This window comes from Salvia splendens, chromosome 12 (genome assembly GCF_004379255.2).
Source record: "Salvia splendens isolate huo1 chromosome 12, SspV2, whole genome shotgun sequence".
In the NCBI taxonomy this organism is placed as follows: domain Eukaryota; kingdom Viridiplantae; phylum Streptophyta; class Magnoliopsida; order Lamiales; family Lamiaceae; genus Salvia; species Salvia splendens.
The window spans coordinates 2,053,109-2,192,440 of NC_056043.1; the positions used below are offsets into that span (position 1 = coordinate 2,053,109).

Below are 139,332 nucleotides of genomic sequence, written 5' to 3' on the forward strand. Positions count from 1 at the left end.
ATCTATAAAGAATGATACAATTAAATAAGGATCTAATCAAATAACATTAGAATAAATTACTATAATTTATTAAAACGAAAAATAGTACAAGAATCTGTAATTATTGAAGATCACATTACGACATGAACACTACGATAACCTTAATGATTGAATATCATCAATATATACACCTCTCTTCCTCTTATGAAAGTTGTAACGTTGTTCTTGTAAGAAAGATGAATAAAATGGACTCAATATGTTTAATGACTGAACATTATGAATCCCCATGGCTTTGAGCGAAAGAAAGCTTGGTGTATAAATAGCAATGTTGCAATTTTGATGGGTAGATAACCCAAGACGACCACCCCAAGTCGCAAGAGTTTCGGACTCTTTGGAGTATGTAAATAGTCGATTATTACGGAACAACAAGTCACCGTTTGCTAAAACTTTGATCGGCCAAACAAGTTGTAAGAAATCAATGTTGTGCGGCCCAGTAGGTTTATTTATACGTTGGCCGAAGACAAATTTCTTTACCCAGGAATTCTCATCTCCGTAGTTGCTCATCCACCAGATAACAAAATTATAGCGATCAAAAGTGTCGCATAAACATAGGCGACCCTCCAAGATGCACAACCGATACTCGCAAAGTATGTTGCTACCATGAACACGAGGAGGGAGAGAAAAACTGGTAAATAGCTCGGTTTCAAGATCAAAACAACAAATAAAGTTTTTCTTTCGGGAATCCGATGCCAGCCAGTGAAGATTTCCGTTCAAAAATGTAGCAATATTACGATCTAGTAAAGGCCTACCAATATTACGATCTAGAAAAGGCATACCCGGTGCGGCTTTCGAGATGCTTCTCCAAGAAGCTTCTCCTAGAGTGCACACATGGTATGACCCAAATTCATCACCATATAATATCTTATACTTCCCGCTTAATTTGCTCACTCCAAATCCAAATATGCAGCAATACGTAGGCAGAGGAGGAAGCGTGACACATTCACTAGTGATTGGATTGCACACAAAAAGAATATTTTTGTATGTTATTTCCTTCACCAAAAGCAAACCATTAACTGAATCAGCTACAATACGATAACGAACATTGTGTCCATATCTGATGGTTGGAGCAAGCAACCGGAATTCGAAAAGTGGCGTGAATGCCTCGTCATCGCAGACAGTGTAATTGTCTCTACAATAGAATGCCAGACATGGTTTCGGAGTATACGACTCCACAAAGTCAACCCCCTCTATCAGATCGCGCCATGACTTACAAACACACTTGAACCTTATGACGCTTTTGATCGGGAGTTTTACGAGGATCTCTCTTGTCAACTCTTCCGGAAGATAAAAATCTTCCTTCGTTTCAGTAGTACTATCACATTCCCTCTTCATCGTAGTAGTTGTGGATGAAGAAAAAAAAATTTAATTGGAGATGATCTATTCTCTTCTAATTCTATTTAAATAACCGGATAATCCTAATTTGAATTGGAAACAATGTAAATCATGTCAGTTAAATCTCTACGCGGATTCGTATCCTCACAATCATTCACTTGATTCCTTAATTGTAGCAATCTATATTAGTAATTTATTGTTCACTTTTAATAGGTTTATAAAGTATAACTTGAGTAGTATTAATTTATTTTCGATGACTACACAAGATTTTTTTTCAAATATCAAATCTTATTAAATCTTTAAATTAAATAAATAAATATTTTATATAAATTGGAAAAGGTAAATTATGTACTTAAAAGATTAGATTGATAATTATGGATTACATCAAAATTTAAATTATAAAAATCAAATCTTAAACTATATGTTTAATATTAAACTATAAATAAACAAATAAGTATAGGTTAGAAAAAAAAGGAAACAATTGAACGATGAGAGATTGTTGGAATATTAATTAATAAACTTGATTTTGTAAATATCTAGATATTATATAAATATTTAGATATTATAGAATCATCTAGAATTAGGGATGAAAAATATCTAGATATTTTGGAAGAATTAACTAGACATAGAATTCTCTAGAATATAGTAGATGTTATCTAAAAATATCTAGATTTTTATGAAGAAAAATCTAGATATTTAGAATATAAAAAGAATTAAGTAGAAAATTCCAGATTCTAGAATGTGTTAGGATGCCTATAAATAGGGGTGAGTTATAACATTTTGAATAAGTTGAGAAGTTGAGAGAATTTGAGAAATAAAGAGTGCCTTAGTTTTCCCCGCACCAACATCTCCTAAATCACTTCGCAAATATTCCACCCATTGTCCCCTCAAATATTTCTTCCAAACTAAAATACTCCTCCAACATATATCTTGTATTTCCAACAGAGATATCAATAGAGTTTTACTTAACATGATGTATTGTTATAGTTCAAAACTTTATATCAATGTATACCAAAACTTTTTTCACTCACAACTAGAAATATCAATGTAGCGCAAAATCCGAGAGCTAATCTGATTATCCTACTAAATTTATAAAGTTAGGGTTGTAAAATGTTAACACGAATGAATTGGTTCTAGTTGCAACTAATATCAATTCTTCCTATTTGTTTGATAACAGATTTAACACTTTAATGAACCACCCAAAAATAATTAGTAGCTCAGTATATTTGATATATGTATGATTTTGAATTTTTTTTGGTCAAGTTTTTTTATTTTTATTTTTATTCATAGAACATAATGGAAAAATCTATTGAAAACTTCAATTTCCCTACAAGAAATATTTAAATTCTAAAAGATGATTTAGAATTTATCAAAATGTGTTTAAGTTTCATTTCGATTTTACAAATATATGAGCATTTTTCTCGTTATGAATTGAAGAGATCATGCTCCCTTATTTGAATTTGTTTTGGAATATTTTTGATATTATATTTTATGATGATGTTATGATTTATATAAGTTTATGCTGACATTTAAATGTCATCGTGTTAACATTACACTGTATGATGAGTTAACAGAGTTAACAACTTAAAAAAGTCAGCAACATATCACACGTCCTCTAAAAGTATTTAATTTTCATATATATTTATAAGGAAATAAAAACAGAAAACCCAAAAATAGTACTCCTACAAAAATAGTACACAATATGTTTTGCCTACAAATTACCAAATACCAAAACATGATAATTTCGGAACACGATTGGCGATTTTGGATAACCATTGTTGTCTTTTGGAGAAACTCATGTGATATAATGATGTCAATGATCTAACATTGTGAATCCGCATGGCTTTGAGCGATCGAAAACATGGAGTATAAATTGCGATGTTGGAAAAATGATACGTAGATCGAAGAACAAAACTATGTGGCCCAACACGTTTGTTTTCTCTAGAGTATATAAACATTATGTTATTATTATAGTAGAGCAGATCACCATTTTCCAAAACTTTGAGCGGCCGAAAACGTTGCATTATATTATCAGCGGATCGCCAAATAGGTATAGGTTGTTGGAAGGTATATTCCTTTACCCAGGAATTCTCATCTTCGTAGTTGTGCATCAACCAAATAGCGAACTCATTGCTATCATAAGTATCATAGAAACATAGCTGACCCTCCAAACTACACAGGCGATATTCGCGAAGTGTGTCGCTACCATAAACACGAGGAGGAAGAGGAAAGCTTGTAAACAGCTCGGTTTCAAGATCAAAGCAACAAATGAATTTATTCTTTTCCTCGACATCAGATGCCAACCAATGAAGATTTCCGTTTAAAAACACAGCAATATCATAATTCAGTAAAGGCACACCTGGTGCTAAGATGCTTCTCCAACACTCTTCTCCTAGAGTACATACATAACATGGCATGGATTTACTAACACATACAACCTTATATTGTCGACTAAATTTGCTTACTCCGAATCCAAATATGCCATCACGTGTAGGCTGATAGGGAAGCTCGACGTATTCAAGAGTAATTGGATTGCACATGTAAAGCAGATTAGGACATTTATCCTTCACAAGAATCAAACCATTAACTGAATTAATTACGACACCACATCTTACATTAAATGGGATCTTATAGAAAGAGGGAATCATGCAAAATTCGAAATAAAACTTGGACTCTCCACCGCGGACCTCGTAGGTTTCGTTTGAAGAGAAAACTAAACCTGGTTTCGAAAAATACAAAGTCGCAAACTCAACCCCCTCTATCAGATCGCGCCATGATGTACAAACATACCTACACCTTATAACGCTTCTAAGGTGTAGTCGTCCGAGGATCTCTCTCTTTATATCTTCCGGAAGATTTGCAAACAAATTTTCCTTCTTCTCAATCTTGATTAAAACAGTAACCCATCCCAAAAAGTCAATGATCTTCGCCAATACATGAAGCATAAAAATACTACATTTGTCCCAAAATAGTTTAGACATTTCTTTCGTTTGGAGATTTAGAAATTAATATTTTAAAATTAAAATAGAGAAAATAAAATGAAATAGAGAATAAAAGTAAAGTAAAAGAGATAATAAAGTTTTGACGACTCAAATACCATAGGACAGAGCCAAAAAAAATACTACTCATGAGTCATGACCTACATTGATGTGATTTGAGAGTAGTAGTGGATAAATAGAAAAACTATTCTTCTAATTATATTTATATTAACCAATTAAGCAGAACGGTGTAAATATAAGTAAATTTCTATTCGATTTTCTTGTTTCCTTTTACCAATCTATACTGATTTTCTATATAGGTCAAAATTACAATAAAATTTGATTTAATTTGTTTTATTTTCATAACAAACTGTTATGTCAAAATTCACCTATTCATAGTTCTTATAATATTTTCATAATCTATTAATGCTGGTTGATGATTTTACCTTCAAAATATATCTATTCGTATATTGAGTTTTTGTAATATTTTCGTAATTCATTAAATTTGATGTTGATTTTCCCCCTAACATTCATATATTCAAATTTAAAGTTCTTATAATATTCTTATAATCCATTAATTTAAAATGATGATAGTGATCAGGATCATAAATAAATTAATTGAAAACTTCAAGCCCTTATTTCTTTTTGCGCACTTATTTTGAAAAAATAATTATAAATAGTTAAAGTGGGGAAAAAGTAAAGTAAGAGAGAATATTGTAGATAAGACTCTTCTCTACCTTATTATCTCTTACTTTACTCTCTCCACTTTAACTATTTAATATCATTCTTTCAAAACGAGTGCAGAAAATGAAATGCCTCACTGTGGAACGGAGGGAGTATGATTTAAATTTTATTAAAATGTGTTTAAGTTTCATTTTGATTTTACAAAAATATGAGTATTTTTTATATTTACAAATAACGGTGGAGAGAGAAGAAAGACGAGTGCGGATCTGATCGAGGTTTTTTCTTATTTTATCAGTTTATCAACCATAAGATAAAATTGTAAAATTCAATCATTTTCAAGTTCTTTTTTTTATTGAGTGTATTGTTCCATATTTGGAAAAGTTTGATTACTTGTAAGTGACAAATTTCAAATTTTAAATGTAACTTATTAAATATAATAATTACATTTTACAAAAAAATTATAGTTATAATATAATATTAGTACTATACTCGTACGAAGTTTCGAAATTTCATCCAAAACTTAGTTTACTGTATTTGCTGAAATATATTTAAATAACAAATGATGATATACTATAGAGACAACAGAAAAAAAAATCATTCTATGGAGGATATAATGAGATTAGATCAATGAAAGAAGAACATACAAAAAAAAAATAGTACTCCAAGAATCTATAAAAGTACATAATAATATTGCCTAAAAATTACCAAATGCCGAAACATGATAATTTCGGAACACGATTGGCGATTTTGGATAACCATTGTCGTCGTCGTTCTAATAAGAAACTAGTAGTACTATAATGATATAATGATGTCAATGATCCAACATTATGAATCCCCATGGCTCTGAGTGATCGAAAACTTGGGGTATAAATGGCGATGTTGGAAAAATTATATGTAGATCAAAAAACAAGACCGAGTGGCTCAAGACGCTCGGTCTTTCTGGAGTACGTAAAGACTAGATTATTATTATAGAACATAGACAACAAATCACCATTTTCCAAAACTCTGAGTGGTCAAACACGTTGCCCTAAATTATCAGTGGATTGCCAAATAATACCTCCATCTATAGGTTTCATAAATGTATATTCCTTTACCCAGGAATTCTCATCTCCATAGTTGTTCATCAACCAAATAACGAAATTATCGCTATCATAAGTATCACATAAATATAATCCAAGCCCCTTGGCCTAGCGGTAAAGGGTGCTGGATACCGCGTTCATCCTGGAGGTCTCGAGTTCGAACCCTGGTTGGCGTAATTTGTCTTTCCTTCTTGTTATAGGAGTTGATTTGTAATTTCCTCCTTCATATATATGATATAAATATATGAAGTTACTTTTAAAAAAAAAGTATCACATAAATATAGCCGACCCTCCAAAGCACATAGCCGATATTCGCAAAGTATGTCGCTACCATAAGCACGGGGAGGAAGAGAAAAGCTTGTAAACAGCTCGGTTTCAAGGTCAAAGCAACAAACGAATGTATTCTCTTCCCCGACATCAGATGCCAACCTGATGGATCCGCGAATTTCTGATGTTAGTAAATGCTGGTGGAGAATAAAGACTACGACACAAAGAATTTACGTGGTTCGATTTACTGAAGTAAATCTACGTCCACGGGAAGAAGGGGGGGGCAAGATTGTATTGCTTGATCTGGGATTACAGCTTACAACACAGACTTGCTATATGATTTTTTATCTCTAGAGAGCTTAACCTTTTTCTATCTGATCTAAGTTCTATTTATACCTTGAACTAGGATCGTGGTTTGCAGCCCCACTAACAAGATCGTGGGTGAGCAATAACTGCTCAATAACTGCTTCGTACCACTAAATAGATCGTGGGTATAGTGGAGGTCGTGGAGGCCTTTCATGAGTCCACTAACTCCTAGTTCGGTCGAATGCTGAGACCGAACTGCTGGACTTTACCGATCAGCTCTTGCCGATCTGAGAGGAGAGCTTGACTGGTCGGCTTTTACCGAGCTGTAGGCTGAGTCCGAACTCTTTGGTCGTGCCGAACTCTTTGGTGCCGAACAGATACTCTTTCTTGGGCTCTGGGCTGATGGGCCGTCACTGTTATTGGGCTTGCCATTAGGGTTTAGTTCGTACCCCATCACTACCCCCCCCGAAAAGCGAAGTGAATCACTTCGGCGAGGTGAGTCACTTCGGCATTCTGGATAACGGTAAGGGGGAGGCTGACGTCAGGGGATGTGCCTTGCGTGTGCCTGCATTAAATGCGACAGTAAAATCCGGCCGTTGAATCCTGAAAAGGTGGGATTCGAAACAGCGCAACGATTTCGAAATCTTTCCCGAATCTGATAAATATGCTCTTTCTTCCTCATTTGAACACTTTTGCTGTTGCGTCTTCTATACTCTCTCTTTCTCGAGAAATTTTCTTCCGCTTTCAAGAGCTTCTTCAGACTTTCTTCACGTTCAAAAAGTAAGAAAAATGTCTTCTTCTTCTTCTTCGGAGTCGGGTAGCGGTAGGAAAGGCGGTAAGGGGTCTTCTGGCCGGAAAGAGTCCGGGGAGAAGACCGTAGAGTATTTCCATAGTATTTTGAGTAAGGATACTGTGATATCCCTACCCGAAAAATACTTTTTTCCTGGGGGGAAGGCGGTGGTACCTGACGGTGATTATAGGGCTGACTCCCCGCCGGAGGGTTACGCCACCGTGTACGAGGCCAGCTTAGAATGCGGGCTTCGTTTCCCCCTCCCTTCTGCCTTTATAGATTTACTAGATTTTTTTCAGCTTCCTTTAGGCCAGGTGACTCCGAACTCTTGGAGGCACTTGTCGGCCTTCGCTGCCGAACTCCGTAAGTTAGGAAGGGATTTGTCTTTGAAGGCGATCCTTAAATTCTTTCAATTTAAGAGGAAGGGGTCTTGGTTTTACTTGATCCCTGTACAGCCCTTTAGGGCCTTTTGTAAAACGAAGTGGCCGAAGTGGCAAAACCGCTTCTTCTACTATGATAGGACCGCGGCTCCTAGTTTTCCCTGGAGAGGGCCGAAGTCCGTTATCCGTCATCCTCGGCCTGAACCGTTGGACGAGCTCGATGGCGAGCTCAACAAGATTCCCATAGTTAGGAAACAATACACGGAGTCTGAGCTCGTCAAGGGCGACGTCGTGTTCGACATCTCGTCTTCGGACGAAGAGGCCGAGGGTGAGGATTTCTCTTTATCTTTATGCTCTACTGCTTTAACGAAGAAAATCTGACTTTGCTTTCTTGCTTTTTGGCAGTGTACATGCTGAATAAGGCTATCCGAAAGTCCTCCGAGCTTGTGGAGCCGGAGAGGCAGAGAGCCCCTCGCTCGGCGTCTGAAGCCGAGAAGAATCCGAAGAGGCAAAAAACCTCTTCTTCGGATCCGAAAGTGCCGGAGTCGTGTTCGGCTAAAGGGAAGGGGAAATTTCATGATTCCCCAAGAGTGCCGGGGAAAGACCTGGTCATCTCCGAGGTGGTTGCAGACATCCCGGAACACGTCCCTGAGCCTTTTCAATGGCCGACGAATTTTGTGGAGGTAAGCTTTCGGACTTGGCTTCTTTTCCACATTTTTTGATGGCCATTCTGTTGAGTTTTTTCCTTGTTCATCTTCAGAGAGCCAAGCTCGTCTCCGTGGAGCTCTCCAAAGCATCCCACGACTACGAGGAGATGCAGAAGAAGTTGCATCTTGCTCGTAGTCTGGCCGAACAGGCTGAGGCCAAATTTGAGAGGGCCCGAGCTGCTAGGATCTCGGCTCAGGATGAAGCCCGGTCAGCCAAAAACCAGCTCATCATCCTGCAAGAGCAGACGAAGCACCGGGAGGCTCAGAAGGAGGCTGCCGCCGTGGCTGCCCAGGGGGAGGCTCTCCGTGTTTACACGGAGAAACTCTTTTTGAGCAGCCAGTTCTCGGCCTTTGTCGGTAGTCTGGTAAGGCTAATTACCGATAAGGGCGAGCAGGGGGCCGACGTCGTGCTGCCTCTGTACAGCCGAGAGATAGCAGCTCGGCTTCAGAATCTGCCGCTCCTTGAGGAGCTCGCTTCATCCTCGGTCCTGCTTTCTGCAGACCGAGTCCGGAGTTGTCGAGCTGATCGGGACGAGAACCTGGAGGCTATCTTTGCCTTCGTGGGACCCGTTTCACCCGCTTCGACTTACAACGGAGAGGGTGAGGCCGAGTCGCTGGAGCTGGAGGCCGAAGTCGAGCGGGCCGGGCATCCGGAGAAGGAAGCCGATCCGGAGGCGGAGGCGAGGCCGGCAGGATGCGAGGCCGAGGCTGAGGTAGCTCAGGAGAAAGAAGCTGAACCAGACCAAGGAGCCGGAGACGAAGCTGGCGGAGTATGATTTCGTCTCCCTTCTCTTAGTCTAGTTTCTTCCTAGTAAAATGGCCTTGAAGCCCTCCTAGTGTAAAAATTTTCCTTGTGAATGAAAAATTCTCTACACTTGTCTTCGTATAGCTTTTCGTACTCGCCTTTATTCCTGTTGTATTTTACTATCTGCTCGGTACAGCTGCCGAACTAATATAGCTGCTTTGTACTCAAGGAGATGGAGATACTTCACTGGAAACGGCTGTACTCTTCGGCTTTAGACGAAGCTGAGAAAAGAGCTATAGCCGATCAGACGAAGAATGACGAGCTTCTGGCTCGTTTAGTGAAGGTGGAGGCCGATAATAAGGACTTAGAGTCCGATAAGAAGGATCTGGAGGCCGAGCTGAATACGACCATTGCTGAGAGGACTGCGTACGAGGATTACATCCGTGTGCGCGGGGGAGTGACCATATCAGATGTTCAGAGTCGAGTTGACGAACTGTGGGAGGAATATCATGTACTCCGGAGGAACAATGCGCTGGAGAGCTCGGCTTGCCAACAAGTTGTGAAATCATTGCGGCGCTGGGCTTCTCGGTACGACATCATTCTTTCCCGGCGTCCCTCAATCGAGAGATTCCTTAGGCATTTCCCGCCAACAGATGCTCGCACTCCAGATCAAGCCTCTGGTTCCCTTGTTCAAAATCCTACTCCAAGTCAACAACGAACTCCGGAACAGCCGGAAACGTCAAGACGAGAACGGGCTCAGGAGCAACCGGAATCGTCAAGACAGGGACGGACTGAAATTCGCCGAGGAGTTGTGACTATGAGCGAGCAAGATCAGCAGATGCTTATTGCAGAGACTCTTCATCGCCGAGGGGTTAGAGCTTCTGGGGCTCGCGGAAGAGGTGTTGGGTCGAGGATAGCATCTCGTCGACCTGCTTATTCTTCATCTGCTCGGAACAACCGAACTCGGCTTCCAGAGGATTTTGCAGATAGGTGGCTTAACTTCAGCAACCCTGGACAGTAGAATAGTCCTTTGTAATAGCGTAACGCCATTTTGTAGGGTAGCGGAGTTGTATGCCGAACAAGATTTGAAAAATGAAATTTTGTTTTCGCTTCTAACACTGTATTTACAGCTTAGCGAAAAAATTTCATCGTACTTGTCCTCGGTCTTATGAAGTAAACTTCTTTGACCGGACTTGGTCCTTGGTCTTATGAAGTAAACTTCTTTGACCGGACTTGGTCCTTGGTCTGATGAAATAAACATCTTTGACCGGACTCGTCTTTGGTCTGATGAAATAAACATCTTTGACCGGACTCGTCTTTGGTCTGATGAAATAAACATCTTTGACCGGACTCGTCTTTGGTCTGATGAAATAAACATCTTTAACCGGACTCGTCTTTGGTCTGATGAAATAAACATCTTTGACCGGACTCGTCTTTGGTCTGATGAAATAAACATCTTTGACCGGACTCGTCTTTGGTCTGATGAAATAAACATCTTTGACCGGACTCGTCTTTGGTCTGATGAAATAAACATCTTTGACCGGACTTGGTTTGTGTTCTAATTTGGCGATTTTTGTCGCCGGGATCGAACTTTCCCTTGTCCTAATTCGGCGAGTTTTATCGCGTGGATCGGACTTTCCCTGTTAACCGAAGTGGTCTTATGCAGTAAACCTCTTTGACTAGACATGGTCGTCCCCGGTCTTGTGAGGTAAACTTCTTTGACCGAACTTGGTCGTCCTAATTCGGCGAGGTTTATCGCGTGGATCGGACTTTCCCTTATTGCAGTTCGTTTCAGACGAAGTGCTTATTTCTTAAGCCGAACTGTGGTCTTGTATCTTCCTGAAGCTTGGACTCACAATCGTTGGCTTATTGCAGTTCGTTTCAGACGAAGTGCTTGTTAAGCTGAATTGCGGTCTTGTATCCTCCTTGGAAGCTTGGACTCACAATCGTTGGCTTATTGCAGTTCGTTTCAGACGGACTGCTTGTTAAGCTGAATTGTGGTCTTATATCCTCCTTAGAAGCTTGGACTCACAATAGTCTTTAATAATCGATCTAAAAAGGGGATCAGTCTTTAAAGAACGATATACCTTGGTACCATTTGTAAGAGACGACAAGCACATAGAGACAAAACACATAGAGAAAAAATGAAAAAGATGAAGGAAAAAAACTTCAAACTTTTTTTTAAAAAACGACAAGTAAAAGGTACAAGTAAGAAACAAACAAATAAAAACATATACCCCTATGACCGAACTAGACACGAGACGGACTGACCGGACTTTTGTCTCTTACAAGTGGAACTTCTTGAGGTTGGAGACGTGCCATGTTCGGGGTACTTGTTCTCCTGACATGTGAGTCAATTTATAAGACCCTTTGCCGAGGACTTCTGACACCCGATATGGACCCTCCCATGTGGGTTCGAGTTTGCCCAGCTTTTCTGCTCGGCTTACTTCGTTGTTTCTCAAGACGAGATTTCCCACTTGAAATTGAAGCTTTTTCACCCTTTGGTTATAATACCGGGCTACTTGCTCCTTATACTTGGCCGCTTTTATGCACGCCAATTCTCTTCTTTCTTCGGCGAGATCTAGTTCTGCTCTCAGTCCGTCGTCATTCATTTCTGAGGAGAAATTTAGAGTTCGGGGACTGGGTACGCCGATCTCCACCGGAATTACGGCTTCAGTGCCGTACACCAGACTATACGGAGTTTCACCGTTGGAGGTTTTGGGTGTAGTTCGGTAGGACCATAGGACTTGAGGGAGATTTTCTACCCATTGTCCTTTGGCTTGTTCTAACCGAGCTTTTAACCCTTTCACCAGAATCCGGTTCGTTACTTCCGTTTGTCCGTTTGCTTGGGGATGGGAGACCGAAGTGAACCGCTGTTGAATGTTCAGCTCTTGGCACCAATTCTTGAACGTCTTGTCGGTGAACTGAGTCCCATTATCCGAGATGAGGATGTGGGGTATGCCAAATCGGCACACTATGTTCTTCCAGACGAAGTCCAGTGCCTTTGAGCTCGTTATCGTAGCTAATGGCTCAGCCTCCACCCACTTCGTGAAGTAGTCCACGGCAACGATAAGGAATTTCATTTGCCGAGGAGCTTGAGGAAGTGGTCCCACTATGTCTATGCCCCATTGCATGAAAGGCCAAGGGCTTTGCATAGTGTATAGATCGGTCTGCGGCATCCTTGGGACATTTGCATGAATTTGGCACTTCGTACACTTCTTGACGAGCTGCACTGCCTCTTGTACCATGGTTGGCCAATAATATCCCCATCTCAGTACTTTTTTAGCTAAAGCTCTGGCTCCGATGTGGCTACCGCACGATCCTTCATGAACTTCTCTGAGGATGTAGTCCGTCTCTTCTGGTCCTACGCACCGCAATAACGGCTGAAGGTAAGACTTTCTAAAGAGGACTCCTTCATGAAGTTCGTACCGAAGTGCTCGGCACGTGATCTTCCGAGCTTCTCTCTTATCCTCGGGCAATTGTCCTTGATCCAGATACTGCAAGATCGGCGTCATCCAGTTCGGCGAGCTGGATACTGAGTGTACCTCGGCTTCATCAATGCTTCGGTGCATTAATTCTTCCGCCTTTGAGCTCGGATCTGAGGCCAACTTACTTAAGGTATCTGCTCGGCTATTTTCCGCTCTGGGAATGCGGATTATCCGAAAATAGGAGAAACTTCGGCTGATGCTTTGCGCTTTGTCCAAATACTTCTTCATTCTCTCGTCACGGGCTTCACTTGTACCCAACATGTGATTTACTATGACTTGTGAATCACAATGGACTTTGAGAGATTTGACGAGCAGACTTTGCGCTAACTGGAGTCCGGCCAGGAGGGCTTCGTACTCGGCTTCATTATTAGTAGTGGGGAATAGGAACCGAAGTGAGTAGGCTACCTCGTGTCCGTCGGGAGCGACAAGTAAAATACCAGCTCCACTTCCCATCTTGTTCGAAGCTCCATCTACGAACCCGCTCCAGCAGTCCGGCGGCTCTACTTCGGATTCCAAGGGCTGTGCTAGTTCGGCACTGGCAGAATTCTTCTGTTCGGCAATAACAGGAATTGCTTGATCGAACTTCACTTCTGCAAGAAAATCTGCCAAGGCTTGTCCCTTGATGGCTTTCCGAGGTAGATATTCAATTGTGTGCTCTCCCAACTCTATAGCCCACTTGGCGATTCTGCCTGATGCTTCTGGTTTGGTCAACACTTGCCGAAGTGGCAGATCAGTTAAGACGCATACCTTGTGAGCATAGAAGTATGGCCGCAGTCTCCTTGCTGCATTTACTAATGCCAGAGCAATCTTTTCCAGAGGTTGATACCTGGTTTCTGGACCTCTTAATGCTCGGCTTGTAAAGTAGATGGGAAGCTGCTTTAGGCCTTCTTCTCGTACAAGCACCGCGCTGATGGTTTGATCCGATGCCGCTAAGTATAAGAATATTACTTCGGCTTCGGTTGGAGCAGAGAGAATAGGAAGCTCGGCTAGATAACTTTTGAGCTCGTCAAAGGCCTTTTTCTGCTCGGCTCCCCACTCGAACTTTGGTGCCTTTTTCAACACCGTGAAGAACGGCAGTTGCTTTTCGGCTGCTTGAGAAAGGAATCGATTCAGTGCGGCTAGACATCCGGTTAGCCTTTGCACGTCATGTATGGACTTCGGCATCGCCATGTTTTGAACAACTTGAACTTTTGAGGGGTTTGCCTTGAGTCCGTCCTTTGAAACCCAACAACCCAGAAACTTTCCCGAATCTACCAAAAAGGTACACTTTTGGGGATTAAGTTTGAGGTTGGCTTTCTTGAGCACGTTGAGAGTGGACTTGAGGTTGTGCTCGTACTCCGAAGTGCTTTTGCTTTTGACGACTATATCGTCAACATACACTTCGACCTCCTTTCCAATCAGGTGCCGAAAAAGCTTGTCTACCATCCTTTGATAAGTGGCTCCGGCATTCTTTAAACCGAATGGCATCTTTTTATAAGCGAAAATGCCGAAATCAGTAATGAAGGCCGTTTTTGAAGCGTCAATCTCATCCATTAAAACTTGATGGTATCCTTTGTACAGATCAAGAAAACAAAAAATTTCAAAGCCTATCAAAGCTTCTACTTTTTTATCTATGTTCGGAAGGGGATAGCAATCTTTGGGACAGTGCTTATTTAGATCGGTGAAATCTATGCACATCCGCCATCCTCCTTCCTTTTTCTTGATCATGACAGGATTGGCCACCCACGAAGGATACTTCACTTCGAATAACACATCCGCCTTCAATAATTGACGGACTTCGTCATGGATGACTTGACTTCGTTCTGCCGCAAAGAGTCTTTGCTTCTGTTTTATCGGCCGGACTGAAGGATCAATATTTAACCGATGAGTGATTACCTCGGGGGGCACTCCGGTCATGTCCAACGGAGACCATGCAAAGACGTCTTTATACTCCTTGAGGAGCTGGATGGTTTTTTCCCGAAGTAGGGGCGTTCCCGCGAAGCCGATCTTAACCGTTCTGGATGGATCGTCTTCGTACAGCTGAACTGTCATCGAGTTCGGCTCCGGTATGACTTCGGTCATCGCCTCTGACTCCGGCTGCTGTGATTGCTATGCTTGGTGGTGCCGATCTGACTGCTCGGCACTTCCAAGCGCAATTTGCAGACATTCCTTTGCTCTCTTTTGGTCACCTCGGATGACCGCTATCCCTCCTTTAGTAGGGATCTTGATGGTGAGGTGATAAGTGGAGCAAACGGCCCGAACTGTGTTGAGCCAGTCTCTTCCCAGGATGATGTTGTACGGGGACCGAGCTTTCACCACGAAAAACTCAATCATCGTACTGGAGCTAGTAGGCGCTTTCCCCACCGTGATCGGAAGGCTGATAATACCTTCAGGGCGGGTGTCCTCCTGGGCGAAGCTCTTCAGGGGAAGCGGAGCCGGACTGAGCCGAGCTGGGTCCACTTCTAGTTTGTCAAAGCACTCTTTAAAAAGAATGCTAACCGACGCTCCTGTATCCACAAACACCCTGTGGATCAGTTTGTTTGCCACTCCGGCTTGGATGACAATGGCGTCTTGGTGAGGAGAGATGGCTGGGACGGGATCAGCATCCGAGAACGTAATCACTTCGTCCTGCTTCAGCCTTTTATGCGTTGGCTCCTCTCGATTGGAGCCTCTGCGCTCTGACTTTAGGGACGACTTGGTCTTCCCGGCAGGGAGAGCGTCAATAGTCTGGATTACTCCATCATATTGCGGCTCGTCGTCGTCTTCGGGATCCGGCTGCCTTTTCGGATCCTGAGGAGCGCAGTTCGCACCACTCTGCTTCTTATTCTTCTTTGGCTGCTTGCTTTGGTATTTTTTCAATGTCCCTGCCTTCACAAGAACATCGATACCTGCAGCCAAGTTTCTGCACTCCTCAGTATCGTGACCGTGGTCTTGATGGTAGGAGCAGTAGCTATCCTGTGGTCGGCGCGCGGCTGATTTCGTCATCCGCTTTGGCTTTTCGAATAGGTCAGAGTGCAGTTCGAAAATTTCCGCTCTCGGCTTGTTCAGCGGTACGAACTGAGCGGGCGGCTTCTCGGGATTGAGACGAGGTCCCAATCTGTCTTGCACCGGAGCCCTTTGAATTCTTTCAAATGGAGTCCGGCGAGGATGCCCCTGATCGCTATGATCGGGCTTCCTTCTGTCTCCTCGGGTCGATGAGCTGTCTAACGACCGTTTGCGACGGTCTGCCTCATCGGCCCGGGAGTACTGGTCCGCAATATCCCACATTTCCTGAGCTGTCTGCGGACCGCACTCAACGAGCTTCCTGTAGAGAGCTCCGGGCAGGATTCCATTTTGGAATGCCGAGATGACAAGCAGATCGTTGAGATCGTCTACTTGCAGGCATTCCTTGTGGAATCTTGTCATAAAGTCGCTGATTTTTTCGTCGCGACCTTGACGAATGGAAAGCAGCTGAGCCGAAGTGATTCGGGCTTCCGCTTTCTGAAAGAACCTCCTGTGGAAGGCATCCATTAGATCTCGGTAAGATCTGATGCTGCCCTGGGGGAGGCTATCGAACCACCTTCTCGCGTTCCCGATGAGCAGCTCGGGAAACAGCTTGCACATGTGGACCTCGTTGAGACCCTGGTTCGCCATGTTATATTGATAGCGCCCCAAGAAATCGTGAGGGTCCACGAGCCCGTCGTAAGTCATCGACGGAGTTCGGTAGTTCTGTGGTAGGGGAGTTCGGGTGATGTCGTCCGAGAACGGAGTCTTCAGTGCTCCGTACACGGCGAATCCGATATCTCGTCGGTATGGAGGAGATTGAGTTCTCCTGTGATTCCGGTACCGAGGAGGAACTGGAACATGTTGGGGACGGGGATTCTTTCTCCTGGGAGATGCGACACTACTGCGGTAGTGACTTTCTTGTGCGGAGGGAGAAGGAGAATCCGTCGTTTTCGTCTCCGGCTGCTTTTGGCTTTTTTGCAGGAAGGTTAAGAATTCCTCCTGCTTCGCCGCCAAAAACTGCTTGACAGCCTCATTCAAATCGGGCTGCTGGGAAGACTCAGTGGGACGATTTTTGGAGCGGCTTGTTCCTTCGCCATGAGAACTGGTGGTGGATTTATCCCTAGGCTGTTTTCCAGACCTATGGGATGGATTGGCTTCCTCCTGGTTCTCACGGGCAGGAATACGGGTACTCTGCGATCTGGTATGCATTTTTTGGGTGGAAAAAATGGATCAAAAATTCGCTTTATCACAAATTTTGTTCTCTGTTTCCCACAGACGGCGCCAGTGATGGATCCGCGAATTTCTGATGTTAGTAAATGCTGGTGGAGAATAAAGACTACGACACAAAGAATTTACGTGGTTCGATTTACTGAAGTAAATCTACGTCCACGGGAAGAAGGGGGGGGCAAGATTGTATTGCTTGATCTGGGATTACAGCTTACAACACAGACTTGCTATATGATTTTTTATCTCTAGAGAGCTTAACCTTTTTCTATCTGATCTAAGTTCTATTTATACCTTGAACTAGGATCGTGGTTTGCAGCCCCACTAACAAGATCGTGGGTGAGCAATAACTGCTCAATAACTGCTTCGTACCACTAAATAGATCGTGGGTATAGTGGAGGTCGTGGAGGCCTTTCATGAGTCCACTAACTCCTAGTTCGGTCGAATGCTGAGACCGAACTGCTGGACTTTACCGATCAGCTCTTGCCGATCTGAGAGGAGAGCTTGACTGGTCGGCTTTTACCGAGCTGTAGGCTGAGTCCGAACTCTTTGGTCGTGCCGAACTCTTTGGTGCCGAACAGATACTCTTTCTTGGGCTCTGGGCTGATGGGCCGTCACTGTTATTGGGCTTGCCATTAGGGTTTAGTTCGTACCCCATCACAACCAATGAAGATTACCGTTAAAAAATGCAGCAATATCGTAATTTAGTAAAGGCACACCTGGTGCTGCTTTTGAGATGCTTCTCCAAGACTCTTCTCCAAGAGTGCATACATGACATGACATAGCTCTAGTACCGTATAAAATCTTATATTGCTCACTTAATTTGCTTAATCCAAATCCAAATATTCCATCATATGTAGGCTGGTAAGGAAGCTCGACATATTCAAGAGTAATTGGATTGCTCACATAAAGCAAATTAGGACATTTATCATTCACAAGAATCAAACCATTAACTGAATCAATTACGACACTAGAATTTATGGAATAATATGGTTTTCTATAGAAAGAGGGTGTAGAAACTAGTAATGGGGATCATTTCTGATGATTTTATTCACACTGCATTGTACACATTATATAGGCTACAAAGAAGCTATACAAGGGAATACACAAAGAAGGTAAAAACGTGTCAATAATATCTTCCTAATTTCTCGGTATTGATCTCCTCTAATTTCTTCCTTGATTGTGTAATATTCTCCTTGATTGTGCAGGATATTCCAGGATGTCTTTCTTTATATCTTCTGGAAGACTTGCAAACAAATCTTCCTTCTTCTCAATCTCGATTAAAACAGCATTCCATTCCAAAAAGTTAATGATCTTCGCCAATATATGAAGAAAAATAATAATAAATCCGACCAAAGATAGTTCAAACATTTCTTTAGGTTAGAGGATTAATGTTAAAGGAAAAGTGAATAGAATAAAATAGGATATATAGTACAAATAATTCATCTATTGTATTTAGAATTCTTATAATATTCTTTTTGGAAAAGAAAAGATGAATCAAGATCAAATCACAGTCCAAGTCCAAAAATAGATTGATCATGCTCTAGAATCTAAATTATTTTATTCCATATTGTAGGTCTTAATTATATCATGTACAAATAATTGATCAACTCGTATTTAGAGTTCTTATAATAATCTTGTTAGAAAAGGAAATAAGAATTAATATCAAATCATGGTCCAAGTCCAACAATAGAATTATTCTCTAGGAATAGTTCAAACATGCCCACTTTTATAGGAATTGTACAAACAAATTAAATTGAAGCCCTAATAAATTGATTAGCCCAAACGAAGACATTTTTAAATAATTGGGGCTGTTATTAGACAATTTGGTAGGCATAATTGTCATTTAATTTATGAAATTTGATAAAAACAAGCATGCTGATGATTCTTCACGGATAGCAATTATTATACAAAGCATGAAATTAATTAATACTGATCATTGAACTCATAATTACCACCGCTGCTCTTTACTGAATAACTAAGAGAACTGATCTTAATTACTAAATCAAAAAAGGGATTTTTAAAATGAAAATAGAAAGTTGACTATAAGAGCGTTTTAGTTTATAGCGCTTACAATTTATTCGAAATGAACTAAAACACACTTTGAATGAACCAAAACGATTTAAAATGGCATCCGTGTTTTCAAAATCCATCCATTCTCGTGATCTCATCCTTCCATTCTTTGATATAATTATTGAGTTTTGGTCTCTGGTTATACATTGATCACTACCGTATATATATCATACTTATATTTAAAACAACATAAGATGATTATTACAAATTTTCCAAATAAGAGAAACTTGAGACATTATTTTTTGATAGTGATGGATCGATCATGACATGACTACAAATTTCAAAAGTCGTAGTATGTCTTAATTGTTTAACCATATTATCAACTGGGAGCTAGACAAATTTATTGAACTCCTTAAATATCAGTTTCAACATCATCATTTAAACATTATTAAATATAATTCCATTAGTGAAATAAACCATTAAATTTGTTGGGTTAATTATCATTTATCAACGCACATGCATTAAATAAATAAATTGTTGGAAGTTTCACCACATGAGAGAGAGAGAGAGCTATATCTAAATCAATTAATCAACATTATCAACTTATTACCCACTTAAAATGCAAATATTTTTTTTTATAATTACTTCACTTAAATGCAAATATTTTTTTTATAATTACTTCACTTAAAATGCAAATATATTTGTATTTATAGATGTTATACAAGGAAGACAACAATGAAAGCTCACACCAACAACAATTTACTGCAAATTTTATTGAATAGAAACAGCATGGCTATGAATACAAACACTATACTTCTTCAATTTACAAAACAAATTAGTAAAAAAGAAGGCCACAAATTAATCTTTTATTAAAAGTATTACTTTAGGTGTTGGCCCTCATTTATCCACCCAATTTAATGTGCCAGATCAATTTCATCATATTTTCACCTACTTCTCTGAAATTGCATTTACTTTGAATCAATTCTAATTTTCATGTGCAACTTTTTTTTATCTGTTTTGATTTGATTTGATTTTTTTTCTAATTTAATTTTCTGAGTTCGTCGGTGCACCCTGCAGTTCACTGCACCTAGTCAACAAATTTGTGGTTGGCACTAGGGATGTCAATCGGGCCGGCCCATCGGGTTGTGGGTCAATCGGGTGCGGACTAATCGGGTTGTGAATTCTTTCGGGTTGTGAACGTTCAACCCTAACCCTAAAAGCTCGGGTTTCGGGATAGCCCAGCGGGTTAATCAGGTTGGTACCGATAAGATTAACAAGTGATCAATCCAATAAATAATTATGAAAATTAGTTTATTCATAAAATGTAAAATATTTAATTATGATAAATTTGAGATATATGGTCAAACTCAATCATAAACATGATCAAATACTAATATTTGAGATATTTCGTGAAATTTTAATGTATGATTTAGAAATTTAAATATTTTTTAAAAGTGAATTTGAAGTTTTTAATTTATTTATCAATTATTATATTAATAAAAATTCAATATATAATTTGTATATTTAATACTCCCTCCGTCCCGCACTACTTGCACTTATTTCCTTTCTGGGCGTCCCAAGTTATTTGCACTCTTTCCATTTTTAGTAACAATTTATACCTACAGCCGTATTATGTTGACTTTGTCTATCACTCATTCCTTAATCTCCGTGCCCAAAAGGAAATGTGCGAGTAGTGTGGGACGGAGGGAGTATAAAATTGAAAGTTATTTTTTTAGTTATCTATATTATAAAATTAATCAATGAAGTGTCGAATTAGGAGTAAAAAATAGAATGATAGAAATTTTATCGGGTTTTCGGGTCTAGCTCTAACGGGTCGCGGGATAATCGGGTGCGGGCTAATCGGGTTTTAATTTTATCGGGCTAGAAATTTCCAGCCCTAACCCTATAAATTTGGCGGGTTATTCGGGCCAGCCTATGGGTTGCGGGCTACATTGACATCCCTAGTTTGCACCGTGCTCAAATTTTTATTTTATTGGAAAATCTAAGTTAATTCTGATACTAATTCTGATGAACTTTAAATTTTCCAAATGAGACGGAGGAAGTATTATATTTGATTCGAACATTTTAGATTTTTAGATTGATTCGATTTTTTTTTCAAAATTCAATTTTTTATTTAATTTAGATTAATTATTTTTTAATCTACAAAATCCAATTATTTTTTTTATTCAATTTAAAAATATATGCACATGAATTCTAATTTTTCAATCGCATCTACCAAATTTACAATGATTAATTTCCAATAAATTTCATTATCGACAGCCATGCCTCCTCTCTCATTCTAACCATGTCGCCAAATGTCAGAATAAATGTTTTAAAATTACATGAACGATTTAAATATCATGGATGGCAATGTTCTAGATTTAATTCCATTTGGGTTTTATATAGCAAAATTCTTTTAATTAATACCCAATCATATTGGATACGTTAAATAATTTCCTAAATTGAATTATTTATTTCGATTTGATTCTTAATTTTATTTATCAACCTTCATTAAATTGTGTTGTAAAGTTTTAACTATTATAGCGTATTAATCCAATATCATTACCCTTTTATTCAATCAATATATAGAATTTCTTCTCAGTTGGCGTAGTTAATGACTACCAATGAAGATTTAATCACTTTCTGGTTGATATGTGATGCATACATCTCAATTAGGGCTCATTAATCATAATTAGACTTTAATTAGAGTGTCCTAGTAATAATCATGGTTTTGCACTTTTGTATATGAAAACACAAGCTATATATCACTAACGGCAATTGTACTACAAACAAAATTCTAGTATTACTATTATAGAATTATTATGTATATCTAACAATTCACCCCCAAAAATAATCTAAAACCACAATTTTTATATAATATTTTATTTTGTCATTTAGGTAATTGTACTGAAATTCGGTATGAGTAAAATTATACTTTTACTTTATCAAAATTTCCAATATACCAATTTTTTAGTATGACAAATTTCAATACTGGTATCACACTACCTTTTCAGTATGTCGTACAGAAGTTCGGTATTACGAAATTTTACAAAATACCGAATTTTGCTAAGGTGTACATTGATGGCGGTATAGTCGTATAGAGATCCTGTATTGTAATTTCCGATATATACAGTTGTTTATGACATGTACCAAAATTTCGTTACATAATAGTATATGAAAATTTATACCATTGTTTTACTGAAATCTTTCGATAAAATATCATAACGTATCAAAATTACGGTAATACCAAAAAATCGGTATTTTTTGTATTTTTTTTACTACGAATAGTCTGGTATATCGTTATTTTTTGGTATTTTTATCAACCCATAATCCAATTCAGAAAACACAACAAAGAGAAGAAAAAGAAGAAAGAAAGCCAATAGCTCAAAGACTTCGGTCGTTGTCTCCTCATTTCTTGCCTGAATTATAGTGGGGGCTTGAAAAACAGCACGTGGCGTTAGAGGAAAGCATGTAATAAGTCAGGTAGCAGAAAATGGTGGTTTCAATCTAAAAGAATTGGATGTGTAATGTCATGCAAAAACGATGATAGATATACACTGCGAGATTTAAATACAGAAGAAACACAACTAACCACACCTGCTGCTATTTACTTCACTCTCTCTGTGCTCTCCCTCTCTCTTTTTTTTTTATAACCACAGCTGTACCGAATCCGCCTTTTGGCGGAATCCGACTAATCATGCTCGACCGGGCTTGCGGATTAAGGCCGAAAGTCTCCTAATGGGTGGCGGGGTTTGAACCCGTGACCTCAAGGTCACCACAGCTCCGCGCTGCCAACTGCGCTGCGACCCGTTGGTTCTGCGCTCTCTCTATAAATACAACACTCATTCCCCTCCCTTTCTCATCACCAACACTCTCTTCTTTCTTCTTCTTTTTCCTCTTCTTTTTCTCGGCTACACGAAAATGGAGGCGAGGACGACTAGGCGCGCCTTCCTATGGGCTGCTTTCGCTGCGCTGCTCTCGCAAAACTTGGTCGTCCACGTCGTTTCAAAATCCGAACACTTCGATGATCAGAAGACCTACTACACCCCCGACCCCAATGCACCTACTCCTACAGGTACAAACTTGTAACACCTCTTACTCGATCGATAAACCGACTGAATAAGTGATGTCACAATTTTAATACTATAATGAGCTAACATTTGCATTTTGTTGTCACAGTTAGTCCGCCACCCAGCTCGCCACCGTCTCACGGAACACCTCCCAACAACTGCGGAAACAACCCCCCAAGCGGACATGGACACGGACACGGACACGGCCACAGCCACGGCCACCATCCTTCAACGCCTTCTGGAGGAGGACACAACCATTACCCTCCGCCAACGGACCCCACCCCGACTCCCACAACGCCTACCACCCCCGAGCCCAGTGCACAACCTCCACCTACCAACTACTGTGGCAACCCCCCAAGCGGAACCGGACACAACCCTCCACCATTTGATCCCACCCCAACTCCCACAACGCCTTACCCGACTCCAACCCCGACCACGCCTTATAACCCGCCTCACACCCCGGACCCCAATGCACAACCTCCTTCTACAGGTACATTCTCTCTCTCTCTCTCTCTCAGTCGCTTTCGCTCTCATGAGCTAACATTTGCATTTTCTTTGTAACAGTTACTCCCCCGCAAAGCTCGCCACCGTCCCATGGAGGCTCACCGCCTGCTTACTGTGGCAACCCCCCAAGCGGAGGCGGCCACCACACTCCACCCCCTTCCGGAGGTGGAGGATACTACCATTCCCCTCCACCAACCGACCCCACCCCCACTCCTACAACGCCTTACACCCCGACCCCCTCCACTCCAACCCCCACCACGCCTTACACCCCGACTCCCACAACTCCAACCCCTACCACACCTTACACTCCGACCCCCTCCACTCCACCCCCTTCCGGAGGAGGAGGATACTACCATTCCCCTCCACCAACCGACCCCACCCCCACTCCTACAACGCCTTACACCCCGACTCCCACAACGCCCTCCACTCCAACCCCTACCACACCTTACACTCCGACACCAACCTATGGGACGCCACCGAGCACTCCGACAGACCCGGGGACCCCTACCACACCCTACACTCCGACGCCAACATATGGGACACCACCGAGTACTCCGATCGACCCAGGGACCCCTACCACACCCTACACTCCGACGCCAACATATGGGACGCCACCAAGCACTCCGATCGACCCAGGGACCCCGACCACACCGGGCATCAATGTGCCATCACCTCCATTCTCGTTTGATCCAAACTCCCCTCCTTTCACCTGCAAGTAAGTACCATGGTTCAAATGAAAGCACTACATTACCAAAATGTTACTCCTTCCGTCCACCATTAATCGTGCCATTTGGGATTGCCACGGACTTTAAGAAACGTGGATGAAATCATGAAAACCGCTAGAGGAATGCATGTCCCGCTAATACATAATAATTTAACAATGAAATGGGAGTGAATTGAGTTAGTAAAATGTGAGATGTAGTTATTAAAAATAGTAAAAGTGAAATGTAACGAAAGAAATCCCGAAACGGAGGGAGTATATTATATCACTCACTGTTTTGCACTTTGCCTAAATTGCAGCTACTGGAGGAATCACCCCCAGCTAATATGGGGCTTATTCGGCTGGCTCGGAACCGTGGGAAGTGCGTTCGGAGGCGGTACTGGTACTGGTACTGGTATAGGTATCGGCACCGGTATCCCACCAATCACGGGGGCAAACATGAACTTACTCGAGGCTCTCTCCAACACTCGCACAGACGGCTTCGGAGCACTCTACAGGGAAGGCACGGCTGCTCTGCTCAACTCCATGGCCAGCACGAGGTTCCCGTACACTACCAACCAGGTTAGAGATAGTTTCGTTCAAGGACTGAGCTCGAACAAGGCCGCGGGAGCTCAGGCGAAGCTCTTCAAGATGGCTAATGAGGGTAGAGTGAGTCCCTGAGCTTGTAAAAGGAAACAAAAAACACCATAGTGTTGTTTATGGTAATACTTGATGTGTGTGTCTGTGTGTGTGCTACTTTCACTTGTTTGAGGTGTAATATTATGTTTATTAGTAGTACTTTATTTTTACTATAATATTAGAAAATTAATGTGGTGGAGCTGTTTCCTAAACTTCCTATTTTCAATTATTTTTACTCAATTTGTAGAATCAGAATGACAAAGATACATAGGAACAGAATAGCATTATCCATTATTATTAGATATTGATTTATAAATACTAAATGGGATTAATACTAGCAAGAGATAAACACGTATGTGATTTTATGCAGCGTTGTTTTGTGAGTTAAGTAAAGAGAGAGCAAAGTAGACAAAGTGATGCTTCCATTTTAGGAATCGTATCACTTTAAGTGAGACATCCCAAAAAGGAAATACGAGTCACTTTAAATGGGACAGGGGGGGTATAATTAACCATGATTCTTCTCCTTCATTAGCTAGGAAAAAAATGAAGGATTGCTAAAGAATATCCTATTTCTTCAGTATAAGTAAAACACTGGATTCCTGCCAGAGAACTATGGTCATGTACAGACAGATTCAATAAATAGGGAACACGTACACTTTGATGCATTAAACTAGGCAATGACAGCGCCACGTGATGTTACAAGATCTATCGTAAAGTCGAAAAACAGATAAATCATAAGTCCATCCTGTAGTTATATCTAGTAGCATTCACTATTCACCTGTGATAATGAACTATTATGCAAGTGGTGAATCCAGCTCTAAATGTTATGCCTAAGAGCTTAAAAATAAATTCAGGCAGTATAGTTTAGCTCATGATTCAGTCGACAGCACCATTAATGCAACATCACCTAATTCGGAACTGGATGATGCTGTTTGACATGTTGGTCTTCATGAGGCATCCAATTTAGTTCTGAACTTATCATCGAATCCTGCAAAACAAAACCTCGTGGAAACTAACAGTTTAAAGAGAATTTTGAGGTTTGTAAGCAATATGAAGCAGTTTCTTCTAAAGTATGCCTCTTTCCATGAACTCGAGGATGAATAAGTGATGGAGTTAAGAGCCAAAAGTGTGAATGAAGATTATGCAATGTATCGAACAAGGAACTCAATCCGGGAATGAGATTTTCCCATCCATTTATGTGTTACACGGAGCATATTAGAGAGTCTATTTTGCCAACTCTTATAGCAGTAAAACAAATCATAAAGCTTCAATCTTTAAGAGTTTACCATCAACACAACAAAACAATGCTACTCAGTGACTCTGGAAATTTCTGGTGAGCCTTCTGCTGAAGAAGGAAATAGCTGTGGCCCCTCAGAGATATTTAGAAATCCCATTGTAAAGAAACCACGATGTATGCATAAGCACAAACGAGTAAAGTATGTATCATAGACAACTGCAGCGAACAACTCATTTGGTAATAGCTATAAATAATTTCAAATAGACGGTGGTCAGCAAATTATGTGGTAATTGGCCAACAATACAATGTGGTTTTTGACAAGTTAGATGTAAAGATCTCTATGCATAATTCAAGAAACAAGACAACTCCGCCGTATCCGGTAAAACGTGAAAAACTGTCCTTGACAGTTGCAGTCTGCACAGCTTCATACTAAACTGTGTAGAACTCTGGCTTTCACAACTCACCAAAATTGGTAGAATGATCAAATCTGCTAGATTTATGCATTGCACTCCCAAGCTGTAATCACATTTGTGGAAGGAGGAATCGGAGTCTGGTAATAAGGTTAACTGCTCGTCACCTCTTATGAGAATCAAACCAGTCGAAGATCTCCTGAGACTGCAAGCTAGTCATTTCATGATAAGCAAATGCAAGATTCATTTCCTCCTGAATATGATTGACCAATGACTTCTTAGGGAGAAAAATATTCCTCTCCTCGATTGCTGTTTTCCACGGTATCACACGCCCATCATCCCTCAAGTAACCATTCCCGTCAATAAAGCCCTTATCCTGAAAAACATCGAACAACTTCTCTGACAAGTTCGGACTAAGACCCTGAATTCTATTGGCAAAAAACTGAGGCGTCAAAGGGAATTCCATGCATCTAACTTCTGCAACATCAATACCCTTGTCCCTCATCACCACTAGATACTTCTCTATCTTCCCGTTTCGTTTTTCATCTTTAGGCATGTGGACAAAGAGCGTAGCCGGGTAGTTCTTCCTTATATCCGAATGACTAAACACCCCTTCAGCGATCATCAACGCGATAGCCCTAAACTGGAACTCTGCAGCAAGAGCAGAGACAAAGTATCCACCAGACGAGGCTCCCATTGCATAGATAGGAAGCTTGTCCATCTTCTTCTCAGAAATCCACCACCGGATCATACTTTTAACGACACTGCGTTCCTCCCCTAGCGACCAGCACACACCTTTACTCGATATGGCAAATACAGCAAAGTTTCTAGCCAAAGCATGAAGCACAATGAGCCTCTCTTCGGGTAAACCAACGCAATCCGGACACTTAGGAGACCTATCCCAAAAGTTAGCTGCTCGACCGCTACAGCCATGAGCCAAGAAGAGAACAGCCTTTGGTGAATCAGGAATCTGCCAGATCAAATCAGTCCCATTCCGCAATTCAACGGTTGGATCCAATCGGACCAACGAGTCGAAGCTACTCCATTTTTGGCTACTAAGGTCAGGCATCAAAGTGGACTTATTACTAAAATCACCATTCTTTCCAAAGAAAAGCACCAATGCAACTATTACTAAAATCAGCAATGCAAAGAAAACTGGAGACCCAATCTTGATTGTTCCCCTTCTGTTTCCACGCCCAAACATAGCGGAAAAAACATAAAATGCACCATTTTTTTCACATCAAACATCCTAATAAACATGAATTGAATGTAAAACAAACGAAACCCACAAAGAGCAATTTCAACATCAGAACACCAAAACTAAAATCGAAATTGGCAATTGCAAAAAGGTCAAATCTTTGGGCGATCTAAATAGAACTGAAACGAAATCAAATTAGATGAGTAGAACTAAGTTTGTAATTGCAATTACCTAGAAGCATCAAGAGATTTGAAAAGGGGGAGAACCTTGGATATCGGAATCAAGATATTTTCTTCTCTGATTTCGGCTACTACGGTGGAATTCTTGTCAACATCTACCTTGATTCCGGCTCAAATGTGAATCTTTATTACTTCCTAGTAATTTAAGATGTATGAATAAATAATCGCACGTGTTCTATTCGTGTTGGCCATAATCATCTCGACTCTGGTTCATATTTTAGATTTATTAGCAAATAAGTCTAAACTAAATGATTAGTCTAGTAGTAATCGTTACAAATCAAAATTATCTCCATTTTCCCATTTATTGTTCCAGATTCTCCCCTGATCACAAATTTACAAATCAAAATTATTTCCCGTTTGATAAAAATATGATCTTTGAAGATTTTTTATTTGTGATTTGAAGCTTATGATTTGAACCTAAATTTGTATGGTTATATATTTCCTTCTTATTCCATCCAAAATTTGTTAGGAAGCTAGCGATTGGTCTGATTTTGGTTTCAATTGCCAAAAAAAAAATTGAATCTTGAGTTAGACCATCCACTATAGGAGGAAAGGGGGCTGACGAAAAAATGGGGCGAGGGTGGGGCGGTCTATAGTGGAGAGAACGTCCGCCCCGTGGCGGACAAGAAAAATGGGGCGAGGGTGGGGCGGTAGAGGCTTCGCCTCCTACTGGGCGATCGCTGGGCGATGGTGGGGTCCGCGGGGCGAAATGGGGCGATGGGTGGGGCGGTCTATAGTGGGGCGCCGGGCTATGGACGTCCGCCCCACTTTGATTTTTTTATTTTTTTTTTTAAATTTTTTCAAAAATTACATCTATAAATACTCTTCCTCCACTTCTCATTATTTGCACACCAAACATTCCACCTCTTCACACACATATTTTCTATCACTAGAATTTGTAGTCTGAAATGGACGATTTATGGAAGGACGCGTGGAATTATCTGATCGAAGAGGTGGAGTACGAGGCCGAGGAGGAGGAAGCGGCGCGAGCGGCGGAACGCAATGCGGAAGTGGCGGAGGGCGCGATCCCTCGTGCGATTAGTCGTCGGCGGACCATCCCACGAGACCATACCGGAGCGCACCAACGTCTAATGGTTATTATAATTACGTATAGTCCGATAAATTTAATTAATTACGTATAGTCCGATAAATTTAATTAATTATTATAATTGAATTAAAATTAAAATAAAAATTGATTATAAAATTTTGGGGCTATTGGAAGTGTCCGCCTATAGTGAGGCAGTGGAGGAAAAAATTGGGGTTATGGACAAAAAAGTGAGGCTCTGGACAAAAAAAGGGGGCGGGGCGATTGAAAGCATCCGCCTATAGTGGATGCTCTTAGGGTTCTTGTTCTACTTGCTCAATTTGAATCTTCTCTGTTTCTTTATATTTCTGTAAAAACTGATTATTTGAGTCTTTTAATGGTGAATTGAGGGAATTATTTGAGTCTTTTAATGGTGAATTGAGGGAATATTATATTAGAATTTGGCACTATCATATCATCAAAAGACTTTTAAAGAAGTGGTTATGCAACTTGTACATTGAAAACCAAGTTATGATGCACAAATAGATCTTCAACAATCATGTGCTATTAAAACACAAACAAAAAATTGAAGGATTGATATTATAAGTGTGTGTGTGTGTGTAATTCTTTGCAACTCTAATAATAATGAATATTTGCATTTGCTACACGTAGCACCAATTATTGCAATTCAATAAAGATTATCATTATAGATGGCCCAAGTAGCATGTGTTTCCTGTTTATATTAAAGTAGGCAAAAACTAAGAAAAAGGTGCATTTGCTCCCCACAATTTATTTATCATTTATTTTCATCGATGTACTAGTATATTATAGATAGCTTGTTTGTATACAATATATTTGAAAATGAAATACGTCGAAGGCTTGCAATCTAAATGAAATACTCCCTCCGTCCCGCACTACTCGCACTTATTTCCTTTTTAGGCGTCCCAAGTTACGTGCACTCTTTCCATTTTTAGTAAAAATTTTCACCTACAACCGTAATTTTTGACTTTCCTATGCACTCATTCCTTAATCTCCGTGCCGAAAAGGAAATGGGCGAATAGCCCGGGACGGAGGGAGTATGACATTTGAATAGTACTTATGATAAGATGTGTTTCCATATGATAAGAATTTGTGACTTTGTTGTCAAACATGGTTGATTTTTTCCTCCATCTTTTTCAATAATACACCCACCGTCAACAAAATAAAAAAAAATCAACAAATAGCGTTCACAAAAATTAAGAGTAAATTGTTGGATAAATCATGAATTTTAGTCAAATTCTGATATGTTCCATGAAAATCAGTCTTACAAACAAACTATGAATTTTATGTTTCACTTTGTTTTAATTTCTATGACAAAATATTTTGATTTTCTATTCGTAATATGTTGTTAATAGGACATACATATATTTCAAATTGATGATGCAGAGTTATTTGTAAGTGTGTTTCAAACTCTAAAATACTATGTATACATATATAGGATTGAGATCTAGTAGAACTCATGTATAAAACGTAGAACATGCTTATTTATATACATGAAATATTAGATTTTATGCTTGTTTTATTATAGTAACAATTTTCTTAGTATAATAGTACTATATTATTATAAATAGTTTTTCACAGAAGTGGCCTATGTCGAGTTACATAGCCGATCTATTTGCTCTCCAACTCTCCATAATTAGGAACAACAATATTGCAAATTTTTATTAGTATGTGTAGTAGGGCATTGGTGTATACATACCTTATTTTTAAGTACGGCCATTATTTGATAATATACAAAGTAAATGTTCAAAAAAAATTTATAAAATTTGATCAAATTTTGATTTACCTCGTAGCTTCAAAAATTGATGAAAAAACATAACGTTTTACATTGTTTGTAATTTGGTCTACATGCACTACTTGTTTTACTTCAAGATATAATTAATTGATAGGGAAAACGAAATTATTTTTTTATATGCCATTTATTTCAATTTTGTCGGGTAAATGAAAGATATGACTGTAGATTTCCATGAACGCAAAAAATATAAAAAAATTGTAGTAGTATTGATATATCCATGAGGGAATAAAAAACAAGAATAGGAGAAAATGAAAGGGATGTTCTCGAGTATTAAATATTGGTAGTTGAGGCGATTAATTACGACTTGCCTCCATATATTTGACTAAATTAAATGCACTGGATATTCACCTTTAATCACTAGATTAATGATTTCAGTCATTTAAGGTTTGAGTTATTAATATGGCAAATTGATGTAAAAATCATAATTTTGATTTATCATATAACTTTAAAATTCAATCAAAAAAATATGAAATTTGGATTTTTTTTCTCATAAGCATCCTATATTTCACTTCTTGTGGAGTATATTAAATCACTTTGTCTTCGGACTATAACTTAATTCAATTTTAATTTTTTAGTAATAATTTATTTTTATTGGTTTATAATCTCAAATTTTTAGGATATTAAGTTAGGTAAATAAAATTAATTTAGTTGAAAAAGATGTTTCTCAATTCACACTACAATCACTCTATATATTAGTAATATAATGCACACTTATTTATTAGCATATGCTTATTGTGAAGCATATTCATGAACTTCAATGCAGAGCTCCATTGAAGCAGCAGCTCACCAATTGCTTCCGCAAATGCAATTTTCGTTTCGATTTGCCAATGAATCCTAACCTCAACAGAAATTATTGAAGCTCAGCTGATCTCTGCGATGCAATTGTTTATCGAGAAGAAGCGGCGGCAATCAGAGATCGCGCTATGAAGCTCTACATATCGGCGACCGGGATTACGAGATTAGCTGCGTCCAGAGGTGGAGCGGGAGGCGTTTTCCGGCGGATGAAGTCGAGTAAACGCCGATTGTCTCACCGGACGATTAGGTTGCTCGCCGGCCTACTTTTGCCCTTCCTTTTTGTTAGGTCTGCTCTTCTCCTCCTCGAATCCGCCGCCCTATGCTCTTCCCCTATCGGTAATCTCTCTCTTTCACACACACACACACACACACACACACTGATTTGATCTATGCAGATTTGCAATTTTGTGTTTTGTGGGGGTAAAATTGTAAATTCGGTAGTGTGAAGCTTCAGGTTGCCTCACATGGCGGTTTTTTGGCGGGAGTGACGCTGCCTTGGTAAGTTTCTGTTGATAATTAAATAAGTAATTAATTAATTTGTCTTCTGTTTGTATTGTTACTTGATTCCAAATCCATTTTCTAATATTGTTACTGAATAAAATGAATTGAGTTACTATTTTATCAAAAATAGTAAAATACTAAATGTTTACTATTGGTTGATTTACAGCTGACATGAGTGACCAGACCAATATTTTGTCTCTGTTTTTATTATTGTATCTGAATAAATTAATTGAGTTACTTGATTCAAAATCCATTTTCTAATATTTTAACTGAATAAATGAATTATTTTCTTGTATCAAAAGTGAAATAAAAGTTATACTTCCCTTTTTCTTGGGTGATTTACAGCTGACATGAGTGACCAGACCAATATTTGTCTCTGCCTTATATGTAAACAGCCCAACTTATTGTGAACATTTATGGACGAAATTTTATAATCTGTCCCCATTGAGAAAACCGAAGACACAAGAGTAGGAAAAACGTTTATTTTGAATAGTCAACAAATTATTGAATTATAATTATTGTTCTGTGTTTTGAGTGATTGAATCAGCAGTAACTAGACTGTCGGCAACTATTTTCATTCATCAACACATGACATGCTGTACTATCACAGACCACTTGACTTTGATTTTGATGTAGTCCCTTGAAAAATTTTACTAGTAATAACTAAAATTATAGGAAATTTACATGATTTTTTCCCTATGCTTACAATTATCTGCTCTAATAATGCCAAAAAAGCTCAGAGAAGAGCTGATGAGGGCCTTGCTGGAGGCCACTGATGGTGGTGGTGTTGGCACAGTTGATGGTTCAAATTCTGAACCGGTTTCATTCAAGGATCTTGTAAAGGACATGTCTTTAAACAGACAGGACTTAAAAGCCTTCGCTTTCAAGACCAAGTCCATGGTAATTTACCTTTATAATCTTGGCATTTCTTTAATTTACTCTCTAGTTCTTGAGAGTTTGCTGAGATTTATTGCTTGCTAGACATGGAAATGGATACTAGACCATTAATTCTTTTTCCTATCATACATTGCAAAGATGGACAGACTTGAATATTAGTAATTCTTTATATTATGAGTATTATGAAGTTGAATAAGTCAGTGGCATTATTTCATCTATATTCTAAATGATGGTATTTGAACATTAGTTCTTTATCCTAGCGCAGATTGCGAAGATGGAACACATTGTAAAAACAGCTCAATGGCATGAATCTATGTATTGGCATTTAGCTGCTCATAGTGTGCCCAAGGGCCTTCATTGTCTTTCACTAGAAATGGCTGAGGAGTATGCTGTCAATGCTGCAGCGCGTTCTCGATTTCCTCTGCCTCAATACATTCTCCGCCTCACAGACCCTTCGTTTCATCATGTTGTTCTTTTAACTGACAACATCCTCGCTGCCTCTGTTGTTATTTCCTCCACTCTCAAAACATCAAGCAATCCCGATAAACTGGTCTTCCATGTGGTGACTGATAAGAAGACATACACTTCAATGCATGCATGGTTTTCAGTAAACACGGTCGATTCTGTTGTTGTTGAAGTCAAGGGCTTGCATCAGTACGACTGGCCTCATGAGGTGAATGTAGCTGTTAAGGAGATGCTAGAAATTCATCACCAGATCGGGAATCACAATTTCCGAAGCCTGAAGGAGAATCTCGAATATGGGAATGGAAACCATCACAAGCTGGATGTCTTTAGTCCCAGTTCCATCTCCCTCTTAAATCACCTCCGTATTTATCTACCCGAGGTAGTTTTTCGAATGAATTACTGTTTGTGAGTATAGTCTTCAGCTAAATGATGAATGGAGGTCCATTTTCTCATATTTATTGATCTTTACAGCTGTTTCCTGATCTGAATAAAGTTGTGTTCCTGGACCATGATGTCGTAGTACAACGTGACATATCGTCCCTATGGGACTTGAATCTCAACCAGAAAGCTGTGGCTGCAGTTGTTGATTCATGGTGTGGAACGGACTGTTGTCCGGGAAGAAAGTACAATGATTATTTCAATTTCACGAATCCAATCATATCGTCTCTTTTGGACAAAAATCGTTGCGGATGGCTTTATGGGGTAAATGTTTTTGATCTACAAAGATGGAGGAATAGCAATATAACTGCAGTGTATCATCAATGGCTTAAACTTGTAAGTATGCTTCAGTTTATGCTTAGATCCTATTTTCTTGGTGTTAATGTTACTAGAAAATACCAACGATTAATTACTAGAAAATTTCTAGTAATATTATTTTCTTTGTTATGCAGAGCCTCAATTCTGGTTTTGAACTATGGCATCCGGGAGTACTTCCACCCGCCTTACTTGCCTTCGAAAATCACGTGCACGCTATTGATCCTTCATGGCACATAGCTGGTTTGGGGCACCGGTACCCACGACTAGACGAGCACATGCTGGAAACTGCAGCTGTTGTGCATTTTAGTGGACCGGCAAAGCCATGGCTCGAAATCGGGTCATCAGAGGTAAGAGATCTGTGGACTAGGCACATAAATTCATCGAATCATCATATTAGAAAATGTGGAATAGCGAGCTGAGAGGGTCGCTACTTATAGGAGTTGTTTGAGGCGGAGGGAAGAAGGTCGAGCCTTCAGTCTCTTTTCAGGCATTGCTCCTCTGTTGGTAATAACACACATATATGTATATATAGAAGACGCTAGCCGAGACATACCTCTATATATATGTGTGTGTGTATAGCCTTGATATCTAACCTACACAGCATGAGTAGGGGTGTAGAATATACTAATACAACCATATACTACTATTTTGTAGCTTCATCTATACATATACAATATCAATATTGTTACTCTTCTATTTGAAGTCCTGCTTTTATATTTTTGCATAATTTGTTGCTAATCATATTGTTAGTCCATATATATATTAGCCAAAATGCTGTTGTTGAACTAAACCAGAAACATAAGATATGATAACACAGTGTAATTGGACATTATATATACATATTGTTAGGACTAATACCACAAGAAGAATATCATAATAAGTTCAAATGTAGTGAGTGTTTTACATAGAAATCTGCTGGTCAGCCCCTAACTTTAGATCATCATCACTTCCATAAAACCATAGATATATATAGGAAATTACAGCATCATCCATCTCCAAGTTTTTTAGCTGCAGACATGAACATGAACTAGTTAATCAAAAACCATACTAAAATATTAGTCTTTCATGACTTGATAATCAGACAATGAAATAAAGATGTAAGAATGGGGAGGGAAGAGAGGATCATACACGAGTTGGAGCGGGGTTTGGTCAGATCGGGTGTAGGAGGGTGGTTCCATGAGATTCATGGGGAGGAAGCTTCGGGGATCGTAAGGTTGAGAAGTCATTGGCTCATTGTATTCAGCTTCTGCAGGCATCAAACTCATCTGCTGCTGTGCTCTCTCACTCTCAGCTATCTGCACCAACCACCAAAAAACATAGTCACCTTTTCCCAATCTACTTATCATTATTATTCGAAACACACACACACACATATATGTAGTGACCTTCGATCGAAGAAACATGTTAGCGTTGTGCAGCTCTATTTCCTGATACATTATTAGTTAATCAATCATGTAAGTTTAACTCGAGTTATCAATCAAGAAAAAGGAGAGAAAATTTGTTAATTAGTTTACCCTCCTCTGCATAAGCTCTATCTCAGCAAACAGCAACTCATTCTGCAGAAAAACATCAACAGTTAATTATACATATAGCTCCCAAGATTGTAGAGTTGATTCGATTTACTTTCTTGGCACGAATTCGGCTAATGGCTCTCTCCACTTTGCCTTCCATGCTCTTGAGATCCTTCAGTGGCAAACTGGTCACTCCCTCTCCCATCATTTGTCTACACCAGCAGATAAATGTTTATTTCTTACACAATTCATGACATTTAATATGAATCTATGTCCATATACATAAAAATTAATGTTTGAGGCAGCTAATTATAAACCTGTTTGAAGCCTGCAGATCTCTTATTTGTCTACGCAGCTTGTTGGCTTCTTGCTGATAAAACTGTACCACTCAAGAAAATGTCATTTTCAAGTAGGAAATGAATCAAAGATTGGATGATGAAATGGGGTTTTTGTGATTAAAAAATTCTATCATTCTCTCCATTTTCCTAAAGTGATTGGCAAAGACTGATGAGGTTTATTATCTAATATAAACGATAGATAAGCTCATTAAAAAAGCCTATAAACTTGGCCAAACAATCTCAAACACTACATTTATAAAGTCTAGAATTAATAAAGATACTAATTTTATTGCAATAACATTAATTAGTTATACTTGCCTGGGTGTTAGCCTCGGATGTAGACACAGCACTTGTAGAATCAGCAGTTGCTTTCTTGTACCTATCAATAGTTGATCTAACACTGCAACCACACAATTTTTACTTCAAAACATAAATTTATTCACATAATATAAACTTCCTATAAAGTAAATTACTTGTGTTAAAACCCAGTAATTTGCATAATATAGAAATTTCAGTGGTTTTGTGTTTGCTTCCTCTTTTGAGAGATATTTAAGATTTTGGGATACAATTCAGTAAAGAAGCCATATTCAAATTATTATTTCCTCATATAATGTCTAAATCGATATAATCTCATCACAAAATTCCATTACACATTATTATTCAAAAATCTCCAAATTACTTATCTATTTCTACACATTCTCTAAAATTTGACTTTCAACACAAAGTACATGCAATCACTGAAATTTACTACTTATCCAAGTTAATATACATGAATATACTCATATAAATAATATTTGTAAATTATTCTCTGTGACCCTTTCAATCAATCAAATCTCATTCAGTTTCAGCCATACATATTCTTAAATTTGAAGGTTGCTTCCTCACTTCGTCAAGGGCTCTGCTGTTGTTTTGCGTCACAAATTTCCAAATAAGTATACCTAAAACTTCTAAATAAAGCAATCAATAAACTTTTAAGTAAGAATCTCTTTCTATAGCTCTAGTCAATGACTATATGTGTCAGTGGTGTTAGCTTGCTACTACAAGCATACATGAACTAATAACCTTTAAAAAGCTCATCTGTATGCTAACGGAAGGAGCGGATGCAGAAATTTATTTCGATTGAGTCTATACATAAAAAAAAAATTTAGTTCAAACCTTCAAAATGTATCACTATTTTTCGTTGTGACGATATGGAATTTTACACAACGAATCACACAGAGTAATGAAAATTTGATGAATTATACAAATACTCCCTCCGTCCCATAGAAATATGTCATATTTCCTTTTTCGTCCGTCCCATAGAAATAATCCATATTCATTTATGACAACATTTTTCTCTTTCTCTTTTACTTTATCATTTATGGGCTCCAATCCACTACTCAATATCAACTACTACTTTTTCTCATTCTATTTTATTTTACCAAATTACGCATTAAAACTCGTGTGAACCCTAAATGACCTATTTCTATGGGACAGAGGGAGTAAAAACAATTCTATGTGAGTGTTGATGGCATACACATTGTACAACTTTGATAAAGAGACACAATAAGAATAAAAAATTTGAGTACTCTTAACTAAGAAAATAGGATTATAGGAGGGTTAGTGAGGTGTAACACCAAAATCAAATCAAATCATAAAATTTGATTTCATGAATTTTTTGAAACCAAATCAAATTGTATTAGAAGCATAAATGGACAATTGTACTCCTACAAACAAATAATTTTCCAAATGTTTAACTCAACGTTTTAAATACCCCAAATAAAACACAGTGAAAACACAGAAAAGCAAAAAAAAAACACAGTGAAACACACACATGCAACCTTAATTTCGTCGAGGTAGTGATTGGCTGTCCCCTGCCACGCTGGCACGAGATCCCACAATACGATTGGCTCAACCCTCTACCCTATAGAATCCCGCCACGTGTCTACTACCGGCGGTTAATACCCGGCGGCAACACCCCTTTAACCGCTTCGATTCATTCAAAATCCCGATATTGCTCCTCTCCTCACCAAGTTTTCTAAAATTAAAGACTTGCTTTTTATTCTCAGGAATCTGTTTTAATATAACAATAAGTCTTGTTTGTCTGCGTTGTTTCGAGGCCTGTCTGTTCAGACTTCAGAGCAGCCATTTTCCACCATTGATGAAGAAAACCCATTTCCTCTTCCAAGTTTTATTCTTTAATTAATTAATTAATTACTAGTTTTGGATGACCATTAAATGGCCTTTCTCCATTTCGATTTGGGTTCTAATTCAAGAAAATTTATGCATACAAGAAAAGAAAGCACTTTTTTTCAGCTTCAACAATTTTAAGGTTTGTAATGAAAGGACAAGTTTATGATAAAAATGAAACAAGAAAACCCATTTCAAACCCTAATGCTTCTTTTTTTGAAGTTCCCGTAGAAATTTGTTTTGGTAGAGGCTATACTGAGTACTAAATTTCGAGTTTAAAATTTCAAGACAAAATTAACCTATAATTCGTTGCGAACAACAGATGCTTATTCACAACGATTTGCACAAAATACCTAAAATTTGACAATGCTATACTAATAAAAAAGGAATCTTTACGTTGGTAGGGGCTGAAGCACTTAGTGCGTAGTGTGTTTGCAAGTGCACAAGGGAAAAATTGTAAATCCATCTTATCTTGTGAAATCTAAGTGAGCTTCAAGCAAGCCCCTTTGATGGGAATTTTCAACCCTAGAAATCTAGGTTTTAATTAGGTTTAAAAAATGATCTTTCTGATGATTCGATGAAATGACATTGGATTAAGGAACAGTCACTAGGAAATGAGCTAATGGGAACTTGACAACATTGGGCTGACATCATGACATGTGCACAGAGAGAGAGAGAGAAGATTTATATGACTTGTTCCATAGATCTTCTTACCTGACTTCTTGCATTTTGTTTGATTCAAATTTCACTTTTAAAGTAACCAACTATACACTCTTCCATTTCTATCCATCCCAAACAGATCTTGAAGATCATCAAACAGGAGAAAGAACCACATAAACAAGAAACAAAATATAAAAAAACCCAATCTTTAAAAAAGACAAATCAACCTAAATCAGACAACAACATTAAAAAAAGCCAAAATAAAAAGAAACCCTAGTAATAAAAACCTCAAATTAACAAGAAATCATAAAAAAAGGCAAAATTAGTTCAAAAAAAAAGAGACCTGTTGTTGGAGTACTCATAGAGCCTTCCGCGGCTGGAGAAGACGACGAGGGCGACCTCGGCATCGCAGAGCACGGAGAGCTCGTAGGCCTTCTTGAGGAGGCCATTCCTGCGTTTGCAGAAGGTGACTTGGCGATTGGTGGTGCTCTCAATTCTCTTGATCTCAATTTTGCCTCTCCCATTTTTCCTTTCTTGGTTGCAAAGAGCCATGGTGGGGTGGGGTTTGTAAGCTGAAATAAGCAAAAACAGATGTGAAAAAGTGGATCAAGATTATAGGGTGGTTTAGGGAATGGAGCCACCAAAAATTTGTAAGAATCCAAAATAAGCTAAGCAAGAGGAATTACTTGTATTTTATTTTTACTGAGAGTTGCGTGAGTTTGCAGATGTGTGGGTGAAGGGGGAGGAATTTGGAATTTGAGGGAGTGGGGAGAGAGAGGATATGAGGAAGAGGGTGAAACAAGGCCTCTCCTTTTCCTTGGTATATTCACTGTTTTTCTATGCTATACTTGTGAAAAGATAGAGTAGTGTAAATTGGGGTTTAGTTGTTTCGGATCGTGTTCGGTTTGATGGATTAAACATGATCGGGTCTTGTAAATGTTGTTCGATTGGCTAGATACAATTTGTATAATGTCGCGTCGGATTAGTCTTGGCTTGAGTCTTAGAGCATGCGCAGCAGCGGTGGACGGACGGTGTCCGTCCGTCCGTGCCGCTGGCACGGACAAGCTCCACCGCCGCTGCGCTCCAGCCGCTGGCACAACGCTGCTCGCTGCGAAGAGCACGTCTGTGCCAGCGAGCAGGCGACGTGGCGGCACGCGATTGGAAAAATTCTTTTTAATTAAAAATTCAGTATTTAATTTTTAAAAATGATAAAAATAAAAAAAATATTTTCCAAATCCAAAAAATATGGCTGCTTTTTTGCCCGTTTTTCTGATTTTTTTTTATGTTTTCTGTTTTTTCCCCCAAAATCATCTATAAATACACACATTCATCATCCATTTATCACTTCAAATCATCTCTCATTCATCTATCATTCATAATTCTCATACAAACTATCTACACCTTCATCTCTCACTCAAAACCTCAAATGGATTTCACCCATCTTATGGCGGAAGCGGAGCGCGAAGAACAAGAATACTACGAACAACATCGTGCCGCTTACGACGCATATGTCGCGGCGAATATCCCCGCTCCTCCTCCTCCTCAACAAACTATGTCTTAGGCTTTTAATTATGTCTTTTTAAATTTATTCGTAATTTGTAATGTTATTTCGGTTTTTTAATGAATTTTCATATTATGGAAATGTTTTTGTTTAATTGAATTTTAAATTGAATTGTGTTCGTCCTTGCAGAAGAGCACAACTATGGGTGTTGTGCTCTTGCCAGAGAGCATGCAGAAAAAGTGGGGCCGGGCCCACAACCGTGCCGCTGGCAAGAGCACGGTTGTTGATGCTCTTAGTCTTCCCAGTGTGACAATATTAATCGAGAGAATTAGGATTGAATTGTTTCAGGTGTTCGATTTGATGGATAAAACAAGATTGAATTTTTAAGAATGTTGTTCGGTTGGATAGAATTACTTAATTTTGGGATAGTGTCACATAGGATTAGCGTTAGCACCTTCCCCCATGTCAAAATTAATCTCGAGCAAATAAAATTGCAGAAATTGGGATTGTGAATTATTATTGATGTGATGGGATAAAACAAGATTGAGTCTTATAAATATTATTCGAATAGCAAAATACGGTCTATACTTAATCTCAAGATAATGCATGCCATGTAAGATAAGTGCTAGCCTTTCCTGTGTAATAATATTAGTCTCAGGCTCAATCAATCTCAAGTAATCTCGAGACAATTTAATTTTGAGCAACCAAACACACTTTAGAAAGTGGATATTAATACCTATCAGAATTGACCCTCAATTATTTCAGGTTTAGAGCTTTGCCTACCTAGCTATATGCTACCCCACCCCACCCCTCCCCTCCTTGAATAGATATATTACTATGCTTTCCTTTGTACTCTAGAATTGATGTATACATTGGGGTTTTTGATTCAGTTTCATCTTATAGATCAATTGGTGCTATTCTTGGGAACTGAGATGAGAAAACCATTTATGTAAACTTATATATTTGTCACAAAGTGTAAATGTAGGTGGCCACAAACATAACTCATCCATGTATATACTAGTTTAAGAGAAGTGATATTTCTATTCCAACTTCATGTTTTACCTGAACTAGTTGCATTTGTCCATGATTGTGTGGTGAAATAGGTGCAGATTATAAATGGCTATAAAAATTTTCAAAAATAGAAAAAAAATTGAGTAGCACATCACCCCTCTATAGATGACTCATAAAGTTCAATATTAAAGAGAAATTGGGCTCAAATTTTCGAACACTAAAAAAATCTCGGTTGCCGAAAAGAACATAGCCTGAGTTTGAATGGGTTGACCCGAAAAAAACATAGCCTGAGTTTGAATGGGTTGACCCGACTAACCAGATTTTCATGGTTAACTTCACTTAAAACCTAGAAACAAAATAATAAATCTTGATAATCAAGCAGCATTAGAAAATTTGGTTAGTTGAGTCAATCCATTTCAAACTAGGGCTTTTTTGTTGTTTTTATCCTGAACTTTTTTTGTAATGCTACTTTGTTATTTGCTAGTTTTGTACTATCAAAAAAATGTTGGAATATTTTTGCAAGAAAAGAAAAGGATTGTAACAAGGAATTTTACCATATTATTATACGAAAATGACAATTGACTACACATTGAGAATGCAAAAAATGAGATAGTGTGTTACCTTCCATTAATTGTCTATGAGTATTAACTACCCTATCATAATTGCGTTAAGTATGGGCAACAATCTTGTTTTAGAAAGTCACTATTATCATTATGGAACTTTGTTTCCAAGCTTTAATACAAACGAAATTAGTAAGTAGAAGCAAAAAATGATTCACAATTATTCATAATTTGAAGGATTATGAATTTATATACAAATTTGAGTATTCTTGTTAAATTCTCTAAATTCTGTCCCACATCGACTTGGTGAAGATCCCATCTAATCTATATAAGTGTGGATAACCCTCCCCCTTATGAGGTCTTTTAAGGGGTGAGTGGCCCATTTCTAATATGGTATCAGAGCGGGCCCAAGTCGATGATGGTTATCTCTTTATCTCTTATCTACCTCACGAGTGGAAGACCGATGTCCTTTCCGGCCCACATCGATGATGGTTTCTCTTGCATTGCCTACCCACGTGATGGAAGACCGATGTCCTTTCCGGCCCACACGTGAGGGGGCGTGTTAAATTCTCTAAATTCTGTCCCACATCGACTTGGTGAAGATCTCATCTAATCTATATAAGTGTGGATAACCCTCCCCCTTATGAGGCCTTTTAAGGGGTGAGTGGCTCATTTCTAATAATTCTAATTCTTTTTCATTTTTTAGTTGAACATTTTTAGATACTGACATTAGGGTGTTCAATTGATAATGAAGGTTGGGAGAAAAAAATTGATTGATTGATTTAAATGTTTAAAATCATGACTTTGACTATGTATAGCATATTTGAAAAGGTTGTTGACACCGAAGGAATAAGAATCAATCTTTATTTTTTTTTCAAAACATGGGATATGGGAAGTTTTGGTAGGAAAATGAGATGTGGAATTTAAAGAATTGCTTTAAAAAGAAAATTCAATTTAACTAAAGTTGATCACTGCGTTTGTAAGTTTTTAGACAAGCATGTTAGCCCTAATACACTATACTATACGTAATTAACACGCAATTAAAATCGTGAAAATTGTGTAAAAGCTTAGTGATTCATGACATTGTAACAAAATTACCATTGAAAAAGCTTTATCGTGAAAATTTTGAGTTTAATTAAGCCTTGTTGACACCATATACAACAATAAACTAGAAAATTCACACTGCTCTTTAGAACTAAGTTAATCGTATATTTTTTTAATTACAATTCACACACTTCCACGCTCATGCATATGACATGACCATAGCCCATTTGTTGAACAGAAACGTCTCACGAACTAAATTGCACGAGTATCATGCATTCTCAAAAAATAAAACGTGTTTAATAATTAAGACCCATTGATTTTTGGTAGTAACTAGTAATTTATAAATATTGATTGAGACTCATGCTAGGTAAATCACTTTCATTAAATGAGAATGAGTGGAGTCTTATGCACCTTCACTTTTTTTTAATGTGCAACTTTAAAGTTAGTAAAAAAGTGTCTTGGCCACAATTAAATGCATTTACTATTATTTGGTATTGCATTTTTTTAAAACCTTTGCACTAATTCCAAAGGTAACTTATTAGTTATTATTATACGTACAAGCTTTACTAGTGTATGTTTATTTGTTTTGTTTTATACATTTTTTTATTCTAAGATCTAAAAAATTATTATAATTGCCATTGATTCTACAAATTATGTAAATATCAAAACTCAATTTATTCATTTTTCTCTATAATTTCAAATTAATGAATAAAATAACAAATCAAGCTTTGACTTCAATTAATGCATAGAATTAAAGACGTCAATAACAATTTTTGAGGTATTGGAATAAAATAAATGCATAAAACAAAATAAATTTAAGATGGGCACAGTGAGGAGTCTGTTGAGCAAGCAAAAAAGGAGAGGCAATAACATGGTGCATTTATTTTAAAGGTAGAGAAAAGGAGAGCTTAAAGAAGTAATAACCCCTTTATTAACTTTGATTTTTCTCTTTGAAGGGACCTACCTACTTAATAACTTTCAATCACATGTCTTGAATCATAACCAAGAATCACAACCCTTTTTCAAGGTTTCAAAATTGGCAAAATTAGAATCTTAAAAATGGTCAACTCAAATACTATACAATCATAAGACTACAAAGAAAGCACTAACAAAATATGTCAGAAAAGAGATAGACAGTTATGCTTAACATAAAAGGGATTTTCCCCATAGAAAAAGATGGAAAAAACACCAAATTTCTATTAATGCAAAAGAAAAAGACTCCCACTTTTCCACCTTCGTTGAGCAAATATCTCCACACAATGGCAAATGACATTCTTTCAGCATAACCAAAGTGTGTGTGTTTAGAGGTTAAGAGTGGTAGGCTCTCCAAACTGTGCACAACCATAGTGCTTGTATTGACATAAACGGAAGAACGAAAGCAGACAAGAAAACAACGGGTTGGAAAGGTCCCACTAACATTGTACCTACTTTGGGTGCTCAGCCTACCTCCAATAATTCTCAAGCAACCATGGGGTGGGGTTGTGGGGAGATATATGGCACTGACCTTTTTCCGTCTCTGATAGCGTTGTACGTGGTCAACTGTTGTATGTGTATCTCCATGAAGAAGCTGTGAATATGTTTAGTCTGTACAGTCATGATACTTTTGGACAGGCAGCAAAACATTTATCTTCTATGTAACAACTACTTCGTAGTTTTGACTCAAAGGAACAAGAAGCTCGATCGATTGACTGGTCAAAACTACAATTTGTGAGAATGAGTGAACTAGTGTTTAGCAATTGCTTTAAACAAAAAAAAGGTTATAAATTGGCAAAGGAAGGTAAAAATAAATCTCTACGTCAAGCAAAATGGGAAATCGTCAGCGCAAACTTCAGAACTCCATATATACATGAAGGCTAATTTCCATAGGTGTTATATTTTCTTCTTCCCATAGAAACAGGCCGTCAAAGTAAATAGAGACAAGAAGACTAGGTTTGGGTATAACACCAGGATGACCAGTCTCCATCTTCTGTTACCCACAAACTAGTGAAGATCTGCACTGCGCAATTTTCTAAATTACAACATCCTCTCCCGTACAGCTTTTTATTATATTAGTATATTTGCAAGAAGCCATGAGAGTCCTCAGTTCCAAATGCAGACCCCTATGAAAAAATAATTATCTTTCACTTAATATAAGGAAGAATCCAAGAGAAATGCTAGTAATACATGAAACTTGGTGCTAAATGAATTTATGGCAGCCCGGGAACTATAGCACAGCTTTAAAAATTCCTCCACTTCATAAGCACTTATCATAATTCATTAGGTGAAAACAAATCAAGTTTAATATAGATGGAGCATGTAAGAAATACCATACCATAGATTTGCTATTTTGCATCAACGGGCAAAGCAAACACCGGAGTTTTGGGATCTGTTGCAACAAAATGCAGAGTATATGAGCAGCAAGTACATAATATTAAAAATCAGAAATATGGTAGATACCTTCCACTTCATTTTGTATCCAGTCTTGAGAACACATCAAAGCTTGCAGAGTATCAGACTTCTCGGCACCCCAAGAATGATGAAGGACTCTATCTCCAATATCAAATAGGGACTCCGGTGCAACTTTTGATATTGGAATCCCCAATATGTTGCGTGCCATCATTGAAAGCACAGGATATCTTGGTTCATGAACTTTCCACCAGTTTAATATACTAAAATCAGCACTACGAGGGAAGAGTGGTTCCTCTAAATACTTGTCTAAGTCTGATTTTGTGTTTTGGCTAGCTGAAGTTTCATGGAGAAATCTGTCGAACCCACTAAGCCTGTCCTTAGCAACATTACCATTACTTTCAGAAGACAAGTTTTGACCGTGAGCAGCTAAAGATGAATAGCTAGCATGACCACCGTAAAGAGCTTTCATACAATTTGAAACAATGTCTATGCAATCAGGAGCACTATCACCATACATTTGGGGATAATAATACTCCACCAGTTTCATCTTGAATCGTGGATCTAAGATGGCTGCAATAGCCATAATCAAGCTGCATTTCTTCCAATACTCATCAAATTTTGATTTCAGTTTCAATGCCAACGAGCTGATAAAATCATCTGACTTATGGCACCATTCTATCAACTGTAAATGAATGTCACAAATTTCAGCAAAATAGGAATTTGCAGTGACAAGTTTGTGCCCAACAAAGACATTAGACACTTCATGAAAGAACTTCAAGATGCTCGTAATGCCCCTCAATCTATCCCAATCTATGCCAGAAGGACACATTGAAAAGCCAGGATCATGTTCTTGCAGCTGAGGGAAGGCTTCTTTATACTCTAAAGCAGTTTCGAGCATCACATACATAGAATTCCACTGAAATGGATTGTCGGTGGACAGCCATTTCTGTCCATTGATACCAACTAACTGTACTATCTCACTGAACTTTTCTTGTGTTTCGCGAGAACCGTCAATATACTGTATGGTTTTCCGCACTTTGTTGGTTATCTCAAGTGACGTCTCCAGGATATCTCGGACCAATAACTTCACCGTACTTGCTGCACATCTTACATCAAATAATTGTCCTTCACACATAAGGAACCTGTGCTGACAGAGTTGGTCTCTGATTCTGCATACAATTTTGTCGTATGTCCCAAGATTATCAATAGTCAGTGAGAACAACTTTCGATCGATATCCCAATTCCTAAGACTTGTCATGATCAATTCTGAGAGCATGTCTTCCGCTTCAGAAGGATCAACAGAAAAAAAGTCCAAAATCTTCTTCTTTACTTCCCAAGAATCATCAATGAAATGTGCTACCAAGCAAAGATAATCCGAGCCTCTATTTGTAGCCCAACTATCTGCGCTAAGGCTGACCTTCCCAGGTAATTTATCCAACTCCTCGTACACTCTTTGTTTCTCCCTTTTATATAACTCTATACAGTCAGCCTCAATTCCATTAACTGTCACAAAATCAAACAATGGCTGGAGGTTTTGAAGAAAGGTCTTGAAGCCAAGATCCTCAACCATACCCAAAGGATATCCGTGCATTATAATCATGCGTGCAAGATCTAGCTGACTCCGCCTTTGATCAAGATTTAAGCTTTCCACATTCATATTTCTAACTTCCACCCCTTGTTCAAAATTTGCACTTGCCACTGTTACCATCTCATTCCTCACGGCGGATTGATTATAACTTAAGTTGGCAACGGCTAAGGTGGTTTGCTTCCTCTTTCCCCTCGTCAACAACTGGCTTATATCATGGTTCAAACGTCTACGACACCTGATAAGATGATTTCTCAAATGAGACGTCCCACTGGTACTGGACCCGCTGAGTGTTCTTTTACAATGGCGACAGATAGCACCAAAAGTTTCGCCTTTTTTAACTCTGTCGAAGTCGTTCCATACAACAGATTTCATTCTACTGGAATTGACAATCACTGCTTCTTCTTCTGTGATCTCCATCACCTCACCAATTTACCAACTCAACAAATATGAACTGAAAATAGATAAACCAACCAACTTTATTCATTTGAACAAAGCTAATTAAAAATCAATCCAATGCAGAAACCAGCTCTTTCGGACCCAATTTGAAATCAATCATCGCATAATTAACGATACATTAACATCATGAAAATAAAGGGCAAATGCGGAAATCTGAGAAGCTATACAATCAATTCAAATTGAGAAGTAAACCTAAACCCTAACCCTAACCCTAACCCTTTGCTCATCAATCAAATTCTCTCCATAAATTAAACGAAAAACAGGATTCTGATTTCGGATTTATCCATCCAAATTACACGTGAAACCACCGAAATCTGTCAAAAAAATTCAGAGAAAAAGCGAGCAGACTTACCGGGAAATGAGGTTACTACAAAATCTCCGAATTGGAATTATGCATATAGCAGAGGTGGCGTTGCATTGATTGGGGAGAATGTCTGTTTCAGTCACTGTGTGTTTTGTGCGTGTGAGGGAAAGAGAAATTGTGTGTAGTTCTTTCTCCTAAATGGGCCTCATATTGGGCCTTATTGGGCTAGGCAAACTATGAGCACTAAAGAATGAAATTCTCTTTCTTAAACAAGTTTTACATATTTATGTTTTATTATTACTATTGACTATATTAGGTATAATACTCCCTCTGTCCCGGGCTACTCGCTCCTTTCCTTTTCGGCACGGAGATTAAGGAATGAGTGTATAGGAAAGTAAAAAATGACGGCGGTAGGTGAAAATTTTTACTAAAAATGGAAAGAGTGCAAGTAACTTGGGACGCCCAAAAAGGAAATAAGTGCGAGTAGCTTGGGACGGAGGGAGTACTTTTTAAGATCACAAATATTTGGTCTCAAACAAATACATTACTACTACTACTACTCATGAAAGGCATCTCAATGGCTTGATTACTCCATCCATATTCTGAATGGTATTTCCACAGACAACATCAACTGCTTTATTCTTGTAGTTTAGCATTACACCCGATGACTACAATAAAGGATTTGAGGGTTAGAAAGTGCTGAAATTATAGTAGAATAAAACAAATAAAAATACTTTAACATGTAAAATATGTTATTAGTATGACTCTTTGTACCATATGTATATATCTATTCGACTATACAAATAATACTAACACACATACCTATTTGACTAAGATAATGTATGCTAAATTTGTCAAGATTATTTAAAATTGTTTAAAATCATGTTCGACCCTTACTAAACTAATGCAAAAAAACATTTTTCAATCATGTTGCAATCAATATTAGAAGGGACTAAATTTAGATAAAGAAACAAAGATGGATCCACACTTATCAGTGATATATGTATACCCACCCTAGACTTCCAATGCTGCACAAAAATAAATATTTGATGTTTACAACGAATTTCTTCAAATATTCATGAATTGATTCAAGTCCAGAGCCTGTGTCCTATCGGCAAGGAGTTTAGACATTATTGTATGAGGTGCTGAGTTCGAGCCCACGACCGCCCGATGTGAATTCCGTCGGTGTTGGGCTTTCATCGGGTGCGGAGATTTTTATATTTTGGAGTTCTGCGTCGCGGCAGCCGTCGACGACGATGTGGAACATTTGGCTATTTATGGAAGTTAATCCGTTGATGCTTATTTTGTCCGAGTTGAGGAATGCTAGTGACTGGTCATGAGAGAAAATAACATAGGAAAATGATTAATACATGTTTTTAAAATTTTATTAGAAAATATAATTTTTAGTTGCTTCATATCATAGACACCTTCACATAATAAAATTTGAAACATCAACACTTATAATTGAAAAAATAAGCTTAATAGGGTTTCAATCTTCTCGAACACTACATTTAGTGACAGACTGGACTAGCCTTTTAGTCCAGAGCCTTTGTCCTAGCGGCAAGGAGCTTAGACATTATTGTATGAGGTGCTGAGTTCGAGCCCTCTTGAAAAAAAAAGACTGGACTAGCCTTTTATTTAGGAGACAAGGAACTCTCATTCATAGACTATCCCTATCGATAGAGATAGCTCATTTAGTCTATTATAAAACGCAAACTAGTTGTGTTACACAGTCGCGCAGGATATTAGAATCCGCGCGACATAAACACTTCAGTAATCATTTAGTTCATGCATGACTAGCAATACAAGAAGTTAAAAAATCAGAGTTTTACCGTTGCTCCTTTTGGACACTTCTTGCCGGAAGCTTTGCAGGCCCACAAATTGGTGTCTTGACCATCTAGGGTTCCGCCACAGATAGAAACTCCGGTGACTCTTTTGAAGTTCAACCAATGGACACTATCAGGGCCGTCCCGACAAAATTAGAGGCCCTGTGCAAAAATCTAAAATGATGCCTACCACTATAGAAAAAAAGACAATGCATTTTAAAGAAATATACTATAGAAAAAAAGACAAATTGATGCGTTTGCGCTGCTCCCAATCGCAATGGCCGACGATGGCAGGCGCTGCAGAAGCGATCAACGATGGCTCTGGTGAGCTGGTCCCTGTTGCGGCGTTTGTCGATGAGGAACACCGAACACGAACAGGCGGCTCCCAGGTCTACGATCGGGAAAAGAAACCGATCAGAATTGGAGTCACGGTGCTAGAAAAAGGCCTGGGCGTTGCTATACAAGAGAAATAGCTTTGTTGGACTGAAAAAATAGGAATACATGTATATTGGCTGAAATATTTCCGAGGCCCCTGAAAATTGGGGGCCCTGTGCGGTCGCACGGGCCAAGGGACGGGCCTGCTATTACCGATGACATTGTAATTCGTTGGGGCTGAAAGAGTCCCATCAATCTGTATGGTTGTGGCATTATATTTGCGCGTGCTGCCGTCGAAATACGCATTTCCCAAAATGTACTTTCCTTGTGGCACATATATGGTGGCGCTTGAAAAGCCTTGGTGCAGTCGGATTTTCCGTCGACTTTTGCACCGTAGGAAAAGACATTGTAAGTAGGGTTTGCTGCTAGAATTGATGCTGATAAGTAGTGTAAAAATATGACAATGAGAATTTGGAACATTCTTGAAATGGCCATTTTTGTCTCGGTGTAGTGTGTTTTTATGTTATGTGTTTTTGTTTGTGATTTAAACTAGTTTAGTAGCTGTATTTATATGATTTATATGTGTTTTTGTATTTATATTATAATGAACGACAGGATTCAAACCTGCGCGGGCAGAGCCCACGTGATTTCTAGTCATGCCCGATAACCACTCCGGCACGGCCACATCTGTTAGGTTTGCAATACAAATATGTATTACTAAGTATCAATTTAGTAAGATCTCTGTCTCTGCAAAATACTCATGTTTTCTCGTAGAGTGAAACTATTAAGAAGCCTTTTGCTCTTCCTGAAAGATATACTTTACCTACATTTCACAACAACTCCATTGCCTACTTAGGAAAAAAAGATACTTTTACTATACTAAATGGTATCCAATTACAGTTTCAGTCACATACATCAAAACTAACTACTTATGTTCATTAAATAAATAACAAAAAACCAAAGAGAAACACTTGAGCTTGGTTTCTCTCTTAATTTCTTGCCGCCTTCATTTTCTTCCACATGTTGGTGGAAGTTTGGCACCTTCCATAAAGAGATTCTTAACTTGGGGTGTAATAACATTGAATACTAAACCCCATTTCTCTATAAAAACACTTTGAATATGACTAAATTTTCTACCTTCAAACAGTTACATTCTTTCCTAACTTTCATCAACAATTCAAAAAAGAAAAACCCCATATTTTTACAGACATGGGCTTTTTTGTAGCCCTTGCAAGAAATTTGGATGCACTTCTTGGGTAATTTTTCTTCCATTTTATTTTATGGTTTTTGATTTTTTGAAGCATTGATTTTTTATAGAAACTTTATTTTAATGTTACAGGCCTGGAGTAATGCTTCTATATCCATTGTAAGGAATTTTACACTTATTTATTTAAATTCATCAAATTTGATCAAGCACACAAATTAATTATAATATTTTTTATAAAAAATATTGATAATTTACTATAGATATGCATCTATGAGAGCAATTGAGAGCCCATCAACTCTAGATGATCAACAATGGCTAACATATTGGGTTCTCTACTCCTTCCTTACATTGTTCGAGCTCTCATGTTGGAAGATCCTCCAATGGTAATAGTAATATTTTAAATTTCAACATAAACAAGAAAATAATTATGTATATAAATGTGTTATGTATATTATTATGTAGGCTGCCGTTTTGGCCGTACATGAAGCTTATATTCTGCTTGTGGCTGGTTCTTCCCATCTTCAACGGCGCAGCTTATATTTACGAGAATTTTGTACGAAAATACGTTAAGGTCGGGAGCTATGTCGGCTCGAATGTTCCAGAAGGCCAGAGGAGGGTTCTTCAGATGATGAGCCTTGATGCCAGGAAATCGGTTGAGAGGTACATCGAAAAATATGGAGCCGAAGCCTTTGACAGGGTCGTCAAAGCGGTGAGACAACTATTCTCGTTTGTTGAGTGATATGGTATCTGAGTAGGTCTAAGTCGATCTTAAATTAAAATTGTTAGACTTCTTAATAAAATCAAACATGACAAAAATCATAACTTAGTAATTGTTAATAGAGCATATGAAAAATCGTAACAATTTTATCTATCTTGAAATAACGACCTCGTTAATATTGTACTTGAGTAGGTCTAATTAAATTGATCTTAAATTAAGTTATTCGACGTTAATAAAATAGGACATATGAAAATCATAGCAACTTTTGAATGGGATTAATATTTAATATATATTGTCTTGTAGAGAACGACCTCTTTACTATTGGCTCGATTATTCCTATGTCAAAGTTTAAATTTAACTCCAACAAATAAAGCGACTCCTTTGAATAAAAAATTTGGTGGGGCCCAAAATGTTCGACTTTAGTTTATTTTAGGTGGAATCTTGATTTGAACGAATTTATTTGAGATTTGTGTTGTCACACCTTTGCTTGATTACGAAGAAAATAGTAATATTTTTGTTGCAGGCTGAACGAGAAGCAAAGCGACATTGAGGAGTTGTGTTATTCTTTAATTTCCATAGAGATTATATTGAGGTTGTTGTTTGGTAACTCAATTTGGAATGATGTTGTAATTGCAATTTTATGAAATTGAATTTGAAGTTATGATATTCAATTATAAACCTTTTGTTTGGTAAAATCAGCTAACTGATAAAATTTAATTGCATTTCCAAATTATATTTGGTATGTCAAAAAAGTAACTAAGAATTAATATTGACTTTAAATTTATTTATTTATTTATTTATTTATTTACATCTTGGAACTCTATCACTATGTATTTGAAGTTATCATAATAAGACCATAAAGTAATAAAAATTTGGGAGCAAACTATTATATTAGGGTAATACGAAATTGAATTCAATTTAAGTGAAAAAAGTAACTTATTTTTAAAAATATAAAATGTACCAATTGTCGGTGGCGAGTATTCAACAATGCATTGATATCCATATGGTAATGTCGGTGGCGTCAACGTGTACACACCATTTTGCAATAATAACATATTTTTAAATAAATGAAATTTTGGTTTGTTAACAATATAATTTATTAAATTTTGGTTTGTTAACAATATAATTTATTCACCGATATTACTTTTAGTCCTTTCATTAATAATAATGTTGTAAAACGTTTTGAAATAAATTGGTATTTCTATTTTATCGATTCTTTCAAGATGAGTATATTCATAGGGGGCTATTGTCAATAAAATTCTTTTGCAAATCAGAACATATACAAATTCAATTAAACTTACCGTTTCACAAACTTCGAAAACCACTATTATTACCCACCGCTTGATATAATCTTGGAAGAAAGATAAAAATAAAAAAGAGAATTGTGCATATATAGGTTTGACTAATAGTAACAAGAAACAAATGTTCAAAAATTTTAAATTAAAATTTAACTATTTTAATAATAAAAAATGATACTCCGTAATTTATAGAACACAATAAAAAATATCTCTAAAAACTCTCAAAATTATTTTAATAATTTCAAATGTTTTTAAGGGGACGCAACCTACCCCAGTCCGGCCCACAACATATACATGTGTTCATCTATATAATTATCAATTTTAATTTCGTTAGTCAACTCGTATTTTATCTATGTCATTATTGAAACAATTTCTTTGTTCACATATAGTGAAACGTTTTTGTACGAATGGCTAAGAATAATTAATATTCTCTCATCCCATTATTCAATAGTCATGAGTCATGACACCTATTTTTTAGTCATTCCATATCACATGTCCCCTTTTTCTTGACATGGTTTGATAATTAATTTCGTAAATTAGTATATTTCTTTTGTCCATAATTAATAATTACAGTTTATCATTTTAAATTATCCATAAAAATTAATTACTACTACTTTGTTGAGTCTATTTTCCATTTATAACATTTCCAATACTTTTTTTTCTCTATTCTTTTCCCATTTTTTTACGACATTAATATAGATAATCATGAACACAAAAATATCAATTGTTTACGTATCAAATTCAATATAATGCATATTTACATCTAAGAGCAATATTAAGTAAAAAATGAACTACTACAATTTACAATGAGATGAAAATATAGTATAGTTAGAAAAATGAATTATAATCATATACACCATAAGACTTAAGAGGGAGCCTAAATATAAATTGCACCGTTGTCGTGGTCACGAATTGACATTGAGATGAGCATAAATATAAACCGATTAACTTCCTTTCAGACTTCGTACTTTAATTTTGTAGTAAACTCGTGTCATTCCTTACCAAATTTACGACGATGGGAATATAATTTTTAACACCAATTTCCATTTCTTCTACACACTATACTCAAAATAAATGTAACATACTAAATCACAACACCATTTTATTACTCAATAATTGTTAGGATGCAACAATTAGCGCGTTACGTCGTTGAGTTGTCTCAAACTAAATTTTAAATTGTATATAGACAGCTCTTATACAGTTCATGCAATCAGCCCCTCTCTCTCTCCACTCTTTCCATTTCGTCAACCCCTAATTAAATCACCTATATATATTCACACAATCTCCAATTCCAAAACCATCCAAATTTTTAAATAGAAAAAACAAAAATGGCAATTTCCAAAATTCATGCAAATTCAATTCTATTTTTCCTAGCAACAATAATTGTAGTGGCACAGGCGAACTTCAACCGCGACGTCGACATCAATTGGGGCGGCGGCAGCCACGCCCAAATCGTCGATGGGGGCCGTGGCTTACGCCTCTCCCTCGACCAATCATCCGGCTCGGGTTTCCAGTCCAAGAACTACTACTTATTCGGGAGATTCGACATGATGATCAAGCTCGTCCCCGGAAACTCTGCCGGCACCGTCACCACGTTCTATGTAATTTGATCTCAACTATTTTATGATAATTTTAATTGTGCGAAATTATTGAAAATTTCGGCTAATTTTGAGTTTGTGTGTGTGTAGTTGGCCTCCGAGGGTCCGAGTCACGATGAGATTGATTTCGAGTTCCTGGGGAACTCGACTGGCGAGCCTTATACCGTTCACACGAACGTGTACTCGCAAGGGAAAGGTGACAAGGAGCAGCAGTTTCGTCTCTGGTTCGACCCCACCGCCGCCTTCCACACTTATTCCATCATTTGGAACCCTCAACGTATTATGTAAGTAGCTGACGCAGAAAAAATATTGATAGCAGTAAAATTATTTGAATGTATATTTTTAAAAATAATTTAGATAATTAATAGTAGGACTTTTGCGTAACGATTTACATAAAATTAAAATATATTTAAAACTTCTTAGATAAATATTTAAAAAGTATATTATATCTGTAATTAAGTGTCTCATTTAGAGTCGGTGTAACTTTAAAAAAAGGAGGTAGGAAAAAAGTTACTACGACGTGGGTCCTACTTTGATTTGTAGTTGTTTATAATGGAATAGTAGTGAATTGGTTTAGGAAAAAAGTTACTACGACGTGGGTCCTACTTAACGATTAATTTCTGAATGCAGATTTATGGTGGACAACATTCCGATAAGAGTGTTCAACAACCACGGGGCGTCGGGGGTGCCGTTCCCGACGAGCAAGCCGATGAGGGTCATATGCAGTCTATGGAACGCGGACGACTGGGCGACGCAGGGCGGCCGGGTGAAGACCGATTGGACGAAAGCTCCGTTCATCGCACACTACCGGAACATTAAACTCAGCGGAAAGCCTTGCGCCACCGCCTCGTCGTGCGGGTCAGGGAACGACACGTTCAGCAACGAGGCGTGGCAGACGCAAGGGCTCGACGCCAACGGCCGGAACCGGATCCGGTGGGTGCAGCAGAAGCATATGATCTACAATTACTGCAACGATCCTCCTAGATTTCCACAGACTCCCCATGAATGCAAGGGATCCAGATTCTGATAATTGTTCATTCATTTTTCGAAATTGTATTCTTTCATTTATTTCTTTCTATTTGAAAATTGATGCGTTTGTTTGTTGAATAAATATTGATTATTTATACTTATATAATGTTTGATTAAAGAATTAATCCACATGAAGATCCGATCGGTCGGATGATGCTTAGTCAACCAAATTTTAAAATATAATTCATGAAAAATACTCCTAATACTTATTGGTAGAAGTTTTATTGAGGGGTCAAATAAATATGTACATTAACAATGTGTAGTACAAAACATTATACCACTCATTTTATTTGATACATTTATTTTAAAATAGAAGTACCATTGGTTTTATTTATTCTATTTTCTTCTCTTTTTCTCAACTAATAAAACAGACACTACATATAATGCAAATTAAATACTTAAACACGCAAAACCAACATGAAGCCAATGGCAATTGCGAGAAATAATGCAATTGAATATATAGCTTTTGAAATCACAAAGTTTAATCAAATCCTAATTAATTAGTTCTATGATGTTTGAAAACAAAATAGTTAAACCACGAAATTTCAATTTTTCTTAATTGTTTACCTGTACAAAGCAGTGCATTTGGTAATGCCCAAAATGGCATTGATTATTTCAAATAAGAAAAGGAAAGAAAAAATAATGAAAGTTTCAAATATCACCCGCCAATTTTTATATAGACAATTGAGAAAAACTAAAACTTATTATTTTTCAAAAGTTAGGTCGAGCCAGAATTTGACCAATTTTCACGATTTAAATAACCCTAACCCTAATTTCTTCCCGAGCCTCTGCAAGCGTTTGCATCAACGTTTCTTGCAACACAAATATCGTAGCACGTGAGCCCACGTAAAACCAATCGTCGAACAACCAAACCCGACCGCCAGCCACTTCCATTCCCACAAACGATCCCTCTGTAGACCTCTAATTCTTCCCTCCAATTGCTCAATCTTCTTCTTCAAAGCCTTGTTTTCTACCACTTTCTCCTTCTCATACAACTGCTCCGTCTTCTCCTTCACCGCCTTCACGATTTCCAAACTCTCCTCGAATTTATTCCTCAATATTCCCGCATCATGAATCCCCATCTCCACCGGAAGCGAGCTTGGGGTGTAGATAACGACGTTAGGATGGAATCGGAAACTGGTGAATTGTCGAAGGAAGGAATACGTCACGAGAGGTTCGGTGTTTTTTCAGTAGATGAATAGCTGGCCGTGCTTGGTTTTAAATAGAATGTCGTTATTTTCGAAAACGATTGCGTGGAGAAGTTTGTGGATTTTTTCGAAGGTGGCAAAGTCGGTCGCTTCTATTTTGTCGCGCCATGATTTGCAAACACACTTGCACCTCATAATGGTTTTGATTGGGAGTTTTTCGAGGATTTCTCTCATTACGTCTTGGGGTAGATTTGTCAATAAGACTTCCTTGTTACCGTTGGTGATCTTCTTCTTCGTCTTCGTCTTCATGAAAAAGTAGGCCAACTTTATGAATAAGTTGGGGATCTTTATCAATAAGTTGGCAATCTTCATCAATACCTGCACTAGTTGCGGATGAAGATACAATTATCATATTGTTACTTAATGTATCTCAAATATATACTCCATATATATACTATGTCCATTCAGAATAATTAACTTTCTTGAATGAAACGAGATTTTAAGTGGAATTGCTGAATGTTACAAAGCAAAGATCGAGAAAAAGGTAACTGAATATTCCAAGGGTCTATTCGGATTATATCTCAGGATCTTAGATGAATAATCATGTGATAATTAGTCATAGTCACCTCTCCAACTAAAATAATCTCAATCCAATCCGAGATACATTATCATATGATAATTAATTAGTCATGGCAACTGAACGTGCACTTAAAGGGCTGTTCGGTTGCAAGATTATATCTTAGATTAAATATGTACTGTGTTCAGGTCATGAGATTGAATCTCAAACTTAATCCTAGATTGATAATAATGTGATAATTAATCATAGCCACCCCTCCAACTACACTAACTAAAATAATTTCACAACTCAATTTTAATAATATGATAAATAGATTATCATATTATGATTAATCATGACATCCAAACTACACGATAGAGAAAAGAGAAATTTTGATGACATACTAATTGAGATAAAACCAAATGAAAAATGTGAACATTTTGAATCAGAAGGGAGAGTACATAACTGGACGAAGTCACGTAAGTATATATAAGTACATAAATTGATAAAATTATAAAGATAATATTTCAATATTGAATTATACTACTCACCGTAATTCAGTCACAGCCGCCGCCGGAAAGTTATAACTTCAGCCTAGGAAATAATATAGCGAACTGAATATATTTTCATCACATATATATATATATAGAGAGAGAGATAGCAATGGTGAGGGAGAGAGATTTCTTTAGATTATATGCTAATTTATAGGAGAGAGATTTGCACACATATAACAAATCATAAGCTAAGATCCTAATAATTTGCGAAGTTACCAATTCTGTTTATATATGCTGATTTGACTCGTGTGATTCGAATTTTGTTTTGGAATAAGAGCTTAAAATATGGATTTCCTTTTTCCGAATGCAAATATTACATTTATATACTTATTCAAATATAATAAATAAATAAATAAATAAAATGAATGTCAATGAAGGTGACTAGTAGTATAAGTTAATATATGCTATGTGTATTTTGTAAAGTTAATATCAACTCAATTGTTTCTTTTTTTTTCCCAATATATATATCAACTATGTAAGTTTCATTTATATTGGCTTAAAGATTATAGTAACAATTTATTCTGCAAATTCAAGATTGATTTAAAGAAGAAGAAGGCATTTGGGCTTACACCTTGGTCCATTACTTATTTAATTACTGGGTTTTATTAAAATTTTAATTTTTATGATATATCATGTGCTTGTTTATTTATTTGATTACATTAGTTCAATTTTTTTGTATCAAATTTTCAAAACATCAATGGCCGAATTGTTGTGAATTTTATGATTTTTTTTTCATAGTTTAATGCATTAATTTTTTAATCAAATTTGTAAAACTGCAGCCGAATTGTTGTGCTTTTTTTTTAAATCAATTTTTTCTTCTTTTACACTGTCTCCGTCTCTTAAAAATGGACCACATTTGTTTACTCAAATTTATGGATCCATCAATAGTTGGATCCAAACATGTTGTACAAATAGCATTAATGTTAGCTATGGATATTGCTCAAATTCTTAAGGATTCAAGCACTTTACTATTAAATTATTAATACATAAGAAATTAGGTTAAAAGTACTAAAATATGTAATCTTATAATTTTGCATTTAACGGCACTTCAAAGCTGAATACTAGTATTGATTTGTTTAAGATGCATGCATAAGGAACAACCATTTCCAGAGTTTCACAAATTGTATACAAAATTAGATTTACATATTTCCATATTTAAAAATGGCACCCTTTTTATTGTATTCATCTTCCATACTTTCATATTTTCATATTTATTTGGCACCCTTTTGATAGTGATATAGCTTTACAAATATAGAATATGGTAGTAATTTAGTAACAAAACCGATTTAAATTTCAAGCGGGCATACTTCCTCAATACTAATACTTTGTACATAAGGAAACAAGTGAATGAATAGAAGAATATCGATTTGAGATTTACTTGACATAATTTACACTGTTTCCATTCAAAATAGGACTAATTGATTTTTATAAATAGAATTAAAAGAATAGTTTTTTTTCTTCATTCCCTAGTCTCCAATTTTATACTCGTGTTTTTTTTTCAATATTTACAATTATTTACAATTACCACTGCAGTTATTGATGAAGATCATTAATTTGTTGGAATGGGATGCTGTATCTGAAACGAAGGAAGATTTGTATCTCCCGGAAGAGATTATGAGAGACATAGTCCAAAGACTCCCGATTAGAAGCATTATAAGGTGGAAGTGCGTATCTAAGTTATGGCGCGATCTGATAGGAGGGGTTGACTTTGTGACGTCGTATTGTCCGAAACTGGTCTTCTCTTGTAGAGACACCTACACAGTCTACGACAGTGAGTCCTACGTGCCACTTTTCAAATTTCGGACTCATTCCTATTATGTTGATGCTCCATATGTTGCTACTTATCGCATCGATTCAGTTAATGGTTTATGTTTGATGAGGTATGGAACGGCTAATACTCTGCTCGTATGCAATCCAATTACTCGTCAATATGTTGAACTTCCTCCTCAACCTACACATTCTTTCATTTTCGGTTTTGGGGTGAGCAAATTAAGTGGGAAATATAAGATTTTATATGGTGACAAATCGGGATCGTTTCATATATGTACCCTAGGAGAAGAGTCATGGAGAAGAATCTCAGATGCAACACTGGCTTTTCCTATAGCAAATTATGATACTGCTGCATTTTTGAACGGGAATCTTCACTGGTTGGCATCTGATTGTGATGGGAACATATTGATATGTTGTTTTGATCTTGAAACCGAGTTATTTGTCAGTGTTCCTCTTCCTCCTATTTTTTATGTTGACAACATACACACCTATCGACTATGCATTTTGAAAGGTCGGCTATGTTTATGTCTCTGTATATGGGCATCTAGGTGGCGTTGCAAGTTCGTTAATTGGTTGATGAACAATTATGGAGAAGAGGATTCCTGGGTAAATGAATATTCCTTCCACTATAGTGTAGTTAATCAGTCACGTGTTATTTGGCCGCTCAAAGTTTTAGCAAATGGCGACTTGTTATTCTATAATACTAGTCAACTATTTAGATACTACAAAAAGACTGACTCTGTGAGATGTGTTGGTCTTCTTGAGCGATATAATTATTCCCACGTGGCCATTTATTCCCCAAGTTTTATTTCTCTCAAAGCTATGGGGATTCACAATGTTCGATCATTTCCATTCTTCTATCGATTGAATGATATTTAGTCATTAAGTTGTTATTAGGAAAAATATATTCATAAATTCTTGTGCTGCGTTTTCATTTTAATAGGCCATTATGTATTTTTAATTTGTTTTGATTAGATCCATTCTTTTATAGAATGATGAACTTTTTCGTTGTATATAAATTGCTCGTATTTAATCAAATTGCATGTTCGTATACTCCCTCCGTTCCTTGTTTCGTTCCTTGTTAATAGAGACATTTTTTTACACGAAATTTAAGAATAGTGTGTTAAATGGATGATAAATGAAGTAAAAGAGAATAAAGTAAAATAAATTAAAAGAATTAAGTAAAAGAGAGAGTTATTTTTTGGTAAAAATAAAAATAACTTAATTATCTTGAAACTTTTAAAAATAGAAAAATGATTCTATTAACATAGAACGGAGGGAGTACTTTAGTATGTAACTAAGTTATTTTTGTATAAAGAAATTAATCATTGAGAGAAATAAATAAGTACTACAATAATATTATAGGTGGTGAGTTCCTATCTTAATTTTTATATATTGTTACAAAAGAAGGCACCGTCTTAAAAAAATTGTTTTGTATGAAGTGATGATCAAAGGTTGGTAGTGTATAATGAGAAGCTGCCAAGAAATTGGCACTGCCGCATAAAATTATTTAAAAGTAAGTATATAATAGTTCTACCAACTAAACCACTATTTATCTTGTTTATTTAATTTATTATCATTTTATGTCCCCTAACTACTACTTTTATGAATTCAAATTTTATCAATAATATCAAAACTGACTATAAAACAATTTAAGTTACTCTTCATACGTTGTATGAAAATCCTAAAAACACAAAAATAAAAAAAACATAAAAAATTTAAAAATCCATAGTACTTAGAGCACCCGCAACGCGTGCCGCCGGCGTTACGCGTGCCGTTCCGCCAGAACGGTTTCGCCGCGGAACGCGTTGCGGCGCACCATTCCGCTCCCATTCCGTTCCCATTCCGTGCCGGGTGCCGACGGCACGTAACGCGGCACGGCTTGTGCCGCCACGCGCTGGGGCGACGTGGCGCTCCCCGCTTCGTGCGTGCTTCCCACTCGCCGACCCGCGAGTGGGACACGTTAGCAGATGACGCAATAATTAATTTTTAAAAAAAAAAAATTTAACGGTAATAATACCGTTTTTTAAACTTTTTTTAATTTTTTTAATTTTTATTTTTATTTTCTATTCTATAAATACACCTAATTTATTACATTTCACACACAACTACACATCTACTCTTCCTAAATCAACATCAATTCCTCTCCAATTTTCTATTTCAATCTCCTTCACAAAATGTCCGGCGACGTGAATTACGGCGGTGGCGGCTCCGGTGGGTGGGATCTCAACGCGTTCGGCGATTGGGAGACCATATACAACACACTTGGTGGTTCCGGGTCGTCGACGCCGGGCACCCAGGGGTCGGCGACGCCGGGTGGGTACCAACCACCCACTTTCGATGTGGATGCCTACGCTCGACCACCCGGCTCGCGGCTTTCTCAGGGTTTGTCCCAGATTCGGGAGGATATCCCCGTTGAACCCACCCAGGGAGGAGGCCGAGGTAGACATCACCAAACCGAACCGGCCCGGCTGAACCGGCCCGGAACCGTCACCGGCGGTTCCGAACCGGAACCGGAACCGTCGGCGGCGGTTCCGAACCGTGACCGGAACCGGCGGTTCCGACGGGCCGGTTCAGGTTCATGAAATTTGCGAACCGTAACCGGCGGTTCCGAACCGCCGGTTTTCACCGGAACCGGCGGTTCCGAACCGGCGGTTCACCGGTTCCGACACCTTTTCAGGCTACCACCGGCCTAGACGTAGCCTTTTCAGAAACCGGGTCAGAAACCGCCGGTTTTTGTCAGAAAACCGTTGACGAAACCGGCGGTTTCTGACCAAAAACCGGCGGTTCAACGAGTAAACCGGCGGTTCCGGCGGTAAACCGGCGGTTCCGCCGGATTTCAAAAATTTGAAATTTTTTCTTTTTTTTTTCTTTTTTTAATCACATTTTTCCCCTATAAATAACCCCCTCCCTCATCTTCATTTTCTACTTACCTCATTCTTGTGTTGATAAGAATTTCTCTCTCAATCTCAATTTCTCTATTCTCCATCCTCTTTCTCTCAAGTTGTTTACGTTATTTGCGCTCATAATTTACTCACGTTGTTCTTGTTTACGTTAATATCACATAAACACTACTCTCTATTCTCTACTTCCAATTTCCATAATATCATGTCTTCATCTCGTCGTGGTGGTGATCGGGGCAAGGGAATTGCCCAAGATCAAAGTGACTCTCGTCGTCGTGCCCCTTCTAGAGCACAAGTTGCGGAGGAGGTGGGAAGGCGAGCCGCTCTTCGATTACAAGTAAGTTCTAAACTTCTAAATTAAATGTTTTACTATGTTAATATGTTATAATAAGTTTTAATATGTTAGTAGTTTTTTAATATGTTTTATTATGTTATATGATATAAGTTTTAATATGTTAGTAAGTTTTAATATGTTTTAATATGTTATATGATAAGCCTTTAATTTGAGAGCACCATTTGGTATACTTGCTCGGAAAAAGATTATGTGCGGACTACCGCCTTTTCTTATATCCTTGTGCAAGATGGCCTATTGTGGAATGCCTCAGCGTCGTCCTTCCTTTGATTTATATGTTATAAGTTTTAATATGTTTTAGTAAGTTTTAATATGTTAATATGTTTTAATATGTTTTAATATGTTTTAGTAAGTTTTATATGTTTTAATATGTTTTAATATGTTATATGATAAGTCTTTAATTTGAGAGCACCATTTGGTATACTTGCTCGGAAAAAGATTATGTGCGGACTACCGCCTTTTCTTATATCCTTGTGCAAGATGGCCTATTGTGGAATGCCTCAGCGTGGTCCTTCCTTTGATTTATATGTTATAAGTTTTAATATGTTTTAGTAAGTTTTAATATGTTAATATGTTTTAATATGTTTTAATATGTTTTAGTAAGTTTTATATGTTTTAATATGTTTTAGTAAGTTTTAATATGTTTTAATATGTTATATGATAAGTCTTTAATTTGAGAGCACCATTTGGTATACTTGCTCGGAAAAAGATTATGTGCGGACTACCGCCTTTTCTTATATCCTTGTGCAAGATGGCCTATTGTGGAATGCCTCAGCGTGGTCCTTCCTTTGATTTATATGTTATAAGTTTTAATATGTTTTAGTAAGTTTTAATATGTTAATATGTTTTAATATGTTTTAATATGTTTTAGTAAGTTTTAATATGTTTTAGTAAGTTTTATATGTTTTAATATGTTTTAGTAAGTTTTAATATGTTTTAATATGTTATATGATATGTTTTAATGTGTATAATTCTCGTAGGAGGAAGAAGATCGAAATGCGGCCTTGTTACTTGCCACCCTCGGCGACGAAGAGCCACATTCGGATTCGCGTTTCGAATACGATGTGAATCTATCATCGGACGAAGGCGACGATGGATCGCATCAATTCCCACCTTCTAGCGCCGGCCAAGTTGGCGAAAATGACGAGGAGGCCGAAGCTCCTCCTCCTTCCGGGAGACAAAAGAAGAAGATGCCTCCAAAGTTGAAATCCGACATCTTCACCAAACATTACAAGAAGGTCCCGGTGGTAATTTCTAATCCTGATGATTCGACCACTACCGTGGAGACAGGCGAGTTCAAAGCTTATTGCAACTATTGCGATAAAGTCTATCCATTTGTAATCGGTGGGGGATATGGTACTCTCACACGCCATTTGAAGGCAAAACACCCCGTGGAATTTGGGCATTCTAGATCCCAAACCCAAATCAACTTCCCCGCCGGCTCATCGTCTCAAACAGGTACGCCACTATTTAAATACGATCCCAAAAATACTACCGATACCATGGTAAGATGGGCGGCAATGAAACATTTGCCGTTCAATTTTTTTAATGACAGAAAATATGAAATGACTATGCAACAAGCTTTTAATGTTGCTGCAAAAAGAATTCCCCCCTCTACTGCTCAAAGATCTAACAACCGGCAGTATTTTGAAAAAAAAATGGAAATTGCAAAGAGTCTATCCACCTTGGGGCACAAAGTTAATATTTGCTCCGATGTGTGGACGGATTCTTTCCAACGAAATTCTTACATGGGTATTTCTTGTCATTTTATAGACAATAGTTGGTCTTTAAATAAACGTTTGATTGGTTTTAGACAATTTCCTTCCCCACACACCGCACAAGCAATTGCTTCTTTAATTATTCAAGTTTTGAATGAGTATGAGTTATGCAACAAGATATTTTCGGTTGGTTTTGATAACGCAACCGCCAACACCGCAAGTATATCCGATTTAATTGCGGCTTGCTCCCCGGTGATAAGTGGTAAGTATTTTCATCAACGATGTATTTGTCATATTTTAAACTTATGTGTACAAGATGCTTTGTCTTTATGGCAAAGACATATTCAACCTATTACTACAGCTGTATCCTTGATCCACTGGAAGCCTCAAATTGGCAAGGCGTGGAAGAAGTATTGCCACTCGAAGAAAATAAGGTACACAAAGTTTACTTTAGACGTTTCTACTAGATGGAACTCTACATATGACATGTTGCAATCTACAATGGAGCATATAGACTATTTAGTTGATTTTTATAGAACTTACCCTGTTGATGATTTATATCTAACATCTTCTTGTTGGGAACAAAGCCTGAGTTTATTTAAATTATTCAAAAATTTTCGAAGTGCAACTATGGAGTTATCGGGTGTGTATTATTGCACATCCGTTCGTGTTTTAGAACATTGCATGATCATATCACTTGGTTTTAAAACTGCAATGAAAAATTCCGCAAACAATCTTGAGCTTATGTGTGTTTTATATTACATGGTTGAAAAATGGCTCAAGTATTTCAATGAGATCCCAACAGTTTTTTTGCTTGCCAAAGTTTTGGATCCAAAGTGGAAACTAGTTGGTACTTTCAAAATTTTAGAATTTTATTACAACAGTTTAGCTTCTATTGATCTTGAACCACTCCGAGCTTTGCAAACTGACGACGACGACAACTACATAAACCTTGCCCAAACATTCCAAATAAACCTCCCCCACCTCCCAAGCCTCCAAAGAAATTTTGAGTTCGACTTGCGGTCTCTCTTTCACGATTACGAAGTCAAGTACAACACTACCCACCAAGTTCGACCTAGACCCCCCGTCAAACACAGAACTTTGGCTTCTTCCAAGTTGATGACCCCGACACCCAATCCCAATTGGCGGACCTATACGCCTTCAGCAGCGGAGGAAGGACGGCACATTCGGTAAGTGAGTTAGATTTATATTTAGACTCACACTTTTCATTCAATGAGGAAGAAGGAGGTCCCGTTCCCCAACAAATCGACGTCCTAGATTGGTGGTCTTCACACGAGAAAGATTTTCCCATCCTTGCATCAATGGCCAAGGAGATCTTTTCGGTTCCGGCTTCCACTGTCGCCGTCGAGTCCGCCTTTAGTGATGGAGGCAACGTCTTGGACGACCGAAGAAGTAGGCTCACCGGACAAAACATGGAAGCCACCATGTTACTTGATGATTGGTGCTCCGCCGAAATTAGAGACCAAGAACCGGATTGGGACAAACTAGTAGTACAACCCGACCAAGACTACTTCCCCGACGAAGAAGAGTAGGCGCCAATACTTCCGATCAAGCCAAATAGGTAAGCAAGGTAAGAGAACTACGTGGACTTTGATTCCAAAATGCAATTGAGCATTGAGGATACGTAGGCATCTCAACTTATATTTCAACTTAAATTTTAAATTTAAGTTTAAATTTAAGTTGAGCTCAAGTCCTTTTCCTTTATTTCTTTTTTCTCCCCTTTATTTCGAATATGTAATTTTGTAAATTGTAATGAAGACTTTAAGTCTTTTGTAATTTATAATTTTGAAGTTGTAATTTTTAATTTTTATGTTGTAATTTGTAAATTTTAACTTGTAATTTGTAATTTTAAAGTTGTAATTTGTAATTTTGAAGTTGTAATTTGTATCAATAAAATTACATTTGTACATCGCTTCATTCTAATGTTATTTACGCAAGTTTTTTTACATTTTAAACTTGAATTACAATTTACAAAATGCAAAAAAAAAAAAAAAAATCAAAACGAACCGCCGAACCGGCCGAACCGGCCCGGAACCGGCCAATCACCGGCGGTTCCACGGTTCACTTGAACCGGCGGTTCCACGGTTCACGAACCGGAACCGCCACACCTTGGCCGGGCCGGTTCAGGTTCATCAATTTATTGAACCGGAACCGGCGGTTCCGAACCGTGAACCGCCGGTTCCGGAACCGTGGTGACGTCTAGGCCGAGGCGGTGGAAGCTCTAGGGCTGCGTCTGAGGCACCCGAGGAGGAGGAGGAGGAGGAGGAACTGGAGGATCTGGGCCGGCATCCGTACAACAACGAAGAAACTAAGGCGGTGTACACCGCCTGGCTCACCGTCTCGTACGATCCCATCGTCGGGAACCAACAAGCCGCCAAGTGCTTCTGGGAAAAGGTCCGTGATGTCTACCACCAGACTAAGCCGAAAGGGGCTTGGAAGCGCAAATATACAATGCTCCGTGCTCACTTTGGCCGAGTCGACGTACAGGTCAAAAAATTTTGCGGCATCTACTCGGCCGAAGCGGCGAACTACCAAAGCGGAGCTTCGGGCGCCGACATTCTGAGGGCGGCTTTGCGCGTCTTCTACCAGGACACCGGTCTACAGTTCAAATATGTTGATATTTGGCAGCTCGTCAAGGACGAGGAAAGGTGGGCCGGCGGTGTCCGCTCGAGCTCGGGCTCAACCTCAAAGCGCATGAAGCACACGGCGAGCGGCAACTACTCGTCTGGTGACACCGGTGAGGCCAGCGAGGGTGAACCGCAGGTGTTTGGGGGTACGGGGGATCCAACGCCCGACGAATACGGGGGATCCAGCCGTGGGCGCCGTCGGCCACAAGGGACGAAGGCGGCGAAGGCGGCTAGAGCGAGGAAGGGCCGAGGCGAATCAAGCCAGTCGGCCTCGGGATCGGGCTCGCGGGGAGGCTCGGACACACTTATGGTGGCGTACATAACCGCCACAATGTCGGACACTTCCCGCTTCTCGTACGCCCAATTCACGGCCTGGTGGAACGGAATTGTGTATATGGCAGGACTACTTGGTCTTCCTCCTCCCCCTAAACCTCGACCGCCTCCGGAGGATGATTCGCCGGCGTAGTAGTTTTTTTATTTTCCCACGTTTAATTGTGTGTTTTTTATTTTGTGTTTTTTATTTTTTTAGGATTTTAATTGTGTGCTTTTTTTATTTTTTTTAAGTTTAAGTTGAATTTTTTTTAATGTTGTGTGTTTTTTAATAAAGTGTGTTTGTTTTTTATTAAAGTGTGTTTATTTAAATTGAATTGGGTTGGAAATAAAAAAAAATGAAATTGAATGAATAGTAATTTAAGGAACAGTTAAGGAACGGAGGGTTGCAGGTTCCGTTCCTTAGTTAAGGAATGGAGTAAAAAAATACAGTGGGGCCCTCAAATAGTGGTTTAAGGAACGGTATAGGAACAACGTTGTGGATGGCCTTAAAACTTAGAGCACCGTACAAATTTCAAATCATTTTGACGTCTTTTGATGAAACCGCATCAAACAATAACTAAATCATAGCCCAAAACTGTCATATCATCGATATTCGATAATTAAACGTGTGTATATGTGTGTATGTGTGTGTGAGAGAGAGAGAGTGACATTGTGTTGAGGTCATATGTGGTGAAGACATCCTCTCGTTAGTAGGCGCCATCCGAATCTAGTAATGGGTGGATTGGATTTGGACCCATTGTTTAATCAAATACGCGTTCAATTATTTTGTTTGCTCTTCAATAGCCAGCTTTCCATGTCCAGCTCACCTTTCTCAACTATATATACACTTCCAGCATCCATTGCAATTATATTATACATCTCTCTCTCATAACTATTTCAATACATAAAAATGGCAGCATCAATTCTAGCATTCCTCTCAGCCTTTCTTGCCTTAGCCTGCTTGACCGCCGCCGATTTCTACCGCGACACGGCCATCACATTTGGCGATGGCCGCGCCAAGATACTTGAAGGCGGCCGCAGCTTCTCCCTCTCCCTCGACCAATCCTCTGGCTCCGGTTTCCAGTCCAAGAACGAGTTCTTGTTCGGCCGCTTCGACATTCAGCTTAAACTCATCCCTGGCAACTCAGCCGGAACCGTCACCACTTTCTACGTTAGTATTTTCTTATAGTTGAATAAATTCAAATCTAGAATTCGATTTCATTATTGAAATTATTAAAGTATTGTAAATATGACTTACAGTATTTATTTATAAACAATGCAGTTATCGTCTCAAGGCCCTGGCCACGATGAAATCGACTTTGAGTTTCTTGGAAATTCGAGCGGAAATCCCTACACAGTCCACACAAACGTATTCTCAAAAGGAAAAGGCGACAAAGAGCAGCAGTTCCATCTCTGGTTCGACCCCACCGCCGCCTTCCACACCTACTCTATTGTCTGGAGCCCGAACAAAATAATGTAATTACTCGTTCACGACTAATAGTTCTATATTTTTCATTTTGGTCGGTCTAAAAAATAGTTTTCTCTCTTTTTTTAGTAATATGTCACGTGATTTTATTTTCTCTTTGGTATTTTATTAATTTTATATTAAAACGTGCAGATTCCTAGTGGACAACAGCCCCATCAGAGTGTTCAACAACCACGGTAGCTCGGGCGTGGCATTCCCCACGAACCAGCCGATGAGGGTATACTGCAGCCTCTGGAACGCGGACGACTGGGCCACGCAGGGCGGCCGTGTGAAGACTGACTGGGCCCACGCTCCGTTCACCGCTTACTACAGGAACTTCAACATCGGCTCGTGCGCAGCCGGAACGCCCTGCGCGACTCAGGAGCTCGACGCAAAGGCGAGAAATAGGCTCAGATGGGTGCAGCAGAAACACATGGTTTACAATTACTGCGCAGATTCCAGCAGATTCCCTCAGGGATCTTCTCTCGAGTGCAAGCGTTCTAGATTTTAAGATTCCATCGTCAATTTATTTAATATCGTGTCATATCATTCTTGTGTGTCTATATTTGATTCCTTTCATATTCTTATTCCATGTAATTATTATTTGAAAAAAACTCATAGCCTGTAATTAATCATAATTGCTCATGCATATTTTTATTGTGCCTATACAAATCAAGAACGAAAGTTGGGGGCTCGAAGACGATCAGATACCGTCCTAGTCTCAACCATAAACGATGCCGACCAGGGATCCGTCGCTGCGATCGTGGCGGACAGCGCGCGCCTCGTGCGTGCTTCGGCAACTGCGTGCTCCCGGTGCTGGCCTGCGGGCTCCCCATTCGACCCGTCTTGCGGGTAATCCCGCCTGACCTGGGGTCGCGGTCGAAGGTGCGGAGCCGTGAGGCACCGCCGCCTACCATCATTTAAAAGCATATAATAATTTTACCAACATCACAATTTATCTTGTTTATTTATATTATTATCATGATATGTCCTCTAACTCCTATAGTGAATAATATTCCAACGCATATATATACGTCGCTTTCATTTAATATATGAGGCACGTCAAATAACACCAATATATATATAGATATAGGCGTGTGATCAAATACTAACTTTTTATAGTAATAACTAATAACTAAATATCAATGTTGTATGTTAAAAATATCAACACAAAGACATAAATTTATCAATCATTCTTGTGTTGATAAATTATGTCTTTGTGTTGATAATTTTAATACACTGTATTGAAAGTTATTAGTTATTACTGTAAATTAGTTAGCACACTGATGCAACCATATATATTTATATATAAGCATAAATTTCAATTTACTCATATTTCATAAAATGTACTCCTAATCGTCCCCATTTGCAGCGTTGGCATATGCAAGAATCCAGGGAAAAGTCGCTGTCGTTTCAGAAGCCATATGCTTTTTTTAACTACTAGTATTTGTTTTATTGTTCTTCATTTCTGATTTAGAATGTATAGAAGTTTATAGAATTGACTGAGATTCAATGAAATTATTCTTTTGATTCTTTGTTTATGTCTGTTTTATCCACTTTTCATGAAAAGATAGATCTTGGCAATGATACTCAAATAGTCAAATATATATCATCCAAAAAATACAAGATTACCAAATTCTACATTCAAAACTGAAAACTAAAGTGTAACACAGTCATAGTTGAGCAATGGATTCCTCCGGTGGCCGTTCGGGCCTTAGATTTGGAGGGCGTCGGATATGGATTTAGCAAGGCTCAGCACTTCGAAAGGAGCTTTTCCGGAGATGGCTTCAACGGTCAGGGGGCACGAGTCACTGATCCAAAAGTGGGTGAACGCCTTCCCTGAAACTCCCGATGCATTGTCGTTCTTGTGAAAGAAACGCTCCCAAGACTTGTTCGGAAACACACCATGAGTGACATATGCACTCACCTTTGCTGCACCTTGTGCTGCCAAAACTTTCTGATAAAACAACAAAAGAAATATATTGAATTAAATCAAGCTCACTCACAATTAAATCTATGATCCAACACTCAAGAATCCAGTCTTTCAAGGTGTATTCAAAGTCGAAAAGGAATACCTGACACTCGATCAAGGTGCCACCTGACTGCACTAAGTCATCAACAATGACGACATGGCAACCAGCGGGATTGCCCTCTTTTATCCTCACTATTCTCTTGTCGCCTTCACGGACTTTGTTGCAGATGACCTAAAAGGCCAAACACGGGGACACGTATCAAGATACGCAAAGCAAAAGAAGAAAAAGTTGATAGTTTTTCAAAGGATAACAAACCATAGGAAAATGATCAAGCAACTTGTGGAATCGTTTCCACGCTCCATCATCTGGAAACGCAACAACTATCTGCAAAGAAACTGAAGTCAGGCAACGTCCTCTAACATATTGACAGAAGAAAACCATTCTAATTGTTTTTAAGATCATCAAAATGGTTGAGAAAAGCAACAACAATGTCTAACAAACTGAAGTATTAACCTTATCCGATTCTGGAAGCTGCTGAAGCCGTTCCTTTAATAGTGGGATCCCACTCTCAAAAACAGGTAGAATACTATCACCAAAATAAAACCTCTCCTGTAGCGAAAGGAGAAGACGTAAGTAAAGTATGCTATTCCCACCGAGAGATGTTACGTTTCTAGTTGGAGTCTTCTTAAAGGACTCAAATCACAGAATCCAAAGAAGTAATTAGCCCTGTTTATGAAAAGTACTGCAACAGTGCACCCTGAGAAACGGAGAGAAATAGAATAGATACAAAAGAACGACATAAACAATAGAATTGGCACAAGAGAGGAACCTGCAAAGCATGTATATCATAGATAACCAGACTGGTTGGACCACCCCTCGAGATAGGAGTATTAGACAGCATTCTGGCCAAGGTAAACGCAGTTGCAACGTCACCCTCTTCTTCAATTCGCTCAAAGGAGCCAGTCGGAAAGAATGGCAACACAACTGAGAATGAGGCACAGAACAACATTGGAAGTGCATAAATGACCGAAAGCTGCTCAAATATGACCGAAGGGGAGCTGAACGATCCTAGAAAGGCAACGTGTTGGCCTCGTATATCATGTGCATTTTTAATGAACAGATTCGGAAATCCATCAGCAAAGCTCCTGCATAAACAAAACACAACAATCTAAACAAAGCCCTCACCAATTCTGCAGAAAGTAACACATAAGAATCACTCTCCCATCACTCAGATTAAGTTCCTAAGACACAAATAATCACTCTGTGAGTTCAAGAAACGGAATTGAACTTAATCAATTCTTATGGTGAGAACAGAACTCCTACTAAAAAACTATTCTTTTAGGCTTGAGGCCAAGAAAATAATGATTTACACCAAATCTCTCTAAGCAAACAACCAATTCAATCCAAATAGAGAATAATTGCATAGCACAAAACAACAAGAACTCATTGAAAGAATGAAAAAAAGGCAACACCCCACTTTACATTAACAACAGGAGAAGAAAGTGCAGTGTAGTCTCTTTCTCCAACCAAATAAAAAACGAAACTTTAATTAAATTTCCGATTCAATGGATTGAAGTTTGGAGTTTTGGGTTTACCTCCAATTAATGGACTGAAGCTGGATGAGGTTGGATTGAGCAGCAACTTTGCGTGCCAAATCCTCAGCTTCCACACAGTAGAAAAGCAGCACCTTCTTCTTTGACCTCTCCATCTCTCTCAAACACACAGTGGAAAGAAAGAGTGAGTTGCAATGCCCATTTTTCGATGGGCATAAGTTTGTAAAGCTAGCAGGGCAGGCTTTCGGGCCGGGCCCGGAACAAAGCATGCCTTTTCGGTAGGAGGGTCCCACCATTTTTCTATATTTAAATAAATTTAATAATCTATTTAAAATAATTAATATCTTAATTTATGTTTTTTTGCAATATTATAGGAAAACGGAGTATATTCTAATCAAATTATGTAGATTTAGAAAAAAATAACTTTATCATATGTGAATTAATCACAAATTTCGTAATCAAAACCCTTTTTATGATAATTATGAAATACTAATAGAAGTAACTTATTTTAAAAAATAATATAATAATATTGAGGACTCTCAAAGACATTTCACATCATCAACATAGTTTCTTTTGAAATCAAGAGACAAAAGTAACTCAAATTATAGGTTTCCCGAGTCTCGTATTTTCCTTTCCTTCAACGAAATTGTATATAGACAAAAAAGAAAATACATAATTATAAAGAATAAAAGCAGAAAAAGAACATAAGAAGATAGAAGAAAAGGAGCAGAGGTGCTTCTACACAACATAGAGCAGTATAATTCAAGTGTTTGTCTAATAAAAAGCTATGGTGACTATGAATTTACATACAATTCTTGAGCGTATCTCCAGCTCCCTGGAAAAAGCAGCAAGAGAGCGCGAAATCCGCAATGAAAATCCCGACAAGGGAGACGACGACAGCCGATGTCGTTGATTCTCCAACGCCCTTCGCACCTCCCATGGTGGTGACACCCCACGCGCAGCTCACGATCGATATTATCAAGCCAAATACCGCTGACTTGATCATTGCACTGATTATATCCCACCCTCGGAGAGCTCTCTGTGCGGAATCCAGGATTATGTTGATGCTGATGCCGTAGACGCTGTCAGCTAGGAAGGCGCTCGACGCCATCCCTAGGGTGAAGCACATTAGCGTTAGCAAGGGGAGAGCGATGCACGAAGCTAGTACTCTTGGCGTCACGAGGTAATCAACGGGGTTCGCACCAAGAACTCTCAGTGTGTCGGTTTGTTCTGAGACTTGCATCGTCCCCAGCTCTGCAGCAAAGGCGCTTCCAATACGCCCAGCAACGACGATTGATGTGACCACGGGACTCAGCTCCCTCGAGAAAGCGAGGGCCAGAACCCCACCGATGGATCTGTTCAGCCCGAGTCGGGTGAATTCCCTCGCGAACTGAATAGTGAAGGCCATGCCAACAAAAGCGGCTGTGAGGAGACATACGCCCACTGATTTAGGTCCAACTCTTTCAAGCTGCTGAAGAGTGTTTTTCCAGTGAATCTTTCCCTTAACAGTCCTGACAACCACCTGCCCCGCCAAAATCAGAACGGTTAATCCTCTGCATAAGTAGCGAGGAGGTGACCATTTGCTCAAGAATGTATTCGACTCAAGATTCAATACGGATACTTCACTTGTTTCTTCTCCTTTTTCTTCCAATATGGACGCACTTGCGTGGCCATCTGCGTTCAGAACAAAACTATGATCCCTCTTTTGAATCGAAGATAAAAGCTTCAAGGTCTTAGCTCCTTCAGAAAAAACAACTCTTCTGCCAAGGTATCGGAAGCGAATGGATGCAACTTTTGCAGGATTTCTTACATTAATAAAGCTTCCTCTGCAGGATTTCGGAGAAAGGGGTTCAAAGGAATTAAAAAACCAGATTGTTTTATGCTGTGACCCCAGAGAAAAAGAAAGCCAAGTAGACAAAAAAAGAGAAGAAATTAAACCTTTTGGAGGCATTGATAACAGGGTGGAACTGAGTAGCTGCTAGCATGTTAATTCTCTTTTTTACGACACACAAGCGTGCTGGGAGAAGCAATATTAGAGCAACATGACCCAACACTACAGTAGTATTCTGGTGATTGTAAAGACAGCTGATTCCATAAAATGAAATCTAGTTGCAGCTTCCAAATGAAATATTCTAGAAACCTGCAGTTGCCAATGAAATATTCAAGAAAAGATTTAGCCAATAGCAAAGTTACAAAAAATAAATTGCGTCAGATCATGGTAAAATATACTAACATTGTAACATGGAGTATCATTCATAACAGTCCATAAATACACCATTGTTAGCAATTCTTGGATGCTCTTTATATAATAAAGTAAACAGAGGACAATGAAGCGATGAAGCCATGCCCATCCCTCATCGAATGATTTCCTCGTAGCTTATACCAAACTCATTGTTAATGAAGGAATGAAGGGTAATACAAAGAAGATTAAGCTTTTGGAGTAATCAATTTACCACCCATCTTAGACTATAAAGTTCTAAGAAATTTATTACGCCAATGATTCTATCAAAATGTAGACTATATCTAGTTGCCTAGTCTAAGTTCCCAATTTCCCATTCAGAATCAACTTCTTTGAACCCTACTCAGCGAGTAATCAGATTAAGGAATGAACTCATTTTCCAATAAGCAATAGTAGAAATCCGCCTCTGCAGTCAGCACTGAAATAACAGCATACGGAGTGCTAACAAAGCAACCAGGAAGAATGCATCTCATTTCACAGTGCCGAAAGAAGTAACTGATAGTTCACTCATAACCACAGCATTAGCAATCAACCAAGAATTTCTCGCGCCAATTCAATCGAGGAAACAAAAACTGATGGATTCCAAAGATGGTAGTAATAAGCAATTCATAACTCTCATTGCTAGATTAGAAATGATAACGATATATAGTTCCTGACAGAAAATCAAAATGCATTCATCAAATTCAGCAGTAAAGTTTCACACCGATTAATAAATATACGAAGAATTAAAGGCATGATAGAATCTCATGAGCTGATAGCAGCAATCTGTAGAAACTATACAAGCCAAACTCATCCACCATCCACCAAATTCTGTGGATATTAGCAGTTAATACACATGAAATAAAGCAATGAAGCTTAAAATTAGGGCATTTTATACTACAAATACATGCGTAACCTAGACTTTTTCTCACTCATTTCTGCTCAACACTTTCAACTGCAAACATGTATAGATCCAAGTCAAATTCAGTACTAGCATATCACAAAGCTTCCACCAAAAAAAAGCAAAACATCAATCAGTGAGTCAAAATATCAAACACTTGGCGTCAAATTTCAATATCTCACAAATCTTATCAATCAATTTTTTGAATCCATAAATTCCAAATCTGGATATAACGAGCAGACTTCAAGAAGAACTTGACCTGAAAAGAGGACGGCGAGCTGAAGCCAACGACGGCAGCGGCGGTGATCTGACGCAGTGGTCGGGAAATTATGAAAAGAGAGATATAGAGTGAGTGATAACAAAGAGAAAATTGTTTTTATTAAATGAAATAATTATCATTTAAATTTCCAAATTTTTTAAAAATTTTGGAATTATTTGTGACAAAATTAAATATTGATATAGCAATAAAATCACATTGTTTTAGTTAATGCACATAATAGAATGATGTCATTTTGTCAAAAATAATGTCTTGTTATTGTTACATCAGCATTTAAATTTGCAATATTAGTTTTGATTCTGATGATTATGTGAAAATTGCAAAATATTGAAAATTAATAATTCCATTTTAATTTCAAAAGTTATTAAATTAATTAAATTCAATAAAAATCATGATTCAAATGACATTTATCTCTTAGTATTAAATAGAAATAAAAAAATTAGTACTATATTTCCTTTTGGATTGATTATTATTGTAATTTAAAGAGAATAGATAAAATAATAGTTCTAAATTTTCTTTTTAGTAATGATATAAAATCAATTGAGAGTTGGCAAGATTTGGGCTTTTATGAGAAGCGTTGATATAGAGAAAGATATATATGGGCTTAGGACATTCAATTCTTCTTCATGGACCTTTTTTTTCAAAATTGAACAAAATTATTTTTGTGTAAACTCATGAGATTTTAACTCATCATTAAATATGCATATATTCTTCACTTTGGAAACATTACAAATCCAATTCAACAACATGCATGATAAATACAAGGGCATATGCAATTAAAATGGATAGAAGTAGAGTAAAGAAATAGCTTAAATGATTAAATCAACATTATTTAATTAGGACTTCAATTATATCGAACTAGGGTGGGAAAAAATACTTTAAAATTTTATTTGGTATTATTATACTATTGAAATTGTTATAATAATAATTTTAAAAATAAAAAATGGAAATTAATCAATATAAACTTTAAAACAAGAAAAGGAGCAGAAATAATAGAAATGGAGAAAAAGAAGAAGTAGAATCTCACTTTGAAAAAAGAAAAAAAGGGGAGAAAATGATTTAACATGTAATAGCTTCAAAAAAAGAAGGAAATAAATAAGGCAGCTTTCTGAAAATAAAGGCATATTGGATAATATAATTATATACAAAGAAAGTAGTAACAAGGTAATAAAAAGTTAGTCAGTGTAACTTTACAATTTGAAGTTTGAACAATCAAGTTTTAATTTCAAAGAATAGAATTCGGCTATATTTGAAACCCTTTGATGAGGTTTAATTATAGTAATACACATTATATTATATAAATACACATTAGTATTATTTTATACATAAATATTTTTAATTTAACATGATTGGGTGACAAATTCAAATTCACACGTGTTTCAAAAGTCGAACAAAATGTAGTAACATAGATATTGTGGTGAATGTAACGCAATCGTTCTTTAATTAGAAAATTGACGTATTATTTTTCTAATATATATATATATATATATATATATAACTATATAAGCACAAGCAAGAACAACCTGATATTTGAATTGGAATCGAATTTTACCTGAAATAGCTCAATATTTGATTAGCTTTGTTGATTGATGTATCAATTTGTTTTAGATTGAATCTTACTTTTCTTATCGTTACCACTTTTCTCACTTTGCTTTCACAGACACACTCAGTTCATGCTGTCAAATTTCCTCTACACACACTCAAGAAGACTGCTTTTTAGTTGCACATTTCCCTACCAAGATTCTCATCAAATAAAACCATAAAAGAATTAGATAAATCTCTCTATATTTCAGTCAATTTCTATTTCAAATTAGTTTCGTTTATATGGATTTACACCGTTTTTGGCAATTTCTTAGATGGTGAAGACGATGTTGTCCTCAATCAGTCCAACAAATACAAACAGTTCAAGACAACCTCGGAAGGCATGCAACATTATAATCTTCCACGAGGAGTTTAGAGTCGAAGTGGCCATTGGTCATGTTCGACATAAAAACCTCGAGGAGGATTATTTCTCCGTCTATTTTTCAGACACAGTCAGTAATCCTGTCAAATTTCATTTACACACATTAAAGAAGACTACTTTTTAGTTACACATTTCCCTACCAAGATTCCCATGAGAAAGAGGAAGAAGTGATAAAGTGGCATCACTAAACCAACCAACACAAGTCTCAATAACTATACTATACTTTTCAAAACTATACACTCCATACATAGTACAATCTCACTACATTAAACATGTCAAATGATTCAAAAAATGAGCACCAATTGACATCATACAATATAAAAAGTCTCATATCACATCTCAAATATTACCATAACAAAGCTACTATAATAGTAATAATCAAATATGTTAATATGTAGGGAAAACAAGGGATGCAGCTTGTTGAAGTATCCGGTGTGATCGGTCGACCCCCTCCAAAAACTCTCGAACCACTCGAGTTTGTTATATTCAGCAGAGACGAACTTGTACTGCAAAAATTAACCCATTGATTGATCATCAATTTAACTAATAAATTTAAATGTCACAAGTTACATATTAATGATAGTAAAAATATTCACCTAGTTGATGGATATTGGCATGTCTCATAACCTGCACGAGTTTTAATTCAAAATTAGTAAAATAGAAATAGTTAAAGTTAGAGGGAAAAAAACTGGACTATTGGTCGTGGACAGAGGGAGTAACTTACTTGGATCAATACTGGTGGTGACGGCGGCCCCACCAAAGTTGCAGCTAGTGGGGATGGGATTCTTTTGGTAGTAGGTGTTGAAGGCGAAGGAGGCGTGGTGGCGGAGGGTGTTGGGGGCGAAGCAGCCCCCGCCTTGCTGGATGGGGGAGCAGTCGGCTCCCCCGTGGCCGCAGGCGTAGTCAAGGGCGAGCTGGAGGGCGGCTTGGGAGACGGAGGAGGAGGCGATGCACCAGCTCCCGGCCGAGGGAGTGGGAGAGTTTGTGGACAGAGGAGTCATTTGTGGATTGGCAGGGTTCATGATGGTTGGGGATTGATCAGAGTTGGAATCAGTTGGATTTAGCATTGGAGTTGTTGTGTAAGGGTTGTTGGCAGTTGGGATTGTTGTGATTGGGGTTGTTATGTCCTTTTGTATGGTGGAGATTGTCACTGATTCTTGTAGTTTGATTTGGTCTGTTGATTTGGAACTTGAACCTCAAAAGCACAACAAAATTCAAAAATTATAGTACTACTACATTAGACAAATCGTCGGAAAACAACGTAATAGAATATAAATGAAACAACGTTGTTTGGTTGAAAAACATAATTCAATAAATGTAAAACGTAACAAATTGTGACATCACTTATTCAGTTGATCGGATCACTTATTCAATTCATTAAATAAGGGATGTGATATAAGTATTTCCTATGTATGACACTAATGAAAAGAAGAAAAGATAACATGAGTCTCAAATTGAAATGATGGCTTTCCAACAAAAAGAAAAACAAGACAGCTATTCACCAATTCAAAACTTGGAATAACTAGTTAGATGTGATGATGAACAAAAGCATAAAAACTTTGAAGTGAAAAAAAAAACAGAAAATTATTAAAATAAAAATCTAAGTAACTTGAACTGAACTGAGTTTGAGACAGAAAACTGACATGTTTCAGATGAAGTAGAAGACATAATTTTGGTGAAGATGGGCAAGTAAATTTACAATATAAAACCAAAAAAAAAGTACTAGTAGTCTAAAATGAAGAAAAAAGAGAACCTGAAGAGAGGAGAAGAAAAGCCATGTGAAGGAATGTGAAGCAGTGAATGGTTAGTCTGTTTCTTGCCATTGTTGCCAATGATATGTGTTGCTTTCTCTCTCATGTGATGGTTTTGCTTTGGTTTTGATAAACCATGTCCACCATCCAAACAAGCATCATTGCTCTTTGAAAAGAAGGGGCTTTGTGTCATCCATTACCATATATAAATAAATACAAACATTTCTAGAGAGAGAGGGAGTTTTAAAGTGGGGTTTGCTTTATATAAATATCAAAAATAAACTCTTTAGGCATATGAGCTAATTGAATCATCAACCTATTAACCGAAAAAATATCTTATTAATTGAATCAGTTTGCAAGATTGTATCCCGAATTAAATATGTAGTGTGTTTGGTAGATTCAATCTCACAATTCAATCCTAAATGGATAATTATGGGATAATTAGGCATAGCTAACCAACCCCTGTGACTAAAATAATCTCACAACTCAATCTTAGATTGTATCTTGGTAATTTTTTATCTAGGCAGCCGAACACCACCTAAGTGCATTATACTATCTCCACTCATTCAAACTTCATAGTAACACATTTTTTTGAATGGAAACATTTTTCTTTCTATATTCTTTCTTCACACAATATGCTAAAACACAAGACAAAAAAATATTTCACTTTAAATAGTAGTGACGCAAGTTGTTCTACAATCTTCCCAAATTACATGATGAAAGAATAATTTGAGTTCCAACTTAGTAGCTAGAATAATTTAATAATGGTTAGTTGAAGACTCTTATCAGTTATTGCTATTATTATAAATATTTCACAAAATTACAAAAAGGATAGTGATCGATTTATGACCATAAACTGAGTTAGAAAGTTGAATTTCTTTTTCAATATCTACTTTGACGTCTTTACTTTAAAACAAGATTATTGATATTTAAAAATCATAAAGATACGTAAAAACACTAGTAAAACATAACGATGTGTAAAACACTTGTTGAATTTGTGTGTTTGATTATGTTTTATTGTATCTGTTTGCTTCTTTTTTTTGTTGTGTAATGATTTTTAATAGAGCGTTTGCTTCTGTCTATTTATTGATTTCATTTTTTATTGTTTCTACTTGTGATTTTTTGCTACGAGCTTGTACACTTTGTGTTACTATTAGTCATTATAAATACTGCTTTATAAAATATTTTGATTATACACTTTGTGTTTCTTTGATTGGTTGGACAGTCAATTTTGTCTTCACTAATTGCAAGATACTGTTGGCTAATTAATGTTTAGAATTTGATCATAAATCATACTTTTATTCTGTTCTTTTTCTTATGAGGGAGAAATATTTATCTTTCACTTTATATAAATCTCACTTTTCTTTATGGTACAAATTTAAAAAAGATTTGGGCAACTATCTTGTTAAATTTGCCTTTATAAGCTTTGGGGAGATAGTGACTCATTGCAGGACAACTAATTATTTCTAACAATGAAACATAATTTAGCTTATAAGAGCATCCATATCCTTGCTCTTTAATTAATAATGAAACATAATTTAGCTTATAAGAGCATCCACATCCTTGCTCTTGTCAAAGAGCACGGATGTGGGCCCGGACCCACGTTTATTAATTTTTTTACTCTCTGCTCTTCCCCAAGAGCACAACACCCACATCCATGCTCTTCCACAAGGACATGCTCAAGGGTCCCACAATTCTATTATTCAATTTAAATAAAAACATTTCCATAATATTAAAATGCATTAAAAATACCCGGAATGATATTGTTCATAGTATTCAATTTAAATAGTTGGTCGAGGAGGAGGGGCGGGGGTAGTGGCTGCGACATAGGCTTCATAGTCGGCACGATATTGTTCATAGTATTCTTGTTCTTCGCCCTCCGCTTCCGCAATGATATCGGTGAAATCCATTTTTGAATTTTTTTAGAGAGGGTTTGAGTGAGAGAGGAAGATGTAGATAAGTTGTATGAAAAAATATGAATGAGAGATGATTTGATGTGAAAAATGGATGATGAATGTGTGTATTTATAGATGATTTTGAGATTTTAAAAATTTATTAAAAAAACAAAAAAAAATCAAAAAAACGGTAATAAAACGACTATATTTTTTAGAATCTGAAAATATATTTTTTTTAATTTTTTGTATTATTTTCAATTTTTTTAAAGGAAAATCTAACGGATAATCCGTTGGCGAATACAAACGAGCCACGTCGCCTGCTCAGCGGCACGGACGAGCTCGATGCATCGAGCAGCACCGTGCCTGTGGCGAACAGCGCGTTGCCGCGCCAGCGGCACGGACGTCGTCTGTCCCAGCGAGCACCACTGCGGATGCTCTAAAATATTTTCTCAACAAAGGTTTAGATTATCAGAACCGCGCAGAGTATATGATGAACCATTATTGATTGTATTAATATATATAAAAATAAGACAATTTAGCATTTGAACGTTTTTTTTTGTTGTCTCATTGTACGTCCATTTATTTTCTTCTATAATGATTATAATAGAACTTTTTTTTTTATTTTACATGAATTTTGTCATTGTTTATAGTATTTTGAACTATTTCTGTATCATTACTCATGTTCGTTAACTTTTTAGCATGATGATTAATTTTGTACTATTAAATAAAAACAAATAAAATAATTTGGAATCGCATTCCTTGTCATTTATGTTTTATTCCTCTACAATTGAAAACAATACATGATCATTCATCTTGAATTATTTTCATAAAATAGTACTAATTTCCTTTTCAATAGAAAATAATAATAAATCAATAAAAGAAAAGGTATGAGATAGAGATGGTGGGTCGATTGCAATAATTGCGGCCAACCTTTGTACATTTTGTGGTGTCTTAGTTTTTTTTTTTTTTGTATCAAAGTAGGGTAACATTTATCCTAACCTAAATACGATTAGTTTGGCCAAATCATATTTTATATTTAAAGTCTACTTAGGCTTGCTTTATATTATACACCTCGTCTCACTTTACTATAATTAATTAATTTCATATGCTTCTTTTTGAAGCTAAATAAAGTGGCTTCTTGACTATAGCGAAATTTAAATAATGTTGCAATAAATAATAAAAGAATGTTTCCGAAAGAGCCACAAAAATTTAAAATTTAGTGTTTTTATTGGTACTAAATTAAAAATAAAGAGCAATAAAGAATCAATCACATTGAAATGAATGGGGATAACCGGCTAAACGAGAATATATGAAATTGAATTGACCGAGATTAATTTATCCTAGAAGAAATGTCGACCGAATAATATTTATAACATTTAATTCTGTATAATCTAGCAAACCAAATATTCGTAATAGGCTAATCTTAAACATTATGGAAATTTACTGCCTAATTATAATTATGTTTCATTTCTTTCAGTATAATTTTAATTTTAATAATAATAAAAATAGTAAGTCCTGAAACATCAAAAGGGTTTTCCCGTAAGCCCAAGTCCAATAAATTGAAGCCCATTAGTCCACTGAGCTAAATAATGCACTGGCCCATTTTGATTTGTGTGGGTTTTTGTAGCTACCAAAAACAATAATGTCAAGTTCACAACTAATTTTCTGTTGCTTTATAACAAAATTCATTCAATTGATATATAAACTTTTTTAGGCCACGTTAATACGAAGATTTTGACATATTACTCATTGTTGCAACAATAGTACTTCATCACTAGTAATTTTTATAAACCAATCAAACCCCCCCTCTCTCTAGTCTTGATGCAAGAACAATGTTTTCTGCCAAAAATTTATATAAACCGGGAGGCCGTAAATCCGCAGGAACGTATCCTCACCGTACCAACGAGCGACAAAATGAAGTCGGAAATAGAATGACAAACCATAAATGTTACAAAAGACGGGCGCTTTGATCCGCCCACCGGAACCCTAAACCCTTACCGCGCCACATTAATTAGCCATCTTGGTCTCACGCGCGTTTCTTCGTTATCTTTGGAGGTATCGGCAATGATTCAAGATTCCAATCCTGTTCTTCACTGGAGGAATCTTTCCAGTTAGAAAATGTGAATGGTAGAGAGATATGTCTAAATAGTCAGTTTTTTCAATCCATTGTCTTAGAAGTGTGGCTTTCTGATGGCTCCCCCCTACTTTCCGAATCAGCCGAACCACTAGCCTCCTTCATCGACTCGATCTCCAAGCTCATCGTCCTACTTTTCCTACTCCTCCGATCCTGCAGGTAATGAACATTAGAGCTATTGAAACGGTCTATACTACAAGGCGAAGAATCCATTGAACCGAAACCTTATTTGTTCGTGGACACGAAAGAGTTTGTAACCTTTTCGACAAAAACCATTCAATCAGAGAGAAATGCTTACCTCACGATAAGGAAGATCATCGGTGTCCAGCATACGTACAACCTGGCTCATTTTGGGCCGTTTCTCCGACTCGGGATCTACACATCTTAGCGCAACGAGAAGTGCACGTTTTAGAGAACGAGTAGTAGGCTTGACTTCGAGAATAGGGTCTACAACTTCCTCGGCTCTCCTGTTCCCTACCATCATTTTAAGCCACTCGACGAGATTAACCTGCCACAGGCACAGTTATGGACTGTTACGACGAGAATTTACTAGCTTCGTTTACCCTCACAAAAAAAATTAAATTAGCACCTCGTTGGCTGGACGTGCGTAATCTACTGGATCTCTTCCAGCGACAGCTTCAAGAAGCAGAACGCCAAAACTGTATACGTCGCTCTTTTCATTTAGCAAGCCCGTATTCGCATATTCTGGAGCCACATAACTGAAATTTGCTAAAGCTCGTTATGAACAAAAACTACGGTAGAAATAGATCAGAAAGCCGGAGAGGAGCAAACTTCAAAAGAGAAATATACCCGAAAGTTCCCATCACCCTCGTTGTTATATGGCTCTCTCCAGAATCCAGCAGCTTAGCCAAACCAAAGTCGGAAACTTTAGCGTTGAACTCGCCCGTGATCAAGATATTACTTGATTTTATGTCACGATGTACGACTTTTGGTTCTATTGCTTCGTGCAAATAAGCTAGTCTGCATAACAAAAACAGTTGCAATTTTATCATCATCCAATTATTCAACGTTGATGCTTCGAGGAAAGAAAACGGAAATGCAAGGGACTAAAAAACGAGAGAGTTCTTCACTTACGCCTTGGCGGTACCAAGTAGAACCTTCATCCGGGCTTCCCATGTTAGGGAGCCGTGCTGCCTCATTGCCCCATGAAGCCATTGTTCGAGATTTCCATTATTTACATATTCATACACCAACATCCTGAAAATAGATTTCATGCCGCCTCATCTCAAAATGCGAATAAAGATCAACGAAACAAAAACTAAGAGAAACAGAACGAAAAGCTAACCTCTGAACTCCTTCTATGCAGTAGCCGAGAAGTCTCACGAGGTTTTTATGTCGAACATGACCAATGGCCTCGACTTCGACCCTAAACTCTTTCTCCGCTTGGCCTCTGCAATTCAACGCATAATTTATCAAAAAATGATTTCGCACAAACTTCGGATTAAAAAAAAGAAATAATAAGGATTCTCACAGATTATTAAGAAGCTTCTTAACTGCCACCTCCGAGCCATTGGCCAATTTTCCTCGATAGACGACCCCATAACCACCTTCGCCAATGATGTTTTCAGCTGAAAAACGATTTGTTGCGATCTCAAGATCTCTGAGCGTGAACCAGTGGCCCCACCCAAGATGAGATATTTCCGGCAAACCAATCAACGGAGAAGCTGTGGCAATCCCGTACGACATTGAAGACTGTTTACGCGCATGACCAGAACTCCCCTCCTCTCCCGACTGAGAGCTACCGCCCATCTCGTAATGGTAAACCGAACTGCTCTGGCTGATATTATCAGCATCACTTGATCTGCTCCTACCCAAATGGACTAACATCTTCTCCGTTTTCTTATCGCTAGGTTTATCGTTTATCGTCAAGTATAAAGCTTCAGGATGATCGTGTGTGCTTTCCTCCCCAACTCTGTCTACACTGATTTCTTTCGAGATGTTAGGAATCTGGCAGGCAGAAAACTTGTCCGAGGCTCTTTTAGATCTCCGTTGGAACATGATCCATATCGATAAGATCCCCAATATAAGAACTATAAACGCACCCACGCATATGCCAATGAGAACCCAAAGTTTCAGAGCCCCATACTTTTTCGACAACTCGGAATATAAACTTTCGGAAGCCATTTTTCTGATATTTCAGCACAACGAAGTAAATCTGCACCAATCAAACCTGAACAAGGACTACATCATTTCAGAAAAACACACCAAATTCAATACAAACTCAGACAAACGAGAAATGAGACGACTGTGATCACTAGTTAGCGGCATCAACACATGCATCTCTCTTTCATTTCAAGAATACTCCATTTAACCAATTTCAAGACAACTTCATTCATCTATAAAGATTGCTAAGTTCCTAAACTAAACCGCCATTTCTAAGTTCCTAAACAAACTCAATGCTGCTAGACTTCCTAAGTTCCGAAACAAACTCAGCTAAACAAGAAATGAGCTGACTTTGATAACTAGTTAGCAGCATCAACACACACACCTTTCTTTATTTTCAGGTATACTACATTTAACCAATTACAAGATCCCCAAAATTAGAACTAGAAACGCGCCCACGCCTATGCAAATGAGAGCCGTTTTCCGAGATTTCAGCACAAGGAAGTAAATCTACACTAAGCAAACCTGAACAAGGACTACTTCATTGAACTCTGAATTCGAGGGTCACATCACATTATCAGAAAACACAAAATATTCAATTGCTGCTAGATTTCTAAGTTCCAAAACAAACTCAGACAAACAAGAAGTGAGCTGACTGTGATCACTAGTTAGCAGCATCAACACACACATCTTTCTTTCTTTTCAAGAACACTACATTTAACCGATTTCAATAAGCCTTCTCCACATATAAACGCTATCACATCACATTACAAAATTCTAAAAACCAAACCACCATTTATCTACACAGATTCCTACCTTCCTAAACTAAACCACCATTGATCTAGTCTCCTAAACAAACTCAGCTAAACAAGAATGAGCTGACCGTGATCACTAGCTAGCACTTAGCAGCATCAACACACAAATCTTTCTTTTTTTTCAACACTACACTTAACCAATTACAATAACCCTTCTCCACATACAAACACTACAAGCACAGCACAATCAACAGCATTACAGCTAAAGAAAAACTAAACAAACATTGATCTATAACAGCTGAATCAAAATCAAGAAAGTGTGTGTCTTTCCATCCAAGCATCAGAAACATAAAGGGAGAGAAAGCCCTCACCTTGGTCAGTGATCTGAACTCAACCCCTCTGATCTTCCTCCTTGACAACACAAAGAAGCAAAAAAAAAAGGTTCTTTTTTGCCTCAACAGATGCCCAATTTGCATAGATACGCCAATGCAGAGATGAAATGCCACAAACCCACCAAGAATAAAAGAGGGAAAAAAGAGAAGCTCAAAAGAAAGAGTAGTTTAGAAGTAGAAGGTTTGTGGTGAAGAGTGGGCCAAGAGAAATGATAACAATCATGCAAGTGAGAAAGTGAATTTCTTTTTCTTTCTCGAAACAATGGCAGACCAAAAATCCAATCTTTGGGAGGAGGCGGAGGAGTTCATCCTTTTTTACCTTATTTTGTTGGGGTTTTGAATGATGGGAGGAAATCAGAGATGTGGGATTTCTAATAAAAGGGGAGAGGAGAGAAATGGTAGGTGGGATTTGGGAATGTGGGGAAAAGAGGGAAGAATGCTTGCTTTGCAATGGAGGAAAACCAGAGAGAGAGAGTGAATAGTAAAGTGTAAGCAAAATGAGGTTAGAACTTAGAAGTAAGCCTGCATTTATAGCAATGGTGGAGAAAAATAAAATGAAAATAATGAGAGAAAAGTTAAATCCAGACAAAAGTGGAATGTGAGTAGTAGAGAAAAAAAGATTTATGAAAGTGTGTGTGGGTGTGAGTCATCATAATGAACACACTAATAAGAGGGGAATCCCATGTTAGATGATATTTAATTTATAAGTTGTAATATTAATTTATTTATAACATTATCATCACAATGTATTTTAGTGTAGTATTGTATATTATGCCATATTTGTATATATATTTCCTTTATCTAATTTGTGGTTTGAAAATAAAGTTTCTTATAGTAGAGTCAAAAAATTGTTATGACTTGAGTTTTAAATGTTACTTAACTTTTTGTGTGATAAATTGTTTGTTTGAGTTTCGTTCTCAATATTTTTCTCAACCAAAATATTTGATTTTTATTATGCGAACATTAATGGGATTTGATTTAATATTCATAAAAGTTAGTTGTAATCTCAAACTTACCATACATGCTTGTTAGTGAAATGAATTGAGTTATTCACATTTCATATATATAACAAATAAATTTCTATGTAAGATACCCATTTGAAATTGTTATCAGTGAGTGTCTATGTATCAATTTTAGAGCAATAAAATACATAGATGCAATAGAAATTTTATGATAGTCAATTTTACTTATTCTTATAGTGATGCAATATATTTTTTTTTCAAAAAGTTATAAATTTATTTAAATTTAATTATATAATATACATATATTAAAATTATAAGAAACCTTAATATAAAATATGGACTATGTCATAGATTTGACATATTGGCTATAAAACAAGCACATATCTCTACATCCGGTGTAACTCAAATCCCAATCGATTTATCGAATGAAAAACGTCTTAACAGCTAAATTGTGATTTATCGTTACAAATACATTTTTTACTCATGTACTACCTTTTATATAAGGGATAATAGCAATTTAAATCATGAAGTTTGGTTAAATTCTTGTTTAAAATTGAAATATTAAATTACGAAGTTTCAATTTTTCTCAATTGTCTCATATATGCATGCACAAATTGACATCTTTTTTTTATGTTAAAAACGATAATATTTCAATAAAATAAGAAGATAAATCAGAAATTAAAGGAATATCAAAGAAAAAAATAATTATTTTAATGAAACACGTTGTTTAAATATCATATAAAGACGACATTTTGTGCATGGATGGGACAATTGAGAAAAATTGACACTCCGTGATTTAATATTCCAATTTCAAAGTTCATGGGACAGACCAGAATTTGACCAAACTTCATGTTTAGGACCCGTTTTATAGGTGATAAACCAAGGTTAAGGTTGGTGGGACCCACCACAATCCAATGTTTGATACAAATTTTCAGCCTGGATAAATGCAATCCAAGGCCCGAAAAAAATTGCGGCGGCCCGCCAGGCCCGCGTGAATAGTGTCCGTTTTCACTATTGGGCTTAGTTAATGTGACCCACAAAATTTGTGGGTTTATTTTATCCTGTTGTGGGTTTATTTTATCCTACATAAATCCTACATTTGGCCCGAAAATTTTATCCTATGTTAATCCTCTTGCTATAACCCACTCACTCTATAAAACGGGTCCTTAAAGGACTATTAACTCTTTATATTATGGTATCCAAGGACAATAAGGTCATTTCATATTAAATGAAGAATGGGGTGTAATTTTGGTTAAGGGGATAAAGTCGTTGATTTGAAGCATAACCTATTTATTAAAAGTATCACACGCAAACCCCTTTTCATCTTTATGCCATACTTAATCAACAATAATTATTAATTAATTACTTAATTCAATTTTAAGTAATCCACCCCACTATTGTGGTTCATCACTGCAAGACTATTTATCTTAAACGGGGAAGTGTTAAATACATACTATTCCAACTTCTCAAAGTTAGTTAGCTAATTTGTCCTCTCTAAATCAATTTACAACACCTTACCACATTGGAGTCTGGCACACTTTCTATAAAAGACAAATTTGGGTTTCAATACCCATGACTAGGGACAAAGTGTTATACGAAACTCATGGGTTGATTGAATAGCCCGTTAAATTTGGAAGGGTTAAAGTTGAAAATTTATAACTTGAAAAAATTTCAACCTCTTTAAACCGCATTGATGAATACCCAAAAGTCTACAAGTTGGTCCGTGCGACATCCAACCCACAATTATACTTTTTCTTAAAATTCATAAAACTGATTAATAGCGTGAGCCCTAAACCGTGTTGCTTATGCTTACCGACTGAATTTACACCATTTGCATGTCCATTTAAGGTCTCTAACAACTAGGCGTTATCCAAGCAATGCCTAAGATCGAGATGCAAACTGATTCACTGAACCAAGATATATGACGGATGCACAAGACAAATCCAAACATCGCTCGCGCAAGATACAATACAATCTCCTCAAACTAGAATTCTATGATTGAGACGCCGTCTCTCCCTGGTGTTAAGTCTTACATGGAGAATAAACCAGACATGCATTTGTGAACGGTAATTTTGACATAAAAGTAATTGATATTCACTGTTTTCCAGTGACCAAATCATTTCCTTTTCTTGAATTTGGACGCTCGTATATTTTAATTTAAAACTTTTTAAGTATTTTTTCTACCATATTGGATAAGGTAACAATCAGTGGTTGAAATGAGGAATATAAAATAACAGTATAAATTAATAATCAAGAATGCGACTGCTCTTTAAACGAGTTAGTTGGCCAACGTTAATTTTGGAGCTAAAAGCGTCGATTTGGATAGATTAATTAAATGAGAGATCGTAACAGTACAATAAATATCTATCTTATCTCATTTCTTAATTTTCATTTCTTTCTATTCTCTCTCAAATCCATCCAATTTCTTGAATTTCTTCACATGACTCCTATTTTCAACGAGAAATTCATTCGACAATCAATCCGCAGAGATTTCATCGTTGGAGAATGAAGACATGCCGGAGTTGCTTGGGGAGGCCACACATGTGGTGCAACGTGCAAGACTACATAGAGACAATGACAACAAAACGTTAAGACTCATGTACAACGAACGTACGTGCAATGAAAGTATAACAGTGTCGCACGATGTCTCTCAAACTTTATTTAAAATTAAATCGAGTGTGTTGGAAAGAAATCAAAGAAGAACCAAATCACAAGCAAATATTCACGGAGATATGAAATTAATTGTAATTACCGTGCAATAAGGAAACGAGTACTAGGGTAAATCTTACCATATTTTGTAGAGGCTCCTCCCTATATAGAACATTGTAAATCCGTGACAATACTTAGAATTGAATAAAAAGAAAGCCTTTTAACATGGCATCAGAGCAAGGCTCAGAAATAATTTCATCATAGCCTTTGTTTACCTCTCTCGACCTAAAGGCAGATTAAGCCATGGCCGACGAAACCAAACCCCCAGTTCAAGACGACCACAAGCTACGGGTCAGCAAGAAAGTGACCGTGGCAGTAAAGCTCAACGGGACGAATTACTCCATATGGAGCCGACTCATGAAGATCCAAATCGGGAGTAGACGAGTACTCCGCCACATCAACGGCAGCCCGCCACCACCCGAACCAGGGGCGGCTGGCTACACGGAGTGGGAGGAGACGGATTTAATCGTCTTCTCATGGATCCTTGACAATATCGAGACCGATATTGTCATCGACTTTGCTCACCACCAAACGGCGGAGGCGCTATGGAAGAGCCTAGCCGTGACTTTCGAAGCCACTTCGGATCCGTTCCTGCTATTCGACCTGGAGGAGAAGGTGGAAAACATTAAACAAGGAGAACAAAGTCTCGAGACGTATTGGCGACACCTACACGGAACCTGGATCGACGTGGACCAGTGTCAAGAAAAACCGGTCACGTGCTGTGACAAAGGAGTAGGGCAGTTCCGGAAATACATCGAGACACGCCGGCTATTCAAGTTTTTGACCGGCCTCAATCCAAAGTACGACCAGATGAAACGAGAAGTCCTCAAGGATCAACCATGGCCCTCAGCGGAGGTTGCATACGGCTGGATTAGACGAGAAGCCGCACGGCTAAGAATTATGCCGGCAACAAACATCAACTCCAACACCGGTGCAATCAACGACGCTATATCATCATCGGGCAACGTCGGGCTCGGTTTTTCGGCCCGAAACCAGCAGCAACGAAGCGGACCACCACAATACCGAACGGGAACGCCAAATGCCCCAAACCGCCGGCCATTCAAGCCCGACAAATCGAAGCTTTGGTGTTCTCACTGCGGAAAGCACAAGCACACCAAGGAGTCGTGCTTTCTTCTCGTCGGTTTTCCGGATTGGTGGGATGAGAACCAGAAATCCAAGGCGAGATTGGCTATTGGAGTAACCGAGAACGATGGAGGTACGCTCCCAGCGACCGGAGCGGGCAACTCCGAGGCCACCAGCACTCACGGCCGACCGGAAACGAGAGGCGGGGCGGCTGGGGAAGCAGCGGTCGCGGAATACAGAGGAGGCGGCGAGAGATTTGGAGGTACCGGGTTAGGGTTCTTTAACCCTAACCCCCTTTCACTCTCTACACTTAAGTCCCCCAAAACATTAAAATTGCATAATTTACCCCATACTTTGCAATTAGGCCCCCAGATTCATGATACCTTGCAATTAGGCTCCCAGAAACCTGGAAATACGAAAAACACCCTCCCAAATTCGAAAAACGCATTTATTAGCCCTAATTACTTTGCACCCCTTGAAAACACACATATTGCCTGCATGGCGAAAAATTCGCAGTGTAATACGGGTAGTGAGTGGATTTTTGATTGTGGGGCCACAGATACTATGACTCATGAAAGGAAAGATTTCTCTGTTTTTGATGGGACAATTAAAAGCCAGATTCAAACTGCTGATGGTGAATTTACGTCTGTGCATGGAAGTGGAACTATTGAAATTACTCCGAGTCTGAAACTTAAGAATTGTCTCTATGTGCCAAAATTGTCTCACAAATTGATGTCTATTAGTCACGTGACTAAAGAGCTGAATTGTACTCTACTGATGCACCCGAATTTCTGTGTGTTACAGGATATCAGGACGAGGAGGATAATTGGGCGTGGCACTGAGCGTCAAGGACTCTATTATGTGGACGAGATAGCTCATCAAGGTGGCGCTGCGATGCTTGCTCACGGATCTGCTAGTAGGGAAGCTTGGTTGTGGCACCGAAGATTGGGTCATCCATCTGCGGGTTATTTTAAATTGCTTTTTCCCAAATTTTCGCATTTAAAAGACATTTCTTGTGAATCGTGTGTTTTTGCTAAGAATCATAGACAGTCGTTTAAATCCAATGATACACGAGTAAAAAACATTTTTTCTCTAGTTCATGCTGATGTGTGGGGCCCTGCGCCTATTAATGGTGATCATGGTTTTAAATATTTCCTTCTGTTTGTTGATGATTGCACACGTGTGACCTGGGTGTATTTTCTGCGAAATAAATCTGAAGTGTTTGAAAAATTTGTCATATTTTTTAAAATGATTCAAACACAATTTCACAAAACAGTGTCAATCCTTAGGTCGGATAACGGGAGGGAATTTGTCAACAAAGACATGGAAATTTTTTTTTAAAAAACACGGGTTAGTGCACCAAACCTCATGTCCTTATACGCCAGAACAAAATGGGGTAGCTGAGAGAAAAAATAGAATTCTTCTTGAAATAACTAGAGCTTTGTTTTTTGATTCCAATGTCCCCAAATTTCTTTGGCCGGAGGCAGTAGCTACCTCGGTCTATCTGGTAAACCGTCTTCCCACCAAAGTGCTTGATATGAAAACACCTCTCCAAGTCCTCACGAAACAAACAAAGGTCCCTGAACCCCTCACTCTTCCGCTCAAAATCTTTGGCTGTTCTATCTATGTGCATATCCCAAAACACGAACGAACTAAATTTTCTGCCTGCGCTGTAAAATGTGTCTTTCTTGGGTATGGGATAAATCAGAAAGGATATAGGTGCTATGATCCGTCATCTAGGAAAATAATCACCACTATGAATTGCAATTTTCTTGAGTCCGAGTATTTTTACCAAACCCAGCTTCGGGGTCAGGGGGAGAATGATGAAGTTAGGAATAGCCTAGGAAATGTAAATGGACCCCCAAGTTGGTTGGTGCCTCAATTAAGCAACTCCACCGTGGAACCAACAGAACAAGCTAGCGTCACCGCCGAGCAGGTCATGTCTGTTGTAGATCCTCCTCAGCCAACCGCGCCTCCATCCAATCCTCTTCCAGTGATATCTGAGGTAACTCCTGAATCCGATCCTGAGAATACATCTATTACCGCTGACAATTCTGACACAGAGGAAGTCACTGCCGTCGATGGAGACACTGGCCGGTATATTCTTCCTCACCGCAGTACTCGAGGAGTTCCGCCAAGGAGGTACAGTCCGGAGAAGATCGGGGCTAAAAGCAGATACTCAGTAGCCAACCTTGCTAAAGCCAATCTCACCGAAATGGCTAAAGCATTCACGGCCGCCCTATATGAAGAAGAAGAGATACCTCAAACAGCAGAAGAGGCTATGCAGATACCCCATTGGAGGAAAGCAATGATGGTGGAAATGAATGCCCTGACAAAAAGTGAAACATGGGACATATGTACCAAACCAGAAGGAGTGCGAGCCGTAGGATGCAGATGGGTCTTCACCATTAAGAGGAGACCTGATGGATCGATTGAAAGATACAAGGCGAGGTTAGTAGCTAAGGGGTACACTCAGACCTATGGGGTTGACTATGCAGAGACGTTCTCCCCAGTAGCCAAAATGAACACGATCCGAGTCATGTTCTCTATTGCGGCCAACAAGGAGTGGCCCCTTCACCAGTTCGACGTTACTAATGCATTTCTACATGGAGAACTTTCAAAGCCAATATATATGGAAGCCCCACCAGGGTTCTCTGAAGATTTCAAGGGCGGACAAGTGTGTAAACTCAAGAAGACGCTATATGGATTGAAACAATCTCCTCGAGCATGGTTTGGGAGATTCACCGAAGTGATGAAGAAGTATGGGTACAAACAGAGTAACTCTGATCACACTCTGTTTCTAAAGAAAAGGGGAGGAAAGATCACCTGCCTGATCATCTACGTGGATGATATGATCCTCACCGGCGACGATGAGGAAGAAATCAAGATGTTAAGGCAGAACCTGTTCTCAGAGTTTCAGATGAAGGATCTCGGATTACTAAAGTATTTTCTGGGAATTGAGGTGTTGAGATCGAAGAAGGGGATCTTCATTAACCAAAGGAAGTATGTGCTCGACCTGCTAGCGGAAACGGGGATGCTGGACTGCAAGCCAGCAGATACTCCTATGGTGCAGAATCATGGGCTACAGATAGTAGAAGGAGCAGAACCTACTCATCGTACGAGATACCAACGCTTGGTTGGTAAGCTGATCTACTTGTCTCATACAAGGCCTGACATTGCATACGCAGTTGGAGTTGTGAGTCAATTCATGCACAAACCTCAGGCAGCTCATTGGGAAGCAGCAATGCGGATCGTTCGATACCTAAAAGGAACTCCGGGGCATGGGGCGATGTTTAAGAAACATGGTCATATGGACATATACGGATTTACAGATGCTGACTGGGCTGGAAACCCGAATGATCGAAAGTCAACCGCAGGGTACTTCACATTCGTTGGTGGAAATTTGGTCACCTGGCGAAGCAAGAAACAAAAGGTGGTAGCATTGTCAAGTGCTGAAGCAGAATTCCGAGGGATCAAAAGTGGATTGACTGAGATCCTGTGGTTAAAGAGGCTAATGACCGAGTTGGAGTTGGTAACTTCGGGACCCTGCAAACTGTTCTGTGATAACAAGGCAGCTATCAGTATATCTGAGAACCCAGTACAGCATGATCGAACGAAGCATGTTGACGTCGATCGACACTTCATCAAAGACAACATTGAAGCCAAAATTGTGGAACTACCGTTTGTCAGATCAGAAGACCAGCTAGCTGATATCCTCACCAAAGCAGTGGACTCTCGAAGCTTTCACGAAGTATTGGGCAAGTTAAGCTTGGATGATCCCCTCACTTAACTTGAGGGGGAGTGTTGGAAAGAAATCAAAGAAGAACCAAATCACAAGCAAATATTCACGGAGATATGAAATTAATTGTAATTACCGTGCAATAAGGAAACGAGTACTAGGGTAAATCTTACCATATTTTGTAGAGGCTCCTCCCTATATAGAACATTGTAAATCCGTGACAATACTTAGAATTGAATAAAAAGAAAGCCTTTTAACAGAGTGTAACAGATCCAGGAATTCAATCCATAAGGCTTAAGAATATATACTAGTATATAGAAATTTTAGGAGTTTAAGGAGGGCATGTATAAAGGAAATTAAGAAATTTAAAAAATTGAAGAATATAATAATATAGTTTAACTAAAACATGTTGAGGTGGGGCATTTGTCCCTTATTCTCCTCATATAGATCCACCCCAAAGGTTGGATGAATTAATGTGAAAAAAATGCATTTAAATTGATATTTTGGTAAATCACAATAGAGATGGGCTAACAGTTTTCTTTAATTAATTTTGTTGGAAGCTACTTACATTTTCATTTATTGATGACAGCCATAAAGTAAGAAGATAACGGCTACAACAACGGTTAACTGAGTATGGCATATATTTAAGATTTATTAAATGAGTGGTTTTCAATTATTTAGTTGCAACAATTTATGCATATAGTAAAACTTAAACTCATGAGAATAATGCAGGGGTGTCTATTAATTATTTGCTTAATTCAAAAAACTCTATGCTAGTCACTAGCTTATATATGTGTGCATATATCATAATATAACTAATAAAATTGAGACACTACTATTTTTATATTAGGTCTAATCATAGTGGTATATCTCTTATCATAATTTCTGCTTTTATTAGTAATGAAATCAAGCAGGTTTAATATTAATTAACGACCTAGCTAGGTACATTATACAAGCCATTCATCCAATCATATGAAATTTAAAATTGTAAGATATTTTAAAAGAAATACTAGTAAATACATCATTTTATGCTAGTTGGTGAGAAGTATTAGTGAAACGTATCCATCACATGAATTCAATTAACAATTAAAGTATGATTTTCTTGATTAAATATTGATTGAGATAATACTTATAATAATAGTAAAAATATATTGATGTGATTCATGATTTTCAAAATTACATAATGATTTAGTTAATATGTTATTAATTGAGAATAATAATTATTATAATAATCATAAATCATGTACTATACTATAATAACAACTATTACTATAAATATTATTATTAATTGTGAATCACAATATCTGATATAATAATAAATATAATAAACAATAGATATATTAATCAAACCAATTATTATTATTATTTGTATTTCAATAAAAAGGGAAAAGTATTATGTACTTAAATATATAAAAATTCTGAAATTATAAAAGAGAATATCTAAAAAAAACTAGGGAAGTAAAATTCTTAAAAAATTATACCTACTACTTTCCTTATTTACAAAATCCATATTCTTTGTTGTCTTATAATATAAAAATCAGATAAAAACAACAATTTTAAAACACATTAATCAAATTATTTTTACAAATGAAAGGGTAAATGAGTAAAAAGGGTGGGAATAGGTCCACAGACAAAAAATGGCTGTCACTAACAATTCTAACACCATATAAATATTGGTATAACTGCAGTTACAATTTTTATATATAATTTTAAAATAACAACCATTGAAATGTTATTACAGTGCCAGACTGTTTGAGAATTTCATAATTTGTTGTTTTGTTTTCTGTCCATTCTCCACTTTGCAATTAGATGCTCATTTTGTTTATTCTATGTTTGGATGTCATTCCAAATCTAATTTTTATTGACACATCACCTATTTTCATATGCATCTCTTTTTCATTGTTTCAACACTTTTTCTAAACACAGCCAAACATTGCCCAATTGACTCAACAATCGTTCTGAAAATCTTTTATATTATTGGCATTAAGGGATTTCATATATTGTTTATTATTGACTATTTCATGTTATAGATTCACTTTCTCTAATTAGAGTGCTTTACATGTTGCATATTTTAAATAGTCAATAAATATAACTAATAAATGGTGCATTTGATAAAAAAACCGTGAGTTAAAGGATATTTGATGAAAAATGAAAGTTAGAAAATAGTCCTAAAATATAAGTACTCCATTAATAATGATAAATATTAGTACTAGTACATAGATAGTTTAATTTTCTAATTTGGGCTTTGCGTACTGGGCCTCTCCACTACAGAAGCAAATTAAAGCCCAATTATGATCAATTCACTTCTTAAACTTGTATTGCCCAACTTACTAATACGATAGAATTAGACTTGACATTAATTAGTAGAAGTTGAAGCTTAAAATAATTTGAGATGGAATCATGAAAGCTTAAGAATCGATTTAATAGCATACACAATAATATTAAAGTTGAATGCAATACCCAAACAGTAGTCTTTATGATTAATTCGAAGAGGAGATGGAAGTTGCCACACCATCTTGTTCAAAATATTTGGAGCATACATGATGAGAAATTATCCATTGTGGTTAGACAAACTATATTATAAGGCTAACTCGGTTGCAGAATATTTGACAAGCTGTGTCAGGACATGTATGAAAACCATAAATTATGGTTCGAAATTTGTCATTTAGTAATAAATCCAAATCATATAATCCATAAGTATGAACTATTTCTTTTTAGTCTCTTTCTGAAAAGTATGAACTTTCTAATTTTGGAAACTTTTTAATTATTTTTTCTTTCCATTTGTCTCTTACTTTATCAATTATGCATTAAAATTTGTGCAGAACCAAATATTCATGCTTTTCAGGGATGGAGCTAGAGAGTATATTCGATCTGGTTAGACTATAAATTTCGTAAAACTACACCCTTTCTTCTACTCCCTCCGTCCCTTAAATTTTATCAGATTTTTCCATCTTGTCCGTCCCACAAAATTTGTCACATTTCACTTTTTACCATTTTCGATAGTGGATCACATATTCTAATAACTCATTCCAACTTACATTTTATTATAAAACTAATATATAAAGGGAGGTTCTACTCTCCACTAACCTTTTCAACTCACTTTTCATTACATTTCTTAAAATTCGTCTCCGGTCAAAGTGCGACAAAATTTAAGTTTTGGTACTAGTAAATTTGATCAATAAGAGCATCGTTAACGGGGGAGGCCGGGCCGCAAAACGCGAGTCCCGGCCCATCCCACGCTTTGGATGGAGGAGAATCACTGCCCAGGCCGGTCCCGGGGCCGCATTTGTGGCTCTGTGATGGTCCCGCAGCCCGGCCTGGCCGGCGTTAATCGGGCACGGGCCGCATCCCGCGAGTCCCGGCCCAGCGTTACATGCTCTTCGGGCCGGGCCGCAAGTCCCCAAAAATTAATTTTTTTTCGATTTTGTGTCTATAAATACGAGACTATTGTGCATCATTCTTACGTGCATTATCCATTTCAATCCTCTATTATACTCTTTGTTTCGGCATCAATGGATTGGTTCAACAGCGATGAACGTCAGATGGGCGAGTTCGTCAACTCGAACAATTGGTACATACCGGCATCGCCACCATCGCAGCCGACGCCTAGTCCGGGAGTCGGTAGCAACGTCGACGTAACATCGCCGGTCAACACCGAAGAGTTCGAGATCAGTGAGACGGAGCCCGCTCAAGGGCGGGGCAAGGGCAAGGTCGGTGAGGAGGATGGGCCGAAGAAGTACAGTCCGCAAGAGACAATGTGGCTTGCGAGGAACTACGTCAACGTCGCCGAGGATCCTATCATCGGCAACCAGCAGTCCGACAAGATTTTCTGGGAGCGGATTGCTGAGAAGTATAACGATGGGCGTCCTAAAGGGTCGATCGAGCGTAGCTACATGAAGCTGGGCAAGCATTGGGGTCGGGTCTAGGCGGATATGAGCAAGTGGAATGGAAAGTGGGCCAACGTAGTCCGGATGTGGCCGAGTGGGCACAGCGAGGCGGGCCTCGTCGAGAAGGCGAAGGAGGCGTTCTTCGCTGACGGGAAGAAGGCCTTCAAGTACTTCGACGTTTGGAAGCTCGTCGAGAAGAGCCCGAAGTACACCAGCGGTGCCGAGCCGACGGAAACTGGGGCGGCGAAGAGAACCAAAGTTTCCGCCTCCGGAAACTACTCTTCGAGCGAAGGAGGTCCGACGATCGACCTCAACATGACGGACGACGACGTCTTCGGCTCCTCTCCTAGCATTCAGAGCCGCCCGATGGGAACAAAGGCGGCAAAGAGGAAAGCAAATGGGAAGGCAACTGCGAGCAACTCCGCTATGGTGCCACCGCCGATCAATCCGTCTCTGGATAAGATGTCCGACTCTTTGTCGGAGATGAGTATTACATGGCGGATGAGCTAGCTGACGGAGTTGACATCGAGGGATACCTCGACGATGTCGGAGTTCGATCTCGAGTTGCACCGTGAGATGATCGCCTACCTTTACGCCCAAATGAAGAAGTAGTAGTTGTGGCCCAGGTTTCTATGACTTATATTTTTAATTTGCTTTCTCTAGGATTTGTAATGTTAATTTCTATTGAACAATGCAATTTCCCAGTTTTTATTGTTCAACGTATTGCATTTACGAGTCAAATATGTTGAAGTTGTGAATAGTGTCAATTATTAGTTGCGGTCCAGGTTGTGGCCTGCAGGGTTAGAGCAGTTGGGGCCTGAGCCACAACTATAGAGGAATGATGACGTAGAGGGGACTTGGGGCCTGAAACCGGCCGGGGTTAATGATGCCCTAATACTCCCTCCGTCCCCCATTAATTGTCCACTTTGGTTCTGACACTGGTTTTAAGAAATGTAAACGAAAGTGGGTTAAAAAAGTTAGTAGAATATGAGTCTCACTTTTATTTATTGGTTTTATAATAAAATGTGAGTGTAATAAGTTAGTGGAACGTGGAGCCTACTTACATTTATGGTAAAAGTGAAAGTGGACAATTAATGGGGGACGAACGAAAATGATAAAAGTGGACAATTAATAGGAACGGAGGGTCCGACGGAGTAAGAAAATACGATCTACGTCGGAATTCGGGGTAATTACATGTTTCAAACAAAATGTATTACCTTTGTTTCAATTTAGTACAAAAAGTATTAAGTTTACATCTTTCATACAAAATGTTTACTTAGTGTTCCAAAATAATACATATCGTTAAATCTCTACTAACACCGTTACTTCTAATCACATCATACATACAAAAAGTTTCATCAATGTTTCAAATTTGTACAAAAAAATTTTAAATTAAAACTTTCCATTAATTATTTCAAACACATTTATTTTTATTACTCACAAAAATGAAAAACACATAGAAAAAAAATCACCACTCTTCACCATCAAATTAGCGAATTGCATTTTATTGTCGAAGCTTTCTCATGTAACAATGGAGAATACAACTAAAAAGATATTGAATCTTTTTTGTAAAAATTAAATATTGACTTATGACTGTTTGAAGCTCAAATTAGTCATTTTGTAAAGATGATATATGAACTTATTTTATATTGTGTTCAATAAAGAATACAATAAAAAATAGAGTATATTGAGAGACAGAATTTTTTAAACCATGATCAATTGCTGGAAGAATTGATATTGATTGTTATTTTTTTAGAGTGATTAATTGTATTAAATCTCTAATTATTCTTTTATTATGATGATAAGTTGGATAAATTATAAACTAACTAACGGTGTTTAAAATATTTAACCGAATGTATTATTTTGAAACACTAAGTAAACTTTTTATATGAAATAACTTTTTGTACTAAATTGAAATAAAACGTTTTGTATGAAACACGTAATTACCCTTCCGAATTCGGATACAAAGTTTTGGGTCAAACAAAATAATTTCTGTCGAAAATCACAATTTTAATTAGAAAGTAGGAAAAAAACAAAATTTTCCATTCTTTCCCTTACATAGTTTGAAAACCAAAGCGCTGACAGTGAAATGTCGGAACCAAATCAAACCTCGCCACGCCACAACCGGCAACGGCGTCGGCGCGCATCCATGACAATTCACCTCCTACTGAAACTTCCTCGTACGTATCAATCAACAATCACAACATAGCTAGTGCGCTTCTGATTAAACAAACTGAAAACCCCATAAAGCAAAAACACTCGCACTAAGCAAAAGCAAACGACCCAAAAAGCAGCCATTTTTATCACACTCCAAAACAAACACTTCCACTCTCCCTTACCCCACATTCTTTCCTTCCTCCCTCAGGAATCAAAAGCACCAAAAAGCAGCGCCACAAAAGAATGAATTTTTCCCACTCCTCTTTTTATATATACACTCACAAAAGATTGAATTTTTACCATCTCCGTTCAATCACAGCATTATTGGAAAATCATGGCGAGTTCCAGTGGGACCAAGGGCGAGCTCAGCCCGAGCTTTCCTTCCAGGAGGGGGGGCTCGAGGGGCCCCACCATGGTGGACCGCGCCGACGACAGTGCAGCAGTAGACAGCGAGCTTGTGCCGTCTTCGCTGGCCTCCATCGCCCCCATCCTCCGTGTGGCTAATGAAGTTGAGAAGGAGAATCCCCGAGTTGCTTATTTGTGTAAGTAGTGTTTCTTGATAATTTGGATTAAATGGATAGTAATGATTGTGATTCTGTAAAATATTATGGTTTTTTTCTTATGGGCCAACCACAGCCCCCCCCCCCCCCCTGTTTTTTAATGAGTGCATATATTATAGAATATGCCATGATTTTTAAATTTCAATCATCTACTTATTTATTGAAGTAGTGTTGCTACTGATTATGTTGAGCTTATGCCTTTTGATTTTGGGTGAAATGTTCTGTGGAATATTATGGGTTTTTTTGTTGTTGCTAAGAGCATTGATTCCTTGACTAGATTCAGAGTATGGCCCACCTCAAGCCCCCCCTATTTGTTATGATTCCTTATGCCATGATTTGCAAATTTCAATCATCAACCTGTCTATGTAATTATGTATCCTACCTGGCTTCGATCTGGTTTCGTTGATTATGGAATTATGTTGGAGATTCCAGCCTTTTATGAGTGTGTGGAGTGATAGGAATGGGGAATCAGAAGAGCATCCACTCTTTTAAGTCCGTGCCCCCCCGGGGACCAAGAATGGGAGACCGTTGGTTTATGAACGAGGAATCTCAGTTGTTCTCCCTTTCCCTGTCTCACCTTTTGAAGAATGCATAGTCCATAGTTTACACTTGACCATTCCACTTGGAGGATCAGTTGCTTTATACCTTGATTGTTGACTAAGTTTTCTATTGATGTGGTGGTCTTGGCTGGTTGATTCTTTAGTTAAAGAAGAATGTTGAATTCAGTGATTAATTTGGAGAATATTCTGTTTCATAATATTTTACCACATAATGATAGTAGAGAATGTTTGGTTGAATCTGTAGTAGTGTCCTTTTAAGCAAATTGAGAGGATATTCAAAAATATATGAAATTGATGTGTGGCTAATGGATTCACCTTCGATGTATTTGGCCAACGCACTGCCTTCAGGGACTTATGTTACCACTGTACACGCTGCCAGACTCAGGGCTGGGGGGAAGTGGGGGCCACAAATTTTGAGAAATCTAAAATCTTGCATCTGTCACTGCATATTACAAGTTTGAATGTTGAGAAGTTACAATGGCTATTGCTTTTATGCATATATGGTATGTGTGGATGTTTCCTACTCTGAGTTATTGATTTCTTGTAATTATGGATTAGGCCGTTTCCATGCATTCGAGAAAGCACACCGGATGGACCCTACCTCAAGTGGGCGAGGCATTCGGCAGTTCAAGACGTATTTGCTGCACAGACTTGAAAAGGTAGGCCTGATGATGTTGGCTTTGGTTTTACTAGATATCAACCCATCTCAGAAAGGGAACTTTCTACTTTTCTGTTTGGGTTTGATTTGTCGTTATTCAACAGATTCTTGTTGCATTTCTGATCACTTTATATAAGCTCATTTTACTTGTATGCATCCTAATTCTGTTCATCATTCCGGATACTGTATGGTTGCAGGAAGATGAAGAGACGAAGCCCATACTTGCCTCGAATGATCCAAGAGAAATCCAGAGATTTTATCAGATCTTCTACGAGAAAAACATCCGAGAGGGCCAATATACCAAAAAACCGTAAGCCTCATCTCAAGTTAATCATACCAAAATAATGTTGGCACATTGTGAATACGCACGTTTCGTCCTTATATCGTATTAATTGCCTCTACAGGGAAGAGATGGCTAAGATGTATCAGATTGCTACTGTGTTGCATGATGTCCTTATTACTGTTGTACCTCCTGAGAAAGTTGACAATAAGGTTTGGCTTCTGTTGGTTTTGCGTAATTCGCGTCTAATAATTACTCGTATTACTCAACCCAGGATGTTAAATGCAGACTCAAAGATATGCAAAAGATGTCGAGGAGAAAAAAGAACAGTACAAGCATTATAACATTCTGCCGTTGTACGCTGTTGGCGTGAAACCAGCAATCATGGAGCTCCCCGAGGTTTATTTTGTGAAGATTCACGTTATTTACGAAACTTTATTATCGAAATATAAATTTGGATTTGAATGACCAATCTTGTTGTATCTGCTAATCAGATAAAAGCAGCACTCAGTGCTATCCAAAGTGTAGATGATCTTCCCATGTTCCAAATGCCTGACGGCGAGGAAAGAAGCGTAGTTGATATTCTCGAATGGCTTTCTTTACGCTTTGGTTTCCAGGTTCAGTGAAATGCTCATTTATCCTTCCAATTGGCTTTCTTTACGTTTTGACTGTTAACTCGCGAGATAACTGAGGTAAGCTGACTTGAGTTTGTTTGGTCTCATGTCGGTGTTGAAGAAAGGGAATGTGGCTAATCAGCGGGAGCACTTGATATTGATTCTTGCTAATATGGATGTACGGAATAAGAGCCTTCAGGACTATGAACTCGTAAGTGTTTGTTTATTGCTCAATTGCTCGCCTCTTCTTTGTAGTGAACTAGCTGCTTCTTATTATCATCCATTTTTCTGTCGAACGGTACTGCAGTTGGATAGCAATACAGTGGAAAAACTGATGGAAAAGGTATTCAAGAATTATCAATCATGGTGTACATACTTGCACACTGCATCTAATCTGGAGTAAGTTGTCCTATTTATGGCTACATTATCGCCTAATACCTTAACTAAGCAACGATTTTTAACTTTATCGTTCTGTTTGCAGATGTCCGAGGGGAGACAGAAGGCAACAGTCACAGCTTCTTTACATTGGACTTTATCTCCTTATCTGGGGTGAAGCTTCAAACCTTCGATTTATGCCAGAATGCCTGTGCTATATTTTTCACCGGGTATGCCTCCATATGCTGTCAGCCCGATGAATCGATATATCCTTTTGGGATGAGCTGAATAACTTTGAAAATAGTAACTCTTTTGCATTTACCGAATCGCAGATGGCCCATGACATGTATGGAACTCTATTTAACAATGCTCAGCATGTAATCGGAGCTACATCTCAGACAGTAGCACCACAAGGCGAGGAGTCGTTTCTGAGGGATGTTGTGACACCTATATATGAGGTTATGCAAAAGGTAGAACTCTCTCTTTATGCTACTTAGTGTTTAGTTTTTTTGTTTTGGTTTCAAATCTTTTATCTCTATACTTGAAGGAAGCTAGGAGAAACAAAAATGGGAAATCAAGCCACTCGGAGTGGAGGAACTACGATGATCTTAACGAATATTTCTGGTAACTTTACTGTCTATTTAGTCGAACTAAACGTGATATCTATGTTTTTTGATTCTTGACTTCCTTTTCGCTTTGTTCTTAGGACTGACAAGTGTTTTAAGTTGGGGTGGCCTTGGGATCGGAAAGCTGATTTCTTCGTGCATTCCAATGTAATAAAGCCAGTAAACAAGGTATGCACTGTGTATTATCGTACAAGGCTCAAGTTCGGTTTTTAAAGCCTGGCATTTTCTCATGTGCATAGGAAAATAACAAGGCTGTAGGAAAGAGAAAACCGAAGACAAATTTTGTTGAACTGCGTACGTTTTGGCACCTTTACCGGAGTTTCGACAGAATGTGGATCTTCTTCATATTGGCCCTCCAGGTAATTCTAATTGCTTCTGCTAATTAACTGTTATGGCTTCTTATTAGTCATGATGTGTATGAGAAATTTTCGATACGTTCCCAAGTGTTTTTTCATGACTTCCTTTGGTTTCCTTAACTAATCAACGTCTGCTTGTCAGGCTATGATTATCATTGCATGGCATCAACGTATATCCTCAAATGCTCTGTTTGACGATAATGTACTCCAAAGTGTCTCGAGCATCTTCGTCACAGCAGCTATTTTAAATTTTCTACAAGGTAACCTTTTTACCCCTTATCCGCCGTGTATGTTTATGCAGGGATTTCTGTCCTCCTTTCCTGCTCCGAATGCTATTTCCATTGTAAAATGATTCATAACATCTCTACGATCTTTTCTCCAGCTATCTTGGATATCGTCCTCAGCTTTAATGCCTGGAGGACCCTGAAATACACTCAGACATTCCGCTACCTTCTGAAACTCGCATTTGCTGTATTTTGGCTCGTAGTCATGCCCATAACATATTCAAGATCTGTTCAAAACCCAAGAGGGATTATAAGATTCTTCAACACTTTGGGAGGAAATTGGCAGACGCAGTCTCTCTACTACTATTGCGTTGCGATATATTTGGTGCCCAATATACTCTCTGCCATACTATTTTTACTACCTTGTTTGCGGAGATCTATGGAGTGTTCAAACTGGCGCATCATTAGCATCCTAATGTGGTGGTCTCAGGCAAGTCTTAAGAATTAGTAGTCCTCTTCATAATGGATAATACTTTATGAACTAACGGCCCTCCTCATATTCCAGCCAAAGTTGTATGTCGGAAGAGGAATGCACGAAGACATGCTATCCCTTTTAAAGTAAGATAATCACCTTTTATTGTTGTACTATCTGTCTTTGGTTTTTGTATTGCAATTTTATGTATGACTTTAAGAACATGCACCTATTAAGAATAACGTGTTCGAAGACTTCTTAGATTAGATCGAGATTGCACCTAACCTTGATGCCAACCTTCTTTTTGCTAGATACACACTCTATTGGGTTACACTGATAATAAGCAAGCTTGCATTCAGCTATTATTTTGAGGTAATGTTTCTTTTACAAACTGGAAATTATATTCAAGTTGCTCTTTGAATAGTTTTTGTCTTCTCCTACAGATATTCATTTTCTTGTCTTCACTGCGTTTTCATGTTGAATTAGATATTGCCATTGATTCAACCAACATGGATCATCATGAATCTCAAAGTCAGTAGCTATGACTGGCACGAGTTTTTCCCAAATGGTAATAGCATTTCGATACTAGAGATATTCTGTTTCGTGTTGCTTTTGAGGCCCTGGCCTAACTCATCTAGCATGAACTGATGCAGTTACTCACAATTCTGCTGTCGTTATTGCAATATGGGCCCCGGTCGTTCTGGTATGTGATGAGAAACTCTAATCAATGTAATACTTTCTGATAAAAATGTCTTCGACGTTAAAAAGGTTTGTTTGCATATAGGTCTATTTCATGGATACACAAATATGGTATGCGATCTTCGCTACTATCATTGGTGGGATTTATGGAGCCTTCAGCCATCTTGGAGAGGTCAGATATTTCAGCCATTTGTCAGATAAAATACTAAGCGTACTCTCGGAAATTTCATTCATGTGCCGCGTTTCCAAATGTAGATAAGAACTCTTGGTATGTTAAGGGCAAGATTCGAATCTGTTCCCTCAGCTTTCAGCAGACGCCTCGTTCCATATTCCAAAGACGAAAGCAGACAACACCAGCAGGTATGTAGGTATCTTTGGTCACTCGGTGCTCCAACGTAAATACATTCTAATAAATTATCAAGAAACTGTTATGGCACAGGATGACACGTTGGAGAGAATAAACATCGCAAAGTTCTCTCAGATGTGGAATGAGTTCATTTTATCCATGAGAAATGAAGATTTGATAAGCCACAGGTATAATAATGCTTTAGTTTTAACGTTACTTCAACTACGTGGAATCATCGGAGAATAAACTTCTCACTCTATTCTGTCATAAAGACGTTTTAACACGATTCATGAAAAATTCCATATTCAATTTCCAGGGAGAGAAATCTGCTGCTTGTGCCATATTCATCGAGTGATGTATCTGTCGTCCAGTGGCCTCCTTTCTTGCTCGCTAGTAAGGTAAAAATATGTCTACTTTAAACATCTTAACTTTTAACGCACTTTTAGCACAACTCATTGTCATACTATTGATAGATTCCGATAGCATTGGACATGGCTAAAGATTTCAAGGAACGGGAAGATGCTGACCTCATCAGGAAAATCAAGAACGATGATTTCATGTATTTTGCAATAATCGAATGCTATGAGTCGTTGAGGGACTTGCTTCTCGCTCTTCTGCAGGATAAAGGGGATAAGAAGTAAGTCCACCGTCAGTTTTGCTCGTTTACATTTTCTATCATGCTAACACGAGTTGCTTGTATTTTCGGTTCGCCACTCAAGAATTATACTGCAAATTTGTCAAGAAGTGGAAATCAGCCTCCAACAGAAAAGATTCTTGAAGAAATTCAAGATGAGTGGGCTGCCAATGTTAAGTGATAAGTTGGATAAATTTCTGAACCTATTAGTGAGTTCCATCACTGGTTTTTTCAAATTTTATTTTATTTTGTTGAAGCAATCTCGATATCTTGCTAACGCTGTATACTATGTTTTTTTAAATCGGAAGATGGAAGACCACGAGGATGACGATATACAGTTATACCGGTCTCAGATAATCAACATACTCCAAGATATTGTAGAGATCATCATTCAAGATGTCATGGAGAACGGGCACGAGTATGTCTATCCGAAAATTCCCACTATCCGCTAACGTACTAGTTATTTTCAAAAGTTTGATAGTTATCAATTTAATTTTTTTGTGTAGAGTGTTGGCATTCCATCAAGATGAAAGGAAAGAACAGAAGTTCGAAAGGGTAAACATCGACCTCTTGCAAAGTGGGCCCTGGATGGAGAAGGTATTGATGGTTTCGAATATAAAATCTCCCTTCTGCTTTTTGGCTTTCGCTCCCGTTTTCCTTTGTTTCATATTCTGCCATACAGGTTGTCAGGCTTCATTTACTTCTGACTGTGAAAGAATCAGCAATCAACGTGCCCATGAATTTGGAAGCTCGTCGTAGGACTACTTTCTTTGCGAACTCTTTATTCATGATCATGCCAAATGCGCCTAAAGTTCGCAATATGCTCTCTTTCAGGTCAGTTATCAAATGGCTGATTACTCATCTTTTCACGTTTCTCTCAGTTTCATATTTCACTACATTTTCTTACATGTTGCTAAATGTTACTTTGTTTGTTCAGTGTTTTGACTCCTTATTACAAAGAGTCCGTCCTTTATTCAACCGACGAGCTCAACAAAGAAAACGAGGATGGTATTACAACCCTGTTTTATCTTCAGAAAATATATCCCGGTGAGTGTTAAGTTTATCGTTTTCGTATAATATCTGGATGGTTCACTAAACTCTTCTATTCTTCTTAACCATTGTAAAGATGAGTGGAAAAACTACGAGGAGCGAATCATGGATCCCAAATTCGATGCTGCCAATAAAGACCGTTTAGAGTTGGATCGTCAATGGGTGTCTTACAGGGGCCAAACACTCGCCCGTACAGGTCAGAAATTTATAAATGTTAGTATTTCTGAACATTGTTTTATGTGTATATTAATTTTTTGTTTTTCTTTTCGGGGGTCGTTGAATCACCAGTGAGAGGAATGATGTATTACCGCGAGACTTTGGAGCTTCAGTGTTTTCTGGATTTTGCTGATGATAATGGTTGGTTGAGACTTTCTATAGTTAGGTTTTCTGGTATGATGCTTTTAGTGATAAATATTTTCGTATTCTTGGCAGCTATTTTTGGTGGATACCGTGCAATCGATGTAAAGCATAGGGACTACCGAATCCTCAAGGAAAAAGCAGAAGCTCTAGCCGACATGAAGTTCACTTATGTTGTGTCTTGTCAGGTTTACGGGAACCAGAAAAAATCTAGTGATGCACATGACCGGAGCTGTTATGTCAATATTTTGAATCTTATGTTGGAGTAAGTTAAAGATTTAAGCTCGTGCATGAGTTTGTCTCCGCATCTATTTGAGTATGATCTATTGACAGTATTTCGAAATCTCAAGGTATCCATCGCTACGGATTGCTTATATAGATGAGAGAGAGGAGACTATTGGTGGGATGACGAAAAAGGTTTACTATTCCGTTCTGGTCAAGGGAGGCGAGAAGCTGGATGAGGTATACGATTAACCTTATCACCGGTCGTACCTATGCCATTTGGTCTAATAGTCATGCATTGCAATTCCAGGAAATTTATCGTATCAAGCTTCCCGGTCCTCCAACAGAAATTGGCGAAGGGAAGCCGGAGAATCAAAATCATGCTATCATTTTTACTCGGGGGGAAGCCTTGCAAACCATAGACATGAATCAGGTCTGCAATCTCTCTCTCTCCCTTTCTTTTCTTTTTCGAATTTACATACACGAGCGAGTAAGTATCTTATTATGTTTTAATAGGACAACTACTTCGAAGAGGCTTTCAAAATGCGGAATGTTTTGGAGGAGCTTTTGACGACTCATCATGGAGATCGAACACCAACGATATTAGGACTAAGGGAGCACATTTTCACAGGAAGGTCTGTATTTGCATTTTGAGGACTAAACACTATTATGAATATGCTTACCTTTTCCTTTGATCAGTGTTTCTTCACTAGCGTGGTTCATGTCCAATCAAGAAACCAGTTTCGTGACAATCGGTCAAAGAGTTTTGGCAAACCCCCTAAGGTAAATCTGCAGCTTCGTATTCATTAGTCTTTGAACCATATTTTGGTTGAACATGTCGTGCAATTGCTAATCGTTGCTTTATCCTTGTTATTTTGCAGGGTAAGGTTTCATTATGGACATCCTGATATTTTCGATCGAATCTTCCACTTGACAAGAGGAGGCATAAGCAAAGCTTCAAAAACGATAAACTTGAGCGAAGACATATTTTCTGGTACTATCAACTCGACGCTCATCCATGAATATGCCACAATTTCTAATGTTTGATCGAGCTACCAATTTCAGGCTACAATTCGACACTTAGAAGGGGATACGTCACACATCATGAATATATTCAAGTAGGCAAGGGGCGAGACGTTGGCATGAATCAGATATCTCTTTTTGAGGCGAAGGTTGCAAATGGCAATGGGGAGCAGACTCTTAGTCGAGATGTCTATCGGCTAGGACATCAATTTGATTTCTACCGGATGCTGTCGTTCTACTTCACCACGATTGGTTTTTACTTCAGTAGCATGGTATACTAGTTCAATTATTTGTTGAATGATACACATCGTGCATTAAGGCTTCTCTCGCTCTGATACCAACGGTTGTTTCGTAATTTCTTCCAGGTTACTGTCCTTACTGTCTATGTATTCTTATACGGAAGATTATACATGGCGTTGAGTGGATTGGAAAGGCGTATACTGAGGGATCCGTCCGTTCATCAGAGTAAAGCGCTTGAAGAGGCTTTGGCTTCACAGTCTTTCTTTCAGCTAGGCTTGTTGCTCATTCTACCCATGGTGATGGAAATAGGCCTCGAACGAGGTTTTCGCAACGCTATTGGTGATTTTATCGTTATGCAGCTCCAGCTAGCGTCCGTGTTCTTCACATTTCAGCTTGGAACAAAAGCACATTATTTTGGCAGAACGCTTTTACACGGAGGCTCCAAGTACCGAGCCACAGGCCGTGGTTTTGTCGTGTTTCACGCCAAATTTGCCGATAACTACAGGTTGTATTCTCGTAGCCACTTTGTGAAAGGGTTGGAGCTCTTCATATTGTTGATCCTTTATGAGGTCTACGGGCACGCTTCCAGCAGCTCGTCGCTGTACCTCTTCATTACGTTTTCAATGTGGTTCCTCGTGGCGTCCTGGCTGTTTGCTCCGTTCGTATTCAATCCATCTGGTTTTGAGTGGCAAAAGACGGTAGATGACTGGACGGATTGGAAGAGGTGGATGGGGAACCGTGGTGGCATTGGGATCGCGCCTGATAAAAGTTGGGAATCGTGGTGGAACGAAGAACAGGAACACTTGAAGTACACGAACCTACGTGGTAAACTGCTTGAGATTCTCCTCTCATTTCGATTCTTCATCTACCAATATGGGATTGTCTATCACCTCAAGATATCACAGGGCAACGACGACTTCCTGGTAAGAACATCGCTCTGTTCATGATAATTCGTTTCTTGGATTTTTCTACATTTGCTCATCATTCCATTCGATCTTGTGTAGGTTTATGGACTGTCTTGGTTTGTTATGGCAGCTGTGCTTCTGGTACTAAAGGTATGTTTCGTTACTTGATTCGTTGCCTTAAATCGATATGTTCTGTTTATGCTGAGATAGTTTTCGTCTGTTTCGGAACAGATGGTGTCAATGGGGAGGCGAAAATTTGGAACCGATTTTCAGCTCATGTTCAGGATTTTGAAAGCACTTCTATTCCTCGGATTCGTGTCAGTGATGACCGTTTTATTCGTGGTGTGTGGCCTAGTCGTGGGCGATATTTTTGCTGCCATCTTGGCCTTCATGCCCACCGGATGGGCCCTTGTTCTGGTAAGAACACTCTATGCGCGTTTCTCTGGTCATGGATCGAATCCTCTCTTGCCCCGGAGCTTGTCTTTGGAAGTTATGCATATTTATGATGAGGTTTTGCATTAGTATATCTTAGTATATGAACCATGGTTGTGCAGATTGCTCAAGCATGTAGGCCTTGTTTGAAACGAATCGGGGCGTGGGACTCGGTGAGGGAGTTGGCTCGGGCGTTTGAAGCAGTGATGGGGATGGTGATCTTCATGCCCATCGTGGTGCTGTCGTGGTTCCCCTTCGTGTCTGAGTTCCAGACGCGTCTCCTCTTCAACCAAGCCTTCAGTCGAGGACTCCAGATTTCGATGATTTTGGCTGGGAAGAAAGACAAGGCGTCCTTCACTTGATCATCGTTATCGTTAGGGATGTCAATCGGGCTAGCTCATCGGGTTTCGGGTCTGCAATAGTTGGGTTGAACCCATGTTTCTGCATAGGGCAACACATTCTTGTGTTGATTATTTTTTCTGTATGGGAAAATCTTGTAGATGTCAACTATCTATAATCAAGATGTAGCACTCTTACTTAGGTGAAATATATATATCCCTATATATATATATAGTTTGTACATTCTTCACTTAATTAGATATAAACTATAATGAAGATGTTTTATCTATTTGATTTTGCTGAATTGTATTTTGAGGCTGCTTTTTGTTTATATATCTGGTCTTAATTTTGTTTCGTGTCTCCAACTTTGAGCGTGTTATAAAAATGTCTCAAACTCATGTTTTCTTTTACCATACTTACTAAGATATCTAAAAAAATAATAATCATATTTGTGGATGGCATGAGTTTTAAACAGATTTTGGTAAAGTAAAAGATAGTGTAAAAAAGGGAAAGAGAAAAGTAAGTGAAACAGATGAAAAAAATAAGAGAGAGATAAGAAGAAAAAGTAGGTAAAGTATAAGAGAAAATTCCATTTTCGAAATGAGACTACCGTGCACACTCTAAAATGACAAAATGAGACTGTTTTTTCGTGGACGGGGTGAGTATATAGTACTAGTATATTATTCATGTAGTAATCAAATCGACATTAATATATTTTAGTAAAATGTTGCTTTCAAATTAATGAAACGCCGAATTATATGGAATAATGGTGTGTGAAAACGGCTATATTAATAATAGAAAGACAGCCAACGCCAAAATTCTAGATTTGGATACTGTTTTTATATACCTAATTGAATAGACTAATATTTATAATTTAACTATTTGTCTTTGTTAGGTAAAAAAACTTTCCTCTTCTTTATTATTATCATGATCATTATCTTCATATAATGTTACTATTATTCCTGATGACTAGTTCGTTAATTTTTCACATTTCACACCTAATGAGCATCAAAATATCTATATATACACTTTTTATTATTAAATAATTCCCAAACCATAAAAGAATGAGTCACATATAAAAAAATAATAATAAAGTGAACAAACTAAAATTTCTATATACATGTTTTTAATTATTAAAAATAAATCCCCTATTAAATTCATAATTTATTTCCCAATATAAAACTGTAAAAATTTTCTGTCTCATCTGAAACAAACAAACGCACACATCCATGTGGATGTGTGTGTGAAAATGGACAATGTAGTGAATAGTTTTATCAGCGTGCCTTAGATGTTGGTCTACCTCACACCATACAAATTAAATAAACTATTTTTAGGATATTTTGTAATTTCCCACAACCTCAGCTTCAAGAATTAACCTTCATGTCCACACACCAAATTTTGCATCTCTACAAAACGACATCAATTAGAGGAATATAACGACTTTAAAAACCTTAATTAAACAACATCAATTAGCGGAATATAAGTCGTTTAAAAACCTTATATTTTAAAAGATTTTTACGCTAAAAAGTCGTTTAAATAGCCTAATAATTTCATGAAGAATGTTTGATTTTGTAAAACTCTATACTAATTCACAATTAGGGTTAATGAATTCAATATCGCATACACATAAAATTAATTTTACCATTAAAACCGTCAATTTTTGATATTCCGTGTGAATCGTCATGCAAAATCTTCTATCAACACCTCAAAACATAAGGGAAAATACCGTTTCAAAATTCCAAACTCAAAATATGCAATTATTTTTACCATTAAAACCGTTCATTTTTTATATTTTGCGTGAATTGTGATGCAAAAGCTTTCTATCAACGTAGCTACAAATCTCAGCATATCATCAATATAGCCATAAATAAACATCATTTTCAGCATCTTAATTACTTGCTAGTGATGATCTCTACATTTTTTTTCCCAAATAAAATAAAATAAAATACAGCTAGTCCATATATATCATCACCACCTTGTATCCTCCGTTACTAAGCAAAGTAGCCTAAAATCTCCAAATCCAAACAACCTACTTTTCTTCCATCAATCTCCAAAATCAAGAAAATGGGGAAGAAATCAAAGCAATCATCATCTCCATTAACAAAGCAAGAGAAAAAGCAGCAAAGCAACAACACCTTGATGAAGATGTTGAAGCCCAAAGTCTTCATCACGGACTCATCCAACTTCAAGAGCCTCGTCCAACAACTCACCGGCAACGCCATCGCCTCGTCTCCACCACCGCAAATCAACTCCTCCGCCTCTCCTCCTCCGCCCCATGCATACCGGGACGTGTCGTTTGACTCGTCTTGCTTCAGCACGCCGGTGGAGGGGTCCCCGGATTTGAGGCCGCTCGATTGTTCGGATTATTATGGTTTCGATTTCGCGTCGCAGGTTGTGGATTTGGAGGAGATTTTGATGGGGATTGATTCCATCAATTGTTCCAATTTTAATGGTTTTGATTCTTGCTCTTATGCCAACATTCAGCAAGAGTTTTGCACATATGATTATGATTTTTCTGGCTTGATTTGATCATGATCATGATCATGATCATGAACATATATATATGTATATAGCTTATAATATATGTATATATGCGTTGTGTATTTTGTATTATGTATATGTAGAGGAAGCTAGTAGGAGATTAGGGTTGTAAGATTTTGTATATTTTGATACTCCTTATATGTTGATAATAAATTGTCTATTGTGAATAGTTTTTTTTCATATTATTTGTAAATTTAGTTGGTTTTTGTTCCTTATGTTTACATGTATGTTTATTTTGAAGGTTTATTGCAAGCTAGGAAATTCAAGTGAAGAAGTTATTACATGCAATAACATGATGTTTTTCAAAATCTCATACTACAAATTTGTAACTGATTGCATAATTTGTTGTTGGAAACTTGGAAATGGTTTTGTATTGTTGGTGTTTGTTGCACAACGTGAAACACTAATAAAATAAAATAAATGAAAAGAATATTAGAGGATGATATACATACTTTTAGTAGTATTAAAATAAATTCCCTGATATATAAATCAAATTTGCTACGTGGTTTGTACAGCAAGTTAATCAAAATGTCAATTAGTAAATTAATTAATACTCCACTTGTTAATATTCAAGAAACGTCATGCAGATTGGGAAGCAAAATTATAAATAGTCGATTTTTCTTAGTGAAAATACAGCAATAGCCACAGGTCCACAGACTTACAATAATGCCATCGTCAAAACGGTTCTGGTTTGCGTACAAAAAGTACGCAAACCAGAGGTATATGTCTGTGCGAGTGCGAATGCACACGTTTATATTCTACTTTAAGCACCGGAAGAACATTTTTATCTAGCATTTGAAAAAAAATACCTTTTCCATTTAATAAAAACAAGGAATGGAACATCAATTTATTTTTGGGGGGATAATAATACTCATATAGCCCAAAATTGGAGATTTAGATTTATCCTGTGTATTAGTAACAACATAGCCGATGAGTATCAAGAAGGACTCTGTGGCCCAATGGATAAGGCGCTGGTCTACGGAACCAGAGATTCTGGGTTCGATCCCCAGCAGAGTCGTTTCATTTTTTCTCATTATTTGGTTTTAATTTTGAATCTTCATTTATTTTTTTTTCTTAATTCATTATTATTGAATCTTCATTTATTTTCAACCAACTATTATTTCAACTGAATTATCATTTTTGCATCTTCGTTTATTTCCCCCCAACTATTTATCTCATTGATTATTCCATCAAAGTAAATATGTGAATTATTTTCTGAAGGCTATTCTTATAAGAGTGACTAGTTTGTCTATATATTACTACTATTAAGTTTGTGGCTATTATTTTGTTTTCATTAAGAAAAACAGACTTATTTTATTTCAAGTTGAATCCGCAAGTGTCTATTTCAACAAAAAAAACTTCATTAAACCATTTCTTTTGAATTTCCATTAATTTCTGTGTCTCCACTATTTCAACCAAACCATTCTATTTGAAATGCAACGAGAAACAAGAAACAAATAATTTCCATAAAAAGAAAAATGAAACTGATATACATATATAATCAAATGAATCAAATATTTATTACAGTAATAACCAGAAAACAAATGTGAGATAATCATCAGATCATTCAACACAAACTTTTTTCATTTCTCAGTTCCCTTTGAGGAACTTTGTATGATCAAATTCTTGAAAATAAAACTAAATCTAATCACAGTTTCACATGGCCGCCGCCGGCCTCTTGGCCGGTGACTGCTGCGTCGTCGCTGGGGCACTATACAACGACTTGAGCTGCCGGCTGATCAGTTTACTATTGTTAACAGCCATTTGCAGCTCCAAATCATCCGACCACCATTGCTCCAACCCGTGCGCCTCCATGAACTTCTGCTTCCCCTTTGAGAACACGAAGAGCTTAGCCGCACATGGCGTGTTCGTGTTTGTCTCCAGTGGCTTCGCATTCTCCTTATCACCATTATCACCACCACTCCCCTCTGCCCCAACCGGATTATTATCACTATAGTAGCAGCAGATGTAGTCACTGTTGTTCACATACAAATGAGGCACCCATTGCTTTGATCCCAACGTGACCGATGATTGCACCTCCTCGACACCATCATCACCCGCGCTCCTCGAGGGCAGCATCGCCCTGACCCTCTTCCACATCACCCCAGCCTTCTCCCCCATGTTCCTCAGGCTCGAAGCCAGCGACAGCGATGGGGGATTGAACAAATGCGCCTCCACAAACATGCCTTCTTTAGCTAGAGCCTTCCCGACTTGGAGAGCAAAGCCAGCACCTAAAGAGTGCCCTGCAATACACACATTGCTGCTCCCGTACTTATCTGAGATGGATCTCAGCGCCTTCAACGCACAGCTGAATCTCACCGACCCCTTGAGGCTCTCCCAGGCCAAGAAACGGAGATCATCCTCTATGTCTCGCCTGATTGTGGGGCTCTTCAGCAGAGTCCCCCTGAGCACCAGAACAGCCCTCGGTGCACCTTTGGGCCTCAGGAGCACGAAATCCGCCAATGCAGCTGCTCGGTCCCATTCTAGTATCGCCCCGAATATCGATCCATCTCTCTCGTCTATCAGCGTCTCGACCAGCTTGTACTTGAAAGGCGTCCACCACTTAGGGGCAAGACCGGTCTCGTCGCTTCGGCTATCTTGCCTGTCCAGTTCAAGCAAGTAAACTGCTTGTATGAAGCAAGCAATCACAGTCCTTTTATACTTCCCATCCTTCCTGTTTGATTCAATCCGTGTTAGAGAAGAAAAATAAGCTGAAATCCTCCAAATTCCCGATTAATTACACTTGAATTTATGCATTTATATCAAAATTTCAAAATACAACAGATCTGACTTGAATTTAGGTATCTGTGATTCAATCTACTTTCAACCTAAGTTTTCAAATTCCTCACTGAACCAAGCAAGAGAGATTCAGCTACAGAAAAAGAGAGTACAATTCATCAATTTATACAGCCACAGCACAGATGAGTAAATCCCTAATTTCAGCACACAAACGAGAAATTGGCAGAACGCTAATTCAAACATTGCAATCAAAACGAAAATTCAACAAAGGGGAAGATGAATCTCGGTTACCAAGTGGAATTGATGAGATCCCTCCAGTTTATGGTAGGAACATTGCGCGGTCCAGATACATGAAACGCGTAAGGATGCTGCTGTGGTTGAGTTTGAAGCTCTAATTGATTCGCGCAATCGAGGTCTCCTCCTGCTTCCTCCACCACCTGCAAAACCTCGCTTTTCACCTCCTCTGCGCCTTTCTTCGCCATTCCCTCTATCGATCTCTAACGCTAAACGAAAACAACACAGCTCCTGAATCTGCTAACACAGGGAAAGAATTGGAATGCGTAAAGATGGAAAAAGGAAGATTGAATGGAAAATTGTGTTAAAGCATGGTTGAATGTTGGGAGTGAGGGATGAGGATTTATTGCGTTAGATTTGGGGGAAAATCTAAAGCCATAATTGCTTAATTTAAAAATGGGATGCTTTTGAATAAGGAAGGGTGGGAGTTTCAGATGTGTAACGGTCATATTTCGTGCTCGTTGGTTTCCAGGTGGATGCTAACGTAAGCCGTATGTGCGCTGGATTTAGTTCATGGATTCCAACACGGCTAAGGAAAATGCATCCAAGGGTATTTTTGTCATTCATTCTTCAAAAAATTCAATATGCACTACTATACTATCCTCCTCTCCGGACTCTGTTCAGTTCCCACTCGACGAGAGCAAAATAACCGAAAATCGAATATGTAATCCAAACCAAACTGAAAATTAAAATTCGGTTCGATATTTTTTGTTCAGTTCGGTTTAAACTTTTGATTAATTTTGATTGGTTGGGTTCTGACGGAAAAAAATATCAAAATATCGAAAAATTGAATTTTTTTATTATTACTCCATATGACTAGTAAATTATACCTACAAACAAACTCTAGTTGTGTTGATTTATATTAATAATGTAATAATGCTTAGATTTTATAAAGATTTTAATTGTTTGGATACGCTATCATTTTTGTGTTGATTATAGAAAATTAATTTATATATTTTTAATTTTTTTAATTTTTTGGATATATTGTGCAATTTTGCTTTTTCAGTCCATATCGATTTTTATAGTTCAGATTTTGGATTTTATATAATTCAGTTCAGTTTTGATTTTTCAGTTCGGTTCTGTAACTGGAAACCGAACTAGAGTGTAGAAATTATGTTTATTCCTATCTCTAATTTGATTGTTCTTTTACTCAAAAAGTTGGATTGTGACAATGTATTTTGGTTGACTCCACAATGCTAAGATTACATTGTGTCTCACGATATTCATCACTCTCACCCAATTTACTTTTGGTGTATCGAAGACATGTCTGCATCTTATGTAAAGTGAGTCGGCATATAGTTTTATGCATTATGTTTATTGTGTTAAAGAGAGATAATAAAGTTAAACGATAGTCATGTTTTCTTTTCTTTTTTTAAGTTGTGTCATTTTGAATGATACAATGCTAAAATAATGTGCCACTTTGAATAAAACTAAGGAAATACTACTATATTGATAATCATTGAGGCATTGTAGGTAAACTTGGTAGCTAACTAATTATAGTGCACTATTTTCATAGTCACATGAAGATGAGAATCTTTGTGGTATAAACTCAAAATTTTGTGGTATATTCAAGTAGTGATGCCATTGTGGCCTCAAGCACTGGCGGACCCAGTGTAGGACAAGGGGTACAACTGTATCCCCAAAACTTGATATGTTAACTATATATTGTAATGTTATTTCAAATGAAGCTAAGTAGTTCAGCGGTAGAGCGTTGCTTGTTCTCTTCAATAACAATCAGGGTTTGAATCTCGGCAATTGCATAATATTTTGGTTTTCTTGCATTTTATTTATTGTCCTTCTTGCATTTCATTTTCTTGTATTTTATTTAGATGGTAGTAAGTAGTAGTATTCCTTTTTTTCTACTGCATTTAATTCATTAATCTACTTTCTATTTGTGGAATAGTTATTATATTGTTATTTATTTTGAAAATATTATTTTTATCTATATTCGACTTTGCAGTATTTATAGTTATGATAAAATTTCTTTTGTTTTGAAAAGAACTGAATTTTTCTTGAATCATTATTATATTCCTATTTATATACGATTACAAATAATTTATCAATTGTTTAGTGATTATATTTTTTTTATTTTTTAGAAATAGTTTAACTTTATTCAAATAATTTATGTTCAAAAGATTTAGTATTTTTTTATTATGTAATTAGTATATTTATATCTATATAAATAATTTATAATTAATAAAAATATTCATATAAAAACTAATAAAATGGAAGAAAAGTGATCGATCAAAGTTTAAAGTTTCAATGTATATGTCGTACCCCCGAATTAAAAATCCTGGATCTGCCACTGGCCTCAAGATGCTTATCTCTAATCATTCGTTTATTAGAATAAAAAAGTGGCAAGTGAAAAATCAGTCTTGCCAACTTCTATATGAATATGAGATAACTGCATTGAGTTTCAAGCTTTCCTACCTACGCCTTGAAACTGAATCACAATACAAAAATGAGCAAACAACACTAAGAGAGAGCTTGGAACAATAAGCGGTCGCGAAGAGCATCAAAGATCGAAGAACCTCCAGCATTTTGTGAAAACGACTGTCTGAATCTCGCTAGCAGTTCGCTATCCCTGGACTGAGATGCTGCATCTGCAGCTTCCCTGGCCATCCCGATTTTAGCGAAAGCCTGTTTGCCAGTTACAGCACATTCAGCTAGTGAAAGAGAAGACACAAAAAACTAAGTGAAAATTGCATGCTAGTTTAGTTACTTCAGCTCTCTCTCCCAGATCTGAAAGCTTCGGTATGTACTTCAGTGCTTCATCTTTCTTACCCGCGTCAATGCAAGCTTCCACAAATGGACGATAACCTAGAGACGATGTAACTATATGTTACTAACATGAAAAGGAACTAACTAGAAAAAGATTCAAGTTTAGTAATTGAGTAAAAAAAATGAAATACTAGCACAAGATATGGAAGTTAATGTCGTGCTAGTTATTTCTCGTTAGCCTTTCGTTTACAAAAGCAAGCAAAGTCGCAATATGCATCACCAGCAGAATCTGTGTCCATCAGTCAAACTGCACTGAAAACAAGCTTAGTATCGAAGTAACTTGTGAAGCCAGAAGGCACAAAGAAAAAGATCGTCAATCTAATCGACCTGTGTCTTGGCATTGGAAAGGTTATCATATCTTACGATGCCAAGTTTATTATCATTATGCAAAATACTGAAGATAACAGATGGAAAAACAGAGAAAAGAATACCAAAATAAGATGAAGATAAGAAAAATTGAACATAAAATATAAACTGCGAGCGCATAACACTGACCAATTGGTGGTCTCTTCTCTTTCGAAAATTTTTCCAGCGCATCCCAGTCTTGGATTGTTGCCAGAGCAAAGCATTTAAGCCAATACCATCGCTTGTCAGCAACCTGAATCATATTCATGTATTTCAAAAAATATTAATTGTGTGAATAAAAATCATACCCATCTATGAAAATGCAAGAGTATGCCTAAAACGGCTAAGCATGAATCATTGTTACTTTATGTCCAGCAGGGAAATATGTGGATTATACAAACCTTAAATTCAGCTCTAACTTTATTTGCAGCACGATGATTTCCCAGAACAATGCATGTTCGAATTGTGTCGCTGACACTTGAATCCAGAAAAATAGCCTGTTTTGTTGTTATCTCTAATTCACGTTGAATTCTGCAAATAAAAAACTATGCATGGTTCATTAAAGTAGAAATAGAAAAAAAAATTGAAGGGATTAGATAGGATTGCGGGGAAGAGGATCAAAGAAGAACAAAATCATGTTCTAAATGTCACAAGCCCGTAAGGGCCACAACACAACAATTACCTTAACAGTTTGGCATGTTCCTCAGCTGCGTTGGACTCAAACATATGTTCATTTGATTCCGCAAAAAGATTGCTAGCTTTTTCGATTAGTTTTATGCGTGCACCAAAAGATGATCCTTTGGCCCTTGGATCTTTTGCAAGTTCCCACGATTCTTTCCACAAGAGATAAGCTACCTCCTGCAAAATATAAAACCTTTTATTGCAACAAATGTTATAAAGAGAAGAGGCAAAAGGTTGGGCCTTAGGATCGATAAAGATCTGTGAAAAACATCATCTAAATACCATCTTCCAAACAGAAAAACTGCAATAGGCAGCAAGAGAATGGTGCAAAAATGCAAATATCTAAGTCATTCCAAAGACTATTGAAACTCCAGAAAATATATTTCCGGTATCATGGAATTAGAAAACTGAAATGACAGAAGCAATAGGAATTGAAGTTTTGAAAGACAAGCCATAGTATCAGGTTTCTTCTACAGTACAAGTCAGCTTGATAATAATAATAATAATAATAATAATAATAATAATAATAATAATAATAATAATAATAATAATAATTTGAAATAACGAGTGACGAAAAGAGACCCCACGGATCAGGTAAATGTGAATATAATATGAATGTAGGGAAAAACCAAATGAATCAGGTTAGTGTTAATTAACCTGGAGTTGCCCAGTGGATAGAAAGAAGTCCTTCAAGAACTCATGCTTGTAACACCTGGAAGAAGATCAAAAAGATATCCTGCATTAATGAAACAAATTTCTTCCCTTCCACGTGGCATTTGGGAGGATAAGTACTTTGCCTACCGAGCGTATTTGATAAACAGATCACGTGCAAGAGGTCTAGCCTGTATTGTTGAAAAAAACTCCATTGGCGAACTCTGAAATTTTGCAGTTTGTGAATCAATAAACTTTGACCAAGAATTCATGTAAGCATATATAAGAGCTTGCTCCTGTATAGATGTGTGAGAATATTAATCTTAAACAATACTACACCTTCTTCCAGATATGAAACATGACAAGATAAACAAGATCAGTGTCTCCACTTTCGGTAGCCTTCACAAGTGCTGAATATTCTTCCCCAATACTTAGCAAGAGAGGGATCTGACATACAGATACGTCATATAGGTGTTTCTTAAGACTGTCAAACAAGTAGCTTTAATGACAGACGATATCAAGCCAATATGTAATCATGTCTCTATACACACGTAATGAAGGAATATGGCATACAGAAGGGAATAGGGAAAAAATAACTCAAAACTCTACCTGTTTAGAGGAGCACAGCTCATGTTCAACTAGCATAGCAGCTAATTTCCTGCGGCCACGCTTATCAGCATGAGCAGCAACAGCTGCATAAGATATTCCTTTGCATATCTTCAACTGAGATCTAATAGATAATTATATTAGGCAAAACATTTTGCAACCAAACAAGTAGTGCAAATAAATAAGATATTCCTCTGCATATCTTCAAGCTACAGTTAGTATACTTAACCCAAGATATGTAGTGAAGTTGCTGCAAAACTAACTATATGTTCTTACATCTGGCAGCCAACAATCAGGGTAAAGAAACTAATCATGAAACTTTGGGTCAGTAGGTTGGATGGTTGGAAATATTGAATAATTCCTTTAGCACTACTCTATGTAACAAGATGCAATCTAAGAACCTCCTTACAAGTAAAACGACAGAATAGGTACAGAGTATATGTTAATGCCATGAAAGATTCTTATGATCATGTTTTTGTGGGGAAATAACTAAAACATAGACTACTGAAAAACTGACCTTGTCAAGTAGAATCTGAAGAAGAGTGGCATCAGGAATCATTGCGGAAGCTGATATCTTTGTACACGCCCAGTGCATTATTACAACTTCCTATACAAGCATCAAATTATAATGATTTCTTTTGCAAATTTGCTCACTACTTTTTTAAGGAGCATTTCTTTATCCTCATAGTTCTCTTATTCCTTTCCACCCATAAATTTTGTTTCTTATAAAAAAATATACAGTACTACATTACAAGAAGTTGATAGCTTACTTGGCTTAAGCCGAGGTATTCTGATAGTCGCAGAGCTAGAAGGTGTTTGTGGGCTTTAATTAGACGGTTGATCAGAACAGATGGAGTAAGTAACTGCAAAGAAACATTTAAAAAAAAACAAGCAAATAAATAAACTAGCATTTTGTAAGAAGCCAGGACATGACATTTTAGCGTAAGGTACTCAGATGCCAACACCTTGTACTGCTGAAGGCTTAGAGGAATTCCAATGTCGACATCACGTACAGCATTTAAGACACGGAGCATCTGACATATCTCTCGTACACTGTCACGTCGAACATGGCTGCCAAAAAAGCCAAATGGATATCAATAACATGAAAAGAAAACAGAAGATATTGCTTTTTGGAGAATTAAAATCCATTTACTACACCAAATTCAGACTACAACAGCCAAGTCCAAGTTACGGGAACACATAAACCAATATATGTTCAGTTCACTCATTCAAATTTCAATACGTTATGATGGTATGGAGTAAAAAATATGAAAAAGTAGAGCACAAGAAATATAATTTGTAAGATTTTCTGAGACTATCATCTACTCTATAAATCAACCAAAATAGATTCTCAATATAATAGCAGAATTTCAGTTCCAATCCTTTCTTAACCAATTGCAGAAGATAACACCTCACATTAGGAATGGAAATCAGTGTCCTCGACCTGTACATAGATACTGAGTACTCATCTATAAAACGAGATATTTAAATCATGAACTTCTGCATATAAATACAAACAATCAAATAAATGATGAAAATGCACATGAAGATCACAAATCACCTGGAAGATCGAACTACTTGACATATCAATTGCAATAGTAGATCATCTAATAAAAATTAGTCATTAGCACAACTTGAATAGGAAAAGGAGAACCTTAATTTCATTCATAGGAGGCAAATTTCAGCACTAAATATACCTAGAAAAGGTTTGACCATAACTTGCAGCTCTCAATAGTGTCCTTTGCAGTGAAATATCAAATTCATAGCCGGCAGCATCTATACAAGACTCAACAGCTTCAGGCAATGAAGAGTGGATTAATTTCAAGTTCTCAGCAGCCTGCAAATAATAGAATATAAATATTCAAAAAAATTTTGCATAGTTTTGGAATACAATCCCAGTCTTATCAAATTTTGATGAGTCTACTACCATATTCAACATTAATATATGTATCTTTTATCCAAATTTTCATCTTCTCAATATAAATTACATCAACTTAATTGTGAATGTGTAGGGGAGGCTAACAGGATAGCGTACAATGATTTCTATAAATCGGCTAGGTAGGAAAGGAGAGGAGTAATATAGCTTCAAGTTTTAAACTTTTTATCAGGTCGGCATATTTTAAAACTTCGAGGAGGTAAAACAATTGCTGTGGCAAAGAAAGAAAAGCTCACTCTGAAGTGTGAACCTAAATTTTGGAACCTTTCCTACTTTGGTCATTTAAGTTTTTCATTTCAACTATCTTAACTCTAACAACCTCAATGTGCCACGTTTCCACTGAATGCAGGCATATATAAAGTTGAGGCAATAGACAAGTTTGTATATAACAAATTTATACAGTATAATAGAAAATGCAATTAAAGACGAATACCTTTGCACTTCGCCTATCAAAATGCTCCAAGGCATCATACAATAAAGCAGGAGGTGATGTGCTTCCAATCTGAAAGATTGATACTGTAGAGTCTGGAACTCGATGCAAAAACTCCATGGTTGTGTTAGATAATATACGCACCCCATCGCATTCTGGAATAAGAATAATTGGCTCATCATAAATGTACCGTACCGGCTCTTCATAGGGACCCACCATCAACAACATGTCCTCCCAGTAGAGTAACACAGCATCCGATCCGCACCAAGCTAGTTGTTCTGGTGGGAGGGCTGACTGAAAATGTTGAAAGTGATAGTATAATTGTGTGAAAGCTATTAATTCACACTCCATATTTGCAATTGAATTAACTACACAAAGACAAATCTATTGCAATTGAATTTACACCGAATTAGCTAAACGAAAATGCTTATCAGAGCACAATGTACCTCACAAGTATAATCAATGAACTCTTTGGAAAAATCAGAGGACATAACCAGAAGCCTTCCATCATGAGTGAAGGACGCAACAAATTCCCCTTTCCTCGACAACACCATCTTCTGCAGCGGTCCAATTCCGGCCGCCAACGGCTGAATTCCATCCTCCTCCACCAGCAACACATGATCCCCAACCCCTAGCAGCACCTCCACACCCCCCGATTTTGCATACCCTGGCTCAATCACCGCCATACAATGCGGCAGCTCCTCCAATCCACAATCCGCCAATTTAACCGCCCTCGGCGCCTTAAAATCCGGCACCGCGAGAATCTCAAGCGCCTCGGTGATGCAAACGACGCCGTTCCCCCAAAACACGCAATCGACGACGCTGTTGTCGAAATTGAAGCACTCCTTGCCGAGGGAGAAGGTGGAAAGGAGCTCGGCGTGGACGCTGTAGGAGTAGACGGTACCGTCCTGCGTGATGCAGGCTAGGGTTAGGTCGTCGGTCCAGAACATTCCGATCAGGCGGCCGCCGGGGTTGCGCCAGACGGATTCGGCGGTGAGGCGGCCGGAGGAGGTAAAGATTCGGAGCTTGCGGAGGGCGGATTCGGCGTAGAGGTGGACGATTTTGGCGTCGTCGCGGATGGCGGCGATGGGGCCGGCGAAGGGGGCGCACGCGATTTTGTTGCGCGTGAGGTCGACTTGCTTCCACTCCATCTGGTAGAGCTCCGGTTTCCGGTAGTAGCGATTGTAGAGGAGCTGCCATTCCGCCGCTACCGTGACTCCTGCCATCTCGATTTTGAGATGAATTGCAGAAAACCGTTAGTGAGTGACGAAGAAGAAGAGAGCAGTTAAATACAGATAATAATTTTATAAATAAAATAACTACTTTTGATCAAATAAATTATGAATTAAAGTACAGAGTTGAATATTGATAAATTAAATTGAGTTTGATTTATTTTTTTCAAGCTCAATGTGAGATATACTGATAATTTAATCATGGTCTTTCGACTTACCTATTTTTTCTACTTTTAAAATCTTTATTACTATCAAATAAATTCTTGTGAAACGCTATCAAATGATAACTTATACTATACGAAAATGGTACTGTAATTTATAATTCCAATCAAAAGTTAACATTTAATTAGCAAAAGTGATCAAGATTAATATCACTAATTTGAATTATAGTAGTACTACTAATTTTAATTTCATCAAGTTAAATTACTTAGAATATACTTATAAAAATTATTTCATATTATATGACCATAAAAACATTGTGAAAAAAATAATAAATCACGAGGAAAAGTGGCTTCTCTTCGAATGTCGATATTTTAGTTTCATTTCTACTATAAATTTAGGATTGATACAATCGAAATATACCCTTTTTGTTTCATTTAAAAAAATTAATCTATACTGGTAGGCATTTGTTTTACTAATTTATGAATCACAAAATTCAGTGAAAGCAAAAAATATGAAGAATTTGAAAGTCATTCAATCATGTCCTTGGAAGTACTCTAGTGAACAATTCTAAATAATTAAAATACCCTCCTTGATTTTCACTAAATGCAAAAATAAAAATAGTTACAATTCAGATTTGCAAGAATCAATCTCCTGAAGCTCAAGTTGCAAGAATTTCTCAATAAAAATTTGGTAATTTCACTAGATTTGTTTCACAACAATTGGACTTCTAACATAATGCCTTCCATCACTCCATATCAGCTGTCCAAACACATAGTCCTTCACACCACCATACTTCTTAGCACTCAGTGTCACTCTAAAGGCCTTCTCCTCCCCTTCTCTCCCGAACACGAGCGTCTCCGGCTCGACCCTCACCGACACGCCACGTGGGCTGCGCACGCGGGCTCTGTAGGTGCCCGGGGACCCCACATTCTTCACCCTTCTCGCCACGGTCACCGAGCCATTGAGGTACGGGACCGTGATGGAAGGGTAGTTGAAGTCGATGAGGCGAACGGCTCTAGTGCACGCGTACGCCTCTTCCGAGAAGAGCTTCATCTGCGTCTGGTTGAACCCGATGGCGCAGAGGAAGTCCAAGTAGTCGTTTACGGATAGATCATAGACTAGGCCGGGGTCCATGGCGCGGTTGGGCTGCACGTGGCCTCCTCCGTAGCTGAAGGGCGTGGCCTTGACGTGGGACGCGTTTGTCATGGGCTTCAACGTGTTGTCGCGCGTCCTTGCTGCAAGAGGAAACAGAGTGAGTAACGGGCTGATGTGGTTTGGTTCGCTACTAATCATGTTTGTTTTGATTTGTTACCTGTTGTTGTGATGGCGGATCGGATGGCTGCAGGGCTCCATTTGGGGTGGAGGGTCTTCAAGAGGCCGACTACTCCGGAGACGTGGGGGCACGACATTGAGGTCCCCGACACTGAGTTGAAGAGGACGCGCCTCGTGTCAAAGCCTTGATTGGTTGGCCCCTGCGCCCCCGTGTAGGCGGCTATGATGCTTACTCCCGGAGCAGTGATATCCGGCTGAAAACAAACGGTGTTTCGAAGTTAAGTACATTGGGATGGGTCAGTATGGTGTACCTCACCAAAATTCTTATACGGTATATATTACCGAAAATGTCATTATAAATAAATAATCATACTATTACCGTACCCGATTTTTTGATATGTTAATTTTTAATACTTACCATACTGAAGTTTGGTATTACCTTACCATACTTATGGTATACAGGATTTGGTGGCATTAACGAAATACGGTCATACCGAAATCTTGTTTCGTACCATTAAGATAAGTGCGGTATATCAGTGTTTCGTTAAGATAAGTGCAATAATTGCATTCCAAAGTCTAAACCTTTAGGATTTCTGGTGTGATGGTGTTAGGCCCTTTAGAGGAGAAGGCTGCCATGAAAGGCGCAGGCTTCGCGCCTAGCTGAGTCGTTGGTTTGCTAATGTAAGCCACGGGCGACCTGACAGTTAAACGCCGTGCCAAGAATAAGGATCAGACATAGTTAGATTCATCATTGATCAGTGTTTCTAACCTTGTTGAATTGATGTAGGAGAATAGAGTGACTCCATCAGAGTAAATGATGTGTGAAGCAGGCAGAACATGAGGATCAGCAAGGATTTCATTACCAGAAGCCTCATTGTTTGCCAGCACCATCCCCACTGCTCCGGCCAAGGCGGCCTGCTCGCCTTTGTCGACTCTCGCGTTGTCCCCCCGCAGACACACCACGATCTTCCCATTCGCCTTTCGAGGATCCAGAGTTCCTGGTTTGCAAAGCAACCTACATTACCATATCCTTGATCAGCAAACAGCAGTGGTTATCATTCAGCGTCCGCATATAAGTAACTTACGCCTCATCAGCTGTCGCGTTGGCAAGTTTGGCCGACGCAGCAGAGATGACGGGATACGCCTTGTGCTGAGGCAACGACGTAGCTGAAAGGCTCTCTCCCTTCGAAACAATAAAATGCGTATGTTAATGTAATATCAGTTGACATCACAAAATATATCAGTATGAATTACATAATTCATGATTCATGAATATCAGGGAAATGATATGTTTTGTGATGCCAAATGATATTCATACATTTGCGAACTGATATAAGTTTGTGTTCCGACTTATATACCTTGAAGCGCATTCCGTTCCCTAGCGAGACGAAGCTAGAGAACTGGCGGTCGATGGTGCTCGCCCCAACCGTGATCTGCCAAGGTGCAAGGTTCGCAGCCGTGCCAGGTTTAGGCCCCGAATTCCCAGCCGAACAGACCACCGCAATGCCATGCTTCGCTGCGTGGAACGAGCCTATAGCAACGCTGTCGTTGTAGAACGGAACAGGATCTCCTCCGAGAGAGACAGACAGAACATCAACCCCATCATGTATGGCCGTGTCGAAAGCAGCCAGGATATCCGCATCGAAGCACTCGTTTCCCCCCACAGGCGGCCAGCACACTTTGTAAGCAGCCACCCGAGCCCTTGGCGACCCGCCTTTAGCTGTCCCATTGCCATACCCAAAAACACTCGCCCCGCCCACAAAATTCCCACCGGCCGTCGACAACGTGTGGGACCCGTGCCCCTCCGTGTCCCTCGGGCTCGTGAACGTGGAATTCAGTGGGCCGGCAACGGCACTATACCCCTTGTTGAAGTATCTTGCTCCAATCAGCTTCCTACACAGCTCCAATCAATTGACAATTATTATACTAAACACCAAAGACTCCCAACAGAAAATGGAAACTACTAAATGAAGAATCAGACAAAGTGGTGTCTGTCTCCACATGACAACAAGATGAATTTGGTAAGAAGTTGGATGAGATAAAGGTGCTAGAAAATGGTAACCTGTTGCAAAGAAAGCTGGCATCCAAATCATTTTGGCAAATTCCTCTCCACTTTGAAGGAACTGGTCCCAATTCTTCATCACTAAAGCTTTTTGAAGATGGCCACACACCTTGTTTCAACCACACAACGGTTAGACCCTACACGAAGCTATGACAACGAACGAGACACGGCCCGATTTTCCTCATTCTTGATACCTCTAGCAGCATTTCACTCAGCAAAGCCATACTCACTTCCCACACTCACAAAATGTGTTTTTTTTAATCACAATTACTAAAATTATTGTCTGATTCTGATTATGGGGAAGCAAACTCAAATAAAATAAAAGAATAAACTAAAAATGTCTTCTTTAGCTCAACACAACAACCCCACATTGCTATAAACAATCATATAAGTCAATGATGCTCTGCAGCAAAGCTCCAAAGATAGATGGCAGAAAACAATAAAATAATTCCACAACCTAACAGATTCAAACCTCATAATTAAAGCAAACTAAACACTGACTTAACTAACATTAGTCATAAAAAAAATGGATCCAGATAAGGCTTCAAGACTCACCAGTATCAAGATTTGCAATAATGGTATCTTCCCCAAATCTAGCCTTCTCCCACAGAGAGCCCACTCGGATTTCGCCATTGCTTTCGAGCCCAAGAAAATCCCATGACCTTGTTGTGTGAAGCTTCTTCCCCTGATTCAGAAACACTGATACAACCTTGGGATGCTCTGACATTAAAAAAAACAATTAGAACTCCAAACAAAAAAAAAAAAACAATTAGAACTCCAAACAAAAAAACAAAATACAATCAGACAAGAACTGCAAAACAAAATTAACTTTCACTCTTACTAGATATTCTAGAAGCTTCTTCATCTTCAAGGATTGCAGCAAACCCATTGATGTGTTTAGTGTATGAGTAGAAAATTGCATCTTTGGCCTTACCAGAGCTACATGGGATCAATCAAGATTAGATTTTTATCATAAAGATTGGATTTTTATCACACGAAAATCCCACAAATCTTGATTTCTGCAAACCTGCCAAGGAATGATCCAAGAAACTGATAATGGGACTCTGTGACAGCATCATAATCATGAGATTGGACTCCTATTCCATGTGAATGAGCTCCCAAATACACAACGTAGGACTAGACAAAATTCAAGAAACAAAAAAATCAAATCAAGCTCTATTATTAACCAGAGAAGAGAATTAGTAAATGCTTACCTTTTTGGTGGCAAGTGTGGGTCTAAGCAATAGTGTTATTAGAGCAAGTGAGAGGAGATAAAGAGCTCTATTAATTGCCATTGCTCTTCACTTTAGTGATAACACTCTATTTTTATTTTTTATTTTTTATTTTAGTTTTCCACTCACTTAGCTCCCACTGAAGTAGGAGAATGTGTAGTGATGGTGAGCAGTTTGTATTGGTGGTTGAAGCAGCTATTTAAAAGATTCTTGAAGGCTGAGGTGTTGACCTTTCATGGAACAAAAAGGTAAGAAAACCCATCATTGTTTGACTTCATTTTAAAGAAATGATCGAAACGAGGGGAGCTTTAATTGGATCGTATTATATTCTATGGGTGTTGTGATTTGCATGTAATTTGTAAAGAATAATGCTATGCGGCCACATTATGGCCAACCATAAATTAAGTAAATAACAAAAAAATTTGATTTTTTTTCAAATTTTTGGTTTAATACTATTTGATTTTACTTTTATATCATCTTCATTATATGTTGCTCAACATGTTAGTGTTGTTCTTTCGTAGTTTTTGCTCAACTTATTATTACTGTCATTTCTTGATTGTTGCTCAACGTATACAGTAATTCGTGATATTAATGTGTTTTACGTAATGGAATTCAAAGATAAGTATCAACTCACAAGTCCATTCACACACATATAAGTTTATATCGGTAATTCTAATTTTTTTATACATGTAAATGGACTAAATTAACTTTTTATGGCCGGCCACATTATGGCCATTTAGCATCACTCATTTGTAAATATGATATGTTTTGTTAATCTAAAGTACTCCTTTAAGGGCATCAGCAGTGGGGCACCCTAAGGCGCGCCACGTCATCAGTTTTATCCTCCTACCTCCCCACCTGCAATGGGGCGCCCTAAGGCGCGCCCTATGGCGCGCCACATCATCATTTTTTTAATATTTACAAAATCCATACGAATTTAAAAAAACTAATAAATTAAAATACGAATTTCAAAAACTTCATTTCATTTAATAAAAATTAATACATTACAATGCGAATTAAAAAAAACGCAAACTCAGCGACGGCGGTTACGAGCCCACACTTCTTCAATCATGTCGCTCATGAGCTGCGCATGATCCTGTTGGTTGCGCATTGAGGCCTGTCTAGATAGAACCTCATTGAAGCCTAACGGTAACCCTCTATCGGGTGTCTCGGTCGATGTGCCGGACGAGCTAGATGCACGGTCATCTTCATTCCAATCGGTGATGCTTCCGCCTTCATTCTCGACTATCATGTTGTGCATGCTTATGCACGCATATATGACATCGACGATGACTTCCTTGTACCAGGAACGAGCCGACCCTTTCACAATTGCCCACCATGATTGGAGCACACTAAATGCCCGCTCGACATCCTTCCGCGCCGACTCCTGCTTTTGCGCAAATAAAACCCTCTTCTCACCAATTGGGCAGCTGATCGTATTTAGGAAAACTGGCCACCGTTGGTAGATGCCATCGGCCAAGTAGTACCTCATATGGTATTGGCGTCTGTTGGCAGTGAACTCGATGGCCGGGCCGTTGCCGTTACTTTGCTCGGTGAAGAGGGTGGACGAGTTGAGGACGTTAATGTCGTTGTTCGACCCGGCTACGCCGAAGTAAGCATGCCAGATCCAGAGTCGATGGTCAGCGACGGCTTCGAGGATCATCGTCGGGTGACTGCCCTTATATCCACTTGTGAATTGGCCTCTCCACGCCGTCGGACAATTCTTCCACTGCCAGTGCATACAGTCGATGCTCCCGAGCATCCCAGGAAACCCGTGCGCCGTCTCGTGCATCTGCATCTGACCCTGGCAATCAGTGGCAGTCGGCTTGCGCAAATATGTGTCGCCATAGGCCTCTACTATCCCCCGACAAAAGCGCTTCAGACACTCGCGGCCTGTAGAATCCCCGCAGTGGAGGTACTCGTCAAAAAGGTCCGTCGTGGTGCCGTATGCCAACTGACGAATAGCAGTCGTTCACTTTTGCAATGGTGTAAGACCGAGTTTGCCGATGCCGTCCTCCCGAAACGTGAAGTATTCATCACGTGAAGACAATGTCCGAACAATGCTGAGAAAAAGGTACCGCGACATTCTAAACCGGCGGTGGAAAACAATCGGGCCCCATCGTGGTTGATGGCAAAATAGTCTTCAACCAGACGTCTGTGAGCTTCCGGGTGGTCGCGTCGGACATACGTCCTATGTCGAATAGGCCTATGGACTTGCTCAGCAGCCGCTGCCGCCGCCTCCTCCTCGCGCTGCATTGCCGCATAGCATGCCGCCATGGCCTCTTCAACGGCTGCATCTAATGCTTCTGACGTCGAACTACCGGACTTAGACGAACTAGAACTATTGGTATCGTCGCCGAGATTCATTTTGGTTGGATGTTGAGAGAGAATATGTAAAGAGATAGTCGATATGTTCGTATGTACAAATGAATGAGAAATGAGATTTAAATAGAAAATAAAAAACGCGTGCCATCGTCCGCGACCATCGTCCGCGTAGCCCACAGTGGGGCGGCCATTGTCCGCGTAGGCCGCAATGAGGCGGACGATGGCGCGGACGATGGACATCGTCCGCGCTATACTCCGCGCCCTTAGTATAGGGCGCGACGATCGTCCGCGACCTATGTCACGCACCCGCAATGGGACGGACGATGGCGGGCGCGGACGATGCGCGCCATCGGGCGTGCCATCGTCCGCTCCATTGCGGATGGCCTAAGTGCTGTGAAAAAATAGTTCGGTTTGACTTTTTTGTTATTAGGGAAAAATGCAATTATATTATTCTTGTTAGTAAAAAAGTTTTCAATTTATGAGATACATTTTGTAATTTGAAATTTCGAGATTCAATTGACGACGAACAGAGGTTCTGGTTGTGAATCTTAGTGGAAATTGGAAATGTAATGCTAGGGTTTTTTGGGGGCGGTGAAGTAGATGCAGAGGAGAGAGAAGTACTATCAAATGCAAGCGGGAAATAAGATGATCGTCGTTGGAAAACGGAAAGGAAAAAAATGGACTGAATAGCAGGGACTTGTATGCAATTTTAAAAGTGTAGGGTGGATTATTTTTAAATCTGGTATGATTTGACTTGATACTTAAAGTATAAAGTATAAAGAAGGATCTGATCAAATCAGGTGAGCAAGCCGATTCACCGTATAAAATTCATTAACAGAAAAATGAAACAACAATACGAAAATTCACCAAAATTACATATCAACAATTACATAAGTTCAACATAGCTTTCCAATAACCAAAATAGCAAGAAAAGCCCTTAATAGGATAGATTCAACAACGATCTACTAGCAAAGACAAACTGAAAAAAAAAAAGAGACAATAAAATTAACTTGAGTTGCAATGAAGCTAGACATATACTTAATGAAAGCAAGCACTAACTCTTCCAATTGTATATATTTTGACCAAAATAGTTAATCAACGATATCCATATCTAAAGGAGATCAAATGATTAATTATGATGAGGTAAGATTAAGTGACAAGTATTGTGGAGTTGTGTGTGATGATGAATAGACATAATCCAACATAGTTAATGAGCAAAGTTGGTCAACTTTTTTAGTTGTGGTGTATGACTATGATCATTTGATTTGTCACCAAAAATTGTTTTCCACCTCATTTTCGTTAGTATAAATACTCCAGTATTTAATATACTCGAGGAATTAATTTTTACTAGATATGTAGGTAGGAATATAAGTTACACTAGCAATGAAAGAGCACATGTCTTGTTCAGAATTGGTGAAACTTTCATCTGGCATAAATCAACTTTGAACTTGTATATATGTTCACATTTACTCATCCCTAGTAGCTATAATGTAGGCATTGACCCTATATAGGAACAGTGTGAAAATAGATAAAAATGAAAATGAACACTAGTTCATCAATAGACACTAAAAATATTGTCCATCTTTTGTATCAATAAAAAGTAGTACTACTAATTAATTTAATATTTTGTATCAATAAAAAGTAATCAATGTAATATTTTGTACCAATATAATCTTTTGTTACAATGTATCACTATCAACTTCATAATATCCGAGCACAGGGTTCGTGCGGCATGCGAACGACCTCACGATCCGAGTTGTGCTCGACTAGTTACATATTAAATTAATGTTTCAAAAATCTGAGTACACTTTTCCTTGTACAATAGGAAAATCTTAGGATCATCAACTAGTGACAGAGCACAAATATATGTGCTCGAAATCTCTATGTGAAGCGCTCATAAATACTCAGAAATTTACTGACGATCCTAATGAGCACAATTGTCTTGTAACAAACAACGATTTTTTGCAGTGTCATTGGTGTTTATTTTTAGTGGATAAGAAAAGTACAATGTTTATCAAAATTACAAACTATTGGGGTCATAACAAACAATAATTTTCATCAAAATTGTGAAATATTTTTCAACACATGATGGAGCAATATAAAAGAAAATGGTGATATAAGTGGGTGCTTACATGACCATGCCCTAGGTGAGTGGGGCTTATATATGGATGACCATTAACATCATGGAGGGGACCCTTATGCTACTTGATTCTCAATTATTTTTTCTCCACATCTTAATATACATTGGACTTTGGAGTTCATTTGATATTGGATTTTTCATTGATTTTTTGTGTGAAGATTGAAGAATAGCAAACATGACAATTGTCATTAATGATTGGATAAAAATCGAATTGATAAAGGGAAGAATAATTCTTTGAAATGCGTAAAGTTATTGACAATGATAAAGTTATTTGGGACAAAACATATTAAAAGATGTGGTATACATACATAGTTTGAATTATTTAAAGACAATATTGAAAGGGGTATATGATAAATGCATCCAAAAATTGAGTTGGAAAGGTAAATTGAAGCTTTGAACTTTGAAAAACTGCAAATGGAAGCCGCTCCACGATGTGAAATAAGTCAACTGGTTGGGATTCGGCTTACACTATTGAATAATTAAATTTTCTAATTTCATCTATATATAATAAAGAATGACAAAGATAGAGAAATGAACAAGGCATAAAATTAAAGTTTGGAATGGAGAAAAAAAATTGATTATAAATTTAACATAATCGTCGGGCCCCATGGCCCGTCACCCCACCGTGTAGTTTCGCCAATGCTAGCACCCCATGTGTCAGCCACAGCTCAGAGGCCAATATGTTTCGATTGAATAGAATGCACGACAACATAGAGTGACAATGAACAAAACTAACCATACATCAATCCAATAGAGAGGAACGAGAATCAAAAGTATCTACATACATCAAGACAACATCACAATCGAATGGTTCAAACGCAAGAAAATTAAGATAAAATGGTAGCCCATATTCCAAATCACCACCTCAAACACTTCATAAGAAATCAGGGCCTCATTAATATCCATGTAATGAAACATACTAAAAAAATATAGAATTACATTTGCATTCTATTTAATAATAAAAAATCTCTTTGATCCATATTGTTTAACGGTGTACGGTAATCAAATCAAACCGAAGTCACAATCTCACAAATTCCGATTCTTCTCCCCATGTTTGCTTCATTTAAATACGGCTAAGATCACGCAACATATTAATGTCCAAGATTTCTTATCTACAAATTATAAATATAGAAATGAAAACTGATGGGATACGAACTAAACAACTAAGCAATAATTGTGAGCCCAATAGCAGTGACGGCCCATCAGCCCAAAACCCAAGAAAGAGTATCAGTTCGGCACAACCAAAGAGTTCGGTCACAGCCTATAGCTCGGTAAAAGCCGACCAATCGAGCTCAACTCTCAGATCGGCAAAAGCTGATCGGCAAAGTTCAGCAGTTCGGTCTCAGTATTCGACCGAACAAGGAGATAGTGGACCCATGCAGGATCTCCACGACCTCCATTACACCCACGATCTATTTAGTGGTATTAAGCAGTTATCAACCCCCCTACCAGGGCTGCAAACCACGATCTTAGTTCGAATGTATAAATAGAACTTAGATCAGATAGACCAAGGTTAAGTTCTCTAGATCCTGAATCTCATATAGCAAATCAGTATTGTAATCTGTAAGCTAGATCAAGCAATACAAATTTGCCCTCTATTCTTCCCGTGGACGTAGATTTACCTCAGTAAATCGAACCACGTAATTTTCAGTGTTGTGATCTTCATTTATTACTTGCATTTATTCCCATCAAAAATTCGCTAAATCATCACTGGCGCCGTCTGTGGGAAAACAGAAAACCAAAACTGTGATAAAAGCGAGTTTTTGATCCTCTTCCACCAAAAAATGCGTACCAGATCACATAATACCCATACTTCCGTCCGTGATGAACGTGAGGAAGCTAGTCCAGCCCGTAGGTCTGGAAAACAGCCTCTGGAGAAATCTGCCTCCAGTTCTCACGGTGAAAGAACAAACCACTCAAAAAGTCATCGCACCGAGCCTCCCCAGCAGCTCGATTTGAATGAGGCTGTCAAGTTGTTCTTGGCTGAGAAGCAGGATGAGTTCTTAACATTCCTGCAAAAGAGCCAGAAGTCGGAGAAGAAAACGGCGGATTCTCCCTCCCCCTCCAGACATGAAAGTCACTACCGCAGTAGTGTCGTATCTTCCAGGAGAAAGAATCCTCACCACCGATATGTTCCTTCTCCTCCTTGTTACCGAAATCACAGGAGAACTCCATCTCCACCATACCGTAGAGATGTCGGATTCGCTATGTATGGAGCGCTGAAGACTCCATTTTCGGATGATATCACCAGAACTCCGTTGCCACAGAATTACCGAACTCCGTCAGTGACTTATGACGGGTTAGTGGATCCTCATGATTTCCTGGGACGCTATCAGTATAATATGGCGAACCAAGGTCTCAATGAGGTTCATATGTGTAAGCTGTTTCCCGAGCTGCTCATCGGGAACGCAAGAAGGTGGTTTGATAGCCTCCCTCAAGGCAGCATTAGATCTTACAGAGATCTAATGGATGCTTTTCATAGGAGGTTCTTCCAGAAAGCTGAAACCCGAATCACTTCGGCTCAGCTGCTTTCTATACGTCAAGGTCGCGATGAAAAGATTAGCGACTTCATGACAAGATTCCACAAGGAATGCCTACAAGTAGATGATCTCAATGATCTACTTGTCATTTCGGCATTCCAAAATGGAATTCTGCCAGGAGCTCTCTACAGAAAGCTCGTTGAATGCAGTCCGCAAACAGCTCAAGAGATGTGGGACATTGCGGACCAGTTTTTTCGTGCTGATGAGGCAGACCGTCGAAAACGGTCTTTAGACAGCTCTTCCAGAGGAGACAAGAGGAAGCCCGATCATAGCGATCAGGGACATCCTCGCCGAACTCCTTTTGAAAGAATTCAAAGGGCACCGGTACAAGACAGATTGGGACCACGTCTCAATCCTGAGAAACCACCCGCTCAGTTCGTACCATTGAACAAGTCGAGAGCGGAAATTTTCGAACTGCATTCTGATATGTTCGAAAAACCAAAGCCGATGACGAAATCGGCCACGCGCCGAAGTCAGGATAAATATTGCTCCTTCCATCAAGACCACGGTCACGATACCGAGGAGTGCCAAAATTTGGCAGCAGATATTGATGTTCTTGTGAAAGCAGGGACGTTAAAAAAATACCAAAGCAAGCCGCCGAAAAAGAATAAGAAACAGAGAAGTGCGAACTGCGCTCCTCAGGATC

General features: G+C 38.1%; 17 protein-coding genes, 1 non-coding gene and 1 pseudogene across 29 annotated transcripts; 8 read left to right on the forward strand and 11 right to left on the reverse strand.

The window, feature by feature from the left end:
• Positions 1 to 22,497: 22,497 nt before the first annotated feature.
• LOC121758276 (protodermal factor 1-like) lies at positions 22,498 to 25,121 on the forward strand. Its single transcript, XM_042153687.1, has 4 exons — positions 22,498 to 23,071; positions 23,176 to 23,556; positions 23,631 to 24,285; positions 24,591 to 25,121. Exons 1-4 carry the CDS (start codon positions 22,918 to 22,920, stop codon positions 24,949 to 24,951), a joined length of 1,551 nt encoding a protein of 516 aa, XP_042009621.1. The 5' UTR covers positions 22,498 to 22,917; the 3' UTR covers positions 24,952 to 25,121.
• Positions 25,122 to 26,363: 1,242 nt separating this feature from the next.
• Positions 26,364 to 28,236, reverse strand: LOC121758275. Of its 3 annotated transcripts, none has more exons than XM_042153684.1 (2): positions 27,986 to 28,236; positions 26,364 to 27,740 (listed from the first exon to the last, which is right to left on the reverse strand). In XM_042153684.1, the coding sequence occupies exon 2, from the start codon at positions 27,623 to 27,625 to the stop codon at positions 26,720 to 26,722; it is 906 nt and encodes a 301-aa protein (XP_042009618.1). In that variant the 5' UTR covers positions 27,626 to 27,740; positions 27,986 to 28,236; the 3' UTR covers positions 26,364 to 26,719. The 3 variants fall into 3 exon arrangements, with proteins under 3 accessions (XP_042009618.1, XP_042009620.1, XP_042009619.1); XM_042153686.1 differs by having other exon boundaries at positions 26,364 to 27,608; positions 27,986 to 28,232; XM_042153685.1 differs by having other exon boundaries at positions 26,364 to 27,611; positions 27,986 to 28,232.
• A 3,332-nt stretch (positions 28,237 to 31,568) lies between these two features.
• Positions 31,569 to 35,488, forward strand: LOC121758690 (probable galacturonosyltransferase 15). 8 transcript variants are annotated; one of them, XM_042154080.1, is made up of 7 exons: positions 31,569 to 31,982; positions 32,095 to 32,144; positions 32,883 to 33,047; positions 33,310 to 33,888; positions 33,981 to 34,283; positions 34,400 to 34,612; positions 35,347 to 35,488. In XM_042154080.1, exons 1-7 carry the CDS (start codon positions 31,775 to 31,777, stop codon positions 35,356 to 35,358), a joined length of 1,530 nt encoding a protein of 509 aa, XP_042010014.1. In that variant the 5' UTR covers positions 31,569 to 31,774; the 3' UTR covers positions 35,359 to 35,488. The 8 variants fall into 8 exon arrangements, with proteins under 8 accessions (XP_042010014.1, XP_042010010.1, XP_042010011.1 ...); XM_042154076.1 differs by lacking the exon at positions 35,347 to 35,488 and adding an exon at positions 34,703 to 34,967; XM_042154077.1 differs by lacking the exon at positions 35,347 to 35,488 and adding an exon at positions 34,703 to 34,967 and having other exon boundaries at positions 32,101 to 32,144.
• Positions 35,041 to 39,762, reverse strand: LOC121758692 (agamous-like MADS-box protein MADS1). The gene is made up of 8 exons (XM_042154084.1): positions 39,630 to 39,762; positions 39,287 to 39,515; positions 36,433 to 36,514; positions 36,094 to 36,155; positions 35,889 to 35,988; positions 35,780 to 35,821; positions 35,394 to 35,692; positions 35,041 to 35,273 (listed from the first exon to the last, which is right to left on the reverse strand). Exons 2-8 carry the CDS (start codon positions 39,493 to 39,495, stop codon positions 35,270 to 35,272), a joined length of 798 nt encoding a protein of 265 aa, XP_042010018.1. The 5' UTR covers positions 39,496 to 39,515; positions 39,630 to 39,762; the 3' UTR covers positions 35,041 to 35,269.
• A 4,268-nt stretch (positions 39,763 to 44,030) lies between these two features.
• On the reverse strand, positions 44,031 to 47,959 carry LOC121757241 (zinc finger BED domain-containing protein RICESLEEPER 1-like). 2 transcript variants are annotated; one of them, XM_042152758.1, is made up of 4 exons: positions 47,844 to 47,959; positions 45,496 to 47,486; positions 45,371 to 45,424; positions 44,031 to 44,747 (listed from the first exon to the last, which is right to left on the reverse strand). In XM_042152758.1, the coding sequence occupies exons 2-3, from the start codon at positions 47,450 to 47,452 to the stop codon at positions 45,381 to 45,383; spliced, it is 2,001 nt and encodes a 666-aa protein (XP_042008692.1). In that variant the 5' UTR covers positions 47,453 to 47,486; positions 47,844 to 47,959; the 3' UTR covers positions 44,031 to 44,747; positions 45,371 to 45,380. The 2 variants fall into 2 exon arrangements, with proteins under 2 accessions (XP_042008692.1, XP_042008691.1); XM_042152757.1 differs by lacking the exon at positions 44,031 to 44,747 and adding an exon at positions 44,856 to 45,158.
• Positions 47,960 to 48,925: 966 nt separating this feature from the next.
• On the reverse strand, positions 48,926 to 50,491 carry LOC121759152 (annotated as a pseudogene).
• A 657-nt stretch (positions 50,492 to 51,148) lies between these two features.
• LOC121758471 (HVA22-like protein f) lies at positions 51,149 to 52,587 on the forward strand. Its single transcript, XM_042153867.1, has 5 exons — positions 51,149 to 51,252; positions 51,336 to 51,362; positions 51,464 to 51,586; positions 51,666 to 51,912; positions 52,445 to 52,587. Exons 1-5 carry the CDS (start codon positions 51,206 to 51,208, stop codon positions 52,469 to 52,471), a joined length of 471 nt encoding a protein of 156 aa, XP_042009801.1. The 5' UTR covers positions 51,149 to 51,205; the 3' UTR covers positions 52,472 to 52,587.
• Positions 52,588 to 54,541: 1,954 nt separating this feature from the next.
• LOC121758470 (xyloglucan endotransglucosylase/hydrolase protein 24-like) lies at positions 54,542 to 55,945 on the forward strand. Its single transcript, XM_042153866.1, has 3 exons — positions 54,542 to 54,820; positions 54,908 to 55,101; positions 55,448 to 55,945. Exons 1-3 carry the CDS (start codon positions 54,548 to 54,550, stop codon positions 55,842 to 55,844), a joined length of 864 nt encoding a protein of 287 aa, XP_042009800.1. The 5' UTR covers positions 54,542 to 54,547; the 3' UTR covers positions 55,845 to 55,945.
• A 3,698-nt stretch (positions 55,946 to 59,643) lies between these two features.
• Positions 59,644 to 60,443, forward strand: LOC121759154 (F-box protein DOR-like). Its single transcript, XM_042154659.1, has 2 exons — positions 59,644 to 60,315; positions 60,423 to 60,443. The coding sequence occupies exons 1-2, from the start codon at positions 59,644 to 59,646 to the stop codon at positions 60,441 to 60,443; spliced, it is 693 nt and encodes a 230-aa protein (XP_042010593.1).
• An 8,251-nt stretch (positions 60,444 to 68,694) lies between these two features.
• Positions 68,695 to 69,910, forward strand: LOC121759570 (xyloglucan endotransglucosylase/hydrolase protein 15-like). The gene is made up of 3 exons (XM_042155205.1): positions 68,695 to 68,978; positions 69,090 to 69,283; positions 69,426 to 69,910. The coding sequence occupies exons 1-3, from the start codon at positions 68,718 to 68,720 to the stop codon at positions 69,781 to 69,783; spliced, it is 813 nt and encodes a 270-aa protein (XP_042011139.1). The 5' UTR covers positions 68,695 to 68,717; the 3' UTR covers positions 69,784 to 69,910.
• Positions 69,911 to 70,856: 946 nt separating this feature from the next.
• Positions 70,857 to 72,997, reverse strand: LOC121756891 (ribose-phosphate pyrophosphokinase 4-like). The gene is made up of 6 exons (XM_042152315.1): positions 72,841 to 72,997; positions 72,075 to 72,390; positions 71,759 to 71,854; positions 71,561 to 71,629; positions 71,348 to 71,476; positions 70,857 to 71,229 (listed from the first exon to the last, which is right to left on the reverse strand). Exons 1-6 carry the CDS (start codon positions 72,951 to 72,953, stop codon positions 70,987 to 70,989), a joined length of 966 nt encoding a protein of 321 aa, XP_042008249.1. The 5' UTR covers positions 72,954 to 72,997; the 3' UTR covers positions 70,857 to 70,986.
• A 394-nt stretch (positions 72,998 to 73,391) lies between these two features.
• On the reverse strand, positions 73,392 to 76,321 carry LOC121756918 (protein TRIGALACTOSYLDIACYLGLYCEROL 1, chloroplastic-like). 2 transcript variants are annotated; one of them, XM_042152346.1, is made up of 3 exons: positions 76,177 to 76,321; positions 74,737 to 74,938; positions 73,392 to 74,624 (listed from the first exon to the last, which is right to left on the reverse strand). In XM_042152346.1, exons 2-3 carry the CDS (start codon positions 74,781 to 74,783, stop codon positions 73,601 to 73,603), a joined length of 1,071 nt encoding a protein of 356 aa, XP_042008280.1. In that variant the 5' UTR covers positions 74,784 to 74,938; positions 76,177 to 76,321; the 3' UTR covers positions 73,392 to 73,600. The 2 variants fall into 2 exon arrangements, with proteins under 2 accessions (XP_042008280.1, XP_042008281.1); XM_042152347.1 differs by lacking the exon at positions 76,177 to 76,321 and adding an exon at positions 75,032 to 76,170.
• Positions 76,322 to 78,325: 2,004 nt separating this feature from the next.
• On the reverse strand, positions 78,326 to 80,101 carry LOC121756919 (glucan endo-1,3-beta-D-glucosidase-like). Its single transcript, XM_042152348.1, has 4 exons — positions 79,911 to 80,101; positions 78,882 to 79,352; positions 78,754 to 78,784; positions 78,326 to 78,663 (listed from the first exon to the last, which is right to left on the reverse strand). Exons 1-4 carry the CDS (start codon positions 79,978 to 79,980, stop codon positions 78,504 to 78,506), a joined length of 732 nt encoding a protein of 243 aa, XP_042008282.1. The 5' UTR covers positions 79,981 to 80,101; the 3' UTR covers positions 78,326 to 78,503.
• Positions 80,102 to 83,621: 3,520 nt separating this feature from the next.
• Positions 83,622 to 87,721, reverse strand: LOC121756916 (probable receptor-like protein kinase At2g42960). Its single transcript, XM_042152345.1, has 8 exons — positions 87,188 to 87,721; positions 85,430 to 86,128; positions 85,244 to 85,348; positions 85,033 to 85,155; positions 84,748 to 84,918; positions 84,527 to 84,656; positions 84,236 to 84,445; positions 83,622 to 84,090 (listed from the first exon to the last, which is right to left on the reverse strand). Exons 2-8 carry the CDS (start codon positions 86,080 to 86,082, stop codon positions 83,962 to 83,964), a joined length of 1,521 nt encoding a protein of 506 aa, XP_042008279.1. The 5' UTR covers positions 86,083 to 86,128; positions 87,188 to 87,721; the 3' UTR covers positions 83,622 to 83,961.
• Positions 87,722 to 101,665: 13,944 nt separating this feature from the next.
• Positions 101,666 to 113,021, forward strand: LOC121759561 (callose synthase 7-like). The gene is made up of 42 exons (XM_042155195.1): positions 101,666 to 102,287; positions 103,424 to 103,524; positions 103,721 to 103,833; positions 103,928 to 104,015; positions 104,092 to 104,202; positions 104,298 to 104,420; positions 104,539 to 104,628; positions 104,725 to 104,816; positions 104,899 to 105,022; positions 105,125 to 105,262; positions 105,340 to 105,416; positions 105,499 to 105,586; positions 105,658 to 105,777; positions 105,917 to 106,034; positions 106,157 to 106,488; positions 106,564 to 106,616; positions 106,782 to 106,842; positions 106,957 to 107,038; positions 107,124 to 107,173; positions 107,255 to 107,341; positions 107,425 to 107,529; positions 107,609 to 107,703; positions 107,832 to 107,913; positions 107,989 to 108,152; positions 108,235 to 108,358; positions 108,458 to 108,567; positions 108,656 to 108,746; positions 108,832 to 108,983; positions 109,087 to 109,196; positions 109,276 to 109,395; positions 109,488 to 109,556; positions 109,632 to 109,821; positions 109,907 to 110,018; positions 110,089 to 110,211; positions 110,295 to 110,413; positions 110,478 to 110,561; positions 110,660 to 110,772; positions 110,844 to 111,073; positions 111,167 to 111,964; positions 112,046 to 112,096; positions 112,178 to 112,363; positions 112,501 to 113,021. Exons 1-42 carry the CDS (start codon positions 102,080 to 102,082, stop codon positions 112,738 to 112,740), a joined length of 5,724 nt encoding a protein of 1,907 aa, XP_042011129.1. The 5' UTR covers positions 101,666 to 102,079; the 3' UTR covers positions 112,741 to 113,021.
• A 3,182-nt stretch (positions 113,022 to 116,203) lies between these two features.
• TRNAR-ACG lies at positions 116,204 to 116,276 on the forward strand. The gene has a single exon. It is a non-coding gene; the product is annotated as a tRNA-Arg (tRNA).
• A 449-nt stretch (positions 116,277 to 116,725) lies between these two features.
• On the reverse strand, positions 116,726 to 118,705 carry LOC121757312 (GDSL esterase/lipase At4g10955-like). Its single transcript, XM_042152855.1, has 2 exons — positions 118,289 to 118,705; positions 116,726 to 117,932 (listed from the first exon to the last, which is right to left on the reverse strand). Exons 1-2 carry the CDS (start codon positions 118,477 to 118,479, stop codon positions 116,915 to 116,917), a joined length of 1,209 nt encoding a protein of 402 aa, XP_042008789.1. The 5' UTR covers positions 118,480 to 118,705; the 3' UTR covers positions 116,726 to 116,914.
• A 1,823-nt stretch (positions 118,706 to 120,528) lies between these two features.
• LOC121759484 (protein VACUOLELESS1-like) lies at positions 120,529 to 127,008 on the reverse strand. The gene is made up of 15 exons (XM_042155080.1): positions 126,168 to 127,008; positions 125,725 to 126,015; positions 125,053 to 125,192; positions 124,321 to 124,426; positions 124,126 to 124,218; positions 123,873 to 123,962; positions 123,359 to 123,472; positions 123,089 to 123,196; positions 122,900 to 122,973; positions 122,756 to 122,810; positions 122,100 to 122,275; positions 121,819 to 121,948; positions 121,568 to 121,670; positions 121,014 to 121,111; positions 120,529 to 120,931 (listed from the first exon to the last, which is right to left on the reverse strand). Exons 1-15 carry the CDS (start codon positions 126,945 to 126,947, stop codon positions 120,767 to 120,769), a joined length of 2,523 nt encoding a protein of 840 aa, XP_042011014.1. The 5' UTR covers positions 126,948 to 127,008; the 3' UTR covers positions 120,529 to 120,766.
• Positions 127,009 to 127,687: 679 nt separating this feature from the next.
• On the reverse strand, positions 127,688 to 131,862 carry LOC121756797 (subtilisin-like protease SBT5.3). The gene is made up of 11 exons (XM_042152190.1): positions 131,664 to 131,862; positions 131,477 to 131,586; positions 131,291 to 131,388; positions 131,005 to 131,169; positions 130,450 to 130,558; positions 129,746 to 130,280; positions 129,473 to 129,570; positions 129,157 to 129,402; positions 128,970 to 129,084; positions 128,428 to 128,641; positions 127,688 to 128,350 (listed from the first exon to the last, which is right to left on the reverse strand). Exons 1-11 carry the CDS (start codon positions 131,742 to 131,744, stop codon positions 127,815 to 127,817), a joined length of 2,307 nt encoding a protein of 768 aa, XP_042008124.1. The 5' UTR covers positions 131,745 to 131,862; the 3' UTR covers positions 127,688 to 127,814.
• Between the last annotated feature and the right edge of the window lie 7,470 nt (positions 131,863 to 139,332).

Bases quoted from the DNA above. Each gene is read 5' to 3' on its own strand.
- LOC121757312 (XM_042152855.1), bottom strand. From the start codon at position 118,479: ATGGCGAAGAAAGGCGCAGAGGAGGTGAAAAGCGAGGTTTTGCAGGTG. The intron at 117,933-118,288 runs GTAACCGAGATT...TGAATCAAACAG, and splicing joins GATCTCATCAATTCCACTTG to GAAGGATGGGAAGTATAAAA.
- LOC121756919 (XM_042152348.1), bottom strand. From the start codon at position 79,980: ATGGCAAGAAACAGACTAACCATTCACTGCTTCACATTCCTTCACATG. The intron at 79,353-79,910 runs GTTCTCTTTTTT...TGTGCTTTTGAG, and splicing joins TTTTCTTCTCCTCTCTTCAG to GTTCAAGTTCCAAATCAACA. The intron at 78,664-78,753 runs GTGAATATTTTT...TAATTTTTGCAG, and splicing joins TGCCAATATCCATCAACTAG to TACAAGTTCGTCTCTGCTGA.
- LOC121759154 (XM_042154659.1), top strand. From the start codon at position 59,644: ATGAAGATCATTAATTTGTTGGAATGGGATGCTGTATCTGAAACGAAG. The intron at 60,316-60,422 runs GTCAGTGTTCCT...ATGGGCATCTAG, and splicing joins ATCTTGAAACCGAGTTATTT to GTGGCGTTGCAAGTTCGTTA.
- LOC121758471 (XM_042153867.1), top strand. From the start codon at position 51,206: ATGGGCTTTTTTGTAGCCCTTGCAAGAAATTTGGATGCACTTCTTGG. The intron at 51,253-51,335 runs GTAATTTTTCTT...TTAATGTTACAG, and splicing joins AATTTGGATGCACTTCTTGG to GCCTGGAGTAATGCTTCTAT. The intron at 51,363-51,463 runs GTAAGGAATTTT...AATTTACTATAG, and splicing joins GTAATGCTTCTATATCCATT to ATATGCATCTATGAGAGCAA.
- LOC121759561 (XM_042155195.1), top strand. From the start codon at position 102,080: ATGGCGAGTTCCAGTGGGACCAAGGGCGAGCTCAGCCCGAGCTTTCCT. The intron at 106,489-106,563 runs GCAAGTCTTAAG...CTCATATTCCAG, and splicing joins TCCTAATGTGGTGGTCTCAG to CCAAAGTTGTATGTCGGAAG. The intron at 108,568-108,655 runs GTATGTCTATCC...TTTTTTGTGTAG, and splicing joins GTCATGGAGAACGGGCACGA to AGTGTTGGCATTCCATCAAG.
- LOC121758276 (XM_042153687.1), top strand. From the start codon at position 22,918: ATGGAGGCGAGGACGACTAGGCGCGCCTTCCTATGGGCTGCTTTCGCT. The intron at 23,072-23,175 runs GTACAAACTTGT...TTGTTGTCACAG, and splicing joins CAATGCACCTACTCCTACAG to TTAGTCCGCCACCCAGCTCG. The intron at 24,286-24,590 runs GTAAGTACCATG...CCTAAATTGCAG, and splicing joins TCCCCTCCTTTCACCTGCAA to CTACTGGAGGAATCACCCCC.
- LOC121756916 (XM_042152345.1), bottom strand. From the start codon at position 86,082: ATGGCTTCCGAAAGTTTATATTCCGAGTTGTCGAAAAAGTATGGGGCT. The intron at 85,349-85,429 runs GTGAGAATCCTT...GTTGAATTGCAG, and splicing joins AAGAAGCTTCTTAATAATCT to AGGCCAAGCGGAGAAAGAGT. The intron at 84,919-85,032 runs GTAAGTGAAGAA...TTTGTTATGCAG, and splicing joins CTACTTGGTACCGCCAAGGC to ACTAGCTTATTTGCACGAAG.
- LOC121759484 (XM_042155080.1), bottom strand. From the start codon at position 126,947: ATGGCAGGAGTCACGGTAGCGGCGGAATGGCAGCTCCTCTACAATCGC. The intron at 124,427-125,052 runs GTATATTTAGTG...CTTTTTTGGCAG, and splicing joins TATGGTCAAACCTTTTCTAG to CCATGTTCGACGTGACAGTG. The intron at 124,219-124,320 runs GTGTTGGCATCT...GTTTCTTTGCAG, and splicing joins TAAGCCTTCAGCAGTACAAG to TTACTTACTCCATCTGTTCT.
- LOC121757241 (XM_042152758.1), bottom strand. From the start codon at position 47,452: ATGGAGATCACAGAAGAAGAAGCAGTGATTGTCAATTCCAGTAGAATG. The intron at 45,425-45,495 runs GTATCTACCATA...TTGTTGCAACAG, and splicing joins GATACAAAATGAAGTGGAAG to ATCCCAAAACTCCGGTGTTT.
- LOC121756891 (XM_042152315.1), bottom strand. From the start codon at position 72,953: ATGGAGAGGTCAAAGAAGAAGGTGCTGCTTTTCTACTGTGTGGAAGCT. The intron at 72,391-72,840 runs GTAAACCCAAAA...TTGTTTATGCAG, and splicing joins CTTCAGTCCATTAATTGGAG to GAGCTTTGCTGATGGATTTC. The intron at 71,477-71,560 runs GTTTGTTATCCT...TTGGCCTTTTAG, and splicing joins TGCTTGATCATTTTCCTATG to GTCATCTGCAACAAAGTCCG.
- LOC121758690 (XM_042154076.1), top strand. From the start codon at position 31,775: ATGAAGCTCTACATATCGGCGACCGGGATTACGAGATTAGCTGCGTCC. The intron at 31,983-32,094 runs GTAATCTCTCTC...GGTAGTGTGAAG, and splicing joins CCTATGCTCTTCCCCTATCG to CTTCAGGTTGCCTCACATGG. The intron at 33,048-33,309 runs GTAATTTACCTT...ATCCTAGCGCAG, and splicing joins CTTTCAAGACCAAGTCCATG to ATTGCGAAGATGGAACACAT.
- LOC121756797 (XM_042152190.1), bottom strand. From the start codon at position 131,744: ATGGCAATTAATAGAGCTCTTTATCTCCTCTCACTTGCTCTAATAACA. The intron at 131,389-131,476 runs GTTTGCAGAAAT...GATCCCATGTAG, and splicing joins CTTGGATCATTCCTTGGCAG to CTCTGGTAAGGCCAAAGATG. The intron at 129,085-129,156 runs GTTAGAAACACT...TTTAACTGTCAG, and splicing joins TCCTACATCAATTCAACAAG to GTCGCCCGTGGCTTACATTA.
- LOC121756918 (XM_042152346.1), bottom strand. From the start codon at position 74,783: ATGCTAGCAGCTACTCAGTTCCACCCTGTTATCAATGCCTCCAAAAG. The intron at 74,625-74,736 runs GTTTAATTTCTT...GAAATCCTGCAG, and splicing joins GTTATCAATGCCTCCAAAAG to AGGAAGCTTTATTAATGTAA.
- LOC121758692 (XM_042154084.1), bottom strand. From the start codon at position 39,495: ATGGCTCTTTGCAACCAAGAAAGGAAAAATGGGAGAGGCAAAATTGAG. The intron at 36,515-39,286 runs GTCTCTTTTTTT...GTGTGGTTGCAG, and splicing joins TATGAGTACTCCAACAACAG to TGTTAGATCAACTATTGATA. The intron at 36,156-36,432 runs GCAAGTATAACT...TGAGTGGTACAG, and splicing joins CATCCGAGGCTAACACCCAG to TTTTATCAGCAAGAAGCCAA.
- LOC121758275 (XM_042153684.1), bottom strand. From the start codon at position 27,625: ATGCCTGACCTTAGTAGCCAAAAATGGAGTAGCTTCGACTCGTTGGTC.
- LOC121758470 (XM_042153866.1), top strand. From the start codon at position 54,548: ATGGCAATTTCCAAAATTCATGCAAATTCAATTCTATTTTTCCTAGCA. The intron at 54,821-54,907 runs GTAATTTGATCT...GTGTGTGTGTAG, and splicing joins GCACCGTCACCACGTTCTAT to TTGGCCTCCGAGGGTCCGAG. The intron at 55,102-55,447 runs GTAAGTAGCTGA...TTCTGAATGCAG, and splicing joins TGGAACCCTCAACGTATTAT to ATTTATGGTGGACAACATTC.
- LOC121759570 (XM_042155205.1), top strand. From the start codon at position 68,718: ATGGCAGCATCAATTCTAGCATTCCTCTCAGCCTTTCTTGCCTTAGCC. The intron at 68,979-69,089 runs GTTAGTATTTTC...TAAACAATGCAG, and splicing joins GAACCGTCACCACTTTCTAC to TTATCGTCTCAAGGCCCTGG. The intron at 69,284-69,425 runs GTAATTACTCGT...TAAAACGTGCAG, and splicing joins TGGAGCCCGAACAAAATAAT to ATTCCTAGTGGACAACAGCC.